The 136,863-nt window shown below is 43.2% G+C and overlaps 5 protein-coding genes and 2 long non-coding RNA genes across 12 annotated transcripts; 4 read left to right on the forward strand and 3 right to left on the reverse strand.

Annotated features, from left to right (window-relative positions):
- The first annotated feature begins 3,373 nt into the window (after window positions 1-3,373).
- Window positions 3,374-10,574, forward strand: ZNF263 (zinc finger protein 263). 2 transcript variants are annotated; one of them, XM_063098907.1, is made up of 6 exons: window positions 3,374-3,893; window positions 4,742-4,922; window positions 5,368-5,441; window positions 5,733-5,859; window positions 7,495-7,611; window positions 8,130-10,574. In XM_063098907.1, the coding sequence occupies exons 1-6, from the start codon at window positions 3,507-3,509 to the stop codon at window positions 9,296-9,298; spliced, it is 2,055 nt and encodes a 684-aa protein (XP_062954977.1). In that variant the 5' UTR covers window positions 3,374-3,506; the 3' UTR covers window positions 9,299-10,574. The 2 variants fall into 2 exon arrangements, with proteins under 2 accessions (XP_062954977.1, XP_062954976.1); XM_063098906.1 differs by lacking the exons at window positions 4,742-4,922; window positions 5,368-5,441 and having other exon boundaries at window positions 3,422-3,893.
- Window positions 10,575-16,970: 6,396 nt separating this feature from the next.
- Window positions 16,971-22,638, reverse strand: TIGD7 (tigger transposable element derived 7). Of its 2 annotated transcripts, none has more exons than XM_063098910.1 (2): window positions 22,359-22,638; window positions 16,971-18,527 (listed from the first exon to the last, which is right to left on the reverse strand). In XM_063098910.1, exon 2 carries the CDS (start codon window positions 18,460-18,462, stop codon window positions 17,068-17,070), a length of 1,395 nt encoding a protein of 464 aa, XP_062954980.1. In that variant the 5' UTR covers window positions 18,463-18,527; window positions 22,359-22,638; the 3' UTR covers window positions 16,971-17,067. The 2 variants fall into 2 exon arrangements, with proteins under 2 accessions (XP_062954980.1, XP_062954979.1); XM_063098909.1 differs by having other exon boundaries at window positions 16,971-20,137.
- Window positions 22,639-22,740: 102 nt separating this feature from the next.
- On the forward strand, window positions 22,741-40,436 carry ZNF75A (zinc finger protein 75A). Of its 2 annotated transcripts, XM_063098911.1 has the most exons (7): window positions 22,741-22,957; window positions 24,461-24,980; window positions 26,277-26,472; window positions 27,195-27,286; window positions 27,753-27,879; window positions 37,131-37,241; window positions 37,420-40,436. In XM_063098911.1, the coding sequence occupies exons 2-7, from the start codon at window positions 24,576-24,578 to the stop codon at window positions 38,097-38,099; spliced, it is 1,611 nt and encodes a 536-aa protein (XP_062954981.1). In that variant the 5' UTR covers window positions 22,741-22,957; window positions 24,461-24,575; the 3' UTR covers window positions 38,100-40,436. The 2 variants fall into 2 exon arrangements, with proteins under 2 accessions (XP_062954981.1, XP_062954982.1); XM_063098912.1 differs by lacking the exon at window positions 24,461-24,980.
- A 10,431-nt stretch (window positions 40,437-50,867) lies between these two features.
- On the reverse strand, window positions 50,868-76,948 carry LOC134379780 (uncharacterized). Its single transcript, XR_010023825.1, has 3 exons — window positions 76,870-76,948; window positions 64,319-64,368; window positions 50,868-53,164 (listed from the first exon to the last, which is right to left on the reverse strand). It is a non-coding gene; the product is annotated as an uncharacterized LOC134379780 (long non-coding RNA).
- Window positions 76,949-77,188: 240 nt separating this feature from the next.
- On the forward strand, window positions 77,189-90,550 carry LOC134379781 (uncharacterized). Its single transcript, XR_010023826.1, has 4 exons — window positions 77,189-77,372; window positions 78,633-79,049; window positions 82,389-82,494; window positions 86,301-90,550. It is a non-coding gene; the product is annotated as an uncharacterized LOC134379781 (long non-coding RNA).
- On the reverse strand, window positions 85,930-104,406 carry ZSCAN32 (zinc finger and SCAN domain containing 32). 2 transcript variants are annotated; one of them, XM_063098905.1, is made up of 6 exons: window positions 104,318-104,406; window positions 101,766-102,239; window positions 96,124-96,289; window positions 92,903-93,097; window positions 88,407-88,871; window positions 85,930-87,498 (listed from the first exon to the last, which is right to left on the reverse strand). In XM_063098905.1, exons 2-6 carry the CDS (start codon window positions 102,129-102,131, stop codon window positions 86,798-86,800), a joined length of 1,893 nt encoding a protein of 630 aa, XP_062954975.1. In that variant the 5' UTR covers window positions 102,132-102,239; window positions 104,318-104,406; the 3' UTR covers window positions 85,930-86,797. The 2 variants fall into 2 exon arrangements, with proteins under 2 accessions (XP_062954975.1, XP_062954974.1); XM_063098904.1 differs by having other exon boundaries at window positions 88,407-88,874.
- A 235-nt stretch (window positions 104,407-104,641) lies between these two features.
- On the forward strand, window positions 104,642-115,062 carry ZNF174 (zinc finger protein 174). 2 transcript variants are annotated; one of them, XM_063098920.1, is made up of 4 exons: window positions 104,642-105,816; window positions 106,862-107,084; window positions 111,572-112,210; window positions 114,355-115,062. In XM_063098920.1, the coding sequence occupies exons 1-3, from the start codon at window positions 105,415-105,417 to the stop codon at window positions 112,171-112,173; spliced, it is 1,227 nt and encodes a 408-aa protein (XP_062954990.1). In that variant the 5' UTR covers window positions 104,642-105,414; the 3' UTR covers window positions 112,174-112,210; window positions 114,355-115,062. The 2 variants fall into 2 exon arrangements, with proteins under 2 accessions (XP_062954990.1, XP_062954989.1); XM_063098919.1 differs by lacking the exon at window positions 114,355-115,062 and having other exon boundaries at window positions 104,643-105,816; window positions 111,572-112,626.
- The last annotated feature ends 21,801 nt before the right edge of the window (window positions 115,063-136,863 follow it).

Consider the following 136,863-nt stretch of genomic DNA (forward strand, 5'->3'; position numbering starts at 1 on the left):
AAAATGAAAGGCAAGAAAAGCAGCATTTCAGAATGACCAGAGCTGCTCATTTGTCTGCTCCCACCCCACAGAGCAGACTTAATGCTGTAGATTTCATCAAGTGTCACTTTGAAAACTAGGCACAGACAACTGCCCCCTTGAGTGCAAGGGAATCTTTAAGACCTAGTTAAGGACTTGTATTAGGATTCTCCAGAGAGACAGAATCAATAGGATATGTTATAATTATATGAGAGGAATTTATTAGGTGAATTAGCTCACGTGGCTATGAAGAAAAGTCCCACGATAGGCTGTCTATAAACTGGATGCCGGTAGCGTAGCTCCGTCCAAGTCCAAGGCCAGAGAACCAGGGAAGCTGATGGTGTCCTTGGTGTAAGTTCTGGAACCCAAAAGCTGAAGAGTCGCAAGCTCTGATGTCCATGGGCAGGAGAGAAGAGTGTATCCCAGCTCCAGCGGATCGAGAGGGAGAGAGCTTCATCTCTTTCCTCTGTCTTTTGTTCTCTCCGGACCCGCAGTGGCTTGGATGGTTCCCACCCACACTGAGGGTGGGTCTTTCACACCCAGGCCACTCAGACTCTCATACTAATCTCTGCTGGAAACACCCTCATGGACACACCTGAAAAGATTGCTTTACCAGGTTTCTCAGCATTCCTTCATCTAACCAAGTTGACATCTAGAATTAACCTTCACAGGACTGAAAGCAGCCTTGGAGACAGTCTAGTATCCATGTAACCTAAAACCAGCGGTAGTAGGGGTTCTTTATCTCAGATTCAAATGTGTCTTTCTCTGTAACAATCAGGGAGCCACCTACTGCTGAGGACAAGAAAATATAAGAACAGAAAATCAGTAGTCGTTACAAGAAGGCATGCTCACTTCCGTTAACTTACTTTTCACCAAAGCCCTAAAGACGCAATTCCTAAATCTTTTTGATGGTTTTGAGAACTTGATGAAAGCTATGGACTTCCTAGAAAATACACATACACATGCAATTTTGTATATAAAATCAAAAGGTTTATAAGGTCTCCAAACCCATCCATGGACCTTCTAGAACTGCGCTGACCAATATGGTATCCACTTGGTAATATTTAGCAACACTAGCTCCATCTTAATTGCTCAATAGCACATCACAGAAAGTTCTATTGGATAGTGGTGCTCTAGAATTTCATGGATTCCAGGTTAAGAACCCCAAATCCCAAATGAACCCCTATAGATTTGCTGGCCTGTAACCCCTCTCAGTCAAATAACAGCTATTCTTTCTTCTGTTTATAGGTAGTCCACAGATAAATGAAGAAATACTAACAGTAATTTTGAATAACCCTGAAAGATCATCCACCTTTAAGTATCCATTAATAGCCTAAAATCAAAGGGAATTTAGACAGCAAATGATTAATCCCTCATCCTTCCTATCTCAAGGTATGTGTAGTTCCATAAACATTCTCATACCCCACATTCTGCAATAATAATCCGAGTGGCTTTTTTTAATGAGATAGGGCAAGCTTTCAGGAATTCACTGTGCATTCATAACAGCTACTATTTATTGAGTTTATACCATGCGCCAGGTACTGTTCTAAGAAGCCAACATATCTTAGCTCATTTAATCCTGACTCGGTGTTATGTGGTGGGTATAGCATTACCCTCTCAAAACAGATGAGGGAAATGAAGTTTGGGCTCAGTGAGATTAAATAACTTTCCTGAGATCAAATAGTAAATGCCAGAGAAATGATTATGAGGTTAGTATACATAATCTTTTGGAACAGGAATGTCTAAAAACATCAAGATGGTCTCAGGAGGATGTGAGGTCACGTCTCAACAAGGTTTTCCTACACGGACCTATACCTGCCCATGTGTTATGCGGCCTCTAGCTCCGCATTTGCCATGACAGCCTGCGGACCTGTCCTCTTCCCTGCAGCAGAACAAGAAAAAAAACAACAAAAAACTCAAAAATTCTTTCCACCCAGTCATCCAAAATAGATCATCTTCAACGCCATATCACCCTTTCCCATTATGGCAGCCTGAACTTTAGAGACAGACCAGCTGTGTGATCCCAGGCAAAGGACCTAACTGGCCCTCGGTGTCGTTATCTGTGACAAGGCGCTGACAATAGCAATCACTTCGTACAAGTTTGTGTCCTGAGGATCCAACTGCATCGGGAATAGGCTGTCACGAGTTACTGCTACGACGCTTCCATGTGCCGATCTCGGGGGCTGAGGGTGCTGGAGGGAACGCACGCCTGGGCGGCCCTCCCCGCGCTGACACAGAGCCCACAGCCGCGCCGGGCAGGGAACGGGCCCTCCGGCTTTCCTCGCGTTCGCCGCTAAGGAGGAAAGCTAGGACGATGAACAGCGATCCCGCCCGCGCAGGGCTGAGATGCCAGCGCCACACGTCCCGGGAGTTTTAAATCCGCTCTAAAACCCCAGGCCGGCAGGGCAGACCGGGCGCGGAGGGAATCGCCGCCAGGTACGTCCCGAACACCCCCAGCCACGCCCCTCACGCCCCCAGCGCCGCAGGGGACGCCAGCCCCAGCCCACCCGGCTCGGGGACACTCGCGGCGTTCAACCAGAGCGCAAGCGCAGAGGTGGGCGCAAGCGCAGTCGTGGCGCTGCGGTATGGACTGCACCTCCCGGCAGGCTCCGCCACTTCTGGACCCGCGGCGCGCTGACAAGGCGGGGCGGCAGGCTCCCCGGCCTCCGGGCGGTGCCGAGCGGGAGGCGGAGTGGACCCTGGTGAAACGCTCCCCTGCAAGCCCGGAGTAACTGAGGCGCGTGGGGACTGCCTTGGGAAGGAATGTCCTGGGGGAGCTTGTTAACAGTTCAGATTTCCGGGCCTCACTCCGACACTCTGTCGCACTGGATCTCGCGTGGCTCGGGGATTTGTATTTTAAAAAGCTTTCTTGCGGTACTCGGACCCGAGCCGTCCGCCGGTCACACCCGCCTTCGGATTATTTTCCTCTCTAGGTCTTGGAGGCTCCGCCCCCAAAGCCTCCGTGGATCAGTGGCTCGCCCCATGGTCCCGCCCCTCGCCTCCAATTGGTCCCCCGCTCTTCCCGCCCCTTCAATCAACTATTCCCTTTTCGTTGGTCGGTGGTGAGTCTGTGGCGAGACCTGACCCAATGGGCGCTAGAGTTCGCAAAACGTAACCCGGAAGTTGGTCCCGAGCAGGCGCCTTTGGTTTGTGGACGCCCCGCTCGCGCTCCGGGACTTCCGGCGTGGGAGCTGAGGGCCGGGCCCTGCTTGGATCCGGGACTTTGGGGAAACGCGGCGCTGGGTTCCTACTTCTGGGAAGTTCTGGCGAGGACGGACCACTGGGCCGGCGCGGCTTTGCCCAGGACCGGCTGAGGCCAAGGCGCCGGAGTCGGCTGCGCCCCGACTGGAGCTGGAATCCTCGGCCGGAATTGGAGCCCTGGGCCCCCCAGCTCCTGCCGACGCGGTCCATCCTTGCTCGGGGCCCCGGGGCGCCTTCCTAGGCGGGCGCGGTTGGTTTGGGGGCAAAGGCGCGCCGGGGGCCTGACGATGGCGTCGGGCTTGGGCTCCCAGGAACGGGAAGGGCTCCTGATAGTGAAACTGGAAGAGGACTGCGCGTGGAGCCAGGAGCTGCTCCCGCCCGACACAGGGCCCAGCCCCGAGGCCTCTCACCTGCGCTTCAGACGGTTCCGCTTCCAAGAGGCCGCTGGTCCCCGGGAAGCCCTCAGCCGGCTCCAGGAGCTTTGCCATGGGTGGCTGCGGCCTGAGATGCGCACCAAGGAGCAGATCCTGGAGCTGCTGGTGCTTGAGCAATTCCTGACCATCCTGCCCCAGGAGATCCAGAGCAGGGTGCAGGAGCTGCACCCGGAGAGCGGCGAGGAAGCGGTGACACTTGTGGAGGATGTGCAGAGAGAGCTTGGGAGACTGAGGCAACAGGTGAGAAAAAGCTGTTTTATCTGCGGTTTGTTTGGCCCCGAGGACTGGGACATCGCGCTGACCTAGTTCCGCTGTGGAATTTACTTGGTTGACCTGAGTATACTTTATGAGGGCTACAAGCCTTTTTGCACTTTAATCTGTAACACTCATTCTCCAGATTTTCCCCAAATGAACAGAGTGAACAGTGGAGTGCCCCGTTTTCCACACGGAGGAGATCCTGTGGTAATAGTGGGAGCCGTGGAGTTAGATCGCCAGTGTTCAAATCCTCACTCTTAAGTATTAGCTTTATGACTTTGGGCAAGTTATTTGATCTCTTTAGGCCTCAGTTTTTCCACTGCTAAAATGAGGATAATAAAATATTTTCTAGGGCTACATTGAAGGTTAGAAGAAAAAGCAGCATATAAAGTTTTGATCACACTACTGGTGTTTAATACCTTTTAGCTATTGCATTAGGGTCAACAGTCTGGGCTCCTCTGCAGGGCCGGGTGTCAGTTAAGCGTGAACTTAGAAAAACAATTTGGCTCTGAGATTCTGAGGTGCGCCCAGGGCCACCCAAGTTTAGCTTATATATTAGTGAGGAATAGAAGCATCTAGAAAAGGTGGGGGGAGATAAAAGGGAATGAGTGTGTGGAAGGTGTGCACTGGGAGTGGAACCTCCCCTTTCCCCCTCCCATTTTCACTCATGCACATGGGATCAAGAAAGCCTTTAGTGTAAACCATCCCTCTCTCTTGCTGGGTCCAAAGGGATCGCCTGTGGTTTTGTTGAAGGCTTGCCCTCAGAACCCTGTACTGATTTCCCTTCCTATTGGGCCCTGTTGTGATGATGAGTGATGTGGGTTGGTTCCCAGGTCACAAACCATGGGCGGGGAACAGAAGTGCTTTTGGAGGAGCCTTTGCCTCTGGAAACAGCACGAGTGTCACCGAGCTTCAAGCTGGAGCCAATGGAGACTGAGCGAAGCCCTGGCCCCAGGCTGCAGGAGCTGCTAGGCCCCAGCCCCAAAAGGGACCCCCAGGCTGTAAAGGAGAGGGGTGAGGAACAGTTATCTGGGCAGCTTGGGGGAGGTGGGGCTTTGGGGTTGCCCTTGACACAGTAGTATGGAGCACAGGTGCCATGTAGAAGGAATTTCTGAAGATTCTCAGATGTGGAGTGAAAGACCTAGAAGTGTTGGTTTGGGTTCTCTAAGGGTGGGGGGAGGGAGGGGAGGGACTTCTCTTAGTAGAGCCATTTTGTATGCAGAACAGAGTCAATTTAGAGCTAGATGAATGATGGGGTTTTGGAGTGATGAAGGCCAGTAGGGAAGACCTCAACCAGATTTTGGATATCACTTTATTATGCCTCGGTTGCCTTCTTTTGTTTGACATTCAATCCTAAGAGCAGAGATTGGGTGTTGGGGAGTGGATACTGTGTTGTACTATTCCTTGGCTTGCCAAGAGTTAGGAATGCCATTCTCATCATGATTTCTATCACCTTCAGCATTATCTGCTCCCTGGCTTTCTCTCTTTCCTCCTGAAGGGAATATGGAAGACAAAGAGATGACTGGGCCCCAGGTGATGTGGAAGTTCCCATTGTCTCCCTCCCCCAGCACCCGTCCTCCTCTCCTGGAGTCTTCCTCTTGGGGGGTGGGGGTGTCATTCTGCCACTTGGAGGATTGTTTCTCCCTCACCACAAGCATCTCCCCCACCTTCTTTGTCTCCTCCACACCTCCCTTATAAGCCTGACATCTTTCATCCCCATGACATGTGTCCTTGGCACCCCTGGGTTTTGCCTCTTTAACCCACAACTCTGCTTGAATTGTTCTTGGTGCATCAGGGGCTGAAGGAGATCTTCTGCTGTTTCAGTTGCCTGAGAGCTTAGAGGACGTGGCAGTGTACATCTCCCAGGAGGAGTGGGGACATCAGGATCCCAGTAAGAGGGACCTCTCCAGGAACATGTTGCAGGAGAGTTATGAGAATGTGGACTCACTAGGTAAGGATTTCTTTTCCAGGGATGATGACTGTGCAGTTTCTCACAAGGGTCCTGTCCCCTAGGACACTCACCTCCTGGACATAAGGTCTAGAGTTCTGCCAAGAAGCCTCCATAGGAGACCTGCTATTGTACAAAGTCCACTGCACTAGGATCAGTTAAACATCTGACAAGTGGCAAAGTTGGCACAATTACAGGCAGCCCTGGACTCAAGCCTCAGCTGTCAGAGTCTAAGGAAGAGAGTCTGAACCATAGTGGACTTCGTAGGGCAGAGTAAATCAAATCCAGTGACACCTACCCACATTACATGCTTGGTGTCCTAGGATGCTTGGGGAGCTCTAAGTCCTGGATTCCTTGTAGTTTTAAGATGCATACTCTTCTGAGCTCACTTATGTTTCCTGTGCTCCATTAGTATTTCTAGGCCTCTCCCCAAAGTCAGGAATTTCAGGAGCACTGGCATCAACATTCCTAGCTCTCACAGACTATAAAATTCAGGAAGCGGGGAAGGCCTTGTGGAAATTAGGAAACAATGTATATATCCAAAACAGGCCAAGAAAGCATAAATTAAGATGTATTTATGTGCTTAACTATTATGCAGACATTAGAAATGATGTCTATGAAACATAAAAAACTAATAGTTGGATTTAGGGTATACAAGTATTGTAAAATTCCCTCAACTTTTCTGTGTATGTATGAAAATTCTCATAGTAACAAGTTGGGGGAACTCTATTAGAGAACAATATAAAACAAGACTGTGCATTATGGTTATAACTATGTTGAAGCAGACACCAGTATAAAGAGACACACAGCTATAAACCCATTTGCACTGATTCTCCAAAGGGGTTACTAGTGGTTTTTTGTTTCCCCTCATCGGAACCATCTTCCAGGTTTTTCATATCACCTTTTCACTGCTGTGACACCCAAAGTTGAACATAGCTGTTTCAGTGAGTGCTAAATGGAAAGAGAAGATCAGATCAGAGTTTGTTTGCTGGAACTAAACTTCTGTTTGAGTCCATGTTTGCTGGAGGTAGAATGAGGTTTTTGGGTTTTTTTAGCATAGTACAAAAATGACATTTTGGGGTTTCAATCTCTCAGGCCTCTTAGAGCCTCGGGTCATTTTCTTTTCTTCTTTGGCAGCTGGCCAGTATAGGGATCCAAACCTGTGACCTTGGTGTTATAAGGCTGCTCTCTAACCAGCTGAGCTAACCAGCCAGCTGCAGGTCCTTTTCTGATTGTCCATCTTGTATTTTCTCCTTGTGGAGTTGCCCAGTCCAACTTAGTTCTATTTTATGTGTAAGAGTCAAGGCTCTTTTATAATATTAAACTGATTCTTCAAGGAAGTGACCACCCTGTCTGTGTTCATTTTATTGTATTTTAATTACAGAAGTGTACATTCTCATTACAAAATAAATTCCAAGTACTATAAAAGTGTAAAAGAAAAAAGCCATAGTCTCCCTAACTTCTTTCTCTAGAGGTAACCACTGTGAACAGTTTAGTGTATATTCTAAGTAACTGCTGTCAGACTTATTGAGCAGTCTGTATCTAGCCACTGAGAGCAGGGAACAAGACTATCTTTGCTTCTCCTGCTTTGTAGAGGAAATTAGTCATATAAAAATCTACTTCTTTCATTGTGAACAGAGTCTCACATTCCCAGTCAGGAGGCCCTAAGCACCCAGGTGGAACAAGGAGGAAAGCCATGGGGTGCCAGTGTCCAGAGTTGGAAGGACGGCCTAAGCCCCAGAAGCGCAGCTCCAGGTAAAGAGTAAAGATGAGCAGCCTGCCCAGCAAGGCTCCTGCAGTTGAGAGTGCGGCCTTTGAGGGTTTGGGGCAGGGCCTGCCCACCACAGCTGCAAGAAAGGAACATTACTTCCTCTATCCCCACTACCTACTCTGATCCCAGGGAGGTGAATGAGGAACCCAGGGTGCAATCCATGAGAAGGCACTCGCTCTTGGGCTCACCTGCCCCATCCTAGTCCGAACCCTGCTCCCTCCCACCCATTCCTGAAGGGTGGAAGCCAGAGACACAGTGGGAGGGTGGCGGGGAGGCCCCAAGAAGGGAATTCCAAGACTGGTCTGAGCTTGCTTGAGAGATGGCTCCACCCCTTATCCTGATGCCTCTCTGAAGTACTTTACCTATAGGGAGAAGATAAGAAACTGAGGTAGAACTAATCTTTCTGGGCTTTGGGTGTAACAGGCAGTAGAAGATGTGTGGGATTTTCTTTTCTCCAGTGTAGAAATAATGTAGGGGGTTGGTTTCTCTCTCTCTCTGCCAGGGGAAGAGAAATTTGAGAACCGGAAAGAAAGTGCTCCTTCTGTTTCCCCTGAGAACACCCACCCTCAGGCTCTGCTCCCTGGCCAGGCCAGAGGGGAGGTGCCCTGGAGTCCTGAGCAGGGAAGACCTCGTGATAGGGCAGAAGGGCATTGGGAGCCTTCCCCAGAGGATCGAATGGAGCAGTCCTTAGCAGGAGCCACAAGTTGCAGAGAACTGGGGCGACCAAAGGAACTGCAGCCAAAGAAACTCCATTTATGCCCCTTGTGCGGCAAAAATTTCTCTAACAACTCGAACCTAATCAGGCACCAGAGAATACATGCAGCAGAAAGACTGTGTATGGGTGTAGAGTGCAGTGAAATCTTTGGTGGAAGCTCACACTTTCTGTCGCTACACAGAGCACACCTGGGAGACGAAGCCCATAAGTGCCTTGAATGTGGAAAGTGCTTCAGTCAGAATACCCACTTAACTCGTCATCAACGCACCCACACTGGCGAGAAGCCCTATCAGTGTAACATATGTGGAAAAAGCTTCTCTTGCAACTCCAACCTCCACAGGCACCAGAGGACGCACACAGGGGAGAAGCCCTACAAGTGCCCCGAGTGTGGGGAGATCTTTGCTCACAGTTCCAACCTCCTTCGGCACCAGAGGATTCACACCGGAGAGAGACCCTATAAGTGTCCCGAGTGTGGGAAAAGTTTCTCTCGGAGTTCACACCTCATCATTCACGAAAGAACTCATGAAAAGGAGAGACTTTACCCCTTCTCTGAGTGTGGGGAAGCCATGAATGACAGCACCCCCTTTCTCACAAACCGTGGAGCCCACAAAGCAGAGAAGAAACTCTTTGAGTGTTTGACTTGTGGGAAAAGCTTCCGACAGGGCATGCACCTCACCAGACATCAGAGAACGCATACAGGAGAGAAACCATATAAATGTACCCTTTGTGGGGAAAACTTCTCTCACAGATCCAATTTAATCAGGCACCAGAGAATTCACACGGGAGAAAAACCCTATACCTGTCATGAGTGTGGAGACAGTTTCTCTCATAGTTCCAATCGGATTCGTCACCTGAGAACCCATACAGGAGAGAGACCCTATAAATGTTCTGAATGTGGAGAAAGCTTTTCTCGGAGCTCACGCCTTGTGAGTCATCAGAGAACTCACACGGGTTAGAAACAATAGGATTTCTCTTTGCTCCAGATAGGGTGGCTATTCAGAGGGTCCTGTTGTCAAGAACTGGTATTCCTTGCCTAGCCAACCACATGACCTCTGTGCTTTTCAGGTAATTAATGTAAAGAGGAAATGGAAGCTCATTGTGAAGGAGGTGCAGAGGCAGCAAAGAATTAGCACAGAACTAAAAAGGAGGTCTGCCTGCACCAGTAAGGATGGTGAGTCTTTGAGGTGACCTGCTCAAGGCAGAATTCTCTATTGAATCCGTCCTGTCCCAATGTGCACCCACCTGGGTATATTCAGCCAAGGTGTGATTTGGGCGCCTTACTGTTTCCAATATTTATCCCAACAACTTTAGGAATCCTTGTGATCTTTCTGTTACTGCTTCCTCACTTGGGACCTTCTGCAGAAGCCAAGTCTCCTGGGAAGCTAGCTAGAGGTCAACATAAGACTGTGGTGAGTTGCAACTGTACTGAAAGCCCTGGCTGGGAAGCCATGGGCAGTCCAAGTCAGCCAACACAGTGCCCCTTAATGGCCTGACAGGAGTGCCCATGGCAGACCACACGTGTAAATGTGACCTCAGACAAAGAGACAGAGGCCTAAGGAAAATAGTAAGGTGGAATTTGTAGGTCAGCCCAGAAATTGGCAGAGGAAATAGTTGAATTTGTCTCCCCTTTGCAGAGATTGAGACTTTCCTCTACCAGTGTCAAAAACAGGTAACAGAGCTCTGGAGTCTTGTTCTAGGGTAGAAGGTTCCACAGAAGATGGATTCCCTGGGAAACTTTGAAAACGTGGATCCTAGGGAAATTAGGGATTGTGTCCTTTCTTGTTAAATAAGTTTGGATAGGAGTAAATATCTTCAGGAAACATGAACGTGTATGAATCTTCATTGAAGACCTTTGTCTTGACCCCCCATGCTGCCCCTCTGCCATGGTCAGAGGCCCTGCTTTCTCTTTGTGGACTTACTGGGTTTGTCAGGTTCTGACAAAGGTGGCAGCAGACAGGCTGAGGCAGGGTGTGGGCCTGGCAGGCTCCAGGCTGGGAGGGCTATGTGGTAACAAAGGATCAAGCTGAATGGCTGCTCAGGGGTGATATTCCTGTAGGGTGTCTGAAAAGCATTCTTTCCTTCTGTGGTGTAGAGCAGTAAAAATGTTTTTGATTCTTTGTTTAGAATGTTTACGTTCTTGGGCCGGCCTGTGTCTCACTTGGGAGAGTGTGGTGCTGATAACACAAAGGCCGCAGGTTTGGATCCCTATATAGGGGTGGCCAGTTAGCTCACCTGGGAGAGTGTGGTGCTGACAACACCAAGTCAAGGGTTAAGATCCCCTTACCAGTCATCTTTAAATATTCTTATGAAGTAACTGAGGAAGATCCAGCTCTTCAAGATATTTTGGTCTTGCAGTTGGTTCTCAGGAGAGAAGCTAAGGGGGTCCTAATATAACTTATTGATCATTAATGGTGGGAAGATATAGGGGAAGGCAAAATTATTAGGGGAAAGGATGTTTTAGAATGGGGAATCAGAAATAGGAGTTTCAGATCTATCTATGGGAAAGAGAATACCAGGAAGTATTCTAGAGTAGGAAGTTTGATACCAGGAAAACATCTCAGGATATGGCCCTGGAGGACAGTAACTAACTAGATGTTCTTTGGAAGAAAAAGATGATGAAACAGTCCATTATCAACAGGCCATCATATATAGCAATTTTAGGTGAAGGAAACAAGCCTGCACTCCTTCTCCCTTTCTTTATCAACCCTGCCTCAGTCTAGTATTTTTCCTTTCTGGGCCTATTTTTAAAGATCTCACTGCTTCCTTTCTCCTATCCACCTTGTTTACAGAAGGAGGGCAGTGGTAGTGTGGGAATTGAGGGGGTGAGGATTAGAGAGAAATTAAGGTAGGATCAACAGTGGTAGGAGCAGGACCAAGGTCTAGTGGAGCAGGGCAGGGCTGATGTGGCTGCTGATGCCATGAATTGGGTGGGGTGGTGTAAAGTTGATGCTATCACTAAGCACTCTGGTTAAGATGGCAGTTTATGTGGACTGTAAATCTCATGAGAATGGAAAAGCACACCTCCCTTTCGTCCTCTCTCCCTCCCCGGCATAACATTGATCATGCAGATCTTATGATGTGGTCCAACTGGGGTTACACTTTCTTGAAGCATTGCAGCTTGAAGCTAGAACAATGAGGACCACTGGGTATTCACCCTATACACTAAAAAGGCTTTCCAGCAGGACCCTTCACCAAATCCCCAATTTAGCTCCCTTTCTAGCACACTTCACATGCATAGCTGTTCTCAGCCTTGTTTTAATGAGACAATGTCACAAAATATTGTACTGTGCCTGGCATGTAAAAAGTACTCATTTATTTGTGTCAACTGTGTACAGATAATACTGGCAAAAGATTTCCTTCTAGGCACCTAGCAGTGAGGTCAATGTAAAACCACACTGGCAGGAATTTCAAGGGAGCAGTCTGCTACTGACAGGATTGATGGCTTCTCCTTCCCTTGTAGTCATATTTCAAAGAGCAAGTCCAAGTCCCTTACTGCAGTCTCCCATGAGGTCATTGCAAGGGATGACCAAGTTAGTGCTTTTTACACTCATATGTTTACCCACTAGTCCTCTTGTAAAAGAAGCCAAGACAGATTTCAACCAGCTTTTATGTCAAAGAGAGACTGATGTCAGGACAATAAGGACTCTGGCCCCTAAATCCAAATAGGTACAAAGGAGGTTTGGGAGACATGGACTGACCCTGAGCAATAGCCACACATCCTTTTAGCAAAGATAGCACATGAGACCAGCAGAAAGGCTTCTGGGTGGAGAATCAGTACCACGTTTAACTAATGTGAAAAGGCCTGGCAGAGCCAGACTAAAAGCTAAAACAGCAGGCCAGGGAACAAACAATGAGAACAAAGCCAAAGGTGGAGTGGAGACTGGAAGAAGTGTTTAAAAAGCACTGAATTGTGGTTTTTTGTGTTGGTTTTTTTTTTCCACAAAAACCCATCAGAAGTCACTGAGAATTTTTACCACAGTAATGCAAAGAATTTGTGGGTCTCATTATCATAATCTGAAATTTAAAGTTTTAGACTCAGCACCTTTTAAAGAATGAGTTCACTGTTGAATAATTTATCAACTAATACAATTTTGGAATGTGCAAAATCACCATTGCTTTAAGACTTGTAATTTTTGTAAATGCTTCACAAACATTTGAAACAACCAAGTCATGTAAAGTGTTTTAATGTGTTACAGGAGAACTAACTAGCAAATTTATTAGCACTAGAAGACTTCTTAACTTTTCTTTGGGTGTCAGGAGCTCAAGAAGAGCAAGATGAATTAAAGCAAAAGTGCATTTATTGGAAGCATTTTCCTCTATCATTCAATCTAGCTTGCAAACACTACTGATTAAATGGTGACTTCCATTTTTGAAAGGGAGACTGACATTTCCTTCAGATCATATAATATTTTTTTTTTCTTCGATAGGGCCAGGTCATGAAGAATGATCATAATTTTTACTAAAAGGCGCTAAGTTTAGCCTGACTGGTACACAGTTAAGTGCCAGGGGATATGATCTAGGTAAATTCAGGGCTCAGACCACAAAGAAATTCTGACAAATCTTCCAATTAATGTTAATACTTTCAATTTGTCACTGAGACACCCTGAATGTCCCAAAATATTCGGTCAAATCTGGTGGCTCACAAGCATCCAAACCTGCTCCAAGAAGAGAGTAATATGTCTCCAGGCAGTGAGGGTGGGGAAAGGAGAATACTAAGAAGTATCTTTCTGAAATCCAGGAGTATGTTCTTGGACATGAAGAAGAGTTGTGCTTGTCCATCCTCACTCCCCAGGTGAAGCTGCCCCTTAGAGGAACCCTGACCTACTGGGCTTCCCGGGGAGGGGGGGGGCGGTCGCTTAAGTTTAGGGGTTCTGCCCTAGCAACCGGAATGAGAGTGGGTTGCCTGGGTTTCTCGGAGAAGCTCTAAGCCTCAGGACGAGTTCCAGAACCAAAGACCCCAGTGCTTTCCCAAGCCCGGGCAAAGCAAGCGCACTTGTGCTTCCGCAGCTCGGCCTTCTCTCAGCTTCCGGCGGGCGGGTCTGACGGAGACCACTGCGGAGCAGGGCCCGGGGCCGGTCGCGGCCAGACACCCCTCCCCGCCTCCGCGCAGTCCCAGGCGGGTCGGACCCCGCGGTCGCAGCAGTCGCAGAAGGGCGTCGCGCTGCCTGACTCCTTGCTGGGCCCTCGCGGTCCTGCAGGAGGCGGGGAGGGCGGAGCGCGGTGCCGGGCGCTCGGAGCTGGGCTGGGCGGGTGCGGACTCCGGGAAAGACAACCAAGGAACTGGCCCGCAGGCCGCCTCCAGGAGTTGGGTCTCTGTCTAAATGCAGTGGGAAACCCACGAAGGGTCTTGCGGGGGCGGGGGGAGGGCGCTCCTCCTTCTTTTAGTTCGCTGGCCCAGGCACGGGGAAAGGAGAGAGAGGGGACCTGGGCCAGGAGGGGCAGTAAGGAGGGAGTGGAGACTAGAGTGGAGAGAGACTCAGGAGGTAGAGCCGTTAGGACCTTACGTGGACCCAGACCAAAGTTTAAAGTAGTAAATGTCTCCCGAGGTGACTGAGAATCTGGCCCTCACCTGTCTTCCCTGTCAGATGCCCCTAAGACAACCACTGGGGGCCTGGCAGCCTCCCAGGGAGATGCACGCTCCGCCTGCGTTCATGCTCCCCAGGCTTTCTAGCCCAGCTCAAAAGTCACACAAGACCCTCAGATACCTTCCCTGCTATCCAAGTGCCCTCAAAGGCCCTCCCTACACTCACCTTACCTCAGGCCCTTATGCGGCCCTTATGCGTCCAGTGGTGGCTTGTTCCTGTTCGCTTTGTTACTCAGGTCTAAATCTCCAGTACCACGCTTATTGTCTTGTACACGGAACAAGGCGAAGCTTCCAGAATCAATGAATACTAATGAGAATGGGTGTGACTCGGTTATCCATTCTGGGAATTTATTACCATTGAAAAAGAATAAAGATGTTTGATGCAAAAACCCAAATTAAAAGGACCTAGAGATACGTCCAGTGTCTTCATCTAACATCCTGCTCAACTTTTTCCACAATTCATTCTACCCCAGGCTTGAAAGGTCTCTCGAAGGAGGCAAAACATCAAACTCTAGGGATAATTACTCTCCCTCACGCCACCCCCAGCTTTCTGTCATTCTGGGCAAATCTTAAAAAAACACGTCTAGCTTCTTAATGTTAGAGGTCTCCCAGCTTCCACTAGGCTGCAGACTGAATAAACCATGGAAGCGTAAGAAAGCATAGACTGAGTGTTAAAAGGGTGCTGGGTGGCAATGTTATTTTTTTTCTGTAAGTTCTGGGTAATAAAATTAAGACATTAAAAAAACCCTACTGGGCCGACCCCCTGGCGCACTCGGGAGAGTGCGGCGCTCCCGCTGCGGGTTCGGATCCTATATAGGGATGGCCGGTGCGCTCACTGGCTGAGCACGGTGCGGCCGGTCACAAAAAGACAAAAAATAAAAAAATATAAATAAAACCCTACTGAATTAATTTACAAGGTAAAAATATCAGCAATAACTAATTATAATAAAAAAGGATCCCACTCACAACAACAAAACTACCTAGGAAAAACAAAAAATTTGAGGACTCTACTAACACGAAACTACATTTACAACTTGAATGGAGAAAAATAAATGTAAATTCTTCCCACATTAATTTTACTTGAATTATGATGAAATCCTCAATTCTCAAGTCTCTGAAGAGAGAGTTGGTGTGTGTCTGGGGGAGACTTGAATAAATTTTATGCTGAAATTGATTCGGAAGAATGAACAGGTAAGAAGAGCTCGTACGTTTTTGAAAATGGAGAGTAAGTGGGCATTTGCCTTATATTAAAACAGACATTAATCAGTGATTAAAATGGTAAGGTACTAGAGCAAAAGTAGACACCAGGACTACATTTAACCACTAATTTTAGAGTATAGTTGCCTAGTATTGACTAATGGAATAGAATATACATCTCAGAAACTGATTCTTGAACTTAATATTAGGTCAATAAGTAGGAACTAATTGTCCTAACAAAGGTTGTTATTTGCAAATATCAACTTAATGTTAACCTGACACCTTATACTAAAATTGGGAACAGCCATAAAGATAACATTCTTTTAGTTATAAAATTAGCAAGAACTAATAGCATAACAATATTCAGTGCTGGAATTGGTGCACTGGGAGAAGTACTTTCAAATTCCTGGTAAGAACGTGAAAAAAATTCAACAAAGTGTATCACAAATTTTTTAAAACATTCTTATTCTTTGCTTGATAGTTTAATTTCCAATAACCTACCTTAAGGTAATAGTTTGAACTTTTCTGCAAAAAGGTGTTCACCATATTATTTACTGTGAAAAATAGGAAGCAAATACCTGTTCAACAGGAGAATGGTTCATTCAATTGATATGGTATATCATCCCATGGTGGAGTATTACAAATTCATCAAATGTGAGGTCTGTGAAGAGATTTTAATGATGTGGGGGAAATTCTCAGAAATAGTGGAACATAATGTTTAATTAAAAGTCCAAGCTTTGGCATTAAATAGAATTTAAATATCATTTCTGCTATTTACTAACTTATGTGATCTTTGTCAAGTTACTTAACCTCTCTAAACCTCAGTTTCCTTATCTATTTAAAAAGGGAGAGTGGTAGTTATTATGAAGACTAAATAAGCACATGTACACAATCTTATGTACTCCACAAATTCTAACTTATTAGTACCAAAGCATAAAATATGTTAAGATAATCAGATATAAAATTTTATTTACAATGTAATCTGCCTTTTTTTTTTTAAAGATGACTGGTAAGGGATTTTAACCCTTGGTGTTGCCAGCACCACGCTCTCCCAAGGGAGCTAACCAGCCATCCCTATATAGGGATCTGAACCTGTGGCCTTGGTGTTATCAGCACCACGCTCTCCCAAGTGAGCCATGGGTCGGCCCTGTAATCTGCCTATTTTAAATATATAATATATACACCAAAGTGTTGAGTGGATATCGTTTGTTAATAGAATTTGGTGCTTTTCATCTTTTTTATACAGGCTGAGTATCCCTTATCCAAAATGCTTGAGACCAAGTGTTTTGCATTTTGAATTTGTTTGGATTCTGGAATATTTGCATTTTACTTACCGTGTGAGCATCCCAAATCCAAAAATCTGAAATCTTAAATGCTCTAATGAGCATTTCTTTTGAGTATCACATTGGCACTGAAGTTTTAGATTTTGGAGGATTTTGGATTTTCAGCTTTGGGATGCTCAACCATATTATCCTCTATAATCAGCATATGTTACTTACACAATAAAAGGAAACAAGCACTAAACAGATAACAGAGTTAAGAAAGCAGTGTGTGTTATATCATTAAATTGAAAACCTAATCTATCCTTATCTTCTTAAAGGTAATTAGAATTAGTTGGCATATAGCTTCTTTGTTACATGCTGTGAATACATTAGGATAGAATTTAAACTAATGCTTTTTTCACAGCCATTCCACCTTAGATAATCTGGGACAATAATTTCTCATTATTCAGACACTTGTCTGAAATATGAAATAAATGAACTAATGAATATATTTATACATTTAGAGAAACATAAATTTATTATTTTCAAACTATATTTTATAACCAATATATAAATGGTCATTGATATGCAAAATAAAGTCAGTTGATAAAAACAATGACAATTCACAACAGGCCTACACCATGTATTTTCATACAGCTGCAGAAATGTTTAAACACAAAATCTAATTACTAGAGCCAGAAGTTGAAGGCATATTGAAGGAATCCTTAATATTATGAGGCCTAGTTTTCAAAAAGCTACCAATTCTAGAACGGATTCTACTCTGGAACTGTTTCTTGACTATTTCTTGTTGCATCTCTTTCAGTGTGAAATGGAACCTTTGAAACTCAGGTGTGGCATCAACAAAGTCAAGAAGGTAGTCCAAACTCTCTCTTACAGCAGATAACTTAAATTCAGGAGTCTGCTTCTCAGCTCCTCCTCCTTTTTGAGCAACTTCCTTTGTAATCCCACCTTTTGTTTTGGGGGGACAACCCTTTTCTTCATCATCTCCATTTAACCATACCCTATCATCCAGCTTGGTTTCCAACTCTCCACATTTTTCAAGAATTTCTCTATAATCCCCATCTTCTAAGCTTTGAAAATCATATTCAGGTTCCTTTTTGTAAAGAAGATTTTCCCATGCATTTGCTATTGTTATTTGTTTTACTTCATCCCAACTTTTTGCCCAATTAAAAATTGCACTTTTTATATTGTAGATTTTAATCTTGGAAACTCCTTTTTCTCCTTTACCTTGTTCATCATCACTTTCTTCAAAAATTACGAGACTCTCTTCAAGTTGCTTCCATCTGTAAAGTCGTTTGCAGCTCAAGATCACACCTTGATTCATTGGTTGAATCAAGTTTGAAGTATTATGGGGAAAGAATATGCATTTTATTCGACCATCCTCGCTGGTCAGTGATTCAGCAGAAGGGTGAGCTGGGGAATTGTCCAGAAGTAACAATGCCCTGACATCTTCTTCATGGAATCTTAGAACATTAAGTTGAAAATGCCTGACCTCAGGAACAAAGTTTTGAAAGAACCATTCTGAAAACAATTCTCTGGTGAACCAAACATCTTTACTAGGTTTATATATCACAGGTAATGTACTTGTGTCCTCTTTCACACTTTTGGGCAGCTTTGATTTTCCGATAATGATTGACTTTAACTTATGAGTTCCATCTGCATTTGCACATAAAAGGGCAGACAACCGTTCTTTGTTTATTTTCATCCCTGGTAGGCAGATATCTTTTCTACTTGCCTGACTGTTTTCTGGCATTGATTTCCAAAATAGGTCAGTCTCATCTCCACTGTACAGCTGAGCTAGATGCAGTTTCTCCTCTTTGATTATCATGGACAGTTTTTGTCGAAAAGGCTCGACATTTTCTGAAGCTGAACTTAGGACTTGTTCTCCACACACTTTTCTGTTCCCAATTGCATGTCTATTGCGAAATCTAAAAAGCCAACCAGTACTAGCTTTAAAGTCTGTTCGCCCAAAACACTGTGCGAATCTCTCTGCAGCAGCCTGAAGCTCCACACCTCTAACAGGGACACCAGCTGAGCGTTTCTGTTGGTACCACATGTAGACCGCATCATCTACATCACCATATTTGGCTCCCGTCGTCCTCTTTCTCTTCTCAGCCCCTACTAATGGCATATCTTGCTTTAGTACAAAGTCTAAAATCAATTTCTTATTCTTTTTAATGTCATAAAATGTTGATTTACTGATCCCAAATTCATCCATTACACTTTTAAGAGATCGTCCAGCTTCTATCCTACTTAGAACCTTCATTTTCTCCTCCAAATTCAGTGTTGTGTACTTTCCTCTCTTATTCATACTGAATTCGACTTCAAAAAAACCAACACGAGAAAAGAAAGGGAAAAGCCTTACTGAATTGGAAAAAAATTAAAAAACAAAACTAGCTCAAAGCCCCAGAAAGCACAGACATTAGTGTGGGAGGGTAATGGGCTAAAAGGGATAAGAGTTCATGACTGAAGTGCTAATCTAGAGGTAAAGGTCTTAAGTATTCAGAAAGCTGCCACTACCAAAGTCCTGTCTGGACTTTGTTGCTCCTGCAAGACATGGGTGATCAGTTTTTAGAACCCTCCTGCTCCTTTTCCTCTTCCTCTCAGGAATGACCTGCATACTTTCCCTAACTCAAAAGAGGAAAGGGACAAAATGAAGAGGGGAGGCACTGAGCGAGACGTGCCCACAAGAACAGACTAGGTGGGATAAGTCTCAATAAAAAGTAATGCTTGAGAAGAGGTGCAAAAGATTCAAAGGTAATGACAGAGTAATTTTTTGTTGCAGAGATGTGGCTTCTCCACTATACTACATTAAACTACACAGTACTTCTACACTAGAGTGTGGTTTCTCCCTTTCCAAAACAACCTGTTTTTACCTCATTGCCAGAAAAGAAAATGGTGCTTATATTGCTCTACACATAGTGTTCACTGGGCAACAATTCATGTACCTGGATAAAGACTCCAAGGTATAAGGACCCTGACATTGGGATGTCTGGAGAGCTGGAATTTGGGAACAGTTGTATAGAATCTTGAAGTGAAGAAGGAAGTTAGTAGGTTCTGTTGTACATATGAATAAAATCCAACTTTTACTGCATTCAGTGTAGCATTCTCAGAGACTCAGCTTTAACCTGACTGTCTCATGTTTGCAAAGGTAATCCGTAAGTATGTTAATAATTTATTTATTAGTGGCACTTTCAGATCTTCTTCCTTGGGTACATCTGATGTATTTTCAAGTGTTATTTTTCACTGAAACTGTACCATACTTGGGATATTATCAAGTTTCAGAATCATGGCAATTCTTAGAGATGAGCCCAAAATTTTAGAAATATTTTTACCATGGTTAAAAATTTAAAAGACCTCTCCTTTGTTTTCCTAAGTTTACATCAGTGTGTTAAGTAACATACTTTTCATATTTGAGACTTTATTTGATTTCTCTTCAGTGCAGATTTTACTTAATTTGAACCAAGACTCAACTTTTCCACTGCCTGAAGAAATTTAAAAGGTTTCTCTACTGGCGTTTTTGATCAATTGTTTCTCATAAATTTCTTCTGTTGGAAATCTCTCCGATAGTTCCGTGCCCTCATATATTTCTTCCAGGTCCTTCTGGTGCTGCCCAAAGCCATTCCAGGTCCTTAGAAATGTCCTACTCTAGATTAATTTCATGGTTCTCATTCCAGATACACAACCTCATGGGAAGAAACAAAAACTGCCACTTTTATCCATTCCAGGTGCTAAGAAGAAAGAAAAGTATGTCAGAGAAGTGAGGAAAATGATCGGTATCTCAGATATTCTTTCTCTCCTTTAGGGCAGAGCATGACTGCCTCATTCATTCCCCAACTACAGAGAATTCTCTTAAGTCTCTCATCTAGGAACCCAGAAGGTCAGATCGTTGGTTTTCCTCTACCATTTGTTGTGAGAAATGCCAACCTTGGGTTATGGAGCACTACGAGGATCGTGAAAGAATATAATATTGTACTGGCCAGCCACCAAAAAGAAAGAATATGATAGTAATTAGGATGTGGAGCCAATGACAGACCAAGATTGAGTAACTTTCTGAAAGAGGGAGCTAAGGCAATTACTAAGTGGTAACTATTATAAATGGAAGAAGGAAAAAAATAAAGGGTATGTGTTAGCCAATAGCACCACCATTAACTCCAGCCAGTCACCCAGCAAAAACACTGAGTCCACTATGGAGGTTGTGTGGATGTCTCAGAACTAACTCGAAGTATTTGCTTTCATTGTTTCCCAGCTGTACATTCATCATTTATAAACAGTGCCCAAGCAAGGGGAGGTGATATCAAAAAGAAAGACTCAGGAAACTTTAGTGGGCTCCACAGGAAGGGTAAACAATTATGGCACCAAACGTCACTCAATGAAAATCATGACTGACCCTCATTTACTATTCACCATTTGTGCCTTGCTTCCTCTTCTTCTTTCCACAGAGTCTCTTTTCCCACTTTCTTCTCCCCTTAACCAACTCCCTACCTGTGCTATGAATCAGGCCTATCAATGACATCCAAGGGCACTGCTTGGCAGTGATGGCAGAACTTCATTTATTCAACTTAATAAATTTTAATTATATGTTCAACATTGGACCAAGTAATGAGAACCTTAATGCTAGGGGCATTACTGTCCACTTGTTCTGAGAGACTGGGTACAATAATTGCTTTTGGAGAAATTAAGTCCCAAAGCGACTGAGATTCTAAGGAAATGAACCTGCTTTGACACATTCAAGTGACTTAAGCAGATGCTCATTACTGTTCCTGTTTAATCTCTTTCTCTCATTTAAAAAGGATCAAGTCTATGCTTAAGAGGAGTATGATACCATTCTATCCAAAAGCAAAAATAGCATAATGGCCTGGTTATGGCCTCTCATCTTCATTCTCACCTTAAACTTACCTCAGATGAACAGCCTTAGAAAGAAGCTCCACCAAAAACCCTCAAATGGTGCCTGCAGGATTTACTTTCTTAAATGCAATCTTCTCATTCCCATTCAAAGAACTCCAGGATAAGGTCCACATAAACTTATTTTCTAACTTTTTAAACTCCTCCTCTAAATGTAGCCCAATTCAGTAAAAATGTACTACAGATCTTACACACTAATGTTTCCAGCTTTCAAGCCTTTGCTCTTACCCTTCCCTGTGCCTGGAATATGTCCCCACTCCCTGCTGTGGATAAAATTTCTCAAGGTCTTTAATAATCCTCCCCAACCCCAAATCAACTTTTATTTCCTTGCAGTTCTCACAGCATTCAGTTTACATCCTAATTTTACTATCTTGTGTTACTGATATTCATGAAATTGCCTCAGTCCTTATACTAGATTGCTATTCAACTCTGTAACACTGGCTACACATAGCCTAGTTAATAAATAATCCCTTGACACTGATAATCTGGAGATCAACAACAACCCGAAATGCTCAGATTCTCATAAATATGATCTCGTAAATATTTATGAAATGCCTGTCTTGCCCAAGTGACTATGCTAGACACGCAGGAGACTAGAGTTCAAGGTGAAAACAACGTTCCCATCTTCCAAGGAAGCATACAGTAGTGGAAAAAGCAGAAGACAGTTCAACAGGAGACCGACACTGCAGTTTCACAGCTGCCACTGGTGAACTATGCGGCCCTGAGCAAGTCACTCCTTAGGTCTCGATTTCTCTGTGAAGGAGAAATACAAGAGGAGCCTACCTCATAGGGTGACACCTGCCTCACAGGAAAAAAACCTAATGCTTGCGAGGAAAGCACCATGCGACCCAGCAAACGGTACAAAACCCTCGGGTTGTTCCTGACCTAGCGAGTGGTCTGACCGGGACAAAACTGCCTCTTCCTCGAGGAGGCTGCGACAAGCCCAGCGACGAAAGCTCGAGCACGGCCGGCTGGGATGTGCCAGGCCGACGGCTCAGCACGCGCAGTGGGGAGGCGGCCCCTCGACACCCGGGCGGCGACCCTTACCGGGCGAGGCTCCCGGTTACCAGAGCCGCTGCCAGCCGCCCGAAAGCGACGCAGAAACGATGTGGACAAACGACGCCTCCTACAGCGGGAACACGAGACGGCGATATCCACGCGATGAGACGCGAGAAGGGCCCTTCTAGGCTTCAGCGGCCTGTAGACTCGGTGGCATTAACTCTTTGTTGCCTCAAGGGCTGAACCGGGGCTGGCGGCCGGTCCCTGTAGGCGGGAAGACGGTGCCAGCGTTCGCTAACACAGCCGGGCTGACGCTCCTCCGCGAGAGTACAGGTGTCGGCTGGGGGGGAAGGGGAAGGCTGCGCGACACCCCCCGGAAGCGCGTCACTTCAGCTTCCGGTCGGTGAGCGGGGCTCCTGGGCGTGGCTGGGGAGCCCGCGGAACTGCGTACGGTCGAGCGGAGGGTGAGAAGAGAGGACCCGTGGGCGCCAGTTGGCGCAGGGCCCTGCGCTCCGAACCTCCGGGGCTCCGCTCGCCGGACCGCCTCCGAGCGGCGCTGGGCCAACAGCTGCGCTCCTCAGAGTGGCGGCTCCCAGCTGAGCCCGAGAAAGCGGGAAGCGGCCTCCGCGGAATCCGAGCTGTCCGAGGTAACCGAGAAGCTGCTTCCCCTTTGGCTTCGGCTCCGGAGCCCGCTGAGCGGCGGCTGCTGCTGCGAGGTGGGCGTGGGGGGCAGCCTTTTTCCGTCGGCGGCGGCCGCGGCGTTTCCAGGCCAGGCGGCCCGAGCCTGCGGCGGGACCGGCGGGACTGGTTCGGCGAGGCCGGCGTCAGACGCCGGAGGCCGTTCTCTTTGCCCTTTGCGCGGGAACAGCCCAGGGCCGCGGCTGAGGCTCGCTGGAACACCCCCGGGCGCGCCCGTCGCAGACGCAGGCTGTGGCGAAGCCGCGTGGGGGCGGGCGGCGGCACCTAGCCAGCGCGCGGAGAAACTTTCCCGCTCCCGCTGGCGTTTTCGTGGCCGGCCGATGTTTCCGGGGGAAGAGGGTCAGTTCAGCTTCAACAATAGCTCCTGCTTATGCAGAAATAGAGGAAGTGTCCCCGTGTCCCCGGAGCCGGGGCGGCCAGCAAGGACCGGCCGTTTCGTTGAATACCCGTAGCATCCTGGGCAGAATTTCGGTGCCTCTTCTGCTGGTTCACTTCAGTCTCACTTAGAGGTCTAAATGACTCTTGAAGAACTATAACGTCAGCAGGTCACCCACTCCCATTCTCTCCTTTTTTACTACTTGATATTTTGTAAACAAAGGCCAGCTGTAATTTTTTCCAAGGCCAAGCAAACAAAAATTTAATGATTTGTATAAATCATCGGCATGGTGTCCTTTATATATCTTACAAAGAAAATGACGAGCTTATAGTTGCTTAGTTGGGAGATGCTTACTGAGAAGAATAAGGCTACTTTTTCCTTACTTCTACTTAGGTCTCACTGTCTCAGCTCTCCTGGCAGTATTCCAGCAGTGGAAAGGGGACTATCAAATGTTCCGTGAAGCGAAGGCTTTACAAGAGGATGATGGGTCATAGAAATTGTACCCCCTTGCTAAAGACAGACTGGGGTGATGTTAACATTTAAGAGAAACTCAAAACGTTCATCTAATCTTACTTCCTCCTACTCTTCCGTTATAGGGTAGATGGGATAGAGGTACACAAATTATCTGTGGATAATGCTCCCTTCAGCCAGCAGGTGCCAATTTTCTCACACACACGTTTCCTGAATTTTTTTTTCAAGAAGGCAAAGTCACTAAATAGCATTTATCTTCTCTGAGCTGTGCTTCAATTGAATAACAGAGGAGAGAAACAAAGGGCCTGGCAGTTGATTTTAAAAGGAAGGCAGGGGCCGGCCCCGTGGCTCACTCAGGAGAGTACGGTGCTGATAGCGCCGAGGCCACGGGTTCAGATCCTATATAGGGATGGCCAGTGCGCTCACTGGCTGAGCGTGGTGTGGATGACACCTAGCTAAGGGTTGTGATCCCCTTACCGGTCAAAAAAAAAAAAAAAGGAAGGCAGGACGGGACCATTTCTGTTTATTTTTCTCTCATAATAAGTAGCAAGTAATAAGGTTTGTGTGACTTTCTTATTGACATGTTCTTTTTTTCTACCCTCAGTGCTCTTAGGAGGAAGATCCTTTTATTGATTTTGTACCAGACCAGACTGGACCTCACTTGTTAAAGGTGGCACCAGTCAGGTGTCAGACACAGGACAAAAACTTCCTAGAGCAGAATGATGATCGTAGATCTGAAGGTGGTTGAGTATTTGGACCCTCAGATCAAGGCTCTATGGGACACCAAGGGGCCTGTGAGAGAGAGCTCCAATCAGAGTGAAAAATCACAAATGGACAGTCTCAGTCCCAAGAGCCCTCACTGGCACTTCAGGAACTTCCACTATCATGAAGTAGCTGGACCACGTGAGGCTGTCGGCCAGCTTCAGGAATTATGCCACCTGTGGCTGAGGCCAGATATCCACTCAAAAGAGCAGATATTGGAACTGCTGGTGCTAGAGCAATTCTTGACCATTATGCCCAGGGAGACACAGACCCAGATGCAGAAGCACCAACCACAGAGCATTGAGGAGGCTGTGGCCCTGGCAGAACACTTGCAGAGGGAATCTGGTCAAACAAGGAATGGGGTGAGAAGATTCCTGACATGTACAGTGAAATAGGATAAAGATGGATACAGTGGGGGTGGAGGAAGTTAAGAAATGAGTTGAATTAGGCCACTATTCTGTTGTTCCTTTAGGACAATTAAGGTGAGACTTGAAACTACAGGCCTACACCTAAAAGCCCACAGGTTTCAGAGGTTGTGGCAGAGACTTCCCTTGCCTTAGAAAAATAGTTGCTTTTTGCCTTCTTTGGAGCCAGGGTGAATTGAGAGTAATGGGCCTAGTCTGGCTTTGCCAAGGAGACAGGACTTGAGCTCTTAGAAACAGAATCAAAAGGCAATAAAGAGGGAGGAGAGGGAAGATCTGGAAAAGGGAGAACATTAAGACCAAATGAGAGCAAGGACAGTAAGTAGGAGAAATCAAACAACTAGGGGAAGACTACAAAAGGAGAGAAAATGTAGAAAGAAAAAAGGGAAACAAAGCTTTAGAAAAGAAAAATCCCAACAGTGTAGCCAACAGAAGAAAGACAGGGATAGTGTTCTCCCCACCGTCAGCAAGAGCCTCCACTGCCCTTCCTTAGTGGTTGATCCTTGGCTCTGCTGGCGAGTGGGGAAGCCAGAGTATACCCTTGGGCAGGTGGCAACACACCTTCTGGCCTCAGGCCTATTGTGAAAAATACAGGGCAGGATATATGTTTGTTGTCAAAATCATTTGGAGGTAGGTTGGAGCTACTCTTCCTCACCCCTTTTTTCTCTATTCTATCGCCATTCTCTGTGAAAATCTTTCCTGGTCATAGGGAAGATCTGGCTGACAGGAAAACTTTTTGTTTCAGTTTCTTAATTTTTAGAGAAAACTGGAAGACAGAAAACTACTACAGCGGGGATCTAAGTCAAAAGAAAAGGCCTAGCTGGCCTTTTAGCTCAGTTGATTAGAGCATGGTGCTGATAACACCAAGGGTTTAATCCTTGTACCAGCCAGCAAAAAAGGAAAAAGAAACGCATGAGAAGGCAGCATGAGAATAGGCAGCCTGCCAACCCTGCCTGTGACCTGTGACCTGAGCTGGACTATATGCAGAAGGGTGGAGGCTGCTGTGTTAGAGAGTGGACAATACCCATACCTTTTTTCCTTTTAATTTTCCCAGATTTATGGGTAGTACTTTGTTGAACATCGGTGGCCTAATATCTCTTTAAGTCCTTTTGTCATTTCCTTTCATGTCTCACACATCCCACAATCTGGACCATACAATTGCTCCACTGCCCCCACCCCACCCCCCAAAAAACCAAATGTATGTTCTGTGGTAACAAGGATGGGGATTATTTCTAGGTTGCAATCCATGAGCTGGGAAAGGAAGCAATGCTCTTCGGAGAAACAGCAGAGGCTCCAGGCTTCAAGGTGAAGCCAGCAGAGTCCCCGACAGTGGGCATGTCCCTGGATGAAGAATTTTGGAATACATGCCAGGGTCTACAAAAACAGCTGAGCAGGAATACTCATAAAGAAACTGAGCCTGTATTTGAGAGGGGTAAGGAGCTTCATGATAATTTTCTTCTGGAAGCTGTGATAGTTCAGCCAGAATGTCATGGGTATTTTCTGAGCACCCAGCTCTGTGGATCTGTAAAAGCAGCTGTGATAGCAATTATGATGTCCCCCAGGAGCACTAGAGTGCACCAACAGTGGGTGAAGGTAGGGGTTAGCCTACGGTATAGAAATATCCCAACCACAGAACCCTGGTAATAACACCATCAATTCTGTTCCTTTTAAAAGTGGAGAGGAGGGAAAGAAACGGAGCAGAAAGGATTGGGGCCACCTCATTCTTATAAAATACGGAAAGAATTGGGATCAGAAATGGGCTGTTAGTGGCAGAATGTGAAGACAATTGTGTACCAGGAGAAAAATAAAGACAAAAAACTTCATCTCCTACTGTACACTGGAGTCCCTGAGTACCTCATTTTCAAATACCTTTATTTTTTGCCAAACTCAGAACAATTTAAGTCATGAAAGGAAAAAAGGGATTTTCTTTTATTAATTTTTCTCATGAAAACTGAGGAAACAGTGAACTGGAGAACTGGTTCTCAGGGCTGGTAGATAATTGGTTTTATTTCTGAGACAGCTACTTCTGGCATCACACACAACACTTGTAAAGGTATCCAATCTCTATTGAAAGAATTGGGATCTGTATTTTAGAAATGAGCTCAAGATTTTCATAGAAATGAGAAATTTCCTCTGACTCTTTTCCACCCACAGCTGTGCCTGCTCAACAGATTCTAGCCTTTCCTGAGCAGACAAACACTAAAGACTGGACAGTGACCCCTGAGCTTGTCCTGCCTGAGTCCCAGGTGAGCTGTGCTTTCCAGCTGCCCAGGGCTGCCTTTTCCTGCTGCCCATGATTCATACTGCCCAGGAGGGGCTCAGAGGCATTTTAGCCCCAGGTGTTCTCTCCTGGGGAACTGAGCAGCTCCCAGCTGTTTGCTGCTGCCTTCTCACTTTTTAGTATATGAGGGTACTTCAAAAAATTCATGGTCAGATTTGTATTATCTTGTGTTTTTGTTTGTTTGTTTGGCAGCTGGCTGGTACAGGGATCTAACCCTGGACCTTGGTGTTATCAGCACCATGCTCTAACCAACTGAGCTAACCGGCCAGCCCTATCTTTTAATTCTGTTGTTCCACAGACTTTTTGAAGTATCCTTGTAATCATGTACTGCTAATTTCTTCAGTGCCTGGCCTGCTGTGTAGCTCATAGCCAGGTTGTCAGGCTGATTCTGAAGTGGCAAGTACTAAGCTGAAGTCCATTCTCTTCTCTAGAGCTTGTTGACATTTGAAGAGGTGGCCATGTATTTTTCCCAGGAAGAATGGGAGTTACTGGATCCCACTCAGAAGGCCCTCTACAATGATGTAATGCAGGAAAACTATAAGACTGTCATCTCTCTAGGTAAAGATTCTCACTTCTCTTTGTGTAGAAGTTGACTAATCTGTCCTGTTCTCGGCTTACTGAGAAAAAAGCCTTGTGCGAGAACCTCTGTTCCAGTAGCCGGTTGGTTCTTGGGTAGGTAGGGGTGTGTGGGGGGTGAGGTGTATCCAGGTTACTTGGGGAGCTTTTTCCAAATTCACATGCTCATTCCTTGTCCTAAATTCTTTATCCCTTCCTCTCACTCCTCTCCAAATTTGCTCTTCTTATGTCTTGCCTGTCTTGGTAAAGGGCACCACCATTTACCCAATGTCTCAGGTCAAAAAACTTGTCCTTTACTCTGGTCTTGCTGTTATCCCCCATAACCAATTCATCACTAGTCCTCTTAGTTCTATCTTCAGAATACAGCTTGGGACCAACCATGTCTGTTAGCATCCTGGTCTAAGCTGGTGTCATCTCGAACCAGGTCTACTTGAAGAGCTTTCTAACAGGCACCCCCGACTCCACTCTTGCCTTACCACAGTCTGTTTTCTACCCAGCAGCCAGAGAGATCTTTTTTTTAAAAAAATTATTTATTATGAATATTCATGAGATACAAAGCGGATTGTCCCCCCTCCTGCCCATGATGTGAGGGCCAGATTCATACTAGGGGCATACCCATTACCAGAAATTACTTTTGTACCCTTTGTCCCGTCCCAATTATCCCCCAACCTCCCTCCCCCTCCCCCTCTCCCCTCCACTCCAATTTGTAGCCCTAGGAATGTTCCCTCCCTCTGTTGGATCACGGCACTACCGTGGTCTGTCTTTCCTGCCTTCCTTCTCTCAGCTCGCACATATGAGTGAGCACATGCAGTATTTATCCCTCTGCTTTGCTTGTTTTGTTCAACCTAAGTTTCTCCAGATTCATCCATGTTGTTGCAAATGGGAGTATTTCATTATTTTTTTATGGCAGAGTGGTAGTCCATAGGGTATATATACCACAGTTTCCTTATCCAGTCATCTATTGATGGACATTTAGGTTGGTTCCATATCGCCTATTGTAAACAGAGCTGCAATAAACTTGGGAATGCAGGTATCTCTTTCACATGATGATTTCCATTCCTCTGGATATATACCCAGAAGAGGGATTGCTGGATCATATGGAAGATCTATCTGTAGTTGTTTGAGAAACCTCCAGATTGTTTTCCCAAGTCGTTGTACTAATTTACAGTCCAATCAACAGTGCAGTAGTGTTCCCTTCTCTCCACAACCTGGCCAGCATTTGTTATTCACCGTCTTTTTGATTACAGCCAGTCTAACTGGAGTGAGGTGGTATCTCAGTGTGGTTTTAATTTACATTTCCATGATGACTAGTGAAGTTGAGCATTTTTTCATGTATCTGTTGGCCATTTGTATGTCTTCCTTTGAAAAATATCTTTTCAGCTCTTTTGCCCATTTTTTAATTGGGTCATTTTTTCTTTTTTTACTGTATTGCTTGAGTTTTATGTATATTCTGGATATTAGTCCCTTGTTGGATGCATAGTTGGCAAAAATTTTCTCCTACTCTGTAGGCTGTCTTTTTACTCTGTTGATTGTTTCTTTTGCTGTGCAGAAACTTTTTAGTTTGATATAGTCCCGTTTGTTTATTTTTTCTTTCGCTGCTTGAGCTTTTGAGCTCATGTTCAGAAAGCCTATGCCCTGACCTAACTGCTGAAGTGTTTCACCTATATTTTCCCTTAGTAATTTTACAGTTTCAGGTCTTATACCTAGGTCTTTAGTCCATTTTGATTTGATTTTAGTGTATGGTGAGAGGTACATATCTAGTTTCATTTTTCTGCATATAGATATCCAGTTTTCCCAGCACCACTTGTTGAAAAGGCAGTCTTTTCCCCAATGTAGATTTTTGTTGCCTGTGTGTAATATCGGATGGTTATAAGCTTGAGGAGTGATTTCTGGGTTCTCAATTCTACTCCACTGGTCTGAATGTCTATTTTTATACCAGTACCATGCTGTTTTGGTTACAACAGCTTTGTAGTATAATTTGAAGTCAGAAAGAGTTATGCCTCTGGCTTTGTTTTGTTTTCTCAGGATTGCTTTCACTATTCCGGGTCTTTTGTTTTTCCATATGAAAGGTAAGATTGTTTTTTCCATTTCTATGAAGAATGTCATTGGTATTTTGATGGGGATTGCATAGAATCTGTAGAATGCTTTGGGTAGTATAGACATTTCCACAATGTTAATTCTTCCAATCCAAGAGTGTGGAATATCTTTCCATCTTTTTGTGTCTTCTTTAATTCCTTTCAGAAATGGTTTGTAATTCTCCTTGTAGAAGTCTTTCACCTCCTTGGTTAAATTGATCCCTAGGTATCGTATTTTTTTGGTGACAATTGTAAATGGGCTTACTTTCTTTATTTCTCTTTCTGTTAATTCATTATTTGAGTATATAAATGCTACTGTTTTGGGGGCATTTATTTTATATCCTGCAACGTTACTGAAGTTATTAACCAGCTCTACGAGTTTTTTGATAAGTCTTTAGGTTTTTCTATATATAGTATCATGTCATCTGCAAATAAGAAAAGTTTGACATAATCTTTTCCAATCTGGATTCCCTTTATTTCTTTCTCTTGCCTGATTGTTCTAGTACCTCCAGTATTATGTTGAATAAAAGTGGTGAGAGTGGACATCCTTGTTTTGTTCCTGTCCTTAAGAGGAAGGCCTTCAATTTTTCCCCATTCAGAATAATACTGGCAGTGGGCTTGTCATAAATGGCTTTTATTGTGTTAAGATATTTTACTTCTATGCCTAATTTGTTTAGAGTCTTTATCATGAAGTAATGTTGAATTTTGTCAAATGAAATGCTTTTTCAGTCTTTGTCCTTGAGCTTGTTGATGTATGTATCACATTTATTGACTTTTGTATGTTGAACCAACCTTGCATCCCTAGGATGAATCCCACTTGATTGTAGTGAATAATTTTTTTAATATGTTGCTGTATTCTAATTGCTAATATTTTGTTGAGGATTTTAGCATCTAGGTTCATCAAGGATACTGGCCTATAATTTTCTTTTTTTGTTGTGTCTTTTTATCTGGTTTTGGTATCAGAGCTATGTTGGCCTCATAGAATGATTTTGGGAGAGTAGCATCTGTTTCAGTTGTTTGGCATAGTTTCATGAGAATTGGTATTAACTCCTCTTTAAAAGTTTGATAGAATTCAGCTGTAAAGCCATCCAGACCCGGATGTTTTTTTGTTGGAAGGCTGCTAATTACCACTTCAATCTCCTTGCCTCTTATTGGTCTGTTCAGGTTTTGTATCTCTTCCTGGTTCTGTCTTGGTAATTTATATGTGTTTAGAAACTTATCCATATCTTCCAGATTTTCAAATTTGTTGTCATACAGTTGTTTATAATAGTCTCTAATGATTCTTTCTATTTCTGTGGTGTCACTTGTAATGTCTCCCTTTTCATTTCTGATTTTTGTTATTTGGGTCTTATTTTTTTTGTTAATCTAGCTAATGGTGTGTCTATTTTATTTATCTTCTTGAAAAACCAACTTTTAGTTTTGTTGATCTTTTGTATTGTTTTTTGGGTCTCTATTTCATTTAGTTCTGCTCTGATCTTAATTATTTCTTTCTGTCTGCTGCCTTTAGGTTTGGATTGTTGTTGTTTTTCAAGTTCTTTGAGGCATAGTGTTAGGTTGTTTATTTGAAGTCTTTCCATTTTTTTGATATAAGCATTTACCGCAATAAATTTGCCTCTTAGTACCGCTTTTGCAGTATCCCACAAGTTTTGTTATGATGTATCTTTATTCTCATTAGTTTCTAGAAATTTTTTGATTTCCTGTTTAATTTCTTCTTTATTTTCCATGTATTTGTATAGCTTCCAGCATTTTGCTTATTGTTTATTTCCAGTCTTAGTCCATTGTGGTCTGAAAAGATTGTTGGAATGATTTCAGTTTTTTAAAATTTGCTGAGACTAGATTTGTGACTTAATATGTGGTCTCTCCTGGAGAATGTACCATGAGCTGATGAGAAGAAAGTGCATTCTTCAGCTGTTGGGTGAAATATTCTGTATATAACTGCCAAGTCCAGTTGGTCTAGGGTGTAGATTAAATCCTGTGTCTCTTTGTTGACTTGTTGCCTGGAAGTCCTCTCCAGTACTGAGAGAAGGGTATTCAGATCACCTACTATTAATGTATTAGGTCCTATCTCCTTCTTTAGGTCTAAGAGTGTTTGCTTGATATATCTGGGTGCTCCAGTACTGGGTGCATAGATATTTATGATTGTTCTCTTTTCTAGCTGGATAGTTCCCTTTATCATTATATAATGACCTTCTTTGTCTTTTTTAATGTTTTTTGGTTTAAAGTCTATTTTGTCCAATAAAAGAATAGCTACTCCTGCTCGTTTTTTATTTCCATTTGCATGGTATATCTTTTTCCATCCCTTCACTTTTAGTCTATGAGTGTCTTTACAGGTAAGGTGGGTCTCTTGAAGACAGCATATACTTGGGTCTAGCTTTTTAATCCAGTCAGTTAGTCTGTGTCTTTTGAATGGGGAGTTTAGTCCATTCACATTTACAGTAGTTATTGGGAAGTGTTGTTTAATTCCTTGTTTTACGTGGTTTATATATCTTTTGATCATTATTTCCCCTTTTATTTCTCTTCTTCAATGTGAGTTGGGAATTTAAGGTGGAATGACTTAGTTTCTTTCTCTTTCTTGCCGGCATTTTTGTTTTAACTGTGGATTTTGCTCTTTCTGTGTATTCATGATGGTGGTCACCATTATTCAGATTCCAGATGAATGACTCCCTTGAGAATTTCTTGCAGGGCTGGTCAAGTGGTGCTGAACTCCCACAACTTTTGTTTGTCTGGGAAATACACTATTTCTCCCTCATTTCTGAAGGAGAGCCTTGCTGGGTAAAGAATTCTTGGCTGGGAGGTTTTTTCTTCTAGTATATTTGGAGTATATCATTCCACTTTCTTCTGGCCTGTAGGGTTTTGGTTGAGAAGTCTGCTGTTAGTTTGATGGAGGTTCCCCTATAAGTGACCTGACTCTTATCTCTTGCTGATTGTAGAATTCTCTTTTTGTCTTTGAGCTTTTTGAATTTAACTATAATATATCTTGGAGAGGATCTTTTTGGGTTGAATCTGTTTGGGGACCTTTGAGCTTCCTGCATCTGAAGGTCTGTATCTCGCCCTACACCTGGGAAGTTTTCTGTTACTATTTCCTTGAGTAGGTTTTCAATACCTTTTCCTTTCTCCTGCCCTTCAGGAATATCCACAATTCGGATGTTAGAGCACTTGAGGTTGTCTGCTATCTCTCTTAGGTTTTCCTCATTATTTTAAATTCTTTTTTCCTTTTCTTGTCTGCCTGAGTTATTTCAAAAAGACCATCTTCAAGCTCTGAAATTCTTTCTTCTGCTTGCTCTACCCTGCTGCTCAAGCTCTTAGTTGTATTTTTTATTTCATTTAGTGAGTCATTTCTAGTAGTTCTGCTACACACTTTTTTATGGTATTAATCTCTTTGTAGATTTCTTCCTTCATACTCTGGATGTTTTTTCTTGTTTCGTTGTGTTCTCTAATTGAGTCTTCCTTTATTGCTTCAAGTTTTCTTAAGATCATTGCTCAAAATTCTTTTTCAGACATTTCAAGGATTCCCTGTTCCATGGAGTCTGACTTTGGGGCATTACTGTATCCTTTCAGTGGTGTCATTTCTTCTTGATTGTTTGTACTTCTAGTACTTTTTTGCTGACGCTTGGTCATTTGGTAGGGGGTTTGCTTCTTCTGTTACACTGAGGTTGGCTGTGGAGTGGCCCTGGTTGCTACTGTGGGGGGTGAATTGTCTTTGCTTGACAGTAGGTGTGGTGGTGGTTATGTTAAACCACCTTGGTTCCTGTTCAAGACCCTGTGGTCGTAGAATGAGCCGCTAGCGCTGTGGAGTTCTGCTGGGCCAAACTCAGTGGGTCAGATCCGTAGGCTGGTGTTCCCCTCTGGGTCTGAGGCAGGGTGATGGGCCGCATCCAGCCACACAGTTCTGCAGGCTGATGTTGCTGCCAGCCACTGCCAGCAGGCTCACCTGCATGGTGCCAGTTCAGGGCGTGGGGGCGGGGCCTGGAGCTCCCCCATGCCTGGGTCTGGGCGGCAGGGTGAGGGGGCTGCGTGGAGCTGCGCAGTTCCGCTGGCTGGTGCTGCTGTCAGCCGCTTCCCAGAAAACCAGTGGGAGGCTCTGGCTTGGAGATTCTTTAGCCATCCATTGCTTTTGCTCCTTGCTCCAACTTGATCACCTCAGGTTTACTAATGCAGTGACCTTCAGGGATGCAAAATTTGCCTGCAGAATCTGAGGAGCAGCATGGGGACAGTGGTAGGGCAGAAAGAACCGGAAGAAACATTCCAGAGAGATCTTTTTAAAAACCTAATCACATCATGACATTTTTCTCTTTCAAAAGCCTGTGGTGACTTCTTATATTCAGAAAAAAATTCAAACTCTTTACCAAGGCCCCAGGACCCTTCACAACCTGGTCCCTGCTCATCTCTCTGCCCTCATTTCCTGTCATTAGTGCCCTTGCTCCATCCTCTTTAGCCACATTGGTCTCCTTGCTGTTACTTGAAGCTGTCAAGTTTATTTCTACCCTCCTATTTCCTTTATTCGGCACACTGGAGTCACCGAGTACTTCATTTTCAAACACCTCTAAGTTTTACCTAACTCATAGCAATTTGTGTCATGCAAGGGGGAAAAAAGTATCGTTTTATTAACTTTCCACATGAAAGCTGAGGACAGTCACCTGGGGAACTGGTTCTAGGGGCTGGTAGATAATTTACAATGAGAAGACCACTTGTGGTTACCACACATACACTTGTAAAGGTGTCCCATCTCCACTGAAAGAATCAGGATTATCTGTATTAGAAATGAGCTCAGATGTTCTCAGACAGAAATGACAAATTTCCTCTGGCTCTTTTCCACCCATACCTGTGCCTGCTCAACATATTCTAGTGTTTTCTGAGCAGACAAACACCAGACTGGACAGTGGCCCCTAAGCTCATCTTGCCTGAGTCCCAGGTGAGCTGAATTTTCCAGCAAGGCTGCCTGAGCATGACATCTCCCTTTCCCTGTTGCCCAAGACCCACACTGCCCAGCAGGTGGCCTGAGGCATGTTAGTTCCAGATGTTCCCTGGACAATTAGGCTGGTGTAGGGGGAACTGGGCACTTCCCAGGCTGTTTGCTGATCCCTTGGCTCCTTTCTGCCTTCTGACTTTTTTTTTTTTTTGGCAGCTGAATGGTCCAGGGATTGAACCCCGGACCTTGGTGTTATCAGCACCACACTCTAACCAATGGAGCTAACCAGTCATCCTTGCCTTCTAATTTTTTAAAAACATCATGTACTGTTATTCCTTAAGTGCCTGGTCTGCCATGCAGCTCATAGCCAGGTGGTCAGGATGCTTCTGAACTGGCAATTACTGAGCAGAAGTCCTTTCTCTTCTTTAGAGCTTGTTGACATTTGAAGAGGTGGCCATGTATTTTTCCCAGGAAGAAAAGGCCTTCTACAATGATGTAATGCAGGAAAATTATAAGACTGTCATCTTTCTAGGTAAAGATTCTCCCTTCCCTGTGTGTAGAAGTTGAGTAATCTGTCCTGTTCTCAGCTTAACATGAATAAACCCTTGTGAGAGAGCCTCATTGTTCTAGAAGCTGGTTGGTTCTAAGGTACTTGGTGGGAGAGAGGGAGAAGGTGTATCCAGATCACCTGGGAAGTTTTTTCCAAATGCACATGCTCACTCCTTATCCTACGTAGAATTCTTGATCCCTTCTTTCTCTCTTCCCCCAAACCTGATCTTTTATATCTTTCCTCAGTAAAGGACACCATTACCCTGTTAGTCAGGGCAGAAAACATATAGTCATCCTTTTACTCTGATCTTGCCATCATACCCCACTGTTAATCCACTGGCAGGTTGTCTTAGCTCCATTGTATCCTGAGTCAAACTACATCTCAACCTCTTGCACTGTTAGCATCCTGGTTTAAGCCAGCATCATCTTGAATTAGATGTACTTCAATAGCTTTCTAATGGACACCCCTGCCTCCACTCCTGCCCTCTCACAGTCTGTTTTCTACCCAGCAGCCAGAGTGATTTTTTAAAAACCTAATGACATTATGACATTCCCAGCTTCAAAAAGCCTGTGGTGACTTCTTATATTTAGAAAAAGTCTAAACTCCTTACCAAGGCCCCAGGACCCATCAGGATCTGGTCTCTGTTCACCTCTCTGCCCTCATCTCCTGTCGTCCTCTCCAGCCACACTAGTCTTCTTGGTGCCATGCTCATTTCTATTTTCCTTTGCCTGGCACACTTTTCTGCCAGGAACTCTCACTTTCAGGTTTCTACTTAAATATTACTTTCTCAAAGAGGCCTTCCACACGACCTTATGTAAAAAGCTTCACAGAAGTAGAATCTTAAAATGCTCTCTTATCATACTTTAGTTTTCCTCAGAATATTTCTCCCTCCTGACATTATTTTATATCTTTATTGATTGATTGTCTTACTCCCCCATGAGAATGTAAGCTCCATGAAATCAAAAGACTTTGTCATCTCTATATCCGTAGCTCATAGATCCATGCCAAGCACACCATAGCCACTCAGCACATGTTGACTGGAAGAGAGTGATGAATACTGCTCATACCTGGCAATGTGTATTTAGAAAAAGTCTACCAAGTGATTTTGGTCTGTTTCCTCTATCTGGATGCCAACCTGTGATTCATAGGAGCAGTAGAAATCTATCCTAGTCCAGGGCCTGGTGCTAAAATAAGTAAAATAATAAAAAATAAAATAAACACAAGCTAGGTAAAAAGTAACTATAATTATTATAGCAATCACTTGTGTCTATGGTACCCAACCCACTGTCCTTTACATGGGCTCTGTAGTACCTGGTTTTATCCAGGATGAGTCCTCTTAAAGAGTTAAAAGGACCCATCTGTATTCCCTGCAACCTCTGCAGCTTGGTTCTCCTTTGGTCAAACATGGGGTATTCTTGTCGGCAAAAGAGGGAGAACATGCACTGGATTTTCATTCCCTATATCCTTTTCATTGATTGGCCTTTCTTAGTTTATTGTTTATTTCCTAGTCTCTGCTTTGCATATCCACTCATAAGTGCAGTATATTATAAATATGATGCTGGATCTGGGAGTCTGTCCATTTAACCATTTGGGGTAACAAACTATAAAAGTGTCTTTTGCTCTTCTTGAAAGTCTGGAATTAGTGGATCAGTTCACTGTTCAGTTACCAGTCTTTGACCTCAGTTTTTTCATTTCACAGCATTGTTTGTGCTCCCCAAACCTAAAGTGATCTCCTGTCTAGAGCAAGGGGAAGAGCCATGGGTTCAAGGATCCCTGGAGTCCAAGGACAGTCCTGGAGAGTCTCCTACAGGTAAATGCACCATGGGAAGAGGAGACATGTGCCTTGATAAACCTTTGCAAGTGTTTAATGTTTCAAGATTTTGCTTCTCTGTTTTTTTACAATCAATCATCATTGAATTTTTCTTTCTGTTCCTGTGGTTTTCTTTTTCTGGAATGCAGATGGCTAATTCTTATGTTTATTCCAACAGGGTTAACACTCAAAAATGACACTGAAAACCATCAGTGTATAACTCTTTCTGACTTAGAAATACAAGCACCAGGAGACATGGTATCCAAAAAGGCCAAAGTGAAAGTCCCCCAGAAAACAACGGGCAAAGAAAATCATGGTGATATGCACAGAGTAGGAAAATGGCGCCGAGATTTCCCAGCAAAGAAAAGAAAGAAACTTTCAACCTGGAAACAAGAGCTGCTGAAACTTATGGATCTTCACAGGAAAGACCGTGCAGGAGAGAAGCCTTTTAAGTGTCAGGAATGTGGGAAAAGCTTCAGAGTTAGCTCTGACCTTATTAAGCACCAAAGAATTCACACTGAAGAGAAACCCTATAAATGTCAACAGTGTGACAAGAGATTTAGATGGAGTTCAGATCTTAATAAGCACTTAACAACACACCAGGGAATAAAACCATATAAATGTTCATGGTGTGGGAAAAGCTTCAGTCAAAATACAAATCTCCACACGCACCAAAGGACTCACACAGGAGAGAAGCCCTTTACGTGTCATGAATGTGGAAAAAAATTTAGTCAGAACTCCCACCTTATTAAACACCGGAGAACCCACACAGGTGAGCAGCCTTATACCTGCAGTGTCTGCAGAAGAAACTTCAGCAGGCGGTCAAGTCTTCTTAGACACCAGAAACTCCACCAATGAAGGGAAGCTTATCCCATCTCATTCTGAAGAAATTTACCGAAAGGAGCTTGACCCTAAAATTAATGAAAAAATATAAAGTCACAAAGTTTGAAGAATTTTTCATCATTGGAAAATTCAGAGGTATAAACATGTTTCACAGGAAGAAATCAAGGCTGGCTCTGCAGGGGGTGTGTGAGTAGTTGTACTACTTACTCTTTTTACTTTTAACTGCCAGGGAATCCCTTAGCTGGGGAGGTATTCTAAGAGCATGCTGAATAGAGAAAAGGCTGTTTGGGAGTTGTACCTGGAAAAACAGTAAATTCAGCTTCAAATACCAGATGCAGCCAATCAGCAGTCTTCTGTAGTCACAGAGGTAAATGTTGGTTTTGCTTCTCCCCAATCATTCTTGAATACACAGTAAAAACGTTGTTTTTCCAAGATGAAAAACAGTCACATGCATGTTTAATTGCATACCATTGTCCTCAGGGTAGCAGGCTTATATCAGTAGTCCTGTGGAGTAGAAGTGAATTCTAACGTAAAGTTTTCCTAGAACCAAATTGGATTTTCTTCCTTTCTCTCATCATTGGACACTGTTCACAAAGTTGGACATCATTTGAGTTCCTTCTTGAACTTTTAGCAATTTCAGCTCTTGAATCCTGTTAGCACAATTTTTACTGTGATGAAATCATATTTACTTCACCACTAGGGAATCTGCCAGATGAGCTAATAACGCACTATCTTATGCCTCATTGGTGGTGTTTGGAAAATGGAAAATATCTCTAATGAGATCATATGGAAACGGGTATTTGAAATTTATAATGACAATATATATATAGATATATTACATATGTAAAATAGGTGTAAAGAAGAGTTTTCTGCAATAAAAGAAACTAGACTTTTTTACCTCACTATGTCAAAAGGATAAAGCAGCCATAAAAGTTAGCACTTGCCCAAGGCCAGAAAGAAAATGGGAGTTCAGGATCAACTGAACTCAACAGTTTTTTGTTTACTTTTTAATTTGGCTTTTGTTTGTTATTAAGAACAAGAGAGTAATGTTTGTATGGGAACTGGAGTGTGTGTGTGCTGCAGGCAGGATCCTGTGGCTCTCCTGGCATGGAGACCCAGGCCTCCATTCAGCAGGAAACCAGATTCCCAACAGGAAAGATTTGGGAATTGATGCTGAGTGTTGAGCAAGGATGGGAACATCCACATCCATGCTGTTTTGTCTTACACTGTAAGCTCTTAAGTGGGCAGGGTCTACTTGTCTCCTTCCTCTCCAGCACATCATTTAATAGCATCAGGTGATAAATTTGGTAGACTGCTAAAAGTCTGTGTAGCCTATGGATTTTCTTATAACTCACCTGTTTAGCTATAGCAGTGACTCAGGTGTGTTCCTGTTAGAGCTTTTAGATATATCAGGAAAGGGGTTAACAAAGTTCTCTCTTCCAAATCTTTTGTTGTATAAATGAGGAAGTTAAGGCTCAAAGAGGTACAGGGACTTGGCAGTTGCTTAGCTTCATCAGTCAGGTGTGCAGGCAGGATCAGCAGTAGCTGTGTCGTCAGTGTGCATTGCTTTTCCTTCCCCTCCTCCCCAGCGATATGTTGGGCTAACTGACTGCATTGAAGAAGCAGGTGCATTTGTGGCTGTGTTGCAGCTCCACTTGGCTGAGCACTGATGGCAGTGGTGGTTATGCTGAGTTGATATGATCCTTGGCTCTGATACTTTATTGTGTAAGTCATAAGAGCCACTGGAGCAGTTGGTCTGGAGCACTCGGCAGCAATTTTATTTTATCTCCCAAGGTAAATTATACCCAGTATTATTTTTTAAGCACAGCCAGCTCTGAAGCTCTGGTGTGCATAGCTCTTACCCAACACCCTTTCAGCATGAGACTCTGTCTCCTCTCCCTGGACATGTGTGGATTTCTCTTTGGCACTACATTTATTCCTTCAATTTAATGAGGACCTATGTGCGAGGCACTGTCCTAGACTCTGAAGACACAGCAGTGGACGAGAGACAAAAATGCATCCCCTGGTGGAGCTGTGTTCTAGCGAATGGTGAAAAGGAGAGTGGTCTTGCTTTCCTGCTCTTTGCCATAAGACAGGGCCGTTAGGGAGTTTGGGTCAGTGGGTTGTAAGCAGAAGCCTCACCTCTGGGCTGAAGCATTTATTTGCTGGAGAGACTCTAGCGCTATCCTTTCCTGCCTCAATCATGCAAGTGAACACGCAGAGAAGAGCCACAAGATCTAAAGCAGTCTGGAGAACTGAGCTGCATGTGGAAGGTATCTGTTCTGGACAGTCGCCAGACCTGTAATGGACTTGGTGGGAATGAGAAATAAATGTTATGTTAAACTGCTGAGATATCGGTGCTGTGTGTTTCTGCGGCCTATCTTAATAGCTTAGAAGAGGGCAGTTGGGGGAGGTGGCTGCTAGAGCTCAGGAACTTCCCTTTTTCATTTCATCTGGCCTCTGGCCCTCAGAAGAGATGTAGCTTCCTCTAGGTACTCGTCTGAGCTGATGCAGCAAAGTTATTGGGAACACTTAGGAGCTCACAGGACCATAGATGATGGGGAAGAAAGATATTGCCATCTGGGACAAGTCCTGGGGAGGTCAGTTGTTCAAGTGGACAAGGCAACCCTCCATACCTCCCTGGCCTTACTCCACTCTCCTTATTCTTTGTCTTGCTGTGCTCCACTGCCTCACATGCACAGAACAGGATTTTCTATAGATGGTCATGCTAGGGAGAGAGCAAGGCTTGCCTTCCATTCCTCATGTGAGTGCAGTAAATTTCAAAGAATGGTTTGGTAACTGTCCCTATGGTACCTTGTATGAGTCATGACTCAAAACAGATAAGACATAGGGCAATAGCAAAGTTGCCTAGATCAGTGTAGAGAGGAAGGTGGCTGCTTTTCCTGAACTGAGGGGTAACAAGTGGGGAGAAGCTTGGGCAGGGAAGTAGGAGCAGTACAGTTCCAGTTGTGGAGTAAAAAGCCTCCGGTGGGGAAGTCCTAGCTTAGCCATTAACCAGCAACACAATTGTCTTACAACATCTTACGCTTGGAATTTGGGGTAGAAGTTTGAACAAGGGATTTCTATACCTTTGTCACGGGTATGAGAACAGATGTCTAAAAAACAAAATTGAGGCTTTGTTTTAACATGAAATACTTAAAAGTTTATCTGTGTTGGGACTCAACCCTAGGCCCAGCTTAAACAGTACTAAAGTTCTCACAAATATGCCCTCTATAAACAAGCAGATGATTTCTAGGAAACCAGAGGGTGCTTTATTTTAGTTTGTTTAGATAACAGTCTTATGGTGGTTCCAAGGTTATTTCTGAGAACTGTTATCACTGTCCCAATTCAAATCCCCTTACCCCCTCCTCAACACTGGTATAAGTGGCCACACTGCTGGGACCATCCCAACCAGTAAGCAGACTGTTTGGAACTTTAAGCCGATCTTGAGAGCCTTCGATATTTCAGCTGGAGGGGAAGGACACGCAAGCTTAGAATCAAACTAGATCTTGAAACTGAAACTCCTACAGTTTCTATCAGCTTTTGGAACTAATGAGAACAGTGTTGAATTTCCCTGGAGAGCATGAGAGGAAGAATGCCAAGCAGCCTCGAGTTGAATTATGAGGAACCATTAAAAAAAGAATGCCAAGCAACCTTTTCTATCCCAATGGACAGTTGGGATAACAAAAGATTGAGCTCCATAAAGGATTTTCCAAACATTTGTTGAGTCAACTGACAAGTGTTTACTGAGCACCTCTTGCATATCCTAGTCAGTTCTCACTCGTGTGTAATGGATCCAGGCTGCCCCTATTACTCCTCACTTGGGGGCTTTCTACTGCCTAGACTGGATCACTTGCTGAAGCTGTTCCCACATTCTTTCTGAGGGCTAGGTTCTTTCCTAGGTAGTCTCTGAAGTGTCCTATGTGGGAACCATTGAGGCTTTGCTCACATTCCATGTTTCTAGTGTTCCTCCCAGTAGGAAACTACTCAAACAAGTACAAAAGCATAGTTTTGTTACTGAATCTTTTCTGCATTTGTCACTTTTATAGTTTCTTTCTTGTGTGGGTTCACTGGGGAATGAGGCTGAAGCACTTTTTGAAGCATTTACGAGAACCTTCGTATGGTGGGTTTCCTTCGTGTAGGAGTCCTCCAGTGGGCAGTGATATGGGGCTAAATTTTAATATTTCTTTTATCCTTTGACTATGGTAAGTGCTATACTGAAGTGCCTTCTGCAGCCAAGCGTCCATAAGGCTTTTCTCCTGTATGATTCAACCATGTTTGAGAACAGCTGCCCTTTTCCTAAAGTACTTCCTGTATTCCATCTACCTCCTGTGAAAAGAATTAAGCAAGCTAGCTCTTGCATTGTGTTTCAGATTTAGGGAAACTATCAGAATCACTTCTCATTTCTTCCACAGTTAGGGTGGGGAATTTCAAATTGCACCAGTCTTAGCACTAACAAAAAATAACCTAGTTAGTATTTAGATACAATACACCTTTAAGGAAAAAGAAAGCTTACTTTTCAAATCAATAGATATAGTATTTTCAACATCATAATTTTTACACTAAGCATTTGTTTGTGACTTGTACAAACAACTGAATGATTTTGAAGCATTTGAAACAACCAAAATGTAAAGGATCTTTAATGTTCACAAAGACAAAATTTAAATTAAATTTTTGATGTTTGAAAAATCCTTCTTTCAAAAAAATTAGTAGCATAATGAACAATGGCTTCTTCTTACACAGAGGAGCAAGGAAAAAAATTTTAATATTTTTTTTATCCTTTGGCTATGATAAGTGAGCATTACTCATATTTTTGATCCTTTTTTTTTTTTTTGCACCTGGCCAGTATGAGGATCCAAACCCTTGACGCTGGTGCTTTGTGGTACTAGCACCAGCTCTAACCAAGTGAGCTAACCAGCCAGTGAGCCATTTTTTGACCTTATTCTTTGAATTAAGAGGCACTTATAACGTCTTCTCTTGGATCTCTCCAAAGCTCCCACATTTTTTTTTTAAAAGATGACCGGTAAGGGTATCTTAACCCTTGACTTGGTGTTGTCAGCACCACGCTCTCCCAAGTGAGCTAACCAGCCATCCCTATATAAGAATCTGAACCTGTGGCCTTGGTATCATCAGCACCACACTCTCCCAAGTGAGCCACGAGCCGGCCCTCAAAACTCCCACATTTTAAAATCCAAACTTCCACAAGGCCCATCCCTGAAAGAGTTAATCCAGTGGCTCCCTCTTCCCATGCCTTCCCTCACATACCAGTTGGTTCCATCTGCTCTAGTCACTCAGCACTCAACTCTGGTCACTATTCATAGTGTATATTAGCAACTTAGGGTTATTTGGTTTCTTTTGATTGTTTTAGTCTGTCTAGAATTAGACATTAGAATGTAGGCATCAGAAGGACAGGAGCTGTGTCTGTCTTACGCAGCCTTGTATCTTCAGGGTTGATCACAAGACTGGCGCAGAATGAAAATATACCCATCAAACAGAAGAAACTGCCAAGGCCACCTGAGCATTAGCATAGGTTGCTCAGAGCATCCCCCTGCTCAGAGATCTCCCTTCTTCAGGCATCAGGTGCTCGTCAGATGTGTAATGGCCGTGCGTCCTCATCTCGCTCTTCACCACAGGAGATGGGAGAGAAGAGCGTGCAGGTCCTCTGAAGGAACTCACAGGTAATTCATGTGTCGGGAACATGAATTTCTAAGGCTATCTATCTGCATGAACTTTCAAGCCCAGAGCTCAGGGAGGTTTACCCAGGAATAGGAAGACTGGGTTCCATGTGCACACTGGGAAAAGCACCTCCACCAAGGTTGTCTCTCCCCCTAGAACCCACCCCTACAATGTCTGCTGTCCCAGGGCTTGAATGTCCACACAGATCGAGGTGCCTCACAAGAACTTGGTGCCTCTCTTCCCATGGAGCCTCTCAACATGAGGCATAAAAAAGGATCTGGAAGGAGACTTAGAAATCTGGCTGTGTTGGTGGGTCCCAAACTTGTACTCAGTATTCTGCACCCAAGTAAATTTGGGAACATTGGGTTAGATAAGGACAGTGTTTTGTTATAGGAAGACTTTTCAGGTCTTTACGATTAGATGTACAATGTGAAATTCGGGGGCCGGGGTCAAAGGAGAGGAGTGGAAGACTTAAGGGTTTGCCAGCCTTGACCAGAGGCCCTGGTGCTGGTGGGTGTATGTGTGTGTCACACCTAACATCTCTCAGAACAGTGTTCTGTGGAACATCACTGTATTAGTCCATTTTCTGTCAGAAAACAATACCTGAAACTGGGTAATTTGTAAAGAAATGAATTTTATTTCAGTTTGGGAGGCTGGGAAAGTCCACGATTGAGGGACATCTGGGGAGGGCCTTCTTCCTGGTGGGAACTCTCTGTGGAGTCCCAAGGCAGCGTGGGGCATCATCACATGGTGACAGGGAAAGGGTGTGCTAATGTGCTTTCTTTCTCTCCTTATAAAGTCACCAGTCTACTCCCATGATAACCCATTAATTCATTAACTCACTGATCCATTAATCAATGAATCCATTTACCTCTTAAAAGCCCTGCCTTTCAAATACCATATTGGAGATTAAGCTTCAACGTGAGCTTTGGAGGGGGCAAACATTCAAACTATATCAACCACTTTTGGCAACACTGGCCTAGTTAATCCTTTCACCATTACAAGAAACTGAGGAGATAACTTGACTTTGCAGGACAGAACCAGATTCCACATCACCTGACTCACAATGAAATGACCTTTCCTCTGCTCACACAGTCTCTCAGGCGGTGGGACAGGCATCGCTGTTACCCAGATTATAATATTGCTGGCAGAATAGAACTGGAAGCTGTGCATCATCCATCTACGGGATGACAAGGAGACCTCTCTTACAAGGGCCCAATCAGGATTCACTTCTCCAAGGTCAACACAAGCAATTCTGTTTAGCTTCTTCTATACCTAGTAGAAGATCCAAGTGTTTTAGCAAGAATAGTCTCAATAGCTCCCGATGCCTGCAAAGAGTAGTTGACAAAGAGGGGTTTGCAAAACGACTTTCACAAAGCTGCCAACCCTGGTATAATGTCTTTCAAATTCAAAGCTCATCTCACGAGATCTCATCTATCTGGAACTGTTTCCAGGAGGGGTGAAGAGCAGGTATCGTTGGTCCCATCTAAAACATCGGTTATGAGGGCCGGCCCGTGGCTCACTTGGGAGAGTGTGGTGCTCAAAACTCCAAGGCCACGGGTTTGGATCCCTATATAGGGATGGCTGGTTAGCTCACTTGGGAGAGTGTGGTGCTGACAACACCAAGTCAAGGGTTAAGATTGCCTTACTGGTCATCTTTTGAAAAATAATTAATTAATTTAAAAAATAAATAAACACCAGTTATGTGAGTTAATTGGCAGGAAGTGGTTGTCTTAAAATGTGTCAGAGAAGATTCAGGAAGTTTGAGGTTTCCTGGTTCCTAGTAATACTGGGGCCTCTCAGTTGCTGGCTTGGCTCGACAAATTTTGTTACAAGGTAGGGTCCAGCTGTCTACCCCCTTTCAAAAACAAATCACTGAAAAGTCAAATGTTGGTGAAAATGGAAGTCAGCCTGTATTCAGGAATACCAGTGACCTGAGGAGAGATGTTAGTGAGCCCATCTCTCCAATAAACCTGAAGGAGAATGGCCAGACTAAAGCCACTTCCAAGACTCAGATTTACTGAGGGGTTTTTTAAGAGGGGGCTGAGAGAACGGAACATGGGAAATGAAAAGCAGCAGGGAGGGCACCTGAGCTGCAGGGGCTCTGTGCCAAGGAGCCAGGTGCAAGGTCTCGCCAAGACTCCATCTGGTTCCACTGCAGTGTTTGCTCTTATCTCAGGGTCCTGTTGGAGGGGGTTTCCCAGGGTCTGGATAGTACGTGCAAGTCTGCAGCTTCAGGCTGGCTGGAAAACAACTTTACATTGATATAAATAATGTCATCTTGCCCCATAACCGAGGTTCGAAATATCAAATAACCGTGGGAAAAGAAGGCAGAGAAATGCATGCCGAAAAAAAAGCCGTGTCTTTTAAAAATCTTTTAGAGCCCATGTGGCTTTAAGTCCCAACATGACTTTAGTCCTGCTCTCTCCAACACTAGTTCAGATACAAGGTTCTTGAACACGTGAGCTCCAGGAAGAAAGACAGTTCTCGTCCCTGTGGTTGTGGAACAAATAGGCTTTAGGAGTCAGGGTTCCTGGCTGAGTCCAAAGTGCCTGTTCTTCCCCTTCAGCTCCCTGAGATGGCCTCCTGTGGCTCCATCCCACCAGCCCACTCACAGCAGCCCTCACCATCTCAGAGTGAGGAGAAGGGGAGACTGTCGCACTGGTGTCTCAGGAAGTGCCATCACCCTCCACGGAATCCTGATCTCTCACCTGTCTCCTCAAGGGCCAGGATCCCTTCTTAGGTATAGTCTCTGCTGTTCTCAGAACTCCATTCTCTCTCCGAACAACCCCTTAGAGTTAACTGGGATGCCGTGCCCTCTCAAATCACTTCTTGCACAGTCTGAGACCTAGAAACAGTCCTGCTAATCACCATCACGCACAAAAGGGTCTGGAACTTGCAAGAGAGACTCAGAGATGTGTCCTTGGGGAGGCAGACACTTCAAAACCCCCACCGCTTCATTTCTATGCCACAATCTCATTAATCTTCCTGAAACACCATGCTCACCATGTAACTCTTCCATTCATAAAGCTTCAACAGCTCCCCAGTTCCCATGTGTTTAGCTTCCCAGTTTGTCTTCCAGGCCCTTTATCAGGTGGACTCCCCCTACAGACAACCCACTCTTATCCTCTCTCCCAGTTCACTTATCCTCCAAGCTGAGACAGGCTGCTAATTTTTTTTTTCTTCTTTTTTAATAGACTTTCATTTTTTAGAGCACTTTTAGATTCATAGCAAAATTGAGAGGAAAATACAGAGTTCTCATATACCCTCTTCCCCCGCCCCACTCACAGTCCCCCCCACTATCAACATCCCCCACCAGAGTGGTAGGTTTCTTACAATGAGCAAACCTACACTGACATAATACTCCCTCAGAGTCCATAGTTTACATACGGTTCAACACTCTTGGTGTTATATGATTTTGAAAAATATATGATGAGGGCCGGCCCGTGGCTCACTCGGGAGAGTGCGGTGCTGATAACACCAAGGCCCCGGGTTCGGATCCCATAAAAAAAAGAAAAAAGAAAAATATATGATGAAATGTATCCACCTATCCAATATCACACAGAACAGTTTCATTGCCCTAAAAATCCTCTGTGCTCTGCCTATTCATCCCTCCCTCCCCACCAAACCTTGGCAACCACTGATGTTTTTACTGTCTCCATAGCTGTGCCTTTTCTAGAATGTCATATACTCTAGTTGGAACTATGCAGTATGTAACCTGTTCAGACTGGCTTCTTCCTCTTAGTAACATGCATTTAAGATTCCTCCATGTCTTTTCATGCCTTGATAGCTCATTTCATTTTAGTGCTGAATAACACTCCATCAACTGGATAGATCACCATTTATTTGTTCATTCACCCACTGGAGGACATCTTGGTTGCTTCCAAGTTTTGGCAATTATGAATAAAGCTGCTATAAAAATTATTAGGCCTAATGCCTAAGTGTCCAACCTGTGATCAAATGTCCCTCTCACAGGAAACATGTTTACAGTGGCAGGAACACTTGTAGCTCTTGTCTGACCTGTGTCCAGGTTTGTTCTTTTTTAAAAAGAAATTTATTTTCAGGTTTTTAAAAATAAATTTATTTTTAATTGACTCATTGATTGTACATATTTATGGGGTAGAGAGTTATATTTCGTATATAATGTGTGATGGTCAAATCAGGTGTCCAGTTTATTCTCATCAAGACTGCCACTCTCTAGGAGAGTCCTGACAGGCACAGAAGTTAGGCTCAGGTGTGTTGATCAGTTAAGACACAGAGGAGACAACACAACAGAATACATAAAATAACAGAAGCAGTTTTATTACTTACAGATCCCAGAGAGAAGAGGGCAGCATACCTCATGGAACTAACGGGAAGGGGGAGTCGTCTGGGACACACATACTCAACCAGTAGGTGGGGGGCAGGGGAGAGAGAGAAAAAGAAGGACCTGGGGCCCCACGCCTTTATGGGGTCCATGGCATTACCTAGGTGGGTTTCCTTCATGAGTTCTAATTGGTGGGTTTAGAGCAAACAGGTACGGGTTCTGTGGAGTCATGCTGTGACTGAGAGGTGGTCACTGTGGCATACCCGCACAGTCCATGTGGGGTGTAGGGGTCAGCTGGGCAAGTCAAGTAGGTTATATCCAACTGTTCCATAGGAATGTGGTCACCAGGAGGCAGTTGTATAAGGCAAATATGTAGATTGCATCTATGTTCCTGGGAGATATTGTAGTTTTTGTTTCTTATAATGTCTTATAATGTCTGATTTGGGTATTAGGATAAAACCTGCTTCATAGATTGTGGTATTAAGTATTTCCTCTGCTTCTACCTTCTGAAAGAGATTTTAGAGAATTGGTATAGTTTCTTTCTTAAATGTTTGATAGAATTCACCTGTGAACCCATCTGAGCCTCATGCTTTCAGTTTTGGAAGGTTATTAATTGTTGATTCAATTTCTTTAATAGATATAGGCCTATTTGGATAGTCTATTCCATCGGTGTTTTTGATGTCCTTCATAATGACGAACCACTTTCACCAATTCCTCATTGCCCTGCTGATATTACCTCTATTCCCAAAATCATTTCTTTCATTTTCATGAAGCCACTGAAAAAAATCTCATTTTACTAATCCAAGGTTGCACAAGAATCTGTACACTGGCCTCTCTGAGGCACTTTCAGTAGATTGATTTGAAAGCTTTTCATCAGCCATTATGAGTCACAACTGTTCACTAAGACAGGGGGTATTGATAGAAAGACTATGACAGAGTTAATAGGCTGGCAAAGGCCACTGAATTGAGGAAAGTTCACTAGGGTGCATTAAGCTCAAGGTCTGAGGCCATATCAAGGTGCTCACTCTAATGGGCTGACCAAGAAATCGTGAGAAAGATAACTAAACTGCAGGGTGTTGTAGTGGATTTCCGTCTGTATATGTTTGCAATACATATACATACACACACACATATATATACATATACACATATAAATACACTCTATGGAGATCTATATTTCACATAAGTAGTTAGATATCTTAAGTGTGTTTTTTGTTTTGTTTTGTGTTGGTGCCTGGCCGGTATAGGGATCTGAATCCTTGACCTTGGTGTTACCAGAGTGTGTATATTTTTAGACATTGCAATATTTCTGGGACAAATAGCCATGCTAAACAAGGCACATAGGTACCTGAGGTGGGTGTTAGTGATTAAGACTATCTCCCAGGCATGGAGGTATTATACTGTAGGAGTCCTCAGGAGTGTATTCCGATGACCATAGCCTGTGACAGCCAAAACAAACTCAACACTCACCCTACACCAGGTAAGGTGGTTCCTTTCTTGTGGGGGTAGATACTATCCAAAATGAAACTTATCACCATTTTTATCCATACCAGACACTACCCATCCTGACATTAAGAAAATCTTTCACCTCTACAGACAATCCAGGTCCCTGATCTCTGACAACAGCTTCTCATCTATCTTGCGGATTTAGAAGATAGGGTTCGATGCCCTCTATTCTGTTCTACTAGGAGCTTTACCTGTGGAGAGTGTAGCAGACATTTATTGACTACCTTCTAGCACCCACTTTCTCTTTCCTGCTTCTCGACACCCCTGATTCCATTCGGAGGTTTTGGAGGTTCCTTATCCTGGTTTCCAGGAGTGTGGAATGTGACCTAAACTAAGTTAATAAGAGGAGGATTCTACCTCCTTGGTTAGACAATGGCTCAGCATTAGGCCTATGACATTAAGCTGGTCCTATCAGGACTTTTGTTGAAAGTGCTAGAACAAACCCAGCTCTTTCTGGATGACACATGTAACCCAGTAGCTGTTGACAGTCTCCTTAAAACTAGGAGTGTTGTGAGCCTTGGGATGAAACCAACATTGGAGAAGGCAATGGGATGGAAATTCAGTCCTTAATGACATCAATGAGCTTAGGATCAGGCTTCATCTGATACCTAAAACTGCCCAGGACTTTTCAGCTACATGAATCTATATTTTCCCTTTATTGTTTAAGCCAGTGCAAACTAGGGTTTCTGTTCATCGAAACTGAAAGAATCCTAGTAAATACCTAGAGTAATAACTGATTTAAGTTATATAGGAGATAAACAGTCCTTTCATATATACCTGTTTAAATGTTCTGTTTAAAACATTAACAGAAGTTATCAAACATATATAAAAGTATAGAGAAGTATTAATAAACCCCCTGTAGGCCTAAAAAATGAACAACATTTTGCCAACCTTGTTTCATTTATCCCCTTGTTTCGTTTATGAGGTTTGTTTTGTTTTGCTTTGTTTTTTATTTTGTCTGTTTCGAGAGAGTTGTTTGCTTTTAAGTATTTTAAAGCAAACCTCAGACATTATAACATTTCTACCATAGATAGTTCAGTCTGTAAGAGATAAACAACTCTTGACAATCTCTGCCTTAAACCATCTTTGAGCAGAGGCCCTCTCTCCCACAGGAGGAAGGTTAATTGAGAACAGGGGAGCTACCTTATCCTCCCCCACAGGGCAACCAAAACTTGGCTGACAACTTCTCAAGATGGGTTTGTAAGAGGACCCTCTTGACCTCCTCCCTGGGGTATTCATTTATGAGAACCCCAGGCATCCCAAATGCCTCATAATGAGGGTGGTCCAGAAGGGATAACAATAGATGCCTGTAATGATCACCAGAGAACTTATTAATAACTTGAAACTACATGATCAACTGTTGTACTTTTAATGAGCCCCAGAGTGATTCATTCATGAAGCGTTTGGTGGCATCATTTAACTGTTGGTTTCCTGGAAGCCTAAAGAACAGAATTGTAATAATAATTACCCTCCAATGTATGCAGGGCATTTTCCCAGGAGCTCAAAGTGCCTTCAAAATAGTTTCTCATTTACCTACTTGCACTAGCTTTAAATTTTTTTCCTTGAAATAATATGTAAATGAATATCCAAACATTAAAATATCATTATAATTCACCCCCCATTAGCATTCCTGCTCAATCATATTTCTTTTTAATTAGCATTTGACCATCACGTTTGAGTAACTGCTGAAAAGAAAAACAACCTGGAAATATAATATCCCTATTCTACTTTCTTCCTCATTTGTTATCATGCTTCCTATTAGGAATTTTCTCTCCTTTCCCTTGGTCGGTGTCCATTTCTTTCTTTGATCTTCTTTCTGGAGTTATTCTAAAGTAGTCACTCTACACTTTAATACCCAGTTCCCTGGTAGTCAAGAAGTATGGTACAAACTGCTTTGAAAGATCCTTTATGGACAATTAATATCTTGTTGTTTATAAAACCTACTTAGCCAACCAAGAGTTCTTTGCTGTTGCTTTGTGTAGCTTTGCCTCCCACAGATATGTCACCCCACTTCCCCTGGGTGACAGAGACGCAAAGCCCATCTCTTCCGAGCAGTGAGAAGCCCCGAAGTGGTTAACTTTCCCGCCAGAACCCTCAAGCGAGAGGGATCCCTTCCTTGGGAAAATTAATGCCGAACTGGGGTTCTCTTCCTGCATTTATTTTCCAGACCAGGAAAGTACAGGAAGAGAACAAAGGTGAGGTTATAGTTTAACAATATAGGCCGGTAACTTTCAGTGAAACAAGCCAGATGACATTCCAGTAAGGCTATCAACAAAAGCTTTGATCTTAACAAACATTCCTTCTCCCTCTAGCAGTTTCTCAGTATCTTTACACAACAATCAGTAACTAGTCTGTCTTTGAGCCAGCAACCTTGCTGTGCCACAATTCTTTACCTCACACCAGAGGCGCATAGCCCGAGGAAAATTGCCTGTCCTTGCAAGGTCAGTATTTGAAAGTGCAAGGCTTTGGAAAACCAGGCCCTGTGAAGTACATATGCTTTATAGTATATTCTACACTTTGCAACCAGAATGCCTGGTGCCATGAGCTACTGTTTTATCACCTTCTGCAATTCCCAAGTTGATACATATTAACCTGCTGCCAAATACTGGTTCTGTCTTTATCTCTGCCTAAGGATCTTTGCTCCCTAAAACTTTTTGAAAGATATGTACATTATGTGTTCATTCATTCATTCAACATTGTGCAAATATTTACTGATCACTTTTAATGTGCCAGGGATTTTTTTAGGTGCTGGGATTTTATGTTTGCAAACATTTTGAGTTTTGTTTTTTCCTTCTAAAGAATGTTGGATTTAGGATTATAATGGCATTTTCTAGGCTTCTTTATGTTGTTTAAATAATTTGTATAATATTTGTATCGTTTTCATTTGGTCAACTGATTGGCTTTCCCTGGTTAGTTCCTCACTCTGCCTTATCTGTAGCTCCAACTCCAGCTACCGCAGAATAGGCTATGAAAAACATACCTTTCTGATTTTACATACCTTAATATATTTTAAACACACACACATATATATATTTAAATATAAGCAATAGAATTGGCATAGGCGGTCTACTTTTTTGGGAGTAGACTTTAAGCATTCATATCTGGGAAGATCCCCGAATACAGGGACTTTTTAAAAATCTGACAGATACATACGCGACACAATTAGAGCACTGCAGACAGAGACAAGAAATCTAGGAAATTATTCTCAGTAAGACATTGAGATACAAGCAAACTCCTAAGAAAACTGTAGGCACTTTAGTATATAAGCAATTATATCCTATGCTATAACTTGAATGTGTCTCCTCCAAAATTCAGGTGTTGTCAATGGGGTAGTATTAAGAGGTGGAACCTTTAAGAGGTCATCATGCCATGAGGGCTCCTCCCTGGTGAGGGAGACTAAGACCCTTTTCCAAGAGAAGTTTCATGCAGTCATTGTCTCGCTTGCACTTCCACCTTCTGCCATGAGGGGACGCCCCGCTCCTCCTCTCCAGAAGACACGGCATCAAGGCGCCATCTTGGAAGCAGAGAGCAGCCCTCACCCGGCAACCTGAACCTGCCAACGTCTTGATCTTGGACTTCCCAGCCTCCAGAACTGTGAGAAAATTAATTTCTGTTATTTATAAATTACCCAGTCTCAGGCATTCTGCTATAGTAGCATAAAACATACTAAGACATTCTACTTGTTAGAAGTTGTTTTTTGGGGTTTGTGTGTGACTATGTCCTACATCTTCACATCAATCAGCCCCAAAATAATCAGAAACTTCATCACAAACAGAATTATTTAAAACTATATGAAAGAAACCCAATAATAAAAAGATAATTTTTAAAAGGGCCAAAGATCTGAATAGACATTTCTCAAAATACAATATACAAATGTCCAATCAGCACATGAAAAGAATTTCAACATCATTAACCATCAGGGAAATCAAATCAAAACCACTTGAGATACCACTTTACACACACTAGGGTGGTTATAATAAAAAAGATAACAAGTGTTGGAGAAATCAGAACCCTCTTACACTGCTGATGGTAATGTAAAATGGTTCAGCTCATGTAGAAAACAGTTTGGCAATTCCTCAAAAAGTTAAACATAGAATTATCATATGGCCCTCTGAGAAATAAAAACTTGCAACCACATAAAAAATTGTCCATAAATGTTCATAGCAGCATTACTAACAATAGCCCCAAAGTAGAAAAAAAACAAATGTTCATGAGCTGATGAATGGATAAATAAAATGTGGTGCATCCATACAAAAGAATATTATTCAGCAACTACTACCATGAATTTGATATGTATGCAGTCTGCTTTATGCTTTTACCCCCACCCTCCCCACACATGAGAGTACTTCAAAAAGTTCATGGAAAAATAGCATTAAAAGATAATTTGAATCTTTCCATGAACATTTTGAAGTACCCTCATATGTTCATCCTTAAAGAACAGTCAGTATTGTTTTGGGCATAGCATTTTAAATGCTTTTATAAATGGCATCATACTGTATATGATGTTCTGCAAGTTATTTATTTTTTGAGATTTATTAATTTGATACCTACAAATCAGGCCATTGTTTTAATTAATGGCACAATTTGAATATGTTACAAATTATCCATTTCCACTTGGTTGTTTCTGGCTTTTTTTCTTCTTTACAGTGATGCAGTGATGTTTGTGCAAATCTCTCCGTGCAAATATGAAAAGCTTCTCTGCTACAAACAAGCTGAGTGGCTTTGGGGAAGTTACTAAAATTCTGAATCTCAGTCTCTCCTCATCTGTAAGATGGGAATAATGATGTATATCTCATTCAGCTATTACGTTAAATGAGGTAATTCATTCAAAGCACTTAGTAGTATGCATCATGGACTTAAAGTACTCAGTTTTTGATAACCATATTACTTGAGTAACAACTCTGGTTCAACTCTAGCTCATATTCTGATGACCCTAATATGTCTCTCAAATTCCTCTACAACCTGTAACTGCCCTCTGGATACCTCTGCTGTTTGTCCTCCAGTGTGTCTCACACTGAACTCAGTTTTTTCCCTCTCTCTGGCCTGTTCCTGTTTCCCCCTTCTGCATTCTCTATGTGGTTAATAACACAACATGGTGAAGTGGCGATTTCTTCCCTACTTCATTTTCTCCTACAGAGCTCCCAGAATTCTGGCTGAAACCCTCTGATTGCACCACTCCCACAGAGTTACAGCCCTCCAAGACTCCCTGTTGCCTTCCAGAATTCTTTCCAACAGGAACAGCAGTAACTAGAATCCCCTGCTCTGTGGCAGGGACACTGGCAGTGCTGAAAGAGCGGTGCTGTTGAAGCTAGGTTACAACATCAAAGAAAAAAAATGTTAAGCTTCCAAATAAAACAAGCAGATTACTAACAAAATTGACATCAGACTTCTAAACAGCAACATGAGAGGAACAAAGACAATGAAATGATTCTTTCAAATTGTTGAAGAAGGGCCGGCCTGTGGCTCACTCGGGAGAGTGCGATGCTGATAACACCGAGGCCACGGGTTCGGATCCTGTATGGGGATGGCCAGTTGGCTCACTGGCTGAGCGTGGTGCTGACAACACCAGGTCAAGGGTTAAGATCCCCTTACCAGTCATCTTTAAAAAAAAAAAATTGTTGAAGAAAAAAACTTCATACTGAGAATATTTTACACAACCAAACTGACATTTAAGTGTGAAGGTGAGATATATTTTATCAAGTATTTTATCAAAAAACATTAACATACATATACTCTTTGTGAAAACATTCTTGGAGGAAGTGGTCCAGCAAGAAGAAAAATAAATTGAAGTATAAGAAAGCAAGAACAACAACAAAACAACACAAACAACAACAACAACAAACAGTCTATCAATAAAAACCAAGAAATAAAATTATAGGCAAAACCAATGAGGAGAGAGGCAGATAAAAGAGATAAAAAGTTGTGCAAGGGCAATTTTCTTATTTGGAAGAAATATGTAGATACTAAAAAGTTTAAGAAATTGAGAGGAAAAAAATCAAACATAAAATATGGTTAATAAGCAAAAGAATAAAAATAGAAAAGTATTATTTTCAATCCCCCGTAAGAAAATTGGATCCATCTAATGAAGGCAGAAAAGGAATAAATGAATATATAAGCAAACTTGAAAAAAAAAAGATGTAGAGATAAGTCTTTACAAGAAAATAATTACAATAAGGGTAAGTGGGGTAAATTCACTGATCAAAAGACAGCAATCTAAGGCTAACAATACTTTTAAAAATAAGATATGAGTACATGGGTAATACAGAAAATTAACAGTAAAAGAATTGGAAAAGATATATCAGGAAAATATGAATCAAAGGAAAGGTAGGGTAACAAATTCAATATTATTCAAAATATAATTCAAGGTTAAGAACATTAAAGAATAAGACAAAAATGCTCCTATCTCAGCTTTTAATCAACATTGTCTTAGAGGTTCTAGCTAGTATAGTAATACATAAAAAGAAATAAAATGTATAAGAAAATGTATTGGAAAGGCTGAAACAAAGCTATTAGTATTGGAGTTCCAGTTCTGGGTTAGATGGAGTAAGAACCCTGCAAGTGAGTACTGTAGTAAAGATGGAGACCATTTAAGAGTGAACAATTCAGTGGCATTTAGTATATTCACAATGTTGTACAACCACCAGCTTCATCTAGTTCCAAAACATTTTAATCACCCGCAAAGAAAACTCCATGATCAGTAGACAGTTACTCCCTATTTCATCCTCCCCACAGTCCCTGGCAACCACAAATCTCCTTTTTGTCCCTATGGATTTACCTATTCTGAAAACTAAATATAAATGGAATCACACAATATGTGACCTTATGTGACCTTTTGGGTCTGGCTTCTTTTACTTAGCATGTTTTTGAGGTTCATCCACGTTGTAGCATCTGACAGTACTTTATTCCTTTCTCTTTTTTTTGACACACCACAATTTGGTTATCTGTTCATCTGTTGATGCACATTTAGGTTGTTTCCATCGTTTAGCTATTATGACTACGTAGTGCTGCTGTAAACATGCATGTACAATTATTAGTTTGAGTACCTGTTTTAAATTCTTTTTGGTGTATAACTAGGAGTGGAATTGTGGGTCATATGGTAATACTATGTTTAATTTTTGAGGAACTGTTAAACTGTTTTACAAAGTGGCTAAATGATTTTACATTCCCACCAGCAATGTACAAGAGTTCCAATTTTTCTACATCCGTGTCTTATTATTTCTTTGTTGTATTATTATTTTACCCATCTGAGTGTGAAGTGGCATTTCATTGCAGTTTTGATTTGCATTTCCCCAATGATTAATAATGTTGAGCATTTTTTCATGTGCTTCTTGGCCATTTCTCTTCTTGGAGAAGTGTCTATTTGGTTTCCAGTCAAGATGGCAGAATAGACAGTCCCCAGTGTCACTCTCTCTGACAAATCAACCAATTTACAACTATAAAAAAGCAACAGCAGCCAAGCTGGGGCCACTAGAGCTCAGGGGAAGAGGAGGAGAGACCTACAGAGTGCATGAAGGGGGAGAAGCTGTGATGAGAGAAAAAAAACTGCTCCAACCATTTCGTGCCACAGCCGCTTTAAGACAGGAGCTGCTGAGTGCACAGAGCAGGAGCCGGCAAAAGCCGCAGCTGTGCCCTTCAGATGAAGTTGCTTGGAGGCAGCAGGGGAGAAGAGGGCCTTGGTGGCCCCCAGGCCAGTAAGACCACTAATGGAGTTCCTGTAGACCCACATAGGAGTGAGGAGCCACAACAATTGAAAAAAAGGAGCCACTCAGAGGCCGGTGAGTCATCGCAAGGGACTGGCACATGGCCTGTCCCATGGGAAGTGTTTGCAGCACAGGCAGTGGGGGAGATGGGCCCACCAAGGAAACACTGGGGCACAACAAGGACAGCTGACTGGCCCCCAATCAGCGAAGGACCACTCAGAGGAGACTGGTCAGGAATATGGAATTGCATGGGGTGCAGTTTGATAAAAAGACTCAGGCCCAGATCAGAGTTTCTACACATTCAGGTGCACTAGGTCTCTGGAGGCCAGAAGTACCTATAAAGTCAATCATTAAAACCTGAGCTGCACAAAAAGCCTTCCCTAGGGAATCAGTGGCAAAGCAGCAATTTAGCTAAACCACAGCTCAAGTACTGGTCCCCACAGGAAGTTCCCTCATTTTAGAAGTAAGCAAAGGACAAAAAAATTAGTTCCAGCCCAGGAACACTGCCAGCACCTCAGGTCTGCCCGGTGACCTGAGGCGTGGAGTGGGGACCGGACCCCCCACACACACTCCAGCACACCGCCAGCACCAAGGAGCATGCCAAAAACATCACCTCCATGTGGGTGTCCCACCACAGCCACCACAATAACCACAGCTGATGCAAAAGTGGCTAGACACAACAACCACCACACTGATGGTCCACCAGCCACTGGAGTGCATTGACACAAGGAGAGTCACCAGCAGAGACCAAAGAAAAGAAGAGGATGTCTCTCTCCACAAAGCCTATTCCAGAGTGACAGAAGAAGCATCTGCTCTATGATAATATTGGGGGACCTGAACACACCTCTCAGCATTGGACAGATCATCTAGGCAACAAATCAACAGAGTAACCATTACTCCTGCAGAAGGAGAGAAGAAATCTAGCGTTATCAGTGGTGGGAGGGGGGAAGGGAGGGGGATAGGGAGAAATTGGACAAGGGGCATAAAGAATAAGTATGATTTGTAACAATATATATGCTAGTAATATTGTTTGATCAACATATGTCAATGTTGAACCCCAAAAATATGTATAATCAATTATGATTCAATAAAAATTTTTTTTAAAAAAAGAAGTATCTGGTCACTTCCTTTGCCCATTTTTTTTTTTTCTATAAAGATGACCAGTAAGGGGTTCTTAACCCTTGACTTGGTGTTGTGAGCACCACACTCTCCCACGTGAGCTAACTGGCCATCCCTATATAGGCATCTGAACCTGTGGCCTTGGTGTTATCAGCACCAAACTCTCCCAAAGTGAGCCAAGGGCCGGCCCCCTTTGCACATTTTTTGATTGTGTTGTCTTTTTGTTTTTGAGGAAAATAGTAAGTGTTGACAAGGATGTGGGATAGTGAATCCCTCATACATTGCAGGTGAGAATGTAAAATGGTGTAGCCTCTGTTTGGTTTGTTTGTTTGGTTGTTCCTCACAATGTTAAACATAGCATTACCACATGACCCAGCAATTCCACTCCTAAATGCATACCTAAAAACATTAAAAACATGTTTCCAAACAACTTTTAAATGAATGTTCATAGAAGCACTATTTACAATAGACAAAATGTGTAAACCACCCAAGTCTTCATCAACTGATGAATGGTTAAACAAAATGTGGTTTATTCATACAATGGAATATTATTCATTTCTTACAAAATAATTTAATACTTATTCATGCTACAACATGAATTGAATCTTGAAAACATTATGCTAAATAAAAGAAGTCAGACCTGAAAGGCTACATATTGTACTATTCCATGTATATATATATGAAATATCTGGAGTAGGCAAGTCCACAGAGACAAAAGAAGATCAGTGGTTGCCAGAAGATGGGAGTAGAGAGAATGATGGAATAACTGCCTAATGGGCATAGAACTTCCTTTTGGGATGATGAAAATGTTCTGGAACTAGACAATGGTAATGGCTGTACAACTTTGTGAAGATATACTAAAAGCTACTGAATTGTGCATTTTTAAATGGCTAAAATTATTAATTTTATGTTATGTGAATTTTATCTCAATAAAAATTTTTTAAAATTTTTCTTGTCAAATTTTTTAAATTATAAAGAAATGCATTCTTACTGTATTTAGCCAAACAATGCAGAAGTCTTTTTTTTTTTTAATTAATAATCTTGTGTCAGGGACTACTACTGGGCTAACCAATATCCACTCTCCATTTCTTTCTTAGTAATACAACACATATTGTTGGGGCTACACAATATAATATAATTATTGCAGCCAGCTAAAAACTGTATTTCCCAGCCTTGCATGCAACTACATGTAGTTATATGACTAAATTGTCATCTGTGAGATGTAAGGTGAAGATATTTGGTGGAATTTCTAAGATAGCTCCCTCAAAGAGGCACAAACATCATCTTTTAAATTCCTTGCAGGAATGTGGGCATGGTGGCTAGAGCACCTGCCACCATCTTAGACCACAGGAAATTACTTGTCAAAGATGGTGGAGCAGAAAGGTAGAAGGAACCTGAGTTAATAATTGTGGAGCTGCTGTCACATTAGATCCGGCCTATCTTTGAACTTGCTTTTTGTGAGGGAAAAATCAATCTCCTATTTGCTTATAAAATAATTAAGTTGGATCACTACCTCACACCATGTATAATGGTGAACTCCAGAAGAATTAAATGTGAAAGATAAAACTATCTGAAGAGAATGAAATGTAATATTCAAGAGTACTTCAGAAAGTTAGTAGAAAAATAGAATGAAAAGATATCATGAATCTTTCCATGAACTTTCTGAAGTGCTCTTGTATTTGTATCTTTGGGATTGGGATTGGGAAAGACTTCTTAAACAAAAGCCTTTGGGCCGGCCCGTGGCTCACTCGGTAGAGTGCGGTGCTGATAACACCAAGGCCCCGGGTTCGGATCCCATATACGGATGGCCGGTTCGCTCATTGGCTGAGCGTGGTGCTGACACCAAGTCAAGGGTTAAGATCCCCTTACCGGTCATCTTTTAAAAAAATAAAATAAAATAAAATAAACAAAAGCCTTAGAGCACAAATTAACTTTACAGCAGAAGATGTATTATGTAGACTGTACCAGAATTTAGGATTTCTGTTCAAAGAGGGTCAGCACAGACTAAATTAGGAGCAAATATTTGCAATGTCTATAACTGACAAAGTTTATCTGGACTACCCTAAGAACTACTGCAGATAAATAAGAAAAACAGAAAAATGAAACAAAAAGTGAGCCAAAGGTATGAATAGGCAATTTACAGAAGAAGAAATAAAAGTAGCTAACATGTTTACTTAAAAATGTTCAACCTCCATAGTAATCAGAGAAATGCAAATAAAATTGAGATAACATTTTACGTCCATCAGATTGGCATAAATTAGAAAATTTGATTATACTAGGTGTTGGCTAGGACATGGGGAAATCAGTAAGCATCATTTATAGCTTCATTTACAGACTGCTACAAACCCCTGGGACAGTCTGGTAGTACTTATGTGTGTATCCCTATTACTTAGCATTGTCAATCTAGGATATACATATATATCTGTATATATGTAGGATATACAGATATATATAAATATATGTTTATCTATGTGTGCGTGTGTGTGTGTATATATATATATCTGTGATAGACTCTCATCCAGGTCTCTCTATATATTTTTTTTAATTTTGTGTCTTTTATATATTTTTTTTCATTGCAGCATTGTTGTGATAGTGGGAAATTTAATACAAGCTATGTGTTCATCTCTAGTGGAATGGACAAACAAAATATGATAAATGCTTACTCAGCATTAAAAACGTGAAATTGAATGAATACATAACAACATGGCTATACCTTTGAAAACAGAAGTGAAAACACTGTGAAGAAACAGGTTTCCACCACCCCGCTCCACCCCCGAAGGCTGGCCGGTACAGGAATCCGAACCCTTGACCTTGATTTTATCAGCCCCACATTCTCCCAAGTGAACTAACCAGCCAGGCCCAAAAAGGGCTGGAGGGTCCTAAATGATAGGACTCCAACGACCTGCCCAAACTTATCTTCTAATACCCTCCCTTTACTTATTTGCCACAATGGCACAGGCCTCGCTGCTGTTCCTTGAAGTTTCCAAGCAACTCTGTCTCAGGGCCTTTCGACTTGTTAGAACACGTTTTCCCCAAATACCTGCCTTCAGGTCTCTGCCCAAGTGTCATCTTGTCATAGAGGCTTTACCCACTTGCTGTCACTTTCCATCCCTCTTACTACTTTCTTTTTCTCTTCTTTCTTTTTTCTTTCTTTCTTTCTTTTTTTTTTAATGTTCTGACTCTTTCTAAAATTCAGTCTGCAAACTCCCTGAGGACAGAGACTATGGTACATTCCAAGTGGCTAGGACACTGCCTGGAACATAGTAAGTGCTCAATAAACGTTTGTTGAATGAATAAATGAATAGGAAAAGGTATTCAACCTTGCAAGACAATATGTGAGATGTGTAAAGTCTGGAGGAGTTCAGAGGAGAATGCAGGCTGGACTCTGAGGTCTGCTTGACAGTCTTGACTGCCATTAACCAGCCATATAGCCAGCGTGAGCCAGTCACCCAGGGCTCCAGCGACCTCAACTGGTGAGAAAACAACAGAACTACTAGATGATCTCTGAGGATTCTTCTAGCTCTGAATTTTTTTTAAAGTTTAACTTAAAATCTCTAATTTAAAAGAATTAATGAAAATATCCATTCATCTTCTATGTTTTTAATATTATAAAGGTAATGCGGATTTATAAACAACACACAAAGTTTTTTAAAAAGTGAAAGGCCTCCCTCCCCTCACCAGTCCACACATCCACTCCCACTATTAGCTGCTTGTTGGTTCTTTTTCCCTCCAGACATTCCTCTTTGCAAACAAACAAATGTATGTATTTGTACATATAAATAGTTTCTCAAAAATGAGATCATATGATGCACATTGTCCTGCAACTGGCTGTTATCACTTATCAATATGCCCAGGACATTCTCCTATGTCAGAACCTGCAGATCTAGCCCATAAAGGAATAAATTTCATGTGGATGTTCACTGCAGCATTGTTTGGGGTAGCTGGAAATTGAAGACTATCTCTATGTTCATCCCTAATGGAATGCATAAGTAAAATATAATAGATGCATATTTAGCATTAGAAACACTAAATGCACACATAACAATATAAACTTTATGAAAACTTAGTGAAAAAGTTATGAAAAGGTCATTAAAAGCTAAGAAACAGAATGAGAGCTATTGGCACAATAACTTGGATGTAAATTGAAAACTTTTACATACACAAAACAACATTATATATTTTAAAAGGATATATACATATCAAATGCTAACATACCAAACACATTAGATAGAGTGGATGCTTATGGGGGAGGACAGAGGAATGACAGTGGGGCGGACTAAGAATAATTGGAAAAGTATATAAAATAAAATATTTAAATGAGAGGTGTTGCAGAAACCGGTGATGACAGTATGCACAGTATTCCGTAGAGGTGCTGTAATTTACTGAATTCCTCTACGGATCGGCACTGAGAGTCTCCAGTTTCTCATGCGTATGAACTTTCGCGTCAAATTGACCTGCCTTTAGTGGGTCTGCAGTTTACTAGCCATTCGCCCTCAGACAAGTTACTTAACACCTCTCAGCCTTAGTTCCTCTCTTGTAAAACAGGATTAACAATATCTCCCTGGTGCGGTGCTTGTGATCATGAGAGACTTGCTGGACACGGGCCCACAGCTGGTGAGCCCTATGGGGCAGGGGCCACCCTTGTACCCCACCAGCACCTGGCACACTGCACACCTTTAGTGACCATTTCTTGAGTGAAAGTCATTTTTAAGTCAGCAGTTCAGGGATAATTAATCTTCTATGACATCTAATGACCTCATCAGGTTGCCAGTCACCTCTTAAGCGTTTCTTTAGCAGTGCTTGTAAATAACTGCTTTTTGCACAGCCTAGCATGAGTGCCTAAGGTTCATGCCCCTGATTTATAGTTTATGCTAGGACCAGAGATAGTGGGACTCCCCTTCCCGGCCTTTGCCCCACAAAAGAACAAAAAGTCAAAGAGGACATCTCACAGATGATGAGTCAGAAATAGTCACTTCTTCTGCATAGAACAGCCTGTTTTTGCCTAGTGAGGAAAGCCATTACTGGGGTCACGCCTGTTTGTCACTGAGCAAGTCACATAATTACTTTAAGCTGGGTTCACTCCTCTGCCAAATGGGGACAAGACCACCAACCCCCCTGGTGTACAAAGTGTTTTAAGAACTATGTTAGGTAATGTGAAAGCACTTTGAAAAGAATAAAATTATATACTTAATAACTGTTTAAGAAATGCACTTATTCTTATTACTAGTTCAATTGGTAATCTATGTTTGGGGAAGCAGTTCAGAAGAAAGACCCAGTCATTTCTTCAGGGACAGCCTTTTTCTTGTTTTCGGCCACAAAGCTCGTGCTTTGTGCTAATTGCCTGTGGGCGTGGAGATCCCCCCGGCCCCGCAGAATTGGCCAGAGCCAGCAGGCTTCCAGGCCTCAGACCCAGCTCCTCAGAGGCTAGGACCAGCTAGCTGTGGGGTTAAAAGCTTCGGCCGCAGCTCGTGGCCAGAGCTCGTGGCCAGGGGGGCAACCACAGCAATGCTTCCTTCCTAATTCCACACTGGCTCTCTCCCCTTGGTCCACCAAGCACCAGGGACAACGTGACAGGTTCACGGGGAGTCCTGAAGCCAAAGGTATATTTCCATAAACAATCCCTAGACTTTTATTACTGGAGAATCCAGAATAAAGGAGAGAGGCGAAGGCGGGGGCGGGAAAAGATGGGAAGAGGAAAAGAGCAGATACGGGAAAGGAGGGAGAAAAGGAAGAGTATTAAATGGCTTTTTAATGGCACCACTTTTAGATTTTGCCTTTAGGAGAAAAGTTAGAGGTGGTGTGATATTAGAGCCCCAAGCTCATTTGCATAATGGTTCATGACCTTCTCCATTAGCAAGGAGAAGACATAGGAAAAATATTTAAACTGCAAAGGGAAATTTTAAAACAACAGTGCAAGAACTCTTTACCAAAAGTCACTTTTGGAATGGTCCTCGAGAGAAGCTGGGAGATTCTTGACCTGAAAAAACAACAACAACAAAAACTCACTAACAAACAAAAACCCCTTTTGTATGCACAACCCATCCTGGGAACAAAATCTTCAGTAGGAAAGGATCATAAAAGCATAGTCCAGTGCCTCCGGACAGGCCAATCTCTAAGCACATCTTTTTCTTTTGCCAAGGAATTTACCAACACTTCATCATGCTGAAATCCCACATTGTCCAGTCACTGTTTTTCTCCTACTTTTAAATGAAGTCTATTTTTTTGTTTGTTTGTTTTTCATAGACCAGGAGAGGACCTACTCAGTGAGCACAGGTCTTTAACATCCCATCATAATAGAGAAAACATTAACTGGAAGGAAAAAACCCTCCCTGTAACCACTTCTCAAACAAGCCTGAGGTCATGGCTATTCTTCATGGGACCTATTTCCTTCTGCTCCCTCATCTCTACAAATCTGCATTCTCCATATCCACTTTTAAATGACAGGTAGATCAGGTAAGACTCCCTGATAAGGAATTGCTAAAGCAGCACACAGCAGAAAGCTTACCTCCTAGCGCTTCTGCAAAACACTCCTTAGTTCGTTTTTCTCTTAGGGGACACCTGTTGCAAGTTGCCTTACACCTTGTAGAGAGATGTAACCTTGAGAGCCACTGCAGAAACACCTATGCTTATGCAGCCTTTTCCACTCTGAGTTTGTGGTGTTGAATTTTTGTACTTATTTGATGGACTACCATACAGTTAGTCTTTCTTCCCCTATTTTATAAGATCCTATGCTTATTAGAACTACCCGCTGGGCCCAGTCCATAGTCCATTCAGCCAGGAGCCTTTTTCCAACAGTAGAATCAGAAAACACATCTTAAGGGAGCTTGGTTGTCTTCTCTGCTGCGAACGTCAACAGTTAGAGTCCCCTCCAAACAGGACAGATTTTCTTAATAATGCATTATAACTATGTTTCTTAGATTTTAATATTTTAAAACTGTGATGCTTCTTGGGAATGATAATTTTCATAGTTTACTGCTAAGTGAATTTTTTTTTCTTTTATTGGTTCTAAATTGAACTCAAGATTCAAATCCCCCCACTTCTAATCCTTGAATTCTGAGATTCGGGGCGGAGGGAAATCCCTGTTCACTTTGTCTAATATCTTAAAACTTTCTGAATGAAAAGGTTTTGATTGTATTCTAACTCAGATCCATCCTTTCAGACAAAGATCTTTTGTTTGTGGTTCTTGCCCACCACACTGCCACAATATCATCCTACTTGGAAAACCATACCTGCAATTCTGACCAAGTCATCAAGAAAATGTGAGTATTGACTGAGACCTTATATTCAAGATAGTCAGGCACAAACTAAGCTATTGAAAAGATCACGGTCAACCATCTCCCAAATAAATGAAATCTTTTAAAACACACCTGAAAACTTCTGTACTAAGACTAGGGATGCAGGATTAGGTCGGTTGGCTGGTTTTTGTTTTTTATGATTCTATTTCCCCTTTTCACTCAGGCTAATATGAAAGCAAGGCTTAAATTCTGAGAATATGCACCTATACACAGGGAATGCTGACAGCCCAGGAGCAATCTCCACGATAGGAGAAAGCTGTGCAATGGTGGGCAATTACAATATCCAGGATTCTCTTCAAGAAGCAAGTCTTGGCTGCTACTCTCAATATCCCAAACTTTCAAACCAAACTTACAGGCAGGCAGAGGCTAAAACCATCCGTACATCATGTGAGCGATTCCTAAAAATCCTCTGTGCTCTGACGATCCTTCTCTGAGTGCTTCCCATGCCTAAATTGCACTATAACAGGCACATTCTTTCTAAGACTGAGAGTTCAATGCTGCCTCTCTGGGCTCTTCTTAAAATGCAAGTACTTCTGGGTTAATTTAACACCACCAGATTATGAGAGAACTAGAAATCAAAGGGAGAGACCCTTTAAGGCAGAAAAAAGGCCCTGAAGAGCAGTGAAGTTGCTGAATTCAAACATGAAGTTACAGTCACACTGGCCTGAGCAGTTTGTCCAGTTCAGGCCAAGAGCTTAGCTAGTCTGGCATCTCCTCCTGAACTGTCTGAACAGCTGCGGTCAACAGCTTCCCACTCTAGGAATAGCTTTTCCTTTTCCATTTTTGTCTGGTTTATTCCTGGGCTTTAAAAGGCTCAGTAGGTGGGCTGGCCAGTTAGCTCAGTTAATTCCAGCGTGGTGCTGGTAATGCCAAGGTCCAGGGTTCAATCCCTGCACCTGCCAGCCACCGAAAAAGTGAAAACAAGAAAGGAAAATGCTCGGTACGCACAGAGTGGGGACTAGAAGGAATTCTGGCGCCACCGAGCAGTCAGGAAGCACCAGCCACCCACAGGCCAAACACCTCATGGAAGAGGAGCAGCGTTTATCTGTTTCTTTCCCCTAAAAGGTACAAGGGAACAAACACTTCAACCAGCAGGAGGCAAGAAGACAGGTACCAGGAAGAACTTTCAAACAGAAAGATGATTATCAAGCTGGTAACTCAGTTGCTCAGCTCCCTTAAGTCCTAAATGAAAAGAATAAGAAATCTCCTCTTCTTAAGGTGTTAGATAGAGGGAAGAAGTAGGATTGAAATGTCCTCCGAAACCTTCATCATCCCTGACTCAGTAGAAAGACTCCACTGCTGACCGAAAGAAACAATTAGAAGAAATTTCCTTCCTTGACTCCTGCCTGGGTGAATTCTAGCATCAGAACCTCTGATACTGATGAAAAGGGCAGCTCCTGGGGTCCTTAGGCAAGAGATGTGGCCAAGTGGTCCCCACCTGATGCGCCAGAACCAGCTGAGCACATCTGTACACCCCAGGTGCCATGTCCCACCAGGCCTGCTCTTGGGCCCAGTAGCTGGAATTCCTGTGGGATATATCACAGCCCAGAGAGAGAGGCCGTGTTCCCTCCCAATCTTCAGTGTCCAGTCTCTGTTTCCTTCTCAGATTTGTTTATTTATTAGTAAAAAGAAAGGGAAGGGCTTGGTTAATGATCTTGAGAAAAGCCTAGATTCTAACCAAAGAAAGGAGATGGTAATTGACCCATGATTAACAAGAGCTATTTTTTTGTTTGTGAGATGTTAAGAATTATTCCACAGTTTAGAGGTGGGCATAGTAGTCAGATTCCCTGAAAGATCAGGGATTGCCTGTGAAATATTCTAGTTTCCCTTACTAATTATGGATACCCATTAACTGATTTAACCCCTTTTTGGATAACCCCTGTTCCACCTAAACTTCTCCCCAGACAGAGAAGCCGGGTTAATATGAGAAAGTTGCTTGGCAACTGCATCACCAGAGTAAAGGAAATCAATAGGTTTTAGAATGGTTTCAAAAGTGGGCCGGCCCCGTGGCTCACTTGGGAGACTTCTCATCCTTCAGGCTCAATTCCATGGCTGTGGTTAGGAGAGGTTAGAAAACAGGAGTTGAGTGAGGCCACGGGTTCGGATCCTATATAGGGATGGCCAGTGCACTCACTGGCTGAGCGCGGTGTGGGCGACACCAAGCCAAGGGTTACAATCCCCTCATCGGTCACAAAAAAAAAAGAAAAGAAAAGAAAAAAAAGGATCTCTGGCTTTGTATCCTCATGGCACCTAAACACATGCCTCATACCTAGTAGGTGCTCAATAAATGCTTAGTGAATTGAATTAACAAGCTTCATGAGTCCCCCTTGTTCATGCTAAGAATTAAATTTGTCAAACTGACCATTTTCATTTTTGCCACTTTGGAGTCGTCCTGTCCATTAAGCAGCATTGAACAAATGGTGATAAAGTTTCCCCATTCCACATTTCTATAATTCCCTCCAAAAACATATAATCATATTGTCCTGTTCTGAATTCGTTTTTCCAGTTGCAGATCAAAGCCATGAACTATTTTGTCTAGTTCCTTAAACAGCAATACTGAAGTATTCATCAAAGTCTAGAGTATTGAAGGCTCAAGTTTTTTATTTTATTTTATTTATTTATTTATTTATTTTTTTGGACTGACTAATGAATGTGGGAGGCTACTCTCTGGTACTCTGGAGCACATTGGCTCTTTCTGGTTTAGTGGCGCACTTAAACTGTTAACAATAGCTGTCCTTGTTAATGTTTTCTTTTGTTTTAATTTATTTTATTTATTGAATCAAAATTGATTATACATATTTTGGGGGTTCAACATTGAGATATGTCTATCAAATCAGTATTACCAGTGGGCTGGCCCATGGCTCACTTGGGAGAGCGTAGTGCTGATAACACCAAGTCAAAGGTTAAGATCCCCTTTCTGGTCATCTTTAAAAAAAAAAAAAAATCAATATTACTAGCATATATATTGTTACAAGTCATGATTATTCTTTATGCCTCTTGTCCAATCTCTCCCCATCCCCTACTCCCTCCCCCCCAATTAACCTAGATTTCTTCTCTCCTTCTGAAAGAATCACGGTTACTCTGTTGGTTTGTTGCCTAGATCTGTCCAATGCTGAAAGGTGTGATCGGGTCCCCTGATATTATCATAGAGCAGATGCTGCTTCTGTCACTCTGAAATAGGCTTTGTGGTGAGAGACATCCTCTTCTTTTCTTTATCTCTGCTGGTGACTTTCCTTGTGTCAGTGCACTCCAGTGGCTGGCGCACCATCTGCGTGGTGGTTGTGGCGTCAAGTCACTTTCATGGCAGCCATGGTTATTGTGGTGGCTGTGGTGGGCCACCCACATGGAGGTGATGTTTTTGGCATGCTCCTTGGTGCTGGCATAGTGTGCCTGGTTGTGGGACGGGGGTCCGGTCCCCTTCTCCATGCCTCAGGTCCCCAATTTTTATTGATCAGCACACTCAGATTAGGTGAAGTTCTCAGGAAGTAAGCTCACAACGACCGAACTTCTAAAGCTGATATATAAACCAGAATGCCTGCTGATTAGTCTATGAGAACAGTAAGTACCAAAAAGAATGAACAGTCATATCCTACAATCAATTAATTTTAAGTTGTGAAATCACTTGGGGGAAAATAGAAAGAGAGTAGATAGGCATTCTTTAAACATTTTGGAATTCTGCAAAGCCTCCCTATGGAAAGTATGGGATATTTTGAAACTAACTTGGAGTTAGAGGAGTGATAAGACACAGGGAGTTGGTGGGAGGAGGAAAAGCTAATTGCCCATAACTGAGAAGTGAGTACATTATGGGGATCACATATAACATCATCAACACACACACATTTATGGTCATTTTCAATGGTGTACATGAAACAAAGTCAAAAATTGAATGAAAAAAGTAATTAAATATGAGGCAAGCTCTTTGTTATTAAGAGTTTTCAAGTTGTATTTCTAGGGTTCCAGTATGTTGGTGTCTTATTCAGTTGGAAATTCAGAAAATGAAAAACAAAACAACCACCAAGACCTATATAAGGTTCACTAACCTTAATAAAACAGAAATGAACAGTGTTTTGATATGCCTGTCTGGTCAGTGGATTTAAGTGAATTTAAGAGACCATCTCATGTAGCCCTTGCTAGAGTCTATCTAGACCCCCATAACCTGCCCTGTAAGTGTCGCAGCTGCATGAACACCTGAATCAAATGACCGAATTTTGAACCTCCCAGTGAAGAGAGTCAAACTTTTTCCTGACTTCTCATCCTTCAGGCTCAATTCCATGACTGTGGTTAGGAGAGGTTAGAAAACAGGAGTTGGTGAGAAATAGAAAGTAAAAAGTGACTTTGGCTTGGTGCACTTATGCTTTAGTAGGTGAGCTCTAAGCTATGGACTAATTTGGGAGCTCCATTAGTAATTTGGTGAAAAGGTCCAGTTTATTTGACTATATTGATGATGGATAGTTGTGCTGAGAGCTTATCATGTGCTAGATAATGATCTAAACTCTTTACACGACTCAACTCATTTAATCCTCTCAACAACCTATGAGGCAAACACCATTACTGCCCACCTATTAAGATGAGGCCATTGTAGCACAAGAGGAAACTCACTCAAGATTGTACAGTGGTGGGGCTGGAAATCAAATCCAAATACTCCTGACTCTAACGCGTGTGCTTTGGGCCGGCCCGTAGCTCACTTGGGAGAGTGTGGTGCTGACAACACCAAGGCCGCAGGTTCGGATCCCTACATAAGGATGGCCGGTTAGCTCACTTGGGAGAGCGTGGTGCTGACAACACCAAGTTAAGGGTTAAGATTCTCTTACCAGTCATCTTTAAATAAATAAATAAATAAATAAAATAATAAAGTTTGTGCTTTTTCTTTTTTGAAACAATCACAAACTTATACAAAAGCTGGAAGCATGATACAACGACTTCCCTCCTCCCCCAGAATCATTTGAGAGTAAGTTGGCAACCTGATACCCCGTCTTTCCCAAATATCTTAGGGTATATTTCCGACAAAGAAAGACATTCTCCTACAGAACCACAATATAACCATCATTAATACATTACATTAGTGAACCTGCAGACCTCATTCAACTTCTGCCAATTGTCCCAACAACGTCTTGCAAATAAAAGGATTCCATTCATAATCACCTGTTGCATTTAGTGGTCATGTCCCTTTAGTCTCTGTCAGTCTGAAATGGTTCCTCAGTTTTTTCTTGACTTTCATGACCTTCACACTTTAAAAGCTTGCTAGCCAGTTATTTCATAGAACATCTCTCAATTAGAGTTTGATGTTTCCTCATGCATAGATTCAGGATATGCATCTTTGGAAGGAATGTCACAGAAGTGATGTTGCATTCTTCTCCTTGTATCCTATCAGGCGGCGTACATTTCAGTTTGCTTCATTGCTAATGATGTTACTTGGATAACTAAATGAAGGTGGTGTCTACCAGGCTTCTCCATTCTTTCCCCTCTTTTAATTAATAAGTATTTTATGGGGAAGTACTTTGAAATTATGTAAATATACTGTTACTAACTAAGCTCAATTAATTAATTTATATCTTATGGAATTAAGGCATCCTATTTTAGTCGATGGTTTATAACCAGTTGCTATCATAATATTTATGTCCCCTCCCCACTTGGTCAGTGGAAGTCCATTCAAGCTAGCTTTTGAGTCTTTCTTACTTGTTCCCATATCCTGTGAATACTTCCTGGCTTTCTGGCACCACAAGATGTTCCAGGATCATTTTGTATTATCCCTGCCCCAGCCCAGCCATTTCTCCAAGGAGAGCTGGTTCCTTTGAGTGGGAAATGGTGTTCAGAAGTCAAGTTTTGGGCACCAAGTGTCCTTATTACTATTATGGTGAGCAGCTCCCAGGTCATCTCTGTAGACAGAGCTAGGAGATGATATATAGAGAGAGATCAACATAAATATATGTATAGACACTGACATGAATCTCTCTCTCTATATATATATATATATACACACACATATATGTGTGTATTTATCAATCACAGGTACACATATCTGACATTCCACAAAACATACAGAACAAGTTTCCTTTTACAGTTATTTTTGTCCTTGGGTTATGTTCCAGTAGGGATGCAATCAATATATATTTTTATTTTTTGTTTTTTTAAAGTAATAGACTTTATTTTTATAGCAGTTTTAGGTTTACAGAAAAATTGAGCAGAAAGCACAGACAAGTTCACATCCCACCATCCCCCCCCACAGTTTCTCCTATTATTAATATCTTACATTAGTATGGTACATTTGTTACAATTATGAGCCAATATTGGTACATTATTATTAATTAAATTTTACATAAGCATTCCCTCTTTGTGTTGTGCAGTTCTATGGGTTTTGCCAAATGCACAATGTCATGTATTCACCATTACAGTATCATACAGAATAGTTTCACTGCCCTAAAAATCCTTTGTGATCTACTTCTTCTTCCTTCCCTCCTCCCATCCTCCCCTGAAACCCTGGCAACCACTGAGTTTTTTTTATTTTCATCAACTCAAACATTTATCATTTCTTTGTGTTGGGAATATTCAAAATCCTCTCTTCTACCTAATTGAAAGTGTACAATAAATTGTTGTTAATTATAGTCACCCTACAGTGCTATGGAACACAAGAACTTATTCTCCTGTCTGGCTGTAGTTTTATATCTGTTGAGAACCACTGCCTTAATGCAAATATCAGATCTCTTTCCTTCTCCTGGCTCACTCTCCAACTGTGAGACTCTGGGTAAGGTAAGTTCCTCTCTGAGCCTGTCTCTCCTACATGAAATGATCTTTGAGGTCCATTCCAAACTCAAATTCCTCTTTGACTATGATTTTTGCAGGGACCTCCATGACACCTTTTTTTTTTTTTTTTTTTTAAAAAAGATGACCGGTAAGGGGATCTTAACCCTTGACTTGGTGTTGTCAGCACCACACTCAGCCAGTGAGCAAACCGGCCATCTGTATATGGGAACCGAACCCGGGGCCTTGGTGTTATCAGCACCGCACTCTACCGAGTGAGCCACGGGCCGGCCCCTCCATGACACCTTTTGAAGGAGCTGTATTACCAGGTGGTATCAATGTCATTTAACATGTGCCCAGCCATTGCTTAAAATGCCACCTTAAGAAAAACTAAAACTGAAAGAGAGCATTAGCAACTAATCACATAAGATTTCCTCAAAGTATTTCTCACATCCTGTTAGTTAAGGATATTGCCCTGAAATGAAAACCAGGTGGTAAAGATGAGACTTGGAGGACATTTCAAGGATAGCCATACACGGAACAACACCCCTATCGAGTGCCTGTCATCTTCCAGTTCTGTGCTATTCTCACTGGGAACAAGGCGTTTTAAAAACACAACGGTCATCAAGTGTATGAACATCTAATCTTGGATAACATGAGGGCAATTCAAAAAGTTCATAGAAACAGGGAGCTGGCTGTTTAGCTCAATTAGTAAAAGTGCTGCCTTGCAACCCCAAGGTCAAGCGTTTGGATCCGCACACCAGCCAGCTGCCGAAAAAGCTCGTGGGAAAATAAAATTAAAAGATAATATGAATCTTTCCATGAACTTCATATGACTCTTATACCCTTGTATGACTTTCAACAAAAACATGGGCCTGTCCTGTTTACTATTTCAGGGTCTTTATAAGCAACAGGAGCAGTGATGGGAAATTGAAAACCAACTTTTTAGGGTCCTTGAGTTCTTGATATACTCAGAAAAATTTCACTGTGGCAGGGCCCTGGGTAATTGCAAAAAGAGGAGCTTGCTTATCTCGATACCTAGGTTGAATTTTGAGATGACCCTTCCACTTTCCTTCTCTGTGCCAGTCATTAGATGAACCACTGTTTGGCAGTTAGGGCTGGGAACCTGGCCACCCCTGACCTATGACTGACCTTAGATCTTAGAACTATCTCAGGGCTGACAGCCTTTGAGAAATAAGTCACAGGGCTTTTACACATTGGCAATTTGGAATATCTGCAAGAAATTTATTATTATTGAATTATGGCCAGTCCTGTGCCAGGCCAGGAGTGAAAAACTCCCTAAGGTGGGTTTGTGCACAGGCAGCAAGCACCGCCACTCACGTTTAGGGGAACTGAAAGCCCCTTGCTCCCTAAATGTCCTCCACCCCCACACCACTGCAAGAAGTCAGGCTTGAAGTGAAAATATCTCCAGAAAAGTCTAAGTATAATTATCAGCCACTTGATTAATAAAGTTGCTAAAGGACAGGTTTGAGACAGAGAGAGACCATGGTGCCTGTAGAAAGGAAGTCAAGGAAGAGGAAATGGCCCAGAAGGAGGAAGTGAGAATAGCTGTAGACCCCAGCCTCAAAGATGATTCAATTCATTGGATTGAGAAGACAAAACACAGACATCCAAATAAACAACAATGCACTGTGGTATGTAACAAAAGAATGTCTAAGAAGATAAACACAGTATAATCAAGTGCTAACATATATTAATTTGATAAATATTTAGTATTTATTGTTTGTCAGATGCAAAAAGATGCTGAAGATACAAAGATAAGTAAGACATGATTCCTGTCCTCAAAGACCTAATAAGATATGATAGCATCTTTAGGGAAGAGAAAGTAGCTCCACTTAGTTTAGAATTAAACAAAACTGTTTAATTAAAGAAATTAAAAATTAGGCAGTAGGTTGTAAATGTATATTTGGGCCACTTCAGGTTTGCAACCCACTAATGGGTTGTGAAATCAATTTTGGAGGTCATGACTAGCATTTTACTGAAAAAAAAAAAAGTGTAGAAACTATCAAAGTGCATTGCATATAGTGAGAGTAAAGATTGTTTCATAAAACTTTAGTTTCTGAGTGCCTTGAGTTGCTATGTAAATGTATTCTTTACCATGATCCCTAGTCTAAAAGATGTGAAAAACACAGATGAAGGGGAAATTCTGCTGGTGTAGGATGTGACAGCAGGAAACTCCATCATTTACCTGGGTGTCTGAAAACTCAATTCCAATTTCCTGTATTCAGACAAGAAGGGTCCCTGAGTTAATTTGCCTTTTTCTCCCTTTGCTCTGCTTTGCATTCAATACTACAGGCACCATTTCTGCTCTTCTTGTCTAGTTAGTAGTCATATCTTCAGATAACACTGCTCCTAGCCAGGAATCACCTTATTTGGTTTCTTGGGCCACCGTCACCTGGAGATGGTTCTCTCTGGGGACCTTCTGCTATGCAATGACTTCGTTATTAGTTAGTGGGACCTCCACACACACGTTTATTTCTCAGGAACCTCCCCTTCCTCAGTCTCTGCTACACCACTAGCTCCATCCCCAGATATTCCATGATCTGTGTGGCTCCCAACGAGACCACCAGTTTCACAGGCTGTGAGATCCAGCTCTATTTTGTCCTGGCCCTCAACTCCACCGGGAGCATTCTCTCAGCAGTGATAGCCAATGGCTGCTACCTTGCCATCTGTTGGCCCTTCCTTGACCACTAAGCAGTGGTCAAGCAGTGGTGCCTCTGCCTGAAGTTGGCACCTCTGTTCTTGTAAGATGCTTTTGACAACTCTCTAGTGTAAATGTCTGCCATCCTGCAGCTGCTCCTCTGGAAGCAGCACAGAATTCGACTACTTCCTCTATGAGATGCCCACCTCAATCAAGGTGACCCATGGAGATACACCTTTCCAAAGAGTTTCAGGTCTCTGTGGCCACAATCATTTTCCTGCTGTTTCCATGGGCTTGATCTTTGTCACTGATGGATACATTGTCAAAGCTGGCTGAGGATCTGCTCAGTCAAAGACAAAGAGCAAAGACTTTGGAATCTGCAGATGCCACACTGTGGTAGTGGTCTTTGGGATAGTCACCTCTGACTAAATCTAGCCTAAGAACAGCCAATTTCTTGATCAGACCAAGCTCCTCATCCTTATCCTGTTCTTATCACATTTACACCCACGCATAACACTCTCATCTACAGCCTGAGGAACGAAGTCCTTAGGGTGCACTCAGAAGGTTCTAGGTGGCTCAGGAGACATGTGACTAGGACTACTGATAAGCACTGCTCTGCCCTTCCTCTCCTTCCCACACTCGGCGCGCTCTCTCTCTTTCTCTCTCTCTCTCCTCCCCCCTCCGTGTCGTCAATGTAGTCATATACTACCCTGCCCTATGAAGATACCTGAGAAAGTTCATCACACTGGGAGTCTTAGTATATGGGTATACTCTACAACTAATTTAGCTGTGCTAGTCAGTGGCTCTCTCTAGCACTCTGTTCATCTTTAAGACGACAATAATAGCTGGCAGGAACACTGTCAGTCTCAAAATGCATGCGAGAAATGCATGTGCTTAGAAAACTGCTCAGTGTTATACTTAATTGAAGATGAGACAGTTTTCCTAAGGATATTTATCAGTCTATTTCACATCCCACCTCCACTTATACCCGGATGGCTCTACTCCTTCGTGTTACCAGAGCCTTCATAAATGGTAGATGGATGATGAAGGGCGGCCGAACTGAAGGCAGAACACCCAGAGAAGCCTTCGTATTATCCTCCACTCTTCTTTCTCTCACACTCCACATCCCAATCCACCAGCTCCCTCTTAGAAATATACCCAGAATATCCCAATCCAGAATACACATGTGAAAATTAGGAAAGTATTTGAATGTCAACCAAACAAGAAATAATTGAAGATTGAATATATATTGTAATGCATGCCTAAATGCAGCAGTTTTTTTAAAAAATGAGGCATCGGTGGTCAGAGTGTGGTGCTGATACACCAAGGTCCAGGGTTCGATCCCTGTACTGGCCAGTTGCCAGAAAAATAAAAAATTAAAGTGAGGTAGATATATTTAAACAGAAAAAAATTGAAGATATAGTAAATGGAAAAAAATATAGATTAATGTTCAGAAAGATGTATATCCACACTAACACCCTTTATTTTCTCTAGAAAGGGAGTGTAGTTTGGGAGGTAAGGTATGAAGAGACTATTTTTAAGCGAGAATGTTTTGCGGTACTTCCATAGTACTAAAAAATGAAAACAACTCAGAAGGGAAAAAACACTGGGTTAGAAACGAGTTCTAGTCCCATGTAGGTCACTAGAAAGTTCCTTACACTTAGTTTTTGTTTTCTCGTCTGGAAGATGAAAACAGTAATAGTGACTGACAAAATAGGACTGTCGTCGGGATGAGTTAGTATATAAAAGGTCCAGAACTGTGCCTCACACACAGTCATCTCACCTGCAAAACAGGGACGAGACCCCAGCCAGGGTTGGCGCGAGGACCAAGCTCTGCAAGGCACACAAAGACTCAGTGAACGAGTAGAAGAGGTTAGCACCAGGGCCCGGGTTCTCAGACATCACGATTGGTCCCAGAGTATGACGCACAGCGGATTCTGTCTTCTCATTGGTGAGAACTGCTGTCCATGAGCGGAGGGCGGATACCAATAGAGGGGGAGGTCCTTTAGTGCAGAGCTTGCGTGTCGTGCGCCCACCTTTTCGGGCTTAGCTTCTGCGCATGCGTGTGGCCCTCTCGAGGTCCCGGCGTGCCCTGGGGCAGCTTCCGGCGTGGAGTGATGGAAAAGAGGGCGTGGATTGTGAGACACGCGCGTGAGGGCTTTACCTGGCCGCCCCACACCCGGCTGCACTCGGCTGCAGTTTCTGGGTCCTGAGACGCGAAAACGCGGAGTGGCTGTGGGACTCGGAGTGAAGCTGGCCCACTGTCTGGTGAGGCGTGGGAGCGAGGTAGGCCGGCGTGTCGGCCCCGTCGCCCTTCGGGGCCCCGTTCCTGCAGCTTCCCTGGTGAAGACTCCCCTGAAAGTGTCGATGCCTCTTTGCTCTTGCGACTTATGCTAATAAAACTCTCGTTCTTCGAAGCCCTGTTGTGCCCGGTGGGGACACGAATACGACACAGGCATGCTGCTTGCCTTCTAAGAGAGCTCCCAAACTGGAGGAGTAGATAACCGTCCCCACCCCAAAACTATTTATTAGGTGGGGTAAGATAAATGGACTCCCTCGTGTCCATTGTCTATGGAAAGAATGAATCAGGACTTGGGGAAAGAGTATTTCAGGCAGGAAAAATTAGGTGGGCAAAGGCACTAATAGGTCCCTAGACGGGAGGTTCTCGACCAGGAGTTTTTGCCTCCCAGAAGACAATTGGCAGTGTGCTACTGACATCTAGTGGACGGAGGCCGGGGATGCAGCTAAACATCCTGCAAAGCACAGGCACCCCACTGCCCCACAAGAACTCATGTAACTATCTGGCCCAAAATGTCAGTGGTGCTGAAGTTCAGAAACCCTGCCTAGAATGATAGTAGTGGAGATGGAGAGGGAACAGGTGTCAGAGACATCTCAGCCAGAGATCGATTTTTCCTCCTTTTGTGTTCTTTATAATACTTAAGTATGTGACACCTGGTTGATTAATCAGGTCTGATAACCCTAATCTTCCTCTTTTTTTACCCACTCATTCATTTGCCAGATATCTACTTAGCACCAGACACTCTTCAAGGTGCTGGAATTCAGCAATGAACAAAATAAAGTCACTGCTCTCAAGAACTTTACATTCTTGTAGGTGGTGACAGACATTAAACCTATAAATATGTCAAGTAGAGACATATGCTGTGAAGAAGTTCCTGTAAGGAGTTTCTCTTACTAGCGCCATGTACCATTTACCCAGTGCCTTCTAAGCACCAAGCACTGGGCTAGCTGCTTTACAAATATCATTTCTAATCTTTTCCTCTATCCTGCGAGTTGGGTATTGTTATCCTCAGATGAGAAAAAGAGGCCCAGAGAAATTGGATAATCTGCCCCACATCAGTTAGTAGGGAGTTGAGCTGAGACTCAGACCAGATCCACCAGATAGTCAACATCTGTGCTGTTTCCACTAGTTAACATTTTGTCTCATGTACCAGGCAGATTTGATGGAATGAGAAATTTATACTTCTTTCCTAGAGTAAGGAAAGTGAAGTAGGAATGAACTCTCACATTGACCTCTTTCTCTTCCAGACTGAAGCTGGAGGTGATTCTTCAGAGTTGTGGGAACTGAATTTTGAGCCACAGATCAGCCTCAGTTGCAGTTGAATTCCTCTCCACTCCTCACATTCTCTCAGGCGCTGATGGCAAAAGCTAACTTCTCAGAGGGGTTGACAACCCCTCTCCCACCAGCTCTTCAGGCTCTCCAGTTATCAGCAATGTCTGGGCCTCACAAAGTCTTTGGCCACCTTAGGGAGCTCTGATACTGATGACCACAGCCCAAGCTGCACTGAAGGAGGAGATAGATCCTGGAGCTGAAGCAATTCCTGGCCATTCTGCAGAGAGAAATGCAAGCCTGGGTGAGGGAGCATCATCCAGAAAGCAGTGAGAGGGCAATGACCTTAGTATGGATTTGGAAGGAGAACCGGGGAGACCAAGGCAATGGGCTAGGTAAGGAGTATGTAAAAAGAAATGGAGATTGGGTTGTAGCGGGGCCTGGATTAGGGGACAGGCAGCTGACACAAGGAGGAGAAACTTGACTTTGCTGCTGCTGCTTCCTAAGCACCTGTTTATTTTTCTGATTAGTGTCCATGCCAGATTTCCTAAGAGAACAGATTTTCTTTCCCCTTTGCAGGAAGGAGGGTTAGTGGAGAGCAAGAATGGATGACCTCACCATACTTCAAGTTTTCAGTAGGTCTCTGCTTCCCAAGAATGATGAAGGGGAGATATTTGTCCCCTGTAGAACTCAGCCTTTCTCCTCTCCACATTATATTCACCTGAGCCAGTTCTGTGAATGAGACTGCCGTTCTTGAAATACCTCCTCTGTGCTGGAGGGACTGTCCAGCAAGGTATGGGAACTTTAGTTAAGTCCTCGGTGGCTGAGTGGCATCTTTCCTCAAAGCAGATTAATACATCTGGGTTTCTGGTCAAGAGAGGGCCAGAGTGAGACTTTCTGGGGGCTGGGAGCTGTGCTGTGAGGCGTTAACAGAGCTGCAGGGCTCAGGATGGGGGGCTGCCACAGACCTCCCTGCACTGTCCTAGGCATGTTCTGTGCCACTGTCAGGTGTGGCACTGGGATCTGGACTCCTATTCTGCCCAGTTACACATACCCCATTCCTCATTCAAGTTTTTAGCCCTGGCTTTTCAGGAATCTCTGCTCCCATACCTCTCCTCCCTGGGCCCATACAGTGATCTGTAGGGGTGAGATAGGATGTCAGTGATAGGGTTTTGTTTCGAGCTGATAGTGTATGTGCTCCTAGAGGAGCAACCCTGAGATTATGGGGGGAGTTGCCAAGCTCTTACTTAGCCAGTGAAGCCCTAACCTCGGGGGCTTTCCCAAGAGAAGAGCAGAACTCATGTTCAGGACCATTTTGACCATGGGCCTTAAAGAAGAACCCAACTACTGCAAGAAATGGTGAGACACAGAGTCTCAGGCTGGAACGGGGAGAAGCAGGAAGAATCTGGGGGTGAGAGTTTGTCAGTGCCTGTGACATCATAGACATGACTTTTCAGTCCTGCCGTGACCAGAATTAGGAGCAAGAAACAGGTAAAATGGTGGTGGCAGCTGTCGGGCTGAGACAGCTCAGCTCCTGATCTAACCTTTGTCATTTCCTCTGGTCCTTCTGTCAGAAGGGCTCATTCGGTGATAGCTCCACAAGTATCATGTATGAGTCAGGTCTGTGTTTTGGGGCATTCGTGGTAACCTGCTGGCACCCAAAGAAGAGAACCTGATTTTAGTTTAGACTGACAAGCAAGTTTTCTGAACGGGCTTATGGGGGCGAGTTCAGCCTGGACAGGGGAGCCTGAATCAGAAGATACTACCAGAGGAGTGAAGATCTCCAGAAAGAGGATCCCGTTTGGACATGTCAGGTGGCTTGGCCATTGAGAAAGAAAGAAAATATAGCTGAAATGGCCCAGAAACCCGGTATAAGGCTAAGAAGCCAAGATGAGAAGGCAAGGGAGGACGAGGATGAGCGGATGAAGACCCGCTGTGAGCTGGGCCAACCCCAGGAGTCCCTTAGAGCTGTCTGCTGGTGCTTGGGTGTATAAATTCTACATCTGACATGTCAGCTACTGTCACCATCTCCTGTATCTGGGACTAAAGTCTTGACTCATAAAAATATCCACCTGTGGATTACAATAGACAGTGCCTTGATGGTAGGTAAAGGGGACAGGATGTCAAGCAAGGGACTGCAGGACGAGCAAGATCTCTGACAGGTCACCTTTTCCTTTTTTTTTTTTTTTTAATGAATCTCTTTTGCCTGTTCTACCTTTAGACTGTAAAAGCTTCTTAGGGGCCATGTCAGATCTAGACTGTGTAATAATACCACCTTGCTCTTAATCTAGTGCCAGGCAAGACGGCACAGCTGGGAGCTGATTGGTGGTAATGGGTGTGATGTGAAGCAGCAGCTGTGCCTCCAGCCCCCACACAGCAAGACTTCCCTGAGATGGTGTCAACATACAGGGGAAGATCTGTGTTGTGAGGTTTCATAGAAATTGTTAGCTTGAAAGTGGCAGAAGTGAGAGGCTGAAGTAATGAATGATTTCGGAATTGACTTGACCTGTGTTCCAGATCCAGCTCTTTTCCCTTTGAGGGTAGTAACCCAGTCTTCCTCAACTCTGTATCTCTAGGTGTCTGGCACAGCATAAACATTTCCAGACAAAATAAATATTAATTTCATCATACTATATTTAATAAACAAATGAATTCACTGACTGAAGAACAGTGTTGGGAGGTCATAGGTACAGGCATCAGCAATGCATGGAGAGTTTGAAGTTGTTTGGCTGTTTTCCCACATGGTAAAACTTAGGACATATCGAAAAATAGCTGGAATACGTTAAGCATTTACTGTATGGTAGGTAATATGTAAATGGTTTGCATACATGAAATCATTTAACCCTTTAAACCATCCTGAGAGGAAGATATTCTTTTCACTGATTGTAAGATGAGGAGGCTGGAGCTAAGGTAGGTTAAGTAAGTTATCTAAGGACACACAGCAACAGGTAACACAATTAAGTTAAACCTGGTTTGTGTTGCTGCAAAGCCCTCACCACTATACCACACTACCTCCTAACGATTGTCTGATACTGATTCCCCATGTGAACTGGGCCCCAGTGTCCTCCATCTCTAAGAAGAGGGTTGGTGGCTCTCATACAGGGATGAGCACACAGCAGCATGTGGAAAACTTGTTAGAAACAACTACCCCAGACTGACAACCTCTGGAGGTGGGATCCAGGATTTCTCATTAAAGAAGAGAAATGAGTGCTGGCCAGTTGGCTCAGCTGGTTCGAATGCAGTGTTATAACACCAAGGTCAAGGATTCAGGTCCCTACACTGGACAGCCACCAAAACAAACAAAAAATTATTTAAAAATAAAAACTGGCCAGTTAGACTGGTGAGAGTGTGGTATTGATAAAAATAAATTTGATTTTGGTGATGAAAAGGGAGAATTTTTCTTTTTTTTAACCCAGCTTTCACTTTAGCCACTATGCAAGCCACGTAACCTAGGATACAGGTTTGCATTGGGCCTCTCAAGAAACCAAGACTACTTGCCAATCTCAGTAAATCCCAAATTTATGAAAAACTCCAGATATACCCCTGGAACGACCAGGTGTATGGGGGTGGCTGAGCAGCCGCAAGAGCACAGATTCCTCCAAATGCCAGTGCAGGTGGCACCAGCTTCCTAAGCTGTCAGGCTAACGACCACAGAAAGCGGCAAGGCTATTTGCCAGAGTCCTGTGTTCTCCAAAAGTGAAGAACACTCAGTCCTTCTATTTGTCTCTACCCAGGAACCGAGCCAAGGCTGGGCAGCAGGACTGTGCAGAGCCAAGCGATGAAATGGGCACACTCCATCCCAGGATCCCAGAAGTCCTGGGCTGCCCTGAGACTGGTCTGGTAAGGAGGTCCCCTCACAGAAGAGGCATAGAAGAGGCAGCAAGAGGAAGAGAAAGTATGTGAGGAGCTTGAAGAGCCCAGCTCTTGTTTTGGCCGTGACTATCCATAGCCTCCTTCAGCTGAGGAACCCCAGTAGATGTGTGGAAAGGGTGACAGTCTGTGGCTGTGCTCTACTTCTCTGGGCTGTAGCAAGACTATTTGATCTAGTCTGCAGGAAGTGGTTAGGAATCCTTGGAAAAAAGCAATAGTGCTGACTGTAAAATTATATCAATTTTATTAAAATGTTTCAGTGAGGGGAGGAGATATAGAAACTGTATGGCTTGATTAGAGCACAACCTAACTCCAGGGTCACAGGTTTGGATCCCCTTACTGGGCAGCCACCAAAAAAAGAAAGAAAGAAACTGTATGGAGAGCCCTAGTATTTAACTTACAGGTGAAAAAAAAAAAACTGGCTTTTTAATGGACATCTGAAGAGCTGAACTTAAGAGGGTAATAGAGGACATCAGAGGAAATCTACAGATGATGGGGTGTTGCCTTCTGTGCAGCCTACTTCAAGTTCATTCTCAAGTGGTTAGTGTAGTATCAGGCTGTGTTAGGCGATGGGAGATAGGATGGTGAAAGCCTGTGATCAGCTGACCAAGAGATAAACAGCCTGAGCTGTCACTCTGAGTGTTCTCCCCTGGTGACAAGTATGCACTGCAGTGCTGCAGAAACTAAGACATTCTTCTTTATCCTTGGTAAATGCGTTTCATGACCTGTTACTGGAACTGCGAGGTACCCAAAACAACAGCTATGTAGCTAAAGGTGCTGGGTCATTTGCAGACCCTGAGCAGTGTCACACCAAGTTCAAATGCCTTTTGATGAACATCACAAGGACAGCAGAGGCCCCATGCCAAAGTCCTGTTCCCTCTATGAGAAAGTGATCCAGAGGACATTGAGGAGCCAACCCAGGATCCTGGACCCCCAGCCCCCAAGCCTCAGCTAAAACGTTAAGTGGTAGTAAACACTGTGTCCTGGAACATTTGCATAAAGGACTTGGTAAGGAAAGAGTCCTCTGCACCTTGGGAAACCTGGATTACAATTCCGTCTCTACTACAGATTGAGCCACAAACCTGCTTCATCCTTCCTCCCTCCAAAATCTGTTTGTTTCTAGAAGAGGGATGATGATCTGTTCTCCCTCTCACACAAAGACACCACTGAAGGGGTTTCCTTTCCCATCTGGAGTTGTATCTCTTCTTCCTGTGAGTTTTCCCTCTCAGACTTCCATTTATTTGAGCTTCATCCATTGACCCTGACAAGGATAGGAAAGCCCTAGTAGACATAGGTGGGAAATATAAATGGAAGAGAATTGTGGAAGCAGTATATAGAAGAAGAAATCCCCATCTGGGAAGCAGAAGTCTTGCCAAATTGGCAGAAAACTCCTTAGAGAAGGATCCAGGTATCTGGGAAGAAGAGGCCCTTTCACTTGGGCACCCTCTGAAATTCTCTAAGGGTTAATGCATTACAGGCAACTCCACTCTCAATAGCAGGTCATTCCATTTTAATTTCTCTTTCCATTTCAGCAGATCAAAGTAGTTAATCACAAGCTTGCAAAGTGGCTGAGATTAAATCTCAATTTTTAAAAAAATCCCAATTTTTGCCATTGCTTCACTGGTAAATACATTTCTCAATTATCCATTGTTCCTGAAAGTGGCTGACTTCTAAATTAGTTACTGATTGTCTTATTAAAACAATTACTTGTGCATTATTCCAAAACCAAACATTTCATTCTCTCTTATTAACCTACAAGGTAATACTCTGCTTCTAACCATAAATTGAAGCCATCTCCATTCTCCACACCTAAATCTCCAATTAAAGGTTAATCCTTCCCCATGCTCAGAATTCTGTCCCATCCCACACTTTTGAGAGACCTTGCTCCAACTTTTATCCCCTCTCACATTTTGAACCTCTCCTACTGGATTCGTGCAGACAAGCATTAACATAGCAGGCATGAGACCATTTTTAGAAGGGTCTGCTTGCAAGGTTAGCCCCTTTGGTTGGACTCTGGGAAGCTGGGTTTCAAAAGTGTTCCCACCATTCCCTAACTGATAAGGGTGGTTTATTTTGGTACATGCTAGGCCAAGCTGGGACTCAGATCTTGGGGGTTTGGGGGTTGGGCAGTGCTGCCTGACTGGTGCTGGTACCTGTGAGGGGTCCAATGAGGCTGGTTCTGGGAGATAAAGTATCTGCTTTGTTCATTGCTTTATATCTGGCTCCAATACCTGGTATATTACAATCAGATACTCCCTGAATGAATGAATGAATTCTCCAGATCTTACCTGTCTCCTCCAGACCATCTGGAGTATTCACAGAACTATAAATGAGGCAAAGGTTGGGGGCTGTAGTACTTGGTGTTCCTTTTTCTACCCAGCAGACTAGAGGTTAAAGCAGCTTGGAGGGCGGGGGGGACCTAAACATGCAGAGTTCAACAGCTATATCCCACTTTCCCCAGCCACGGTAGGCCCAGGAAGGCAGGAACCTACTAGTGAGGCCACATTAAGTCTCTTCACTTCCTTTTCACTGGCTCTCCTCATTTACCAAACCAACTTCTTTGAGCTGATACCCAAGTCCCTCAAGTAACTGATCTACCCCTGGGCTGTCTCTTTTTCCACCAGAAATCACCATGAAGTCAGGCTGTCCCAGAGGTCACATTCAAGCTCACCTCCTGGCCCTGCACCAGGCTCTTTGAAGATGTTTTCTTCTGTGTTGAACAAAGTCTCTTAAGTCTCTTAGTCTAGGAACTGTCCGGCATAGCTTCTCCTTAGGGCCACACCCACAGTGTATGCAGGGAAAAGTGGTGGCCCAGGCAGGGTTCGACCTGAGGACACAAGTATATTCCTCTGTCCTGCCTTTGCTTCTCCTTCTTCCCCCTAAATTTTAATTTCTTCTGGCTTTGAGATGGAATGTACATTCTCCCTTGCTCATACTTAATTCTTCAAAAAAGCTCGAGCAGAGGCCATGACACTTGTTTTCCCCATGGCTTAGACAAGTTGCTTTGTTACCTTGCATGCACAATCCAAGAACTGTAGACAATGTACCCATCTTTTTATGGATGGCGATTTTCACAGCTTTTAAGTATCTGTGACTTGTTCTAGATCAGTAAATTTTGGTTCCTAGTGCTCCTCAGACCCACCTTCCTTTCACCTGCTATTCTCTCTGCAGTCACATCCTCCTGAACTACCTGTTGTTTCCTTACTCCTATCATCTCCCTTCTCAGCAATGGCTCAAATCTTCCCAATTCTTTTCCTCCTCTCCCCATTTCCAGCCCCTTATTCCTTCTGTGCATGTCCTACTGGCCTGAAGCAGATTCTAAACTTAGATCCTCTTCAGGACCCTGCAGGCTTCAGCATGAGTACAGTTTCTAATGGAGAAAATTATAACCAAAGGCCAGGGAAGTGAAGGGAGAAACCTCTTTATTTTCATCAGAAATATTAACAGAGGGCTGGCCAATTAGCTCTGTTGGTCAGTGTGGTGTTGATAACACTAAGGCTAAGGATTCAGATCCTCGTACCAGCCAGCTGCCAAAGGAGATAGTAATGTTTGTGAACTTGTTTATAATAGTTTATAAACTATTATCAAAAAGAGTAATGTTTAGAAACCATTTACTGTAAGAGACAATCAGGAACTGGGGGAGATGATGGTAAAATGAGAAATCTTACAAAGATCAACCTAGATTTTATGCTTACTCTAAGATTAAGTCACTTAGGGAAATAGATTCAATATTAGCCAATGGCTTGACCTTCCTTCCTTCCCTTTCTTCCCTTAAGGTGGTGTCTGGGTTACAAAGAGCACTGATCATCTACCCTGAAGGTAGCAGCAGTACAAGTAGTGTCTGGAAGTCAATTATTGGTTTAGAAGAGATCCATGCTCTTAACCTCTAAATGTGCTTCCCAAAAGGGGGAGAATTTATCAGCCCTATGTGAGGACTTTTGCCACACTCTGACCTTTCCCAGAAACATTTCTCAGATCACTGGCCACCCATTCTCAGTGTTGAGAACAGGGAGACCTTGGTTTTCTGGCAGCACTTATGGCCTCCCCATCAAAGCAAACTTTAAGTCACAGTGAGACAAGACTCAGGAGTCACAGGCAGAGCTAGAAGGAGGTCAGTCTCAGGCTGATTACTGTTCCTGGACGTGGTGGATAAGAACTGGTTGTCAATAAGCCTACTGCTAAGTCAGGGATTGGCTATACCTCTCCACAGCAGAAGAAAGCTCTATAAAACACATGCTGACCTAAGGAAGTGATCTGCAGGTCTCCTACACACTCACAATACACCTCTCCCTTCCTGTGATGTGAGTACTTCTTTTATGTGCACTGCCTCATGGTGAGTGAAGGCAGAGTTCTTAATGAAGCTCTTTTCACACTGAGAGCACTTGTAAGGCTTTTCCCTAGTGTGGGTTTTCTGGTGGGCACTGAAATGGGAGCTATTATTGAAGCTTTTCCCGCACTCCACACACTTGTACAGGCTCACCCCAGTGTGGAGGCGCCGGTGAGCGCTGAACTGGGAACTGTTGTTGAATCTCTTTCCACAGATGGTGCACTGATAAGGCTTCTCCCCCGTGTGTGTCCTCTGGTGCACAATGAGGCTGGAGCTCTGGTTAAAGCTTTTCCCACACTGCTCACACCGGTAGGGCCGCTCCCCTGTGTGAGTTCGCAGGTGGGCAGTGAGGTTGGAGCGCTCACTAAAGCCTTTCCCGCATTCACTGCACTTGTGAGGCTTCTCACCCGTGTGGATTCTCTGATGCCGAACAAGATAAGAACCTCGGCTAAAGCTTTTTCCGCATTCGGGACATCGGGAAGCTTTTTCCAGTCCCGACACTGGCTTACTCTCCCAGCCATTTGTTAGCTCAGAGTGCCAAAAAATTTCTGCACTAGACTTTCCCTGTAAAGCCTTGTTCATTTCTATTTCCTCTGAATCATCCCATTTCAGACTCTCTTTTTTAATCCCATTCTTGAACTGAAAACCTGAAAGAAAAGAAAAAAAAGAAATATACTGGACTGTAGAGAAGGAAAACAATGGAATGAGGAAAGAGTTACAACTAAACTACTATAAAGAAGAAACACCTTATTGGAATTTCTCATGTGATTAAATCTTCTGCTAATTAAAAGCCTAAGTTTTACTTCCGAATATAATATTTTTGAGCTCCAAATTTTGTGGTCACAGGTAAAATATACCCTAAACCCCACCAACTTTTCTCCTTTTCTTTTTTTGGATGTTCTGACACAATGACAAACTGAGACAAAAGGTCAAACTATGTCACCTGTCTGTCTGCTTATAGGTGTATTCTGAATTCTTGAATGGCCTACTTCTGGGAGCAGAACAAAAGACCACCCTTTTGTTTGGCCAGCTGAAAGAGGAAGCAGGCAAGGTGCTGAGTACCCGGCTAGCACAGGCTCAGATTACTAAAGGAGGCCTAACTAGTAATCTCAGGAAGCAAGACGGTGAAACTCCACAGGAAAAGATGACATGGACTCAGTGAAAGAGGTTGACAAGTAGAAAATCAGGGCTCTAAAATGCAAGGGGAGGGCCGGCCCGTGGCTCACTCGGGAGAGTGCGGTGCTGATAACACCAAGGCCCCGGGTTCGGATCCCATATACGGATGGCCGGTTTGCTCACTGGCTGAGCGTGGTGCTCACAACACCAAGTCAAGGGTTAAGATCCCCTTACCGGTCATCTTTAAAAAAATAAAATAAAATAAAATGCAAGGGGAATAATCCTTAAACACCATGAAAACTAAGACTGCTGGCCTGGAGAAGTCACATCAAGATGATGACAACACCAGGAGCAGTGACAGCTCCCTCTCAAGTGCTAGGCTAATTGCCTGTACGTGGACTTTCCCATCCTGTGACCATCAGAACCAAACAAACCTTACCAAGTCTGTTTGGGAACAGGACTGGCAGGTCACGTCTCTGGACTTCCTGGCCAGAATTCCTGAGATCCTTTTCATCCCGGCCTGCACCATCCACAGTGCCATCATCTACAACCTCTGTGGGCTCCCTGTTCTGCTGATTCAGCTCTCCAGCCTCTTGGCCAAGAACAGCATCACTTGCCATAGGACATGCAGAGGCCCAGGAGCTTGAAAGGGCATCCATTTCTTCATAAAAGATACAAGGTTCAGACACACAGCCTCTCCTCACTTTGTGATAACTCAACTGCAGGCTTTTGAACTTGGTGCGACATTGCTCTGGGGTCCGCAGGAAGCCCTGTTCCCGGAGTCGTTCCGCCACGACCCTGTAGATCTGGCTGCTCTGCTGACAGGCCTGGAGTCTTTCATAAAATTGAGATCTACTGAGAACAGCCAGGAGTGTCTTGGTCTCTTCATAGTCCCAGTGCACACCTGCTGCCAAGGGACAAAGAATATAGCAGTCAGATCAGAGAAGACTGTTCATACTGCAGTGCAGTTTTAAGCAGCCTAAGGCTCTGTTATTTCTGAGAAGATATCTCACTATGGCCTTTTTTCCTAAAACATAAAACTTTAGTGTAGTAGAAAAGACATCCTCTCCAATTGAGAAGGACTTGTAGAGTCATCTACTAAAGCTTCCCTTTTTATTTTTCTTTATTTATCCTGAATCTCACTTACATCCTCTGGAGAGGTGACTCACAATAAGGGTAGTGGCTTGCCTGTCTCCGCAGTTGTGGGGCTCCCTGAAGGTGGCCACATAAGAGGACATAGTATACAGGTGAGGCTTGGAGGGAAGCAGAGATTCAGGGGAGAGAAGAGCTGGTAATAGAATACATCTGCCCGCTTCTCCTCTAACACTGCAGTACCTCCTCGACTGGCCCATCACTATCTGTTGGCCACTCAAGAACACTCAGCACACATCCTGCAGCCTTTTGGCCCGGTTCGTGAGGGCTAATATGTCTCAAGTTGCTCCAACAAGTGCATTCTGACATCTGGTCGCGCTGCTCTGAAGGCTACCAGCCTCTTCTCATCACTCTCTCTATTCTACTCCGAGCCACTGTCCTGGGTCACTGCTGTGGCTGCCTACCTGGTCTCCTTGCTTCCACTTTGGATCTCCCACAGTCTATTTTCAACCAAGCAGAGTAAGCCCCCCTCCTTTTTTATTAACTATAATAAAACTTTTCTTTTTTTATTGGTTATGAATATTCATGGGATACAAAGCTGACTGTCACCACTTGTACCCCAAATGTGATGGCCAGATCAATATTATCAGCATAACCTTTACCACCAATTCTAATAAAACTTATTGAGTGCCTATGACGCTAGTTTCAGAGAAAGGCAAATTTAAATATGACATGGACCTGCCTTCCTGGAGGTCACTGTGAAAGTTTCTGTAGCAAAGAGAGAGAGACAAATGTTTACATAAAGCTCGGTGTCAAATAAATCAAAAAAACTCAAAGGATGGATCCTTTGAAAATTCTTACTCCTCTGCCCAGAACACTGTAAGCCTTCCCTACTTCACTCAGAATAAAAGTCAAAGTCCTTCATGTAAGGCATCAAGGCCCTGTGTTCGTTGTTTCTCAAATTATCTATGAAGAACCCAGTTTTTGTGTTTGATTTGTAAAATATAATAAAAATGCAGTTAGACAGTTCAGCTACATTAAATTGCTACTAAGGTTGCTAACACTAGCTGTCAGTTTCAGCTGGCCTTGCTCTGGGCTGTGCTGCCCCATGTATCTGGCGCTGAGCTCCCCCTCGCTCTCCCCTGCAGCAGTCAGCCACCTCTGTGTCAGCCTCGCTCCCCACAACACTGTGCTAGCCGTTCCCTCCATCTCTCATTCTCCTCCAGACAGGCATGTGGCTCATTCCTTCTCCTCCTGGAAGTTTCTCCAAATGTCATTTTCTCAGTGAGGACAACCCTGAAACCCAAACTACAAATGCAAGCCACCCCATGGCCAAGTGCTCCCATCACTCTGCTTTGCTCCCCCTGCCCCTTTCCTCCTTCCATATTGTGCCACTCAGTGATTCGTCATGCTGTTGTCTGTCTCTCCCCTTGGGGCAGGCATCTTTGTCTGTTTCTAACTGTTGTATCCCTAAGGATCCAGAACTACGACCGAGACATAGCAGGCACTAAATAAATATTTGTTGAAAGAATGACTTCTTCTCCCACATTCTCTGACTCATTTCCATCCCTAATTTTAAAGGGTCCTAAGTTGTTTGCAGGAAACCAAAGTATATAGGGAATACAAGCTCTCATTCAATAAGCCTAATACTGTGGAAATTAAAGTTATAGGTACTCTTAATGAAATATCCAGAATAGATCAATCTACAGAGACAGAATGAAGATTGGTGGTTGCCAGGGACTAGGGGGAGGGAGGATGGGGAGAAATTGCTTGAAGTGATAGGAAAAGTTTTGGAACTAGATAGAGGTGGTAGTTACACAAAACTGTGAATATGTCAGATGCCAATGAATTGTTCACTTTAAAATGGTTAATTTTAAGGGCCGGCCCATGGCTCACTTGGGAGAGTACGGTGCTAATAACACCAAGGCCATGGGTTCGGATCCTATATAGGGATGGCCAGTTAGCTCACTGGCTGAGCGTGGTGCTGACAACACCAAGCCAAGGGTTAAGATCCCCTTACTGGTCATCTTTAAAAAAAAAAAAAAAAAAAAGGTTAATTTTATGTCATGTGAATTTCACTTCGATAATTTTTTTAAAAAATCCTAAGCACAAAAACAGAAGGGCCTCTAAGGGAATGTCTTACCTCATCATATTAACCATATATATTAGTAATATAAATCTGCTCAAAAAGACACTACACTTTGCCTGGAACTGGCCAAAGATAAGGTCCAAGAGGAGCCTGGAGAGGCAAGAAAAGGCACAATGCCAGAGGGGGATGGATGGCAGTGGACAGAGCTGGGTGAAATCCCAGACAAGGAGGGAGCCACGCTGGCGAGAGTAAAGCAGGAGCAGTATCACAGGGCCCCCGTGCTCACAGCCTTACGTAATCCCTCTCACACTGAGCTCAGCCATATGACTAACTTTGGCTAGTGGGACATGGCTAAATGTCATGATGCCAGCAAAGGTTCAATAAGCCCTTGCACGCGAAAGCTTGTCCTCTTGGATGCTTGCTCAGGAAAGCATGGTGTGAGGCTATAGCCATCTGACACACCCAATGAGCTCCAAGCTGGAGGCCACCATCAACTGCCAGCCAGGTGAATGAAGCCATTCTGGAATCTTCCAAACTCAACACCTCAGCAAAGAAACAGAAGAACCAGCCAGTTAACCTACAGACTGGTGAGAAATAATTGTTTTAAATCACGAAGTTTTGGGGTGGTTTGTTTTACAGCAATGATAACTGAAACACAGCCACAATATTGTTTATGGATGTGGAGGTAATTTGCGTGTATTCTGAGGAATATATCCGCCTTGGACACAGATCAATCCCCTGAAGCTGCAATGAAACCTGATTCCTAGACTGTGATAACCTTTTGAATTCACCGCTGACACCTGTCCAGATGTCACCCACCTGCCAAAGAGAACACAATACTCATTCCCGGCTAACATCACCTTCATTCTTTTTTTGTTCTATTAACAAAATCTGGATATAGCATCTACCCAGACAATTCACTACTTTGGTGACAAAAACATACCTGGCTTTGGCTTTCAAATTTCACACTGAAAAAACTTCCTGAGTGACCCAGACAAGCTAAGGGTTTAGGTACTACTTTTCCCTATATGAGGGGTCTTCAAAAAGTTCATGGAAGGATTCATATTATCTTTTCATTCAATTTTTCCACGGACTTTTCGAAGTACACTTGTATGTAAACTGCACACAGCAAGGTGAATGGGTTTTATCCCAACATCACCCCTAACTGTAAGGGACAGGAACCCCAAGGAACAAGAACCATCTCTAATTTATAGCTGGGAGACCAGGCCCAGTGTGAGGGACTGGTTTGCATACAGGCAACTGGTACCAGGACATATCCAGAGAGGTCCTCACCCAAGTGGTTCTGAAGCAGGCTGTAGCTGCAGGGGGCTCCCAGTTTCCTGGACTATTTCCTGCCAGTTTGTAGCTGGCTGAGTCCTCTGCTGTGTCCTCATCCCCCACCTCTTTCCACTTCCATGGAGCCTAGCCCAGCCCCTTGGCCCCAATAGCCCTGTCTGCCAAACCCCTAGAACTGGCAAGCAGAAAATCCATCTCCCCCTGAATAGCACAAGGCTCTGGGCTTCGGCCTTGCCTCCCTCGACAGTAACCAGCCCATTGGCTAGTGAACTTGGTTTGACACTGCTCCAGAGTCCTGTGGGAACCTTATTCACACAAGAGCTCAGCAATTTCCCCATATAGCTGGTGACTTTGCTGGTGCTGCATCTGGAGTTTTTCATAAAACCAAGGCTCACTGAAAATAGAAAGGAAAGTCCTATTTTCCTCCGAGGCCCAGTGTGAGCCTGCTACTGTCTCACCTGCTGACTCCAGGTGTTGGGCATCACACCTGATTTTTTCTTCCCCCTTAGCTGGTTTCTCATGGGCTTCCACTCCAGTCTCACTTGTGGAACTCTTAGAACTCTTCCTTGCTCTGCAGTTGTGAAAATCTGGGCTCCCCGTGTGTCCTCTTTGATCCAGCCCAGAGCCAACATTGGGATCGTGAATAGGAAACCCTGCATGTGAAGAAGCAGAGAGAAGACATCAAGACCCTGCGAGCTGCAGCACATTTATCTCAATCTGGATGGGCATCTGGCCCAGATGGGGCAGAACTGATCCAAGAAAAGCAAGATAGCAGTGCATTTGGTAGAACCTTCCTCAAGTGTCCTGAGACTCCAGGGAAGGGCTGGTTCCTCCTGGAGGGCCTGGGCATAGAAGTGGAGCATCAGGGTTGGGTTATTTTGTTTTTAATCTCTTCTGCCACTGGAAGGCCTCGGAGCTGTCAAACCTACCGGTGCGTGTGAGCACACATGCACCATCTCCCACCTGTGCCTCTCACTGGCTGCTGCCTGCCAGCCTCCTGCCCTGAATTACTCTTGCTCTGTTTTGCTCTTGCCCTTTGCATCTTCCCCTCCCTCTTCTCCTTTCCTCCCTCACTCTCTGTCCCCACTGCTCTCACCTCACACTCCCTCCCGTTCCCATTTGCTGGTCACGCGTGCTGCCCATCCATCATGAGCCCTCTCTCTCGCTGTCCCTTTCAATCTCTGCCTGTCTCTGTGGCTCTCCCACCTGCTCTGCGTTCCCATTTATTTCCTCTCTCTACACCTAACAGTCTCCCTACTCCCTCTGCCTGTCTCCTTTCCTCTCAGATTCTTTCAGTCTCTCTGAGCAACTGAACACATCCATCAGGACCTAGAAGGGAAGCAGATCCTTACCAAGAGAGATGTGCCTGTCATTCTTCTGGGTAGCTCCCCTGCAGAGAGCCCTTTGTGCAGGGCCAATGCACATCTGTTCTTGCTGACAGAAGGATACAGCTCTGTCCTCACACGTGGCTGATCCCTGTAATAACACCAGGGTCTGCTACTACGGATAAAATAGAACTGCTCTAGCCTATCACAGTCATCAGATCAGGGGCAAAGCAAAGGCATGGGAGGTCAGCCCTCCATGGGAAGAACTGGATGAGTAAAGAGCCTTGTGATGATGTCAGAGTGGACGGAGTAAGAAAACAACCTGAGAAGCTCAATGGACTATATAAAACCTTTCTACTTTCTCTGGAAAAGAAGGGGTTTTAGGATGAGACTGAGTGCTAAGATGAAGTGGGAACTTCAAAAGAGACAGAAGGTGTCAACCACAGCTCACCTGGGACCCACCTGTCCAGACCACAGCACCTGTCTCCTGCTCTCAGAGACCCCTCTTCAGGGGCAGATTCCTGGGAACCTGAGGAACAAGCCAGGCTGGGGGAGGAAATGGCCACTGTTAGAGGACAGCTGCTGCACACAGAGCAGAGGTTTCAAAGTGGGCTCCCTGGGTCAGCAGCAGCAGCAGCAGCAGCAGCAGCACCTGGGAACCTGTCAGAAATGCAAATTCTGGGGCCCTACCCCAGATCCTCTGAATCAGAAACTCTGGAGGTGGGGCCGGAGAATCTGTGTTTTAGCACCCCCCACCCCCACCCCATGTGAGTCTGATGCACACTCAAGGTTGAGAACTACAGCTATAGCCAACACCCTCTGTGTGTTGAGAAGTTCCTTTTGCCAGATTCCTCTTGGCATAATAACTTTAAAAAAGACAGTGGTTTGTTTTTGTTTTTGTTTTTCATTTTAAATATGTACATGTTAGAGGGAAAAAAATTAAATAGCACAATAGAGGGAGGGAAATATCTTCATAGCGCCCCCACCCAGAGATAACCATAGTACTATTACAAATACCACAGTAACTAAACCTGTTATATTTTTCAGATCAAGATAATATATTCTTTCTCAAATCCCCACCTTCAAAAATTCTACAAATAAAATGATTCATTTTTAGGATTTATTAGCAGAACTTCAGCAGAAACTCAGAGGCATGTGACCCCTGGGGAGGTTACAACACTGCAGGTCTGTGAGCTGTTGGAGGGCATGGCAAGCACAGGGAGCGGAGCCTGGAGCACAGGGCATCCTGCTTCGCTTTCCCCACTGTCCCTGCTGGCGCAAAGCCTCAGACAGCACACACTAGAAAGCACAGGTGTGCCAAGGATCAAAAGGCAATAAATGCTGAGTGGCAAAGTTTACAAAGATATTGATAAGAATATTTACTTTGTTTAAAATAAACTAAAACAAATAAACCTCTTAGACAACTTAACATTTTATCAACACAAGTTTGCCAATTTAAACATCATTAAGACACAATGCTTTCCTCCAGGATTCGAATTACGTAGAGATGAGCTGAGCTGTAAAAGTTACCTAGCAACCTCTAATGGCAGCTTTCAGTTCAGTAGAAAAGGCAATGGACCTTAAGACTATCTAGAAATGTATCCAGTCAAACTGCTTTATGGAAAAAAACATAAAAATATAAAGCCATGGTATATTACACAATGGAATACTATCCAGCCATAGAAGGAAGGAAGTACTGACACAAAAGTCACGTATCATATGATTCCATTCTTATGAAATGTCCAAAACAGGTAAATCCAGAGATAGAATGGGAACAACTGCTTAATGGGTACAGGGAGGGTTTCCTTCTAGGATGATGAAAAAGTTTTGGAACTAGATAGGGGTAGTGGTTGCATAACATAGTGAGTGTACTAAATACATGGCACTGAATTGTTCACTTTAAAATGGTTAATTTTATGTTATGTAAATTTTACATCAATTTTAAAAAGTTTTTAATTAAAAAAGCTTTCTAAAAAAATTAAAATAAGTAAAAACAAAAAATAGAGCTTTGGAAGAAATGCAAAAATGATAAGAGAAATGTATTCTGGAAAAGATTAAGGGAAGGGAGTTTCATGTCTTCAAGTATATGAAGAACTACTATGCAGAAGGTGAGGGAAACCATGTTCATCTTTAGTAACACCTGATTCCGAAGTAAAATAATTAAATTGCAATAAAAGAATTAGGCTAACACTATTTTAAGTGCTATTACCCTCAACTAAAATTTGAAATCTTGCTTTTTGGATATATTTCAAAGGCATTTAATCTGCAAACTAGGGCGGACTCGAGTTTAAACCTTTATTTCCAAAAAATGATTGTTCTCACCTGCCTCAGGTGAGGGCATAGGCTCTACTTACCTTCTGAGTGTTCCCATGGTCTCTGGTGTGAGCCTCGTGACTGCTTCAAAGTTTGCTCTTCTGGCTGAACCTCCTGTTTCTGTTGGGATCTGAGTAATTCTCTGGCTGCTCCCAAAGGAGCGATCTCCTCCACAAGCACTTTCAAGTCCTTCCCAGAATCTGGGACCTGAGAACAGACCCCATCATCCATCAGTACAAATTCCTGCCTAGGCTGAGCTTCACAATGCCTCAGAGGAGCATTAAAAACGATATGAAATACAAGGAAGCAGAAGGGAAAAAACATTCTAGGAGCCAATGTATTGCTACTGTAATGAAACAAAAATGAACAGAATTCAGTCTTTGAAGTCATTAAATAAGATCACTTATATAACAGCACCTAGCATAGAGCCTGACACACCAGGTAAAAAAACAGCATACACTTATTTGTTGAAAGTGAGAACATCAGCTTTCACTTTACAAAGGCCCTGTGATCTCAGCACTAGGGTATTTCCTCTCCCCGCAAATCCAATGTCAGTTCTACCTTCAAAAGATGCCTTGCACTGGTCCTCTTCTGTCCACCTCTACAGCTTCCAGCCAGGTCCAGGACACCACCATCTGTCTGGACTGCTGTCCTCACCTCTCAACTGGCTGTCCTGCATCCTCTCTACTACGTGACCCTCCAATCCATTCTATGTGGAATCCAGTGTGATCTTTTCAAAATCTAAGATCACATCCTTCCCTAGTTACACTCTTCAGTGGCTTCCCATTGCACGTAGAATAAAATCCAAACTCCCCTTTGCAGCCTAAATGACTCAGCAGGCTTGGCCCCTGCCTTCCTCTCTCCAATTCCCTCATACACTCTTCCCTTGATCCTTGAGCTCTAGCCACAGCCCTCCCTTTTTCTTCTCAAACATGCCAGGTCTTCTCCCACCTTAGGCTGGTAGTGTGTGCTGGGCCCTCTGCCTGGAGTGCCCTCTTCCCAGCTCTTGGTACTCCTGGCTCCTTTTTTTTTTTTTTTTTTTTTAAAGTAACCCAATTTAAAAATGGGCAAAGAAGCTAAAAAGACAATTTTCCAAGGAAGACATACAAATGGCCACAGGTACTTGAAAAAATGCTCAACATCACTAATCCTCAGGGAAATGAAAATTAAAACCACATTGAGATATCATCTCACCCCAGTTAGATTGGCTATAATCAAAAAGACAATAACAAATGCTGATGAGGATGCAGAGAAATAGGAATTCTACACTGTTTGTGGGACAGTAAATGAGCACAGCCACTATAGAAACAGTATGGAGGTTTCTCAAACAACTACAGATAGATTTACCATATGATCAAACAATCCCACTTCTGGGTATATGCCCAAAGGAATGTAAATCATCATGCTGAAGGGATACAAATACTCCCATGTTCATTGCAGCTCTATTTACAATAGCCAAGAGTTGGAACCAACCTAAACGCCCATAGACAAATGACTGAATAAGAAAAATGTGGTATGTACTCAGCCATAAAAAAGAATGAAATTCTGCCATTCACAGCAGCATGGATGAGCTTGGAGAAAATTATGCTAAATAAGCCTGGCACAGAGGTAAAAATACTGCATGTCCTCACTCATAACAGGGAGCTAAGAGAGAAAGAAGGAAGGAAAGAAAGACTACAGTAGTGTGCTGGACTTGCAAAGGGAGAGAGCATACCTAGGGTTGGGGAGAAGGGGAGGCAGAGGGGTACCAGGGAGAGGCTGAGTGGGGGACACAGAGAATAACTGCAATTTGAGGTGGTGGGCATGCTGATAGTACTGATCTGCTTTACCATATCTTGGGCACAGGTTCTGACAGTCAGCTATGTGCCCCATGAATATGTATAATCAATAAAAAATAATAATTTTTTAAAAATTAAAAAAAAATTTTTTTGCTATATGTATTCTCTTTAACTGTAGGATTTCTTAATGAATTTTAAGTATATAAAATTAATTAATATTAAACATACAATGTTTTTAAAATACAAGTATATTGGTTTAACATCAGTATCACCCACATCAAAACATAAAACATTTATTTTACATATGAATGCCATGTTATTTACCACATGAAAGTCTCTTAAATGTTACATCCTGTATTGTATGTTTTGTAAATATAAAATATCTTGTTATATGCTTGGATTCTGCCTAATAAAAATATTGTTCTCTATTTCCATGAGTTATAGTTTTCAGTAGGCTCATATTATCTTTCAATTCTATTTTTCTATAAACTTTTCGAAGTACCCTAGTATCTTTAAACCTTTTTATCTTTTGTTTTATATAAATGTACTACAGGTTAGAGACTCATTTTTGACCCAGTTTGAATCTTTTTAGTAAGAATATTTAACCAGCTTATGAGTATGATAACTCATCCTTACCTCTGTCGATCTATTTTATGCTAATTTTAATGCTTCCTTGCTGTTTTTCTTTTGCTATATTTTCTCTTTTTTTTAACCACTTCCTTTCTATTCCAAAATATTGGAACATATATATTTTATTTTTGTCTGTAACACTTTTCTCAATGTCAAATTTACTTATATGAACTACCAGATGATGCAGTAACTATTGTCTTTTCCCATGCAACATGTACATAAAACAAGGTTATGTCCACCCCCACCCCAACCAGTGTTTGGAAGTTTTCTTTTTACACTGTCAGAATTTACAATACAAACAAACTTGGTACTTTTTTTTCTGTACATAAAGTAAATATATAGTAAAACTACTGTTTTCCAATTTTGTCAGATTAACATTTAGAATGCCTTTACTCTACTTGTCCTATCCACAGGGATAAAGAAAGCCCTTTTATTTTACTTATGTTTCGTTTAAGAATACACATATCTTTATCAACAATACTACATGTTAAAACTAAAATAGTACTTATTTGCCTAATATATTGAACATTTGGCATGCCCTTTCACAGTTTAAAACTATATAAACTGAAATTTTAGACGCAGCTTACAAATCTATTTTTGTATTTATTTTTATTACCCCATATATAACAATTTAAATTTAATGCTCCTTAACTAGTTCTAATGCTTAACATTAACTCTTTCACACAATTGCCTCCCTCCTCTTGAGTGATTTTAGTTCATTTCTCTGTTGGCTGCAGTAAATTATTCAGCAAATTTTTCAGGGAAGGTTCTTGGTTGACATACTTTCTTAACCCCTGCATATTTGAGAACGTCTTCCAGTTGCCTTTGTACAGAAATGATAACTTGGCAGAGTATATAATTCTTGGTTCAAAATTATTTTCCATTAAAACGCTGTAGATATTGTTCCATTGTCTCCTGGCATTTAGAGTCACAAGAGAAAACTCTGAGGTCAGCCTGACTTTTGCCCCTTTATACGTAACTTGCTTTCTATCTAGATACTTGCAGAATTTTTCTTTATCCTTGAAATTTTAAAATGTCACCAGAATATGTCTAGGTGTTGCTTTTCATCAAATTAAAAGTACCACATTTAAAAAAAAAAGTACCATATGCACTTTTTCTATTTGTATATCTAGTTCGCTCTTGAACTCTGGAAAGTTTTCTTCAATTAGTTCCTTAATTACCATTTCAGCTCCATTTGCTTTGTCCTGTTTCAGGTATTCCTATCATGCATAGATTGTATCCCCTGGACCAGCCCTCTTTGTCTTTTTCTCCTCTTTTCTTATCTTGATTTCTTTTCCCTTTTCTCTGCATTCTGTGAGACTTTCTCTTGTTTTATTTTTACTTCAGTAATTTGATTTTGTGGACAATCCAGTTTGTACATTTCTGTTAACTCTCTCAACACCCTGATACTTTTCAAGCTCTCTGACCTTCCCTTCTTTATCACTGCATACAGGTTGTTGAACCCCCGTATTATATGATTCTTAAACCTTTCTATAGCTTCTATTTCCATCACTTTCTCAATTGCTTAGCTCTGTTCCTTTCTTTTTATCTGCAGTATTATGACCTTTTCAAGAGCTCGTCTTAGCAACGAGGACCAAAAATGAAGATTAAGGGACGTCTTCCGCAGCACAGAAGATAAAACTTCCAAAATGGTTCCTGTTATATCACACATAACACCTGGTTCCTTCTCCTTCACAGCTCAGCTCAAATCTCACCTCAGAGAGGTGCTGCCTCACTTTCTACCTCCCCCCACTTCTCTCCCCCAAGATCATTATCAGATCACCAAGCACTTTATTCATTGGCTCACTGTCTGTTTCCCCCATGGAATGCAGGCTCCAGCAGGCCAGGGGCCATGCCTGTCTTGTTCACTCTACAATCTCCAATATCTGGCATATTGTAGTCACTTAAAATCAGCTTCCTTCTTTCACAGCCACCTTCATTCTTCAAGTCCCATGCTTACAACTGGCCCTTAAAGTGAATGAGGAGAGGTTCCAAGAGGTAACTGGGGACCTGAGAAATGATGTCACCCTCTATCACTACTTCCCCACCCCCACTTCTTGCTCTCCCTTTCACTTTCATAGTAGGTTTCAAATAGCTGCTTTACCCTTTACACTCCTGTACTTTTTTCATTTATATTCCATTTGGTTCTGATATGATGAGGGATAAGAAGGGTAAAGATCATCATCACAGAGAAACAGCAAGGGGAACTGAGACTAGGAAGTCCCACTCTATTCAGTTCACCTCTCCAAACTCCATCTTCATATGTGTGCTACTGCCCTTCTCCACTCAAGCCTATTATTAGTAAGAGTCCCAATTCCAGAGACTTCAAATTAACATCCTCGACTTCTTCCCTAATGCTTCCCTTCTCTAAATTAAGTCAGAAGTACTCAATCCTCAACCCCAGCAAATTTCATCTACACCTCCCTTCACCACTCCTCCTCCCATAGCCCGGGCACATCCCCACCTCCTCACCAGGAAATGCAAGCATCTCCACTGCCTGGGTCCTTCCCCTTCCAGCCATGTAGATTCAGGGCACCCAGTGAGCTGCTTCCTGCTCTGACTGCAGACCCTCTCAGGCTGACCAGCACTTCTGTGACCCACACCACTCCATCACTCTAGGCCTCTCCCAGACTTCTGATCCAGATTTCAGCTGCCTTCCTCCCATCGAATCTTCCATGACCAAAAACCACATGTTACTTTTCTCTTCCTACGCCTTTCATATCTCCCTTCTCCCAGAATATACAACCTCGTTATGATGATCCGATATCAGACCTAGTTCCAACCACAGATGAATATTTTGTGAACCGATCACTGACCCAAACAGACCACTTAATCCAGGCAGCAAGAACCAGGGCAAGGACTGGCTCTAATACAACTCTGTTTAATGTACATCACATGGTACTCTGCCTTCAAAGAACCTTCTAGCAAGAGATTCGATTTTAATTCACCAACATCTCTAATTTTTCCGACCCCCCTAAGTGAAGAATAGTTGTCCTTTCCCTGGCCCTGTGTTAGAGAATTTTTCTGGGTGTTTTTACCATTTTAGTTAGGAACTCTAAACATTACTGAATATATGCACGTCTAAAAGTTATATCTGCAGATGAGAAATTCTTCCCATACAATAAGGGCAAAGGACCAACATAGCCAAGACTTTCTGTGGGTGGCATGGACTTCTGTGCATTTCTCAAACAAGCGCCTTTCTAGTAACTGGATTCCTGTGCTTCTCACCCCAACTTCTCCATAACCAAAACCAGGTTCCTACTTCCTTTTCTCACCTGTTGTCCAGGAGCTCTCTGCACATCCTCAACCAGAGCCACAGCTTCCTCGCCATTTTCTGGACACTGCTCCCTCACCCAGGTCTGGATCTCCTCAGGCAAGATGGTCAGAAACTGCTCCAAAACCAGCAGCTCCAGGATTTGCACTTTTGAGTGTGTCTTAGGTCTCAGCCACTGACAACAGAGTTCCCAGAGTCTGCTAAAAGCTTCATGGGGGCCAGCTACCTCCTGGTAGCAGAAGTGCCTGAAGCGCTGGCGGGAGGCCTCGAAGTCAGGGCTGTTGCCCTGAAGGGCTAATTCCTGTCCCTGTGTGGAGTCCTTGTTTGAGGATGGGTATGCCTGAGGACCCTCTGCTGCAGCCATCATTTGCTTCAAAGAACTGGGTCACTCTGGTTGCCACTTCTTTCCTGGGGACCAGATTCCATCTCTTCCCATGTCATTGAGAAGTCATGTTCTTCTGGAAGTAGTGTATTTCTGGAATCAGAAAGAGAAGAGAGTGTCACAGATGTGCAGAGACTCACAGCCGAAAGAAAAGGCTCAACTTTGAAAGGAGGAAGGGGATGAAAAGAGAAGAAACCTATCCCATATTCCTTCACTCTGCTTCTTGTGATTTACTTTCTACACCTTTCCTTTACTCTTTCCACAAATCCACACCAAGGATCCAAAACACTAGAAATACCAAAAAAACATAGTTTTCTCCCCAGCAAAGTTTCTGTCTCTGCTAACAAATTACCCAAACTATTCCTCACCATGTAGTCCACCAGTTCCTTCTCTTCTTCCCCCACATACCTGGGTCTTTTTCCCATCCTTCTCTACCCTCAAGAAGCTGGGACACTCCATCTCAATTGTTACCTTCTCTTAAGGAGAAAACTAGTGTGTGTGTGCGCTTCTTGATTAACCTCTTCATCACTATTACATCGTCCCCCCTCCCCACTACCACCACACACACACACACACACAATGTTCTAGTTTGTTGTATGTTATTTTCCAGCATTCCTTCCCACCTTCCTTTGTGGAAGAGTCCCTCTCTACTTCACGGCTCTGGTGGGGCTGTTAATTACAATACTCTGTCCCCACCCCAGAAGTGACCATATGTCATAGCTGGGCCTACCAAAATTCTTCTCTTGAGATTTTACATACAAGAGGGGTGGGAAAAGTTCTGAATTTCCTGGGAATTACTAAATTGGGCAGATGTAATACTGGAGCTCTCTGCAACTATGTCCCACTCTATTTCACTCCTCTACCACAGGAGTAAGCCTGTTTACAGGAGAAGACCAATACACCAGAGTCTTGATAACATGTTTGGATCTCCAATGCCAGTTTATATAATGCAATATTTTTTAATTGGGTTGAGTTGGGTTTCGGTTATTTAAAACTCGGACTAAAGCAGATATTAGTAATGGGCAAGACAGTATCCTCTTTAAATTTTATATAAAAGCTGCTATACCCCCCACTTGGCAGTATTGAAATGGATTCAGGTTGCACAACAATGTGAATATACTCACTGCTACTGAACTATACGCTTAAAAATGGTTAAGATGGTAAATTTTGTTATGTTTCTTACAATTAAAAAATTTAAAAATTATTATTACTTTTTATTTTTATTTTTTTAAAAGGTGACCGGTGAGGGGATCTTAACCCTTGACTTGGTGTTGTCAGCACCACGCTTTCCCAAGTGAGCTAACCGGCCATCTCTATATAGGGATCCAGACCCTTGGCCTTGGTGTTATCAGCACCACACTCTCCCAAGTGAGCCATGGGCCGGCCCTTAAAATTTTTTAATTATTTTTAAAAATGGATTTGGGTTGCCTGTCTTCCAAAGGACTTGAACTGCCTTAACTTATACTCTCATTACATTTCGGGGGAGAAGGGGTTGAGGAATCAAGGGCCTTATTGTTAGCACTCCTTTTTAGCAAAAGAGGAGAAACTGAGGGCGATTAAGTATCTTGCCTAGCGTCACACAGCACAGCTCCTAAGCAGCAAGGCCAGTTCTTGAACCTGCACCTGCTACCTTACACACTTTTTTACGTTCTGTACCTAATAAACGCTCTCCTGGTTTCATGCAGAAGGCGGAGCCTGCCTCCTCCTGACCCCTCATATCCCACACATCGCTAAACTTCAGGACGCTGGTCTGTCAAAACCGTTCCTCTCTAGCGACCGCCCAAACGCTCGGAGAAAGGCAGAGTGAGAACGGGCGCCGGACGCCTCATTCTTCGCTCGGCGAGGACTGACTGAGCACAAGTACCGTACTCCGCTCCACGGTCAGGTACTGGGAAGACGGAGTAGGAAGAAGGCCCCGCAGGTCCCGCACGCCGGCGAGCCGAGCTCAAGAGGCGCGGGGACGAGGCAGGAGGGTCCGGGGCGCCCGCTCTCAGGTTCGGGGGAGCGGGGGACGGCGACGGCGGAGCGTCCAAGTCGCCCGGCCTGAGGAAGGCCGCCAGTACCACCGAGACGCCCACCCGGGCCCGGCCCAACTGCCTCGGGAAGACTCCCGAGGGTGAGGGGCTCCCTGGCCGACTTGGAAGCGGGCCTCAAGGAAGCGGAGAACTCACCGGACGCGAGGGCTTTCGACTCCCCAAACTCCCTCAATCGCCGGGCCGCAAGCGAGCGGCGCGAGCCCAGGCGCTACGCCGCCCACTGCGCACGCGTGCAAACTGAGCCACCGGACTACAACTCCCGGGGTGCACTACGACGGTATTGATAGAGCAGCAGCCAATGGACGCGTGAGGACGCCCTCGAAGAGCCAATCCCTTGTGAGGAGACGGGCCCTCCCGCGCGGCCGTTCCCCGGCAGCCAGTGGGCGTCTCCGCCACTAGCGGCTTCGGCCCCGCCCCCAGCCGATGCTCCCGAGTCCCGGGTTCCCGGTCCCCAGAGAGGTGAGTCGGCTACAGGCGGGCTCGGGAGCCGGGCTGCTTGGTACAGCAGTGCCGCAGGCGCCCGCCCCGGCTCGCACTCTGCCATGTAGTCGAGCTGCGGGCCGGATTGCCGCAGATTCTCCAGGCCCGCGGCCCGTCGGGCAGAGGAGCCGAAGCGAGGCCGCCCTGGAGGCCGGAGCCGCTGGGCCTGCGGCGCCTCGGAGCGAGTGGCCACCGCGCCCGCCTCAGCCTCGGTCGCGGGGAGCAGGCTCGCCGCTGGTCACAGCTCCCGGCCAGCGCTGTGGCCTTCCTGGGCTCTACGCGTTAACGCCCGGCGACATGCTCGAGGTCGGTTTCAGCCAGGATGCGGGAGAGTTGGGGCAAGCTACCTGTAAGACAGCTTGAACTTTTCCTAGGAATTGCTTTCTGCCGGCCCGTTAAATCGCATTGCTCGTTTCGTCTGAGACCTTGTGTGCTTAGGACTGAAATAAAAGAAGTCTTTTCCCCGTTGTCTTTTTAGGACGTTATGACTTTTTTCCTTTGCAAGACAGTTCAAAAAACTGCCGGAAGGACAAACTCTTCCCACTCCTAGGGACTGTGTTGTCTTCAGAGTTTGGGGTAGAGGCTAGCAAATGAGAAGGCCCTGTCTCTGCATCCTATCCTCCCAGACATCCTCAGAGGATCTTCGTTTCTAACTAGCATCTTTCTAGCATTCAGAGAGACTTCTTCAGGGTCATGATCCTGAAGGCTTGACCTGTATACAAGGAGAGAGAAGTTGTCTCCTGAGCCCCAAAATGGCAGCTAAAATGGAGATAACTTTGAGCTCCCACACTCAGGCTTCCTCCGAGCAAGAAAGACACATAATAACAAAGCTAGAAGAGAAAAGAGGGCCCACTCTGCAAAAGAACTGCCCCGATCCTGAGCTCTCTCGCCAGAGCTTTAGACAGTTCTGTTATCAAGAGGTATCTGGACCCCAAGAGGCGCTCTCCCGGCTCCGACAGCTCTGCCGTCAGTGGCTACAGCCTGAGCTGCACACCAAGGAGCAGATTTTGGAACTTCTGGTGATGGAGCAGTTCCTGACCATCCTGCCCACGGAGATCCAGGCTCGGGTCAGGCATCGATGTCCAATGAGCAGCAAGGAAATTGTCACCCTGGTGGAAGATTTTCACAGAGCATCCAAGAAACCAAAACAGTGGGTAAGGAGGGTCCTCTCTCATGGTCCCCAGGATTTCTTTTTCATCTGGGAAGTGTTTAATCTCTGGATCCTTCCCTAGTTAGACAGAGTCCAGAAATGGACTGGATGGCTTCAAAAGTTGTTTCCAGCCTCTATCTGGGAGCTCTCTGTAGTTGTAACAGGCTTTCAGCAAACCCAGCTACTGGCCTCCAAAGAGGAAGCAGAGGACCAAGGTTCTTACCATTCTTTTATGGGCCTCATGTCCCCAGAAGCAGTTTTAACGTTCTTGAATCTCTGCTGTCAGATCTTCCCCCACCCCTTTCTCTTGAAGTTTTCCTATAATCAGAATTCTTAGCAGGCAGGGGTTATCCTGTTGTGTAGGAATCTGACTTTGGAGGAACTTCACTGGACTTTGTTCCAGTGAAGTGTCTGCCATGTTATCTTTGGATCAGGAAGTTACAGCCTAATTGGCCAGTGCTGCTATTCCATCCCACCCCCATGCCCCAAGTGAGACCCTAGTTGGGGCCTAGGCAGGAAGCAAACAAGCATGTGCTTTGGAAAATGGAACCTGTCACAGAACAGGGGTGAGGCAGTCCTTGTAGACCCTTGCTACTACTACTGCTACTACTGGGATCTCTACCAGGCGATCCTTTGGCAGAACAACTTATTAGATAAGAATGGCTTTTAATGGCCACTCACCATACTGCTTCCTGTTCCAGTAGAAGTAGGAAAGGGGATAGGGTATAGGATGGGAGTCTGATGGCCCAGTGTCATGACTGACCCTGCCTGATATTTGTGCCAGCAGTCCTCTGATGACTTCGACTCCAGGCCTCAAGAATGGCCCAAGCTTTAGGGTCAGCCACTTTGAGGTATTGGCTGATTCCTGTCATTCTGCATGCTCTTCTCTTTGCTTCCTTTGAGGGTTTCAATGGTCTCTGTCAAATTTGATCTCTAGGCCCTTAACAGGAATTCCCAAGGTAAAGGGGTTGTTATAGAGTAGTGAAAGGTAAAGCTGCCCTCCGTCAGTCCTAATGAATGGAGCATTAATGGATGGGGCTTGTTCCTAGGTGGCTGTTTGTATGCAGGGGCAGAAGGTGCTCTTGGAGAAAACTGGATCTCAGCTTGGAGAACAGGAACTTCCAGACTTTCAACTGCAAACTCCTAGGACAGATCTCAGGGAGAGCTCTCTGGAGGAGCCTTCCCAGACAGGATCTCATGACCGGCTGAGCCCCCATGATTGGGAGAAATCCCCACTCCTCCAGGAACCAGTCCCTAAGTTGGCTGGGACAGGTAAACACTCTGTGCCTCTTCTCTCCCACTCCTCCACCCTTTATCTCCATCAAAGTATCTTACAGGCAAAGTTCTGCAAAGGCTCAGACCAGGGGTGTGTGTATATGTATGTTTTTTTAATGTCGTATGTAATTATAGGTGTTTATTCCCTAAAAAATGTTACTACTTAGAATGGTAGTGATACTATAAATAAGAAGTACTGTATGTTTTTATCATTTTCTATTAATGGGTATTTGACAATCCAGTGCATGATAGGATTAATCTAGTACCTACTTTTCTGTCTCTTTCAGTGCTTCTTATAGTGAAAACAGATCCACATATGACCACTGATGAACTTGCATGCAAGCTGTGGCTAAGTTTCTTTACTTAAAATGGTCCCATATTTAGAAAGGGTCTAAAGAATGTTCTGCCTGGTGGAGAAAAAGTTCCACTCCATATGATTTCTCTTCCTCGTCCTCTGTGACATTGCTTGTGCTTTAAACCCTGTGTCTATTACCCTGTCTGTCTCTGGTGCAATGCCAGTGTAATTGCCGGCCCTGTTCTACACAGGCCTGTGATCTCTAAGACTGAATGACTGACACTTGGGCCAGTCTTGGTGATGTGAATACAGGGTACTGTCAGCAGGTTAGAGAGGAGGGTTACAAGAAGACTAGAGCCTTTTTTTCCTTAACATCTGCCACATTCAGTGAAACACTTTGTGTCTTAGTCCATTCAGGCTGCTATAACAAACTACTAGAAACTGGTACTAACAAACTACTAGAAACTGTACTAACAAACTACAATAAACAACAGAAGTTAGGCTGGCCATTTAGCTCAGCTGGTTAGAATGTGGTGCTGATAACACTAGGGTCCATGGTTTGATCCTTGTACTGGCCAGCTGCCAAAAAACTTTTTTTTTTGGTCAGTTGCCCAGCACAGGGAACTGAACACTGGACCTTGGTGTTATAAATCTGTGCTCTAACTAACTGAGCTAACTGGCAAAACCCAGCTGCCAAAAAAGAAAAGAAAAGAAAAGTAGAAATTTATTTCTCACAGTTCTGGAGGCTGGGAAGTCTGAGATAAAGCTGCCAGCATGGTTGGGTTCTGCTGATGGCCCTCTTCTGGGTTGTAGACTGCTGAGTTCTCTCTGTGTCCTCACATGGCCAAAGGGGCAAACAAGCTCCCTCAGGCCTCTTTTCTAAGGGCACTAATCCCATTCCCACAGAGGCAGAACCATCATGACCTAGCCATCTTCCAAAGGCCCTACCTCTTAATACTATTACCTTGGGAGTTAGGATCTCAACCTATGAATTTTAGGGGAATCTAAACATTCGGTCCATTGCAACTTTGGTTTGATTATTCTCAGAACTCAGGAAATGGAAAAGAACTGGGACGTAAAGAACAAAAGTTTGTGACTCTGGTTAAGGTCCTGACCCATAGCCTATGGCCTTCATGGTTCTGAAGAAAATGGACCACACATACTCCCTGCTCCTAACTCAGCCAGGGCAGCTGGGTATGTGCTGTCTTCATCTCCTTTCATTTGATCCCCAAGAGGGTAGATTCCTCGACTCCTCATGCCTAAGGCCCACTAGTGCCTTCCTTCAGAGCCACACTGCCCAGTACAGTAGGCACCAGCCACGTGTGGCTATTTAAATTTTACTTATTAAAATATTCATATACCATAAGATTCACCCTTTAAGTGTACAGTTTAGTGGCTTTTAGTATATTCACAAAGTTGTGCAGCCATCACCACTAATTGCAGAACATTTTCATCACCTAAAAAGAAACTTCATACCCCCCTCAAAAAAAAGAAACTCCATAACCATTAGCAGTCACTCCTCATTTCTGCCTCCCTCTAGGCCCTGGCAACCGCTAATCTCCATTCTGTCTCTGGATTTGCCTATTCTGGACATTTCGTGTAACGAATCATAGTTGTATGATAAGTGGTCTTTTGTGTCTGCCTTTTTTCATTGAGATAATGTTTTCAAGGTTCATCCCTGTTGCAGTATGTATCAGTGTTTCATTCCTTTTTTGTTTTGTTATGTTTTTGGCATCTGGCCAGTACAGGGATGTTATCAGCACAGCGCTCTAATTGAGTGAGTTAATTGGCCAGCCCTCATTCCATTTTTATGGCTGAATAATATGTATTGTATGGAGATACTACATATTATCTGTTCATCAGTTGATGGATTTTTGGATTGTTTCTACTTTTTAGCTATTATGAATAGTGCTGCTATGAACACATGTCTACAAGTTTTTGTGTAGACATGTTTTCATTTCTCTGGGCTATATAACTAGAAGTGGAATTGCTGGGTCATATGGTAACTTTATGTTTAACTTTTTTTTTTTTTTCTTTTAAAGACCAGTAAAGGGATCTCAACCCTTGACTTGGTGTTGTCAGCACCACACTCACCCCAGTGAGCTAACCTGTCATCCCTATATAGGGATCCGAACCCGTGGCCTTGGTGTTATCAGCACCACACTCTCCCAAGTGAGCCACGGGCCAGCCCTGTCTATGTTTAACATTTTTGAGGAACTAACATACCATTTTCCAAAGTGGCTACCAACAGACCATGAGTATTCCAGTTTCTCCACATCCTTGTTGGCATCTGTTGTTGTCAGTCTTTTCCATCACGGCCATCCTGTTAGATGTGAAGTGGTATCTCCTTGAGGTTTTGATTTGCATTTTGCTAATAACTAATGATGTTGAGCATACTTCCATGTGTTTATTGGCCAATTGTATATCTTTTTTGGAGAAATGTCTATTCCAATCCTCTGCCTATTTTAAAATTGGGTTGTCTTTTAATTATTGAGTTGAAAGAGTTCTTTATGTATTCTGGATACTCAGCCCTTATATATAATTTGCAGATGTTTTCTCCCATTCTGTGGGTTGTCTTTTCACTCTTCTGATAGTGTCCTTTGAGGTTCAAATATTTTCATTTTGATGCAGTCTAATTTCTCTATTTTTCTTCATTTGCTTGTACCATTGGTGTCATATCTAAAATACCATTGCCTAACCCAGGGTCACAAAGATTTACAGCTGTTTTTTTCTTCAAAGAGAGATAGGGTTAGCTTTTACATTTAGGTCTTTGGTCCATTTTGTGTTAATTTTTGCATATGGTATGAAGTTGGGGCCTGTCATAGTCTGTTAAGGCTGCTATAACAAAATATCTTAGACTGGGTAATTTATAAACAACAGAAATGAATTGCTCACAGTTTGAAGTCTGGGAAGTCCAAGGTCAAGGTTTCAGCAGATTCAGTGTCTGGTGAGGGCCCGTTCCTCATGGATGGCACATGCTATGTGTCCTCACATGGTGTCTTCATGTGGTGGAAGGATAAAAGGGGCAAACAAGTTCCCTCTGTCCTGTTTTGTAAGGGCACTAATCCCATTTATGAGGGCTCTACCCTCATAAACTAATTACTTCCCAGATACCCCACCTCACAACACCACTGCACTGGGGATTAAGTTTCAACATATGAATTTAAAGGGGACACAAACATTCAGACCATAGCAGGGTCCAACTTCATTCTTTTGCATGTGGAAATCTAGTTGTACCAGCATCATTTATTGAAAAGATTATTCCTTCCCAATTGAATTGTCTTGATAACCTTTTCGAAAATCAATTAACCATAACTGTATGGGCTACTTATTTAAATTTAAATTAATTAAAGTTAAATTTAAAATTCAGTTCATCAGTCATACTAGCCATATTTCAAGTACTCAGTAGCCACGTAGTCACCTGTAGCTAGTGGCCCCTATACCGAACAGCACACAAACAAATTTTCCACATCACAGAAGTTCTATTGGATAGTGCTGCTCCAGATCCTCTGGCTTCCCACAGGCCATTCCAGCTGATTTTCATCCCGATCCTTAATCTTGGTGGTCAGAAGTTGAGGAGTTTCTGTAATTAGTATACATGTATAGCCCATATTTCGGTTCCTAAACACATATGCTGTCAACTTTGTAATGGAAGAAAACACTACAGTCAGTGGATTTACCAGCCTCTGAAGACAAGGTGGTTGTCAATCAGTGTCCATGTAAGTAAAGTGTATTTGTTGAAAAAGCCTGGGCACTGGAATATAACAGTGAAATTTGCAGTGTTGAAATTTCAACTCTCTTCCTTCTTTTTTTCATTAGTTGATACTCAGTTCTGATGGGTTTGCTTTTCCCTGTTCCTCCTTTCCTTAACCTTTCCCTAAACATAGGAAGGAAGGAGGGGGTTGGAGAACTTGATTCCTAACTTAAATATAAATCAGAATCACCCCCAGGAGCCTGTGAATTGTGAAGATTTTTACATCCAACTCCCAGAGATTCTGACTCAGCAGCTTTGGGGGCAGGGCAGGGAGCCTGCTTGTTTAGCAAGTAACCCAGACGAGTCTGATGCAAGTTGCCAGTGGAGGGCCAGAGAAATATTCTGCCAAATACCTTGCAGAGTATTTCATAACTCTCTTGCTGACACTCTTTCTTACAAGTCCAGAAAATAAAGCATATTTTTTTCTAATTACAGAGGCCCCCAGAATGAGAAGTGACAACAAGGAGAATCCACAACAGGAAGGGGCTAAAGGAGCAAAGCCATGTGCAGCATTAGCTGGCAGGTCCAAAGGGAACAGTCTGGAGAGCTCTGAACCAAGAGGGGCAAATATAAGTGAACCCCGGTTGTCACGGAGGCAGGTCAGCCCCCCGAAGGCTCAAAAGCCATTTGCTCACTACCAGAGACATTGCAGGGAACTGGAATACATCAGCAGCCCCCTAAAAAGCCATCCACTGAGAGAGCTGAAGAAAAGCAAAGGAGGTAAAAGAAACCTGAGCAGTCGTTTGCAACGTCTCAGTCGCCAACCAACCCGTTCGGCAAAGAAACCTTACAAGTGCGATGACTGTGGGAAAAGCTTCACATGGAATTCAGAGCTGAAAAGACACAAGAGAGTCCACACAGGAGAGAGACCCTACACATGCGGAGAGTGTGGAAACTGCTTTGGACGGCAGTCAACCCTGAAGCTGCACCAGAGGATCCACACTGGAGAGAAGCCATACCAGTGCAGCCAGTGTGGGAAAAGCTTTCGCCAGAGCTCAAACCTTCACCAGCATCACAGACTCCACCACGGGGACTGAAAGGAGTGCTTCATGATTTAGATTCTTCATGAGGAAGGTATTTGCGTTTCTCCTCCCCCTTACTTGCATGTAAATCACAAAGACTGTCTCTGTGACTTACAAAGAAAGCAGGAGGCCCTTGAGAAAGGTGGGTCACATTTGGCTGGCAAGGAGCTCCAGAAGAGGCTGGCCTGGGCCCCAACAGTGCACGGTAACAGAGCAAAGAGATGGCAGGTCATCTGGGTGTTGGATCAAAGAGAACTACAGTCTCTGCAGAGAGCTGGGAGTAACCACTGAGGGAGAATCAGGACCATCCTGCAGGTGGCCCCTTATTGTTAAATTATCCCCCTGTTGCTTTATCCTCTAAAATATGTAAAGGGTAAATTCTATGTATATAGTTGTGCATTTGCCATCATACTAGGCAATTTCTATCATATGCACACTTCCTTAATAAAGATGAGTAATCCACCAGCATTTCAAGGCAAAGTTCATTGGAAAATAAATCCCTTAATATTCTCTTTGCAATTCCTAGCTGTTCATAACAAAGAACAAATTAAGTGACACTATGTACGTGTTTGTGTGAGGAGATGGTTCCTAAGTAATTAGATAGTGCTTTTACCCAAAAATAAAAAATGCATTTGAGGGATCTTTTTATATCAAGGCACCTTTGATTTACAAAGAAGAAACCCACACAGCTGCTGCAACACCAGCCCAAGAGATAGGGACAAGTTACACTGAGAAGCAGTAGTAGATAGATACTGCTAAGGAGATGTAAGAGGGAATTCTCCCTACTCTCCTTTGTCACTTTGATCATGAGCTTGAGGAATCCCAAAATGAGTGGGGCGATGAAATGTTCTAAAACTGGATTACAGTAATGGTCGACAAATCATTGAAATGGATTCATTTTATGATTTGTAAATTGTACCTCAATAGTGTTTTTTAAAAATGACAAAACATTTATATATAAAATGTTAGAGTCTTGCAACTAGGCCTGGGAGATCATCTAATCTCACCCCCTTGTTTTCACAAAGTGGAAATTACAACCCAATCAGTATATGATGCTCAGTTGCCCTGGGAAAGCCAGCTCATTTCTCAGTTTAGAGAATAATTTTGGCACATTCTTGCACCACCTCATACAGAAAATAGGAGCAGGTAGCATTCTTCCTAAAACATTGGTGTCGTCAAGTCACAGCTGGTCACCTCTGGGCTTTAGCCTGTGCTCTTCTGCCCCCAAGAATCTTGTTCCTCCTAACTGCAGAGGAACGGGTGTATACCCATAAGTCCTCACTTGGGGACTTTGCACATGCTGTTCCCTTTGCCACCCCCTCCTGCCTCCTCCATCTCGCCAGAGTTGCCTGCTGTGCACGGCCTTCCCAGACAAACCCCAGGCAGACTGCTGCTGTAATCCTGGGTCAGCCTCCCCGCTAGACTCCACACCCCAGGGGGGCTCCACCTGGGATCATTCTTGCCCCCAAGGGGACATTTGGCAAAGTGTGAAGACATTTTTGGTTGTTGTGACTCATAGGAAAGGGACTTGCTTCTGGCCTCTGATAGGTGGAGACCAGGATCCTGCTAAATGGCCTAGAGTGCACAGGACAGCCTCCACCACAGTGATCCGGCCCAACGTGTCAGTGGTGCCAAGGCTGGAAACTACCATACACACAGAAGCTCCTTCAGGACAGAAACCTTATTTTCATCATTTCAGCCATTAGACTTAGCCCGTGCCCAGCCAAGAGAAGTAGGTGTTAGGTAACTGAGTAGTTGAGGACCCAGCATTCCCCTCAAGGCCCGTTGCTGCCTGAATTCAGGGATCCTAGTGATAATCTGCCAAATGCACAGACACGGCCTCTGTCTTTTGGACAGAAGCTTATTGAAAGCCCAGTGGTCTTCCTCATAGCTTTGGTGGCCCTATAGGCCCTAATCTGAGGTCTTCCCAACTACTATGTTAAATCATGGAAGAATTTACCCTCTATATTCAGCCTGCCCCTTACCTCACCCCAGTCTGTTGCCTCTCACTGGTCAGGACCTCTTTATTTCTCCTTTTGTCCTCCTCACCCTGCCCTTTTTTCTAGGCCAATTTCATTGTTGTCTTTTAATAACTTCCAAGTCATAGTCACATCTTTATTAATTTCCTATTGGTGCTGTAACAAATGACTACAAACTTAGTGGCTTAAAACAACACAAATTTCTCTTATTCTACAGGTCACAAGTCCCAAATCAGTTTCACTCAGCAAAATCAAGCTGTTGATAGGGCTGCTTCCTTTTAGAGGCTCTGGAAGGTGAACCTGTTTCTTGACTTTTTCAGCTTCTAGTAGCCAACAGCATTCTTTGGCCTGTGGCCCCCTCCTCCATCTTCAAAGTGCATCACTTCAGTCTCTGCCGTTACATCACTTTCTCCTGTGACTGACTCTCTTGCCTCCTTCTTATAAGGACCATTATGACTAATCCAGGATAATCTCCCCATCTCAAGATCCTGAGCTTAATAACATCTGCAAAGTCTCTTGCCATATAAGGTAACATTTACAGTTTCCAGGGATTAAGATGTGGACATATTTGGGGGCCGTGATTCAGCCTACTACACGTCTATCTTCAGTCAACTTGCTCAGTCAAAGAGGATCTCACCTAAAAGAGAAGGAACATAGATTTCCACACTTCTTATTTGTAAGGATTGGCACAGTGACTCTTCCTTAAATAAGTTTTTGCTTGCTTGGTGTGTTTCAGGGAATCCGTGTGTGTGTGTGTGTGTGTGTGTGTGTGTGTGTGTGTGTGTGTGTGTGTGTGTGTGTGTGTGTGTGTGTGTGTGTGTGTGTGTGTTTCCTCTCTTCTGATTACAAAATCAATAATTGTTTAATCTTAGTGTCTTTGGGTTACCTGTTCAACTGTGGACCTTGAATAAATGTGACAAAATCACCACTCTGAACGTCACTTATTTCCAAAAGGGTTCACATCTGTGAGGCTTTCTCACCTGCCCCAGCCTGGTTTTCCTTTGGCATAAGCTCAACTCCAGGCAAGGAGTGCCAGGAAGGGTCCATTGGCCTGGAGGAAGGCCCCTGGGTGCTGTGTTCAGTTGTAGAGTTTCCCCATCCCCCTTGCCTGTGCTTGGTCCACCAGAGGCCTCAGTGTGAGTCACTGACCTGATGACTTGCAATCAGCTACTGTTTGCAGCATATTAGAAAATAATCTTTCTTCTATCAATATTAGAAAATAATCTTTCTCCTCTCGTATGCAGCCCTTGCCTGGGGAGCAGCCTGTAAGGTTCTCTATCTTTGCTGGGCCTTGCTCTATGCTTACCCAGGTCCGGATGGGGATGGCTCCTGCTCAGTATATTTGGTCCCCAGGTTGTCCCCAGGGAGACAGAAGGAGAAAAGAAGGACCAGTGAATAGGTGGGGGGTCTGAACATTGCCAGTTTCTCTAAAGAGCATTTTTCATCTACAGCAGACGAGAACTTGTAAAACCCATCCCATAAGACTATTATCACTTCCAACAAAGTTAGCAATAATATCATCCAGTAGACAATGTTGAAATTTCCCCCAAATGTTTCTAAAATTAAAAATTCTACTTTTATAGCTTTATTGAGATATATTTCATATATCAGAAAATTCATCCATTTAAAGTGTACAGTTCAATGATTATTGTATATTCACAGAGTTGTTCAGTTTTCACCACAATGTACTTTTAGAACATTTTCACAAGCCTAAGAAGAAACCCCCTAACCATTAGCAGTCACTCCCAATTCCTGTTCCCCCTCAAGCCGCCTCCTCTCACTCAGCATAATGTCTTCAAGGTCCACCCATGTTGTAGCAAGGATCAGAACTTTATTCTTCTTATTGCCAAATAATAAGCCATTGTATGAATAGACCACATTTGTTTATCCATTCGTCCACCTATGGTCATTTGGGTTGTTTTAACTTTTTGGCTGTTATACATAATACTGCTATGAACCTTGGTGTACAGGTTTTTATATTTTCATTTCTCTTGGGTCTATACCTAGAGGTGGGATTTCTGGGCCATATGATAATTCTACGTTTAACTTTTTGGGGAAGTTCCATACTGTTTTCCAAAGTGGCTGTACCATTTTACATACCCACCAGCAGTGTATGAGAGTTCCAATTTCTCCACATCCTTACCAACACTTGTTATTGTCTGTCTTTTTGATTACAGCCATCCTAATGGCTATCAGGTAGTATCTCGTGATTTTGATTTTCATTTTCCTAACAACTAATGGTGTTGGGCATCGCAGCGGAAGCGTGCTGGGCCCATAATGGTGTTGGGCATCTTCTCGTGTGTTTACTGGCCATTTATGTGTCTGCTTTGGAGAAATGTCTATTCGAAACTTCTGCCCATTTTTTAATTGGATTATTTATCTTTTTTATCGTTGAATTGTAAGAATTCTTTAAATATTCTGGAATCAAGTCCTTATCAGATAAATGATTTGAAAATATTTCTCCCATTCTGTTGTAATATACTTTTGCACAATTGCAATACATCTCTTTAAAACAGCTGTCACCTGCCAACATACAAAAGTGACCAAATTGTCAGAATTCCTAAATTGCCAGTGAAACAGTGCGGCATTCCCAGGACTGGATAATGAGGATTGGGGTCATTGCAACACCATTTAGATCAGTTCCTGGCAGCCTTTCTGGTCACACCCTTGCCGCGAGCTACTCACTACTTCAATCACACGTGGCTCAAATTTTTTTTAATGGAAAATGTTTAAAAATTCTTTTAGAAAAGTTCTGCTGTTTAGTCTCTTAAATTAACAATTTTTACTGTAATAAAGATATTTATTGATCACTTAATAAGCAGCAGACATTACTAAGTACTTTTTAATTTTTACAACAACCCTGGAGATGGTTATTATTCCCATTTTAGAGATAAAGAAACTATGCAAGTTCAGAGAGTTTACATAACTTGCTGAACGACAACGATTAGTAAATAGCTTGAATTAGACCTAGGTCTGATTTCAGAGTCAGTGTTTTTAATCAACCTCTCCGTTGCCCTTCAAAGACACAGGGATCTGGGAATTTGGGAATCAGAAGTTTAGGGTGGTGGTTCTGCTGAAGCCCAGAAGTATGAAGGGATGTAAATGAGGAAGATGAGCTGAGAAAGCAAGGTCCCTGAGGAATATATGTCAGTGGGGAGAGGAGACTGAAGTATCCCAGTCTTGAGGAGTAGCCCAGGAACAGAATTCAAGGCAGGCTTTTCTTTTTTTTTAAAGATGACAGGTAAGGGGATTTTAACACTTGACTTGGTGTTATCAGCACCACGCTCTCCCAAGTGAGTCACAGGCCGGCCCCAAGGCAGGCTTTTCTGAGCTGGGGCTGTATCTGAGTATGCGCCAACAGCTTGACTATTCTGAGCTGGAACAGGAACACTTAAAAGATTTTCAGGGGACACACCCGGGAACATGGCAGACAGCATGAACAGACAAAATGTGGTCTATCCATATAATGGAATATGGCGCAGCCATAAAAAGGTATGAAGAACCAATATATGCTACAATTTGGATGAACTTTGAAAACATTATGCTGAGTGAAAGAAGCCAGACACAAAAGACCACATATTGTATTAGTCCATTTACATGAAATGTCCAGAATAAGCAAATTTATAAGGACAAAAATATTAGTGGTTGTCAGTGGTTATGAGGAGGGAGAAATGGAAGGTGACTGCCAAGGGATACTGGGTTTCTTTCTGGGATGATGAAAATGTTCTGGAATTAGATTATGGTGATGTTGCACAGCCTTGTGAACATACTAGAAAACAACAAATTGTGCACTTAAAAAGGAGAATTTTATGATATAAGTGTGAATTGCATCTCAATTAAAAAGAAAGAACATGGTGGTCAGCTCCACAGCCTGATGTCTCCACCCCAGGCCCACGGCCAGTGGCCAGTTAACCCAGTGCCCAGGGCAGGGGTTGTGGCTGCCTCTAACTCAGGTCAGATCATGGAAGCAGAGTGGCTGATGGCCCGGCATGCCTGTCCTCCTGCTGCTCCCAGACCATGTCCTCGCCTCCAGCCAGGTCCCTGTTGCACATGCCTCCTCACTGCACAGAACCAGCCCACTTCTGAAGCCTCCCCATGGATTCCACTGAGGAGCAATGGGAGAGTTAGTGGAAAACACTCCTGTGAACCCACACTAGTAAAGACACCCTCAAATATATTACAGCTCAGAAATGGGCAGGAAGGGGTGGTGTCTCAGCTGTAGCCACTGGGCTTCTGAGGACAGGAATGTGAAGAAAGCCTCACCAAATGTCACTCCTGGCTCCAGGAACCCAAGGAACCAGATAAGGGCAGAGCCAACGTAGAGGAACGCCAAGAACCTACCTTGGTCCTGGGGATCACTCAGACTCTCTGGGGCCTGAGGCAGCTCCATGAACACAGCAGGAGAGTGGAATTTGTATGAGGCTAAGACAAGGGATAGATTTGCAGCCAGCTCTATCATTTTCCAGCCTATCACCTGGATATGTTATTGGAATTCTCCAAGCCCATTTCCTCCACCAGAAATGGGAAGACTCACCCTGCTTACCTCACATGACTGGGAAAGAGAAAACATGTATGTGAAGGCATTTTGTTTTCTGGAGGGTGTCATATAAAAAGAAGATGAGATTATAAGTCAAATAAAACTGAGCATCTTGGACTGGGTGGTTAGCTCAGTTGATTAGAGCATGGTGCTGATAACACCAATGTCCAGGGTTTGATCCCTGTACTGGCCAGCTACAACAACAAGAACAACCCCAAAGGGCTGTTAGTGAATAAAATTGGTGTCCTAGAGAGAAGGGGCCCAAAGCAGAGGGATCTCCCTCTCTCTGACATTTACTGTGAGAACATGGTGGAGCTTCTGGAGGTAAAACACAAAAGGGTGGGGCCCCCCCAGTGACTGAGTCTCCCTGGAGTTTTTAACTCTCAGACTTGTCCATGCTGAGCCTCCAGCAATTGCAGTTCAGGTTTTCCTTCCCCAGCACTGGTACCCTTGGAGGTTTCTGCTCCAGTAAGTTGTGATTCTCTGTATCTGCCCGCCTGTGTCTCCAATGCTGGGGGCTGCTGTTTGCCCTGTTCCCTCACTTCTCTTACAGATCTAAGAAGAATTGACTTTTTTCAGTTCATTAAGCTTTTTACATGTCATTAGGAATGACAACTTACAAGCTCCTTACATTCGGAACCAGAAGCGGAAAGTCCCTTCACATTGTCCTTACTTTTTTTTAACACTGGAATTTTAAATTTTAATTTTTTTTATTATAGTAAGATATACATAACATAAAGTGTACCATTTTAACCATTTTTAAGTGCACATTTCAATGGCATTAAGTACATTTACATTGTTGTGCAAGAATCACTACCACCCATCTCCAGAATTTTTCCATCTTCCCAAACTGAAACTCTCCTGGTTCAACACTGGTTCCCCATTCCTCCTCCTCCTCCTCCTCCAGTGGCCCCGGGTAACCACCATTCTACTCCCTGTCTCTCCAGATTTGCCTGCTCTACATACCTCATAAGTGGAATGCAATATTTGTCCTTGTGTGTCTGGTTTATTTCACTTAGCATAATGTCATCAAGGTTTATCCATGTTGTAGCATGTGTCAGTGCTGCATTCCTTAAGAAGACTGAGTAACGTTCCATTCTATGTACACACCACATTTTGCTTATCTGTTCTTCCATCAGTGGACATTAGGGTTGTTTCCACCTTTTGGCTATTGTGAATAATGTGCTCCTTACTTTTTGCAAATACATAATTTTCAAAAACCCAGTGAAAAGTTCTCCAGAGGGCCTCCAGAGAGAGTCTTTGTACATTAGCATCCCTGGAGTACCTGAAAGCAGGAATAGGGGAATTGACTAGGGAAGAGTTTGCCCTAGAAGATGGGAGCACAGGAGTGAAGAGCAAGGAGAGTGCAGGATGGCAGAGGGAGGTCTGTCCCAGCAGGAGCTGCTTTAAGGGGGGCAGATCATCCAAAGATGGTTACAAATTAGGGCTTAATGGGGTCTGACTGGGAGGTGTGAGGACATGGGTGTGTGTGTGTGTGTGTGAGAGAGAGAGAGAGAGAGAGAGAGAAGATACCTGTCCTGAGAGGACAGAAGCAGTGTCCTGCGTTCAACAGGAGGGAAGTCCTAAGTTGAAGGATTCTTAGGAATCTGTCACACAGTCTTAGGAATTGGTGAAGCTGACGCTGGAGAAGTACGGGCCGTATGGATCGAAGACAATGTCATGGGGAAGAGTTTTAAGGCACTTGTTTTACCTTTCGGGAAACTTTAAGAAAGGAGTATTGGGAGACAGACCACTTAGCATTCCCAAGTGTGTGAACTTTGGCTTTGGAAAGATCTAGACCCAGTGCTGGCTCTATCTAGGTGGCCTTTCAGAACCCGTTTCTGCAACTGTAAAATGAGAACACTACTACCTGCCTTATAAGGTTTAAATGAGAGGCCCTCATTATGAGCCTTAGATGTACTGAGTGTCCTAGCACCCTCAGGCAATGGCTTCTTGGGGCATAAATGCCTCAGCCCTCAAGAGGCCTGGTCCCCATAGCTGTGGCTCTTATAGGACTGGTCCAGCCACCACCAGAAGTGTGGACCAGGGGGCAAAGCAAAACTGGGCAGGTGATCAAGTCTGCCTCTGACCACGCACACTTGTCTTTACAAACCTTTACAAAATCGTAGTCTATTGCTGGAAGAAAAACCAAGATTGTCTACACTCTTACCTGTTGCGTAATCCCTCTACCACACCCTGCTAGACTACCACCCAAGCTCTTGTTAGAAATTTTCATTGATGGGGAGCTTGCCAGTTTACAAGGTGAAACATTTCATCTTGGGCTGTCCTAGTTGTTTTAAGTTCTAACAGGCTGTACTTTCAGCCACTCAAGCTTTTTCCCCTAGAGCCCTCATTGCTCCCCTGATTAACTTGGAGAGAGAATGGGCAGAAGTGAGGGGACAGGAGGATGAGGGGATCATGTTAAAGCCTTTAGAATGCCCTTAACTAAGTAAAGGCTTCATAAACATCTGTCAATCTGAACTGCTCCAAATGCAGGGAAGTTGCCCACCAAGGCAGTGTGTTTCAGGTGAAGATTAAGTAAAGCATCTTGGTGTCCCAGAAACCTCCAGAGAGCATGCCCCTGGATGTCCAGTTCTTTTCTATTTGTTTGTTTTTTTGGTGGCTGGCCAGTGCACGGATCGAACCCTGCACCTTGGTGTTATCAGCACCACGTTCTAACGAACTGAACTAATCAGCCAGCCCTGGATGTCCAGTTCTGAGGCATATACCACACTGAGCAGGAAGATTCCCTGGGAAAGAGGGTCTGTTCTAGAAGACAACCATAAGAATACTCTCTGATCCGGGATTTGGAGAAATGATATAAGGAGAAAGGGAGCCATGGAGAAAGTTCTCTCGATGGAGAAGTTTGTTCCTGGAGTAACAGGACCTACTGAGGCAGGAGGAGGGGATGAGGGGCACCTAGTTATATCCCAAAGGACTCTTCAGCCTGGGCGGGCCAAGGAGCTGAGCAGCAAGCCACCTCCAGAAGGCAGAAGCATCTGCTGCTCTTTCATCTTGATTTCCCACTCAGGCAGTGGCTCTTCCCCAAACCCTGACAAAAACTTTCCCACACTCAGCTCTTGGAAACTATGTGAGACTGTTTACCCTTTGCAACCGGTGGGTTCTGGGATAGGACATAGTGTCTAAAGCAGGACATGTCTCTTTTTTACCTTTTGTTTTAGGGAACTGCATTCTTATGCTAACCTCCAGTTTATTTGATTTTTATTGGGGTTGCACAGTATGAAGCAAATTCTAACTCACACAGATAAGGAGTTGCAACTGCTACTAGTTTGAATAGCTCATCTTGCAAGATAGTCTATTCTTTGCACAGAGAAAACAAAAGCAGCTTTAAGGTAAGGTCTGCACAAAAATGAGTTAAGCTGGTAGCATAAATTATTTTCATGCTTCTGAAATGTTAAAATTTTTGTAACATTAGTAAAATAATGTAAATATGTATTTTATTGCAGTTTTTAAAACATATATTTCAACTTTTTTTTTACTTCAGGGGTTATTTTTTTAATTGAGATATAATTCACATACAAGAAAATGCACCCTTTTAAAGTGTACAGTTCAGTGATTTTTAGCATATTCACAAAGTTGTGCAACCAGATATGTTTTTTTTGGAGAGACAAAATGGCATTCTCAGAGGGAGCTAGCTGTTCACATGGCTAGCTAGCATGCTGCTACAGCAGAACTCAACCAAGACACAGCTTAGGACAGTAGAAAAGGCCCTGGGCTAAGAGCCGGAAGACCCACATTCCATTTCCAGTGCTGTGAAGCCAGTTACAAGCTCTGTGACACCTACATCTCAGTTTCCTTATCAGTAAAACGAGGGAGTTACACAAAATGCTCCCATTTTCTTTTCAGTTCTACTCTGAGCTGCCCATCTATACCTTGAAAGTTTAGTTCTGCCTGGGCCAAAATAAAAGGTGAATCTCAGTGCTCAATGGTGTGGATTCTTGTTGGAGGCCTGGGAGATAGGACCTCCAGGGGAAGAAAAGCAGAGGGATAACATGTGCTCAGGGTTTTCTCTTGCCTAATTTCCCAAGGAGACAAGCTCATGTCCTATCTCCTGTTCACTCTCTGGGTCACCCCGTGGCCCCTCTCACCCAGCACCCTAGTTTCCTGGACTCTCTGCAAATCCCCCATCAGGGTTGCTACCTCAGGATGCTGGTCCTAAACCCAGTCTGGCTCTATCAGACAGGATGGCCAGGACTGTTCCAGTTCCAGCAGCTAGGATCTGCTCTTTAGTGGACATCTCTGGCTGTAGCCACTGTGGCACAGTTCCCAGAGGTGGCTTTAGAGCTTCTCTGGCTCAGCTCTCTCCTGCAGCAGAGGAGTCTAATGTACTGAGGACAGTTTCAGGACCAGGGTCATAGTTATGCAGGTTGGATTCCAAACCCCTGGTGGCTTCTTTTATCAGGAGGCCTTCCAGCTGTAGGGCAATAGGTACCCCCAAAGAGGGTACCCAAGTTTGTAGCCATCTTATGGTTCAGGAGACAGCCTCATTCCAGCTGGGACTGGCCCTGGGAATATCACACCCTGTCTCTCTGTAGCATGTGGTTAGGCATCTGGGTTTGTCAATTTCTGGCTGTTTTTCCCTGGAAAAAGAAACAGTGTTGGTGAGCAGGAAAATCTGGTTACATGAAGTCAGCTGAAACATTATCTTAGGCCCTTGTCTGGTTGTCCACTAGAAACTTCAGCCCACTGTCCTGTGCCCTTCCCAAAAGTCTACAACCAATTAACTCCAAGTCATTATTTAGCTGTCGGCTCTCCTCAGAAGAAAACGGGCTCGCCGACCTCCCCGGCTAGGTGAATTCCTCTCACACCTTCTCATAGCAAACCGTACCTCTCCGTGGCACTTAGCACAGCTGCAATTTCACACTTATTTGTGATGAACGCTTCTCCCTTTCTGAATGTGAACTCACGAGGCAAGAGATCTCTCCACAAAGCTACCATCACGTCACCCAAACCAGAAACTCTGAAGTCATCGCCGACTCCCTGCTCTCACTTACCCCCCCCCACTGTCACTTCTCCTTCCTCAGTCTGTCTAGAAATCACTGCCCCTTGCTCATTCCCGTGACCCCTGTTCCAGCTCCTCATCTCTCACCAGTGCTGTTCCAGCAGCCTCCTGAGTGTCTGTCGTCTCCGGGCTCGACCCAGTCCGATCGTTTGGCTGCAGAGTTATCTTCATCATGCAGATCACATCAAGACTCTGTCTCTGCCTTCCTGCCCCGCCACTGTGTCAGGAGCCCCAGACGGCCCCCGAGCACGCCTCCTCCGCTGGGCCCGAGTCTTGCGAGGCGGGAGGGGACGGTTTCCCCAGGGTCACCCAGGGACATCGGACAAGAATCCGATAGGGGTAAGCCCCTGCCGCGGAGCAGGAGGAGCCTGGCAGGCCCCTCTGGGCATCTGCACTAGCAGATAAAGCAGACCGAGGATGAGGGGCGGGGCCTCAACAGGAAGTGCTCTGGACTTTCCCCTCTGATTGGGCAACCCGTCCGAGAAACCTCGCCTCCCATTGCCTGTCGCAGCTGTCAGTGTGAAGAGGGGGCAGGACAGCCGCTGCGCCCTCTGGGAAATGTAGTTCTCGCCGGCTCTTCCCCGCTCGGCCCTGGAGGCGATGTGCTGCTGCTCTTTTGGGACGGTTGAGCCTGGAGCAAACGGGCTGTCCTGGAGGAGGTTCGTTTATTAAGCTCGTTCAATCATATGACAAATATTTATTGAATATCTGCTACACACCAGGCACCATTAGGTGCTGGAGGTACTCTGGTGAACCCAGATGACGTGCCTGCTCTCGTTAGAAAGCCCAGTCTAGAGGGGGAGATGCATGAATCAAATAATTACACAGACAGATGTAAAACTGCAACTGTAGCTCCTAAGAAGAAAAATTAAACAGGAATGTCGCGATTGGAAGTGACTAGGGAAGGATCTACTTTCCGTAGTTAGGTCTCCTGACAGGACAGGCATTGATGGATGCAATGATTCCCCACAGAGATATACCTCACAGCATCTCCCTTGACCCTTGCATACTTGGAGGTAGACTGCGACTATCCTCTTGGCATTTGATTAGTCAGATTCCATCATTTCCTGGAGTTTATACAGCTTATAGGAAGCTGAGTGATTTAACAGCACACCTTCAATGCACCTTCCATCCTGCCTCCTCCTACTTCCCAGTATACCCTACAATCCAGCCCCATTTCCTGATCTGTAAAATGTAATAAATAATGGTGAAATAACCAAGGAAAAATGCTTACTTAGCACAGGATGGCCTGATATATAACCAAGCTCTTGATTAGTGTTAGCCATGTTTATAACCATTCTAATCACCTCTCTGAAACTCTGCTCTGACTTACCTGTCTTTTTGTTTTTTTGGATTTTGTTTTGTTTTGTTTTGTTTTTAAAAAGATGACCTGTAAGGGGATCTTAACCCTTAACTTGGTGTTGTCAGCACCACGATGAGCCAGTGAGTGAACCGGCCATCCCTATATAGGATCCGAACCATTGGCCTTGGTGTTATCAGCACCACACTCTCCCGAGTGAACCATGGGCCGGCCCCTGGTTTTCTGGGGTTTTTTTTGGAGGCTGGAGGGGACAGGAATTCCAGCCCTTGACCGTGGTGTTATAACACCTCACTCTAAACCACTGAGTAACTGGCCAGCCCTTACCGGTTTTTTTAACCCATGCACCCATCTTCTGTTCTTCTTGTAAGAGTATCCCAAGTGTCCCTTGCAGTGTCACCTCTTCCTTCACACTTGATCCCTGTGATTTTAATGGGGTCTACCTCAACCTCAGCTCCAGAAGAGCACATGAGAAGCAGGCTTGGCCAATCAGTCCACAGTCTACTCTGTTTTTATGTATCTGACCATTTTTTTAGATTCCACGTATGAGTGAAATCATGCAGTATTTTTCTTTGTTTCTGGTTTATTTCACTTAGCATAATGTCCACCAAGTTTCTCCATGTTGTTGCAAATGGTAGGATCTCCTTTTCAAAGGCTGGATAATATCCATTGTACATGTATATAACACAATGTCTTTATCCATTTATCTATGATGGACACTTAGGTGGTTTCCATATCTTGACTATTGTGAATAATGTTGCAGTGAACATAGAAGCACAGTATCTCTATGAGATGCTGATTTCATTCTCTTGGGTATATACCCAGAAGAGGGATTGCTGGGTCATATGTTAGTCATATTTTAAATTTTTTGAGAAACCTCCATACTGTTTTCTATAGTGGCTGTACCAATTTACATTCCCACCAACATTGCACAAGGGTTCCCTTTTCTCCACACGCTCGCCAACACTCATCTCTTGTCTTTTTGGTAATAGCCATTCTAACAGGTATGAAGTGATATCTCATGGTAATTTTGATCTGCATTTCCCTCATAATTAGTGATGTTGAGCACCTTTTCATATATCTGTTGGCCATTTTCATCTTTTCGTTGGAAAAATGCCCATTCAGGTCCTTTGTCCATTTTTGAATTGGTTTTTCTTTTTTGTGTGTTTTTGTTTTTGTTTTTGTTTTGTTTTGTTTCTGCTATTGAATTGTGTGATATTTTGGTTATTAACCCTTTATCAGATACATGGCTTGCAAAATATTTTCTCCCAATCCATAGGCTGCCATTTTATTTTGTTGATGGTTTCCTTTGCTTTGATGTAGCTTTTTAGTTTGATGTTTTGGTTTTGGTTTTTGTTTTGCTTTTGTTGCCTGAGCTTTTGGTGTGATATTCAAAACGTCATTGCCAAGGCAAATAGCTTTTCTTCTGTGTTTTCTTCTAGGAGTCTTAGAGTTTCAGGTTTTACTTTTAGCTCTTTAATCCATTTTGAGTTGATTTTTGTAGATGGTGTAAGGTAAGGGTACAATTTCATTCTTTTGCATGTGGATATCTGGGTTTCCCAACACCGTTTATTTAAGATACTATCCTTTTCTCATGTATTTTTGGTGCCCTTGTTGGAAATTAGTTGACCATGTATGCTGTGGTTTATTTCTGGGCTCTCTATTCTGTTCCATTGGTCCTTATGTAGGTTTTCATGCCAGTACCATATTGTTTTAATTACTATAGCTTTGTAATACAATTTCAAATCAGGAAGTGTAATGCCTCCAACTTTTTTCTTTCCTTCTCAAAACTACTTTGGCTATTCAAGGTCCTCTGTGGTTCCACAGGAATTTTAGAATGTTTCTTTCTATTTCTGTGAAATATACCTAAAGAATTCTGATAGGGATTGCATTGAATCTGTATATTGCTTTGAGTAGTATGGACATTTTAACAATTTTAATTCTTCCAACCATGAACACAGGATATCTTTCCATTTATTTGTGTCTTCTTCAATTTCTTTCATCAATGTTTTATAATTTTCAGTGTATAGATCTTTCACTTCTGAATTAGTCCGTTTCTGCCACTTATAACAAAATACCTGAAAATGAGTAACTTATAAAGAAATAAAGTTTATTTCTTTCAGTTTTGGAGGCTTGGAAGTCCAAAGAGACTGGGGAAAACATCTGGTGAGGGCCTTTTTCTTGGTAGTGACACTCCATAGCAATGCAGAGTATCACATGGCAAAAATGGGCTAAGAAAAAGAGAGCTAACATCCTTTCTTACTCTCCTGATACAGTGATCAGAACTAAACCCCTGAACATTCATTAAACCATCTATGGATTAATCCATTCATGAGTGTAGTCTTCACGATCTAATAACCTCTTAAATGTCCCGCTTTCAATGACCACAATAGGATTTCCCAGCCTCTTAACACTGTTACAATACAGATTGTCTCCAGTACATGTATGTGAACTTTTGGGGGACACATTTAACCCATAGCAACTTCCTTGGTTAAATTTATTCCTAGGTATTTTATTCTTTTTGATATCATCATAAATGGGATTGTTTTCTTGATTTTTCTATTCAGATAAGTCATTATTGGTGGTAAAAAATGCAATTAATTTTTGTAAGCTTATTTTGTATCCTGCAACTTTACTGAATTTGTTTATTAGTTCTAACAGTTTTTGTTTTCTATATATATAGAATCATGTCATCTGCAAACAAGGATGTTTTTACTTCTTCCTTTCAGAATTGGGTGCCCTTTATTTCTTTTTCTTGTCTGATTTCTCTTGTGAGTACTTCCAGTACTATGTTTAATAGAAGTAGTGAGAGTGGGCATCCTTGCCTTGTATCAGATCTTACAGGAAACATTTTAATTTTCCCTCATTGATGTTAACTATAGGCTTTTCATAAGTGGCCTTTATCATATTGAGGAAATTTCCTTATAAACCTATTTTGTTGAGAGTTTTTATTGTGAAAGGATGTTAAACTTTGTGTCAATTGATTTTTCTGCATCTGTTAAGATAATCATGCAGTTTTTATCTTTCATTCTGTTAATATGGTGTATCACATTGATTGATTTCCACACTTTAAACCAACCTTGTGTCATCTCAGGTATAAATCCCACTTGGTCATGGTATAGAATGTTTTTGATGTATTGTTGAATTTGGTTTGCTAGTATTTTTATTGAAGATTTTTGCGTCCATGTTTATCAGAGATATAAGCCTATAGTTTTCTTTTCTTGTGTGTCCTTGTCTGACCTTGGCATCAGGGTGATGCTGGCCTTATGAGTTTGGAAGTATTCCCTCTACTTCTGTTTTTTAAATGAGTTTAAGAAGAATTGGTATTAATTATTCTTTGAATGTTTGGTATAATTCAGCCATGAAGTCATCTGGTCCTGGGCTTTTCCCTGTTGGGAGGTTTTTGATTACTACTTCAATCTCCACATTCGTTATTGTTCTGCTCAGGCTTCCAATTTTTTCTTAATTCAGCTTTGGTAGGTTATATGTTTCTAGGAATTTATCCATTTCCTCTAGGTTATCCAATTTGTTAGCATATAATGGTTCATAATAGTCCCTTACAATTCTTTTTATTTCTTAGGAATTCATTGTGATGTCTCCTCTTTTTTCATTTTATTTATTTGAGTCTTTTCTCTTTTTCATTAGTCTACCTAAGGGTTTGTCAATTTTGTTTAATTTTTCAAAATTAAAATGTTAGTTTTGTTATTTTTTCTATAGTTTTTCTATTTTCTACTTGATCTATTTCTGCTCTGATCTTTATTATTTCATTTCTTCTGCTAATTTTGGGTTTAGTTTGTTCTTTTTCTAGTTCATAAAGGTGTAAAGTTAGGTTGTTTATTTGAGATCTTTCTTCATTTTTGATGTAGGCATTTATCACCATATACTTCCCTCTTAGTACTTCTTCTGATGCATCCCATAAGTTTTGGTAAGTTGTGTTTTCATTTGTCTTGAGATAGTTTTTAAATTCTGTTCTCATTTCCTCTTCAACCCAGTGGTTGTTCGAGTGTGTTATTTAGTTTTCAGGTATTTGTGAAGTTTCCTGTTTTCTCACTGTTATTGGTTTCTAGTTTCATTCTATTGTGGTAGGAAAAGGTCCTTGGTATGATTTTGATCTTCTTGAATTTGTTAAGATTTCTTTTGTGAACTAACATGTGATATATCCCAGAGAATTTTGTGTGTGTGCTTGAAAAGAATGTGTATTCTTCTGTTGGGTGAAAAATTCTGTATATGTCTTTTAAGTCCTTTTGGTCTATAATGTTGTTCAGGTCCACTGTTTCTCATTGATTTTCTGCTTAGCTGTTCTAGTCATCATTGAAAATGGAGTATTAAAGTCCCCTAGTATTATTGTATTGCTGTCCATTTCTCCTTTCAAATCTGTCAATATCTGCTTTGTGTACTTAGATGCTCTGATATTGGGTGCATAGGTATTTAAAATTGTCATATCTTCTGTTGAATCGACCCTTTTATTGTTATGTAATGACATTCTTTTTCTTTAGAGACAGTTTTGACTTAAAGTCTACTTTGTCTGATATAAATAAAAGGTTGCCATTTGCATGGAATATCTTTTTCCATCCCTTTACTTCCAGACTCTTTGTGTCCTTGAATCTAAAGTGAGTGTCTTGTAGACAGCTTACAGTTGGATTTTTTTTTTTAAATCCATTCAGCCAGTCTGTATCTTCTTATTGAAGAGTTTAGTCTATTTACATTTAAGGTAATTATTGATAAGGAAGGATTTACTATTCCCATTTTGTTAACTATTTTCTGTTTGTCTTGTTATTTTGTCCCTCTTTCACTGGTTTCTTTTGTGTTTCATTTTTTTTTTGTATGGATAGTATATTAGTCCATTTTGTGTTGCTATAACAGAAATATTTGAAACTGGATGATTTATAAAGAAAATTAAATTTATTCCTTACAGTTTCTGAGGCTGGAAGTCCAAAGTCCATCTGGTGCTGGTGACAGTGACCCAAGGGTCTCACATTGCAAGATGGCAGAAGCAGAGAGAGCAGAGAGAGAGAGAGAAAGACAGACTCTCCTCTTGTTTTAAAGCCCTCAGAACCATGCCCCTGTGGAGTATACATAAAGCAAATGTATTTCACAGGGCCTGGTTTTCCAAAGCCTTGCAGTTTCTAGTTTGGCCTAGCTTCTTAAAAGTACATATAAAATATTGACCTTGCAGGGGACAGGAAATTTTCCCCAGGCTAGTCTCTGTTGTAAGATAAAAAATTGTAGCACAGCAAGGTTGCTGGCTCAAAGAACAGACAGGTTACTGACTGATATGTAAAGATACTGGGAAATTGCTGTAAGAAGAGAATGTTTGCTAAAATCAAGCTTTTGTTGGTGGATCAACTTAATGTCTTGAAAATTGCATTATGGAATGTCACATTACTTTTCTTACTGAATGTTACCAGCTTCTATTGTTAAACTTGGTAAACTATACTTAGCAAAAACCCCACCTATGTTCTCTTCCTGTAACTTCCTGGTCTGGAGAATAAATGCGGGAAGAGAGCCCCAATTCGTGGTTAATTTCCCAAATGGAAGGAATGCCTTGCTCTTGAGGGTTCTGGGAGATTAACCCCTCTTCAGGGCTTCTCACTGCTCAGAATAGATGGGCTTTGAGTAATCTTTGGTGGCTCCGTCACCCAGGGGAAAAGGGGTGACAAATCCATGGGAGGCAAAGCAACATGCCCCGACCACCATTTTCAATCCATTCACTACTGCGTGGTCCTACAATCTAATCATCTCTTCAAGGCTCCACCTTTCAATTACCATAATAGGATTTCCCCCCTCTTAACAGTCACAGTGGGGACTAAGTTTCTTTCCTTTTTTTTTTAAGATGACCAGTAAGGGGATCTTAACCCTTGACTTGGTGTTGTCAGCACCATGCTCACCCAGTGAGCAAACCGGCCATCCGTATATGGGATCCGAACCCGTGGCCTTGGCGTTACCAGCACCACACTCTCCTGAGTGAGCCACAGGCTGGCCTGGGACTAAGTTTCTAATACATAAAACTTGGGAGACAATTCAAGCCTCAGTGAGTTTTGGGAGTACATAATTCAATCCACTACAGATAGGTTTTTATTTTTTTCTCTTTATCTTTGTGTAACTTCTGTAGGTATTTTCTTTTTAGTTACTAGAGGGCTTACATAAAAACATCTATGGTTATAAGTCTGTTTTAAGCTGACAACTTAACTTCCCTTGCATGCAAGAACTCTGCTTTTACTTTTCCTCTCCCCACTTTATATGTTCTTGATGTCACAATTTATATCTGTTTAGATTATGTACCCATTAATATAATTCAGTTACAGTTGTTTTTAAAATGCTTTTGACTTTTAACTATTACGGTAGAATTGAAATTGATTTACTCACCACTGTTATGTAATACAATATTCTGTTTTTGTCTATATATTTACCTTTGCCAGTGAGTTTCATACTGTGTGCTCTCATGTTGGTGTTTAGCATCCTTTCGTTTCAACTTGAAGAACTCTCTTTAGCATTTCTTGTAAGGCAGATCTAGTGGTGATAAACTCCCTAAGCTTTTGTTTGTCAGAGAAAATCTTTATCTCTCCTTTATTTTTGGAAGATGTATTTGATGGGTATAGGATTCTTGGTTGGCAGTTTTTTTCTTTCACCACTTTGTATATATCATCCCACTCTCTTCTGGCCTTCAAGGTTTCTTCTGAAAAATCTGCTGATAATCTTATGGAGGATACTCTGTACATAAGAAGTTGCTTTTCTCCTGCTGCTTTCAAAATTCTCTCTGTCTTTAACTTTTGACAATTTGATTATAATGTGTCTTGGTGTGGCTTTCTTTGTTTTCATCTTATTTGGTACCTCTTGGGCTTCCTGGATCTGGATTTCTATTTTCTTCCCTAAGTTTGAAAAGTTTTCAGCCATTATTTGTTTGAATAAGCTTTTATGTCCTTTTCTCTCTTTTTTTTTTCCTTCTGAAAACCCAATAATGCATATACTGGTCTGCCTGGTGGTGTCCCATTAGCCCTTTAAGCTTATCTTCACTCCTTTTCATTCTTTTTTACTTTTGCTCTTCTGACTGGATGATTTCCAATGACCTGCCTTAAAGTTTGTAGATCCTTTCTTATGTTTGATCTAGTCTGCTGTTGAACCCCTCTATTGAATTTTTTAGTTTAGTTATTATATTCTTCAGCTCTATTATTCCTGTTTGGTACATTTTTATATTTTCTATCTCTTTGTTTAAATTCTCAGTTTGAGGGCCAGCCCATGCCTCACTCGGGAGAGTGTGGTGCTGAGAACACCAAAGCCCTGGGTTCAGATCCTATATAGGGATGGCCAGTTAGCTCACTGGTTGAGCGTGGTGCTGACAATACCAAGCCAAGTGTTAAGATCCCCTTACCGGTCATCTTTAAAAAAAAAAATTCTCAGTTTGTTCATGCATTGCTCTCCTAACCTAAGTGGGCATATTTATGGCCATTATTATTATTATTATTATTATTTTGTCTTTTTCATGACCAGCACTCAGCCAGTGAGTGCACCGGCCATTCCTATATAGGATCCGAACCCGCGGCGGGAGCATCGCCGTGCTCCCAGCGCCGCACTCTCCCAAGTGCGCCACGGGCTCGGCCCTATGGCCATTATTTTTAATTCTCTACTGGAAATTCACTTATCTCTATTTCTTTAGAGTTAGTTTCTAGAGATTGAGCTTGTTCTTTTGTTTGGAACATATTCCATTTCTTCATTTTCTTTGAATCTCTGTGTTGGATTCTGTGCATTAGATGAGACAATCCCCTCTCCCAGTCTTGACAACTGGCTTTGTGCAGGAGATAAACCTCACCAATCAACCCAACCAAAAATTATAGGTGCCTCTCAAACTTGTGTGTTTATGCAAACTGCTACCTTTATTCTTAGTAGCCCGAAGAGATTAGGATGCACCAAGTGCCATCAGTGCCCCAAGTCAGGTGAGTTAGAGGCCAGTCCCTTGAGATACAGCTGGAATAGTTGGGGGTGTTAGATGTGTGTTCCAGTTCCTTCCATCCTCAGGGAGAAGCTGGGAGCTGGAGTTTATCTCCCACTTGATCTACATTAAGCTTGGGAGAGAATCTGTGAGAAATGCCTGCATTCTCTTTCAGACTGTATACTCTTTCATCCCATTGCTTTGCTCTTTGTTGCCCCAGGGGCCTAGCAAATGCTGGCTTCCAACTGCTCTCAGAGACAGATCAGATAGTTGGAGAGGTGGCTCCACCTCTAGTGTGAGCCAGTGGGAGGAATTGTGGAAAGTGACTGCACCTCCATTCAGGCTCCCAGAGGACTACTTATTGCATGCCCTGCCACCTCCCGGATGCAGACTAATGAAAGGCCCAACCCACAGGCAGCAGCTGGGAAAGTTGGGATGTTAGGTGTACAGTCAAACCCCTTCCAGGGAGAAACTAAGAGCTGGGTGTTTCTGCCTGCTTGCTTTGCACTGAGCTGGGGAAAATAGCTGCTAGAAGTGCTCATGCACCCATTTAAAATCACCTCTTTTGTTCTCTGTGGTCCAGAGAACATGTGAATGTAGAGTCCTGTCAATTCCCAGAACCAGACGAATTATGAGCCAGTCCTTTGGGTGGAAGCTGTGAAAGTTGGGGTGCCTGATGTGTGGACAAACTCCTCCCAGAGAGAAGCTGGAGGCCTGGCTTTATTTCTGGATGGAGAGGTGGTGGGAGAAGGCCAGTGAAGTGTTCACATGCCTGTTCAGGATCCATGAGTTCTATTGTTTGCCTGCCCTGTTGGTTCCCAGATGCAAGCTAGTTAGAAGCCCTATCCCCAGGTAGCAGCCGGGAAAGTGTGTTGACAGATCCCTTTAATGGAGAAACTGGGAACTGGACACTTTTGCCTGCTTGCAAAAATGGACCCTGGGGATAGCCATGGGAGTGGTCACGCATGTGTTTAAAACAACCTTTTTATTTCTAGTCTCAGGAGACTCACAAAGTTGAACTCTGTTCACTCCCAGTAAAGATGACTTAGAAGCCAAACCCTTAAGTGGGAACTATAAAAGTTGGAGAGCTATATGTGTGGCCCACACCCTTCACTCCTCAGGAAGCTAGGATTTGGGGATTTTCTCCCAATTGTAAGATGTTGTACCTAGGTTTGGGTTTGTGGTGTGTGTGTGTCTTGGCTTTTCCTTTCCCATTTTCCAGTTGTTGTTTTTGGTTTTTGGTTTCCTTTGCCATTTTGATGTGGACATTTTCTCAGTTGCCCAGTGTGTAGGAGTCTCTCAACTAGTTTCTGATTTCTCTCAGAGAGAATTGATCCATATGTAGATGTTTTACTTGGTGCATCCATGGAAGGAGGGAAAGTCAGGAGCTTACTATTATGCCATCCTGCTGATGTCCAATCAGTCAAATGAAACTTATAACAGATATGTAGACCTGGTGGCCAAGTACCTTTTGTTTCATGGTATTCAAGGTATCAGCAGTTTCCCCTCTTGGAATTTCCTGAGCAGTCTATCCTTCAGGTGTAACATCATTCTGCTCACCCTGGGTGTTTGTTCCTCTTTCACTGAGATCTTCTAGGATGGGAACAGCACAGGCAATGATATCATCAGGCTGGCTAACTTCTAAACCCACTGTTTTCTTGCATGCAGTGATATGAGTTACTTTAATCACTACTACTTTGCTTCTAGAAGGCTCAGGGCACTCATGTAGACCCAAACTGCTCAAATCTCCTCTACTATACTAGCTCAACACAATTCTATTTGAAACACAAACATCACTCTTACTTCCTTTCTTTCAAACATGGATATAGCAATTGTGCATCTTTGCTAATTTATTCCATTCAGTTCTATAGGGCATCACTACATTTTTATCCTTGGGAACTTAAAGTTTTTTTCTCAACTCCTTACAGTTTCTCTGGGTCTGTTCTGTTACACCTCCTGCATATTTGTAACTGACATCACCAGTGACTATTCCCTTTTTCCTCTGTAAGTCTTTCAGCTGCAACAAGCAGTATAAAAGTGACATAGCCATATAAGTTTCTTTTGTTCACTGCATAATTTTAAGCACTACATCTACCTGGTCCCTGTCCTCATACAGACAATTAAATCATTAATTACAAGCATGGTAATTGCTATAAGGGGGGTAAAACAAAAGACGTAGGGATGGAGGGGAATGTCCTAGGTAAAATAAAAAGTATGTGCACAGTTCTCAAGGAAGTAAGGAGTGTGGTATATATGATGAACTGAAAGTGCAATTTTAGAAGGAGAGAAAGAGAAGAAAGAAGAGAACAGCTGGAGTTGAAGCTAACAGGAAAGTGATGGGTTGGAAGGAAATACTGAAAATTTTAGATGTTATCCTAAGGACAATGGGAAGCCAGTGGAAGATGTTAAGTTCGATGGTGACATGATCAGATCTGTGAGCTGTGATGGCAGAGAACAAGAATGACGTGAGAGAGATCAGCAGGGTATTTTACTCAGTCTGGGTGAGTACTGTTGTATAAGGGTGGGGACAGTGAAGATAGAGAAAAACAGGTTTGGGTTACATTTTTGAAGTAGAATCCACAGGACTGGATGATTGGATGAGAAGATGTCTTAGCCTATACACGGGGTAGCCTTACCATACACGGGGTAGCTTATAAACAACAGAAATTTATTTCTCAAAGTTCTAAAGGCTGGGAAGACCAAGATCAAGGAACTGGTAGATTCAGCATCTGCTGAGGGATGCTTCATGGATGCCAATTTCTTGCTAGGTCCTCTAATGATGGAAAGTGCTAGCTAGCTCTCAAAATTCTCCTTTTTGATTTTTGGTGACTTGCCGGTTCAGGGATCGAACCCTGGACCTTGGTGTTATCAGCACCACCCTCTAATTGAGGGGAGAGGGGAGAAGGGAGCCCATCTGCAGTCTCTTTTAAAAGAGCACTAATCCCAGTCATTAGGGTGTTACCTTCATGACCTAATCACCGCCTAAAGGCTCCACCTCCTAATAACATCTCCTTGGTGGTTAGGATTTAGACATATGAATTAGGGTGGGACGCAAACATTCAAACCATAGCAAAAGGGGAGAATAAAGGAATGTCTGCTGATAGCATGAACAATTGTGTGGAGGCAACACCACACGGGAGGCAAACAGATGAGGGGCTGAAAGCATAAGTCCAATTCTGGACATGCGTTTTGATGTCTAAGAGACATCTAAAGCACAAGCTCTGGTAGGGACTTGAATATAGAAATATGGGGTGTGGGGGAGAGAAAAAATCTGTGTGAGACGTAAAGTCAGGTCTTTGTAGCCATGGAGGTGGGAAAACTCACTTGGGGAGACCATTTACCCAAGGTGAACTGAGGATACACTCCAGCTAACCAGAAGCACGTTAGAATTTGGCTGCAGAGCAACCCCAAAAGCCTAAAGGGAGACTGGTGCTGTTTAGAGAGAGAAGATACTCTAACTAGAATGAGTGAAAAGCACAAAGCACCCCTTTCAGCAAGCCAGAGACACACATGCAGAACGCGCCGTAGCTTCACACTGACAATAATGGGGACAGAAGGTGGCATGGGGCTCCCCTGTCCCAGCGCGGTCAGTGCCTAGAATCACTGGATGGAGATTCGGGTCTGTCCTGGACAGTCATACCCACGCTGTCCTCCTGCTGGTGTGAAGCCAGAGTTCTGAAGAGCCCCTTGGCAAATGCTCACACCCGCTGCCGGGTTTAAGAGGAGACTGCCTAGCAATCTACGATGGACTGGGGACGAGACACCTGGCCAAACTCTGCCACGGGATCCCCACTGCTCGCCCCCCACCCCCAGCAGTGCGCAGGCGCTATCGAAGCGGGCACCGGAAGCGATCGTACAGCTTCCGGTTCTCATTGGTATTTCCGCTGGCCTGTGAGGCTGGTGGCTAACGCGGAGACCAAA

The sequence above is a fragment of the Cynocephalus volans genome, chromosome 6 (assembly GCF_027409185.1).
Source record: "Cynocephalus volans isolate mCynVol1 chromosome 6, mCynVol1.pri, whole genome shotgun sequence".
Lineage (NCBI taxonomy): Eukaryota > Metazoa > Chordata > Mammalia > Dermoptera > Cynocephalidae > Cynocephalus > Cynocephalus volans.

Coding starts and splice junctions, on each gene's coding strand:
- ZNF263 (XM_063098907.1), top strand. CDS start 3,507: ATGGCGTCGGGCTTGGGCTCCCAGGAACGGGAAGGGCTCCTGATAGTG. Junction 5,442..5,732: donor AAGAGATGACTGGGCCCCAG/GTGATGTGGAAG, acceptor CTGCTGTTTCAG/TTGCCTGAGAGCTTAGAGGA. Junction 7,612..8,129: donor CCCCAGAAGCGCAGCTCCAG/GTAAAGAGTAAA, acceptor TCTCTCTGCCAG/GGGAAGAGAAATTTGAGAAC.
- TIGD7 (XM_063098909.1), bottom strand. CDS start 18,717: ATGAATAAGAGAGGAAAGTACACAACACTGAATTTGGAGGAGAAAATG.
- ZNF75A (XM_063098911.1), top strand. CDS start 24,576: ATGATGATCGTAGATCTGAAGGTGGTTGAGTATTTGGACCCTCAGATC. Junction 26,473..27,194: donor TGAGCCTGTATTTGAGAGGG/GTAAGGAGCTTC, acceptor TTCCACCCACAG/CTGTGCCTGCTCAACAGATT. Junction 27,880..37,130: donor TAAGACTGTCATCTCTCTAG/GTAAAGATTCTC, acceptor TTCATTTCACAG/CATTGTTTGTGCTCCCCAAA.
- ZSCAN32 (XM_063098904.1), bottom strand. CDS start 102,131: ATGATGGCTGCAGCAGAGGGTCCTCAGGCATACCCATCCTCAAACAAG. Junction 93,098..96,123: donor ACCATGGGAACACTCAGAAG/GTAAGTAGAGCC, acceptor CTTCACATGCAG/GGTTTCCTATTCACGATCCC. Junction 88,875..92,902: donor CCAACACCTGGAGTCAGCAG/GTGAGACAGTAG, acceptor GTCCCTTGGCAG/CAGGTGTGCACTGGGACTAT.
- ZNF174 (XM_063098920.1), top strand. CDS start 105,415: ATGGCAGCTAAAATGGAGATAACTTTGAGCTCCCACACTCAGGCTTCC. Junction 105,817..106,861: donor CCAAGAAACCAAAACAGTGG/GTAAGGAGGGTC, acceptor GCTTGTTCCTAG/GTGGCTGTTTGTATGCAGGG. Junction 107,085..111,571: donor CCCTAAGTTGGCTGGGACAG/GTAAACACTCTG, acceptor TTCTAATTACAG/AGGCCCCCAGAATGAGAAGT.